The sequence below is a fragment of the Botrytis byssoidea genome, assembly GCF_014898295.1.
Source record: "Botrytis byssoidea strain MUCL 94 chromosome Unknown BBYS_024, whole genome shotgun sequence".
NCBI classification, from domain to species: Eukaryota; Fungi; Ascomycota; class Leotiomycetes; order Helotiales; family Sclerotiniaceae; genus Botrytis; species Botrytis byssoidea.
In genome coordinates this window covers 200575-342173 of record NW_024065865.1, presented here as the reverse complement: position 1 = coordinate 342173, position 141599 = coordinate 200575, and the positions used below count along the sequence as shown (strand labels likewise).

General features: G+C 39.3%; 32 protein-coding genes across 32 annotated transcripts in view; 11 read left to right on the top strand and 21 right to left on the bottom strand.

Annotated features, from left to right (window-relative positions):
- EAE97_009872 (uncharacterized protein) overlaps window positions 1-1067 on the top strand; it is a gene marked incomplete at both ends in the record, with an annotated part of 1660 nt that extends 593 nt beyond the window's left edge. Inside the window, 2 exons of the mRNA XM_038880387.1 lie at window positions 1-55; window positions 102-1067. The exon at window positions 1-55 is cut by the window's left edge and continues 593 nt beyond it. Coding sequence (XP_038728754.1) covers window positions 1-55; window positions 102-1067 — 1021 coding nt within the window. The remainder of the gene's footprint in view (window positions 56-101) is intronic.
- Window positions 1068-1358: 291 nt separating this feature from the next.
- On the top strand, window positions 1359-3731 carry EAE97_009871 (uncharacterized protein; the record flags this gene model as incomplete). Its single annotated transcript, XM_038880386.1, has 5 exons — window positions 1359-1798; window positions 1853-2378; window positions 2433-2518; window positions 2576-2821; window positions 2873-3731. 5 exons carry the CDS (start codon window positions 1359-1361, stop codon window positions 3729-3731), a joined length of 2157 nt encoding a protein of 718 aa, XP_038728753.1.
- A 3863-nt stretch (window positions 3732-7594) lies between these two features.
- On the bottom strand, window positions 7595-8609 carry EAE97_009870 (uncharacterized protein; the record flags this gene model as incomplete). Its single annotated transcript, XM_038880385.1, has 3 exons — window positions 7595-7966; window positions 8032-8191; window positions 8296-8609. 3 exons carry the CDS (start codon window positions 8607-8609, stop codon window positions 7595-7597), a joined length of 846 nt encoding a protein of 281 aa, XP_038728752.1.
- A 1476-nt stretch (window positions 8610-10085) lies between these two features.
- On the bottom strand, window positions 10086-11996 carry EAE97_009869 (uncharacterized protein; the record flags this gene model as incomplete). Its single annotated transcript, XM_038880384.1, has 3 exons — window positions 10086-11236; window positions 11505-11714; window positions 11795-11996. The coding sequence occupies 3 exons, from the start codon at window positions 11994-11996 to the stop codon at window positions 10086-10088; spliced, it is 1563 nt and encodes a 520-aa protein (XP_038728751.1).
- An 892-nt stretch (window positions 11997-12888) lies between these two features.
- Window positions 12889-14518, bottom strand: EAE97_009868 (uncharacterized protein; the record flags this gene model as incomplete). Its single annotated transcript, XM_038880383.1, has 3 exons — window positions 12889-13982; window positions 14038-14253; window positions 14320-14518. The coding sequence occupies 3 exons, from the start codon at window positions 14516-14518 to the stop codon at window positions 12889-12891; spliced, it is 1509 nt and encodes a 502-aa protein (XP_038728750.1).
- Window positions 14519-15409: 891 nt separating this feature from the next.
- Window positions 15410-17042, bottom strand: EAE97_009867 (uncharacterized protein; the record flags this gene model as incomplete). The annotated part of the gene is made up of 3 exons (XM_038880382.1): window positions 15410-16491; window positions 16561-16800; window positions 16862-17042. The coding sequence occupies 3 exons, from the start codon at window positions 17040-17042 to the stop codon at window positions 15410-15412; spliced, it is 1503 nt and encodes a 500-aa protein (XP_038728749.1).
- Window positions 17043-18355: 1313 nt separating this feature from the next.
- Window positions 18356-19129, bottom strand: EAE97_009866 (uncharacterized protein; the record flags this gene model as incomplete). Its single annotated transcript, XM_038880381.1, has 1 exon — window positions 18356-19129. The coding sequence occupies one exon, from the start codon at window positions 19127-19129 to the stop codon at window positions 18356-18358; it is 774 nt and encodes a 257-aa protein (XP_038728748.1).
- A 2258-nt stretch (window positions 19130-21387) lies between these two features.
- EAE97_009865 (uncharacterized protein) lies at window positions 21388-22167 on the bottom strand (the record flags this gene model as incomplete). Its single annotated transcript, XM_038880380.1, has 1 exon — window positions 21388-22167. The coding sequence occupies one exon, from the start codon at window positions 22165-22167 to the stop codon at window positions 21388-21390; it is 780 nt and encodes a 259-aa protein (XP_038728747.1).
- Window positions 22168-23228: 1061 nt separating this feature from the next.
- On the bottom strand, window positions 23229-24774 carry EAE97_009864 (uncharacterized protein; the record flags this gene model as incomplete). Its single annotated transcript, XM_038880379.1, has 3 exons — window positions 23229-24316; window positions 24371-24574; window positions 24636-24774. 3 exons carry the CDS (start codon window positions 24772-24774, stop codon window positions 23229-23231), a joined length of 1431 nt encoding a protein of 476 aa, XP_038728746.1.
- A 1620-nt stretch (window positions 24775-26394) lies between these two features.
- On the bottom strand, window positions 26395-28728 carry EAE97_009863 (uncharacterized protein; the record flags this gene model as incomplete). Its single annotated transcript, XM_038880378.1, has 3 exons — window positions 26395-26492; window positions 26588-27231; window positions 27356-28728. 3 exons carry the CDS (start codon window positions 28726-28728, stop codon window positions 26395-26397), a joined length of 2115 nt encoding a protein of 704 aa, XP_038728745.1.
- Window positions 28729-30512: 1784 nt separating this feature from the next.
- On the bottom strand, window positions 30513-32904 carry EAE97_009862 (uncharacterized protein; the record flags this gene model as incomplete). Its single annotated transcript, XM_038880377.1, has 4 exons — window positions 30513-30940; window positions 31285-31922; window positions 32131-32531; window positions 32878-32904. The coding sequence occupies 4 exons, from the start codon at window positions 32902-32904 to the stop codon at window positions 30513-30515; spliced, it is 1494 nt and encodes a 497-aa protein (XP_038728744.1).
- A 1632-nt stretch (window positions 32905-34536) lies between these two features.
- On the bottom strand, window positions 34537-37496 carry EAE97_009861 (uncharacterized protein; the record flags this gene model as incomplete). The annotated part of the gene is made up of 3 exons (XM_038880376.1): window positions 34537-37035; window positions 37102-37197; window positions 37266-37496. 3 exons carry the CDS (start codon window positions 37494-37496, stop codon window positions 34537-34539), a joined length of 2826 nt encoding a protein of 941 aa, XP_038728743.1.
- Window positions 37497-56269: 18773 nt separating this feature from the next.
- EAE97_009860 (uncharacterized protein) lies at window positions 56270-57037 on the bottom strand (the record flags this gene model as incomplete). Its single annotated transcript, XM_038880375.1, has 1 exon — window positions 56270-57037. One exon carries the CDS (start codon window positions 57035-57037, stop codon window positions 56270-56272), a length of 768 nt encoding a protein of 255 aa, XP_038728742.1.
- Window positions 57038-57939: 902 nt separating this feature from the next.
- On the bottom strand, window positions 57940-59493 carry EAE97_009859 (uncharacterized protein; the record flags this gene model as incomplete). The annotated part of the gene is made up of 1 exon (XM_038880374.1): window positions 57940-59493. One exon carries the CDS (start codon window positions 59491-59493, stop codon window positions 57940-57942), a length of 1554 nt encoding a protein of 517 aa, XP_038728741.1.
- A 5456-nt stretch (window positions 59494-64949) lies between these two features.
- On the bottom strand, window positions 64950-67920 carry EAE97_009858 (uncharacterized protein; the record flags this gene model as incomplete). The annotated part of the gene is made up of 2 exons (XM_038880373.1): window positions 64950-67072; window positions 67155-67920. 2 exons carry the CDS (start codon window positions 67918-67920, stop codon window positions 64950-64952), a joined length of 2889 nt encoding a protein of 962 aa, XP_038728740.1.
- Window positions 67921-68395: 475 nt separating this feature from the next.
- Window positions 68396-73685, bottom strand: EAE97_009857 (uncharacterized protein; the record flags this gene model as incomplete). The annotated part of the gene is made up of 13 exons (XM_038880372.1): window positions 68396-68975; window positions 69036-69413; window positions 69465-69550; window positions 69609-69891; window positions 69947-70301; window positions 70357-70663; window positions 70716-71052; window positions 71139-71734; window positions 71786-72029; window positions 72086-72265; window positions 72316-72461; window positions 72514-72531; window positions 72582-73685. 13 exons carry the CDS (start codon window positions 73683-73685, stop codon window positions 68396-68398), a joined length of 4614 nt encoding a protein of 1537 aa, XP_038728739.1.
- Window positions 73686-74308: 623 nt separating this feature from the next.
- EAE97_009856 (uncharacterized protein) lies at window positions 74309-76599 on the bottom strand. The gene is made up of 4 exons (XM_038880371.1): window positions 76433-76599; window positions 76114-76263; window positions 75795-76013; window positions 74309-75746 (listed from the first exon to the last, which is right to left on the bottom strand). The coding sequence occupies exons 2-4, from the start codon at window positions 76246-76248 to the stop codon at window positions 74613-74615; spliced, it is 1488 nt and encodes a 495-aa protein (XP_038728738.1). The 5' UTR covers window positions 76249-76263; window positions 76433-76599; the 3' UTR covers window positions 74309-74612.
- A 370-nt stretch (window positions 76600-76969) lies between these two features.
- On the bottom strand, window positions 76970-81044 carry EAE97_009855 (uncharacterized protein). Its single transcript, XM_038880370.1, has 6 exons — window positions 80698-81044; window positions 80527-80625; window positions 80402-80434; window positions 78434-80357; window positions 78045-78313; window positions 76970-77994 (listed from the first exon to the last, which is right to left on the bottom strand). Exons 4-6 carry the CDS (start codon window positions 79316-79318, stop codon window positions 77097-77099), a joined length of 2052 nt encoding a protein of 683 aa, XP_038728737.1. The 5' UTR covers window positions 79319-80357; window positions 80402-80434; window positions 80527-80625; window positions 80698-81044; the 3' UTR covers window positions 76970-77096.
- A 1192-nt stretch (window positions 81045-82236) lies between these two features.
- EAE97_009854 (uncharacterized protein) lies at window positions 82237-85441 on the top strand (the record flags this gene model as incomplete). The annotated part of the gene is made up of 3 exons (XM_038880369.1): window positions 82237-82242; window positions 82542-85136; window positions 85190-85441. The coding sequence occupies 3 exons, from the start codon at window positions 82237-82239 to the stop codon at window positions 85439-85441; spliced, it is 2853 nt and encodes a 950-aa protein (XP_038728736.1).
- Window positions 85442-86235: 794 nt separating this feature from the next.
- Window positions 86236-88557, top strand: EAE97_009853 (uncharacterized protein; the record flags this gene model as incomplete). The annotated part of the gene is made up of 6 exons (XM_038880368.1): window positions 86236-86275; window positions 86361-86521; window positions 86578-87327; window positions 87376-87448; window positions 87505-87708; window positions 87758-88557. The coding sequence occupies 6 exons, from the start codon at window positions 86236-86238 to the stop codon at window positions 88555-88557; spliced, it is 2028 nt and encodes a 675-aa protein (XP_038728735.1).
- Window positions 88558-89585: 1028 nt separating this feature from the next.
- On the bottom strand, window positions 89586-91295 carry EAE97_009852 (uncharacterized protein; the record flags this gene model as incomplete). Its single annotated transcript, XM_038880367.1, has 5 exons — window positions 89586-89751; window positions 89803-90553; window positions 90602-90986; window positions 91046-91092; window positions 91148-91295. The coding sequence occupies 5 exons, from the start codon at window positions 91293-91295 to the stop codon at window positions 89586-89588; spliced, it is 1497 nt and encodes a 498-aa protein (XP_038728734.1).
- Window positions 91296-92957: 1662 nt separating this feature from the next.
- On the bottom strand, window positions 92958-93976 carry EAE97_009851 (uncharacterized protein; the record flags this gene model as incomplete). Its single annotated transcript, XM_038880366.1, has 2 exons — window positions 92958-92987; window positions 93041-93976. The coding sequence occupies 2 exons, from the start codon at window positions 93974-93976 to the stop codon at window positions 92958-92960; spliced, it is 966 nt and encodes a 321-aa protein (XP_038728733.1).
- Window positions 93977-94873: 897 nt separating this feature from the next.
- EAE97_009850 (uncharacterized protein) lies at window positions 94874-97026 on the top strand (the record flags this gene model as incomplete). Its single annotated transcript, XM_038880365.1, has 10 exons — window positions 94874-94951; window positions 95078-95258; window positions 95318-95449; window positions 95501-95774; window positions 95826-95891; window positions 95950-96025; window positions 96094-96455; window positions 96508-96592; window positions 96647-96807; window positions 96861-97026. 10 exons carry the CDS (start codon window positions 94874-94876, stop codon window positions 97024-97026), a joined length of 1581 nt encoding a protein of 526 aa, XP_038728732.1.
- Window positions 97027-100355: 3329 nt separating this feature from the next.
- Window positions 100356-102244, top strand: EAE97_009849 (uncharacterized protein; the record flags this gene model as incomplete). The annotated part of the gene is made up of 5 exons (XM_038880364.1): window positions 100356-100421; window positions 100487-101016; window positions 101066-101454; window positions 101507-101680; window positions 101742-102244. 5 exons carry the CDS (start codon window positions 100356-100358, stop codon window positions 102242-102244), a joined length of 1662 nt encoding a protein of 553 aa, XP_038728731.1.
- Window positions 102245-103924: 1680 nt separating this feature from the next.
- On the bottom strand, window positions 103925-108452 carry EAE97_009848 (uncharacterized protein). Its single transcript, XM_038880363.1, has 2 exons — window positions 108075-108452; window positions 103925-108015 (listed from the first exon to the last, which is right to left on the bottom strand). The coding sequence occupies exons 1-2, from the start codon at window positions 108287-108289 to the stop codon at window positions 104355-104357; spliced, it is 3876 nt and encodes a 1291-aa protein (XP_038728730.1). The 5' UTR covers window positions 108290-108452; the 3' UTR covers window positions 103925-104354.
- A 199-nt stretch (window positions 108453-108651) lies between these two features.
- On the top strand, window positions 108652-111034 carry EAE97_009847 (uncharacterized protein). Its single transcript, XM_038880362.1, has 3 exons — window positions 108652-109256; window positions 109307-110741; window positions 110795-111034. Exons 1-3 carry the CDS (start codon window positions 109108-109110, stop codon window positions 110810-110812), a joined length of 1602 nt encoding a protein of 533 aa, XP_038728729.1. The 5' UTR covers window positions 108652-109107; the 3' UTR covers window positions 110813-111034.
- A 783-nt stretch (window positions 111035-111817) lies between these two features.
- On the top strand, window positions 111818-113696 carry EAE97_009846 (uncharacterized protein; the record flags this gene model as incomplete). The annotated part of the gene is made up of 2 exons (XM_038880361.1): window positions 111818-112515; window positions 112571-113696. 2 exons carry the CDS (start codon window positions 111818-111820, stop codon window positions 113694-113696), a joined length of 1824 nt encoding a protein of 607 aa, XP_038728728.1.
- A 1385-nt stretch (window positions 113697-115081) lies between these two features.
- Window positions 115082-116094, top strand: EAE97_009845 (uncharacterized protein; the record flags this gene model as incomplete). The annotated part of the gene is made up of 3 exons (XM_038880360.1): window positions 115082-115584; window positions 115717-115831; window positions 115999-116094. The coding sequence occupies 3 exons, from the start codon at window positions 115082-115084 to the stop codon at window positions 116092-116094; spliced, it is 714 nt and encodes a 237-aa protein (XP_038728727.1).
- A 9839-nt stretch (window positions 116095-125933) lies between these two features.
- EAE97_009844 (uncharacterized protein) lies at window positions 125934-126870 on the bottom strand (the record flags this gene model as incomplete). The annotated part of the gene is made up of 4 exons (XM_038880359.1): window positions 125934-126016; window positions 126080-126181; window positions 126240-126407; window positions 126858-126870. 4 exons carry the CDS (start codon window positions 126868-126870, stop codon window positions 125934-125936), a joined length of 366 nt encoding a protein of 121 aa, XP_038728726.1.
- Window positions 126871-130476: 3606 nt separating this feature from the next.
- Window positions 130477-132293, bottom strand: EAE97_009843 (uncharacterized protein; the record flags this gene model as incomplete). The annotated part of the gene is made up of 3 exons (XM_038880358.1): window positions 130477-131176; window positions 131223-131574; window positions 131626-132293. The coding sequence occupies 3 exons, from the start codon at window positions 132291-132293 to the stop codon at window positions 130715-130717; spliced, it is 1482 nt and encodes a 493-aa protein (XP_038728725.1). The 3' UTR covers window positions 130477-130714.
- Window positions 132294-132697: 404 nt separating this feature from the next.
- On the top strand, window positions 132698-135387 carry EAE97_009842 (uncharacterized protein; the record flags this gene model as incomplete). The annotated part of the gene is made up of 4 exons (XM_038880357.1): window positions 132698-132725; window positions 132785-132829; window positions 132892-135028; window positions 135081-135387. 4 exons carry the CDS (start codon window positions 132698-132700, stop codon window positions 135385-135387), a joined length of 2517 nt encoding a protein of 838 aa, XP_038728724.1.
- Window positions 135388-136552: 1165 nt separating this feature from the next.
- On the top strand, window positions 136553-138645 carry EAE97_009841 (uncharacterized protein; the record flags this gene model as incomplete). Its single annotated transcript, XM_038880356.1, has 7 exons — window positions 136553-136601; window positions 136990-137052; window positions 137281-137550; window positions 137745-137812; window positions 137994-138086; window positions 138168-138341; window positions 138553-138645. 7 exons carry the CDS (start codon window positions 136553-136555, stop codon window positions 138643-138645), a joined length of 810 nt encoding a protein of 269 aa, XP_038728723.1.
- Between the last annotated feature and the right edge of the window lie 2954 nt (window positions 138646-141599).

Here is a 141599-nt window from a genome sequence, read left to right as displayed (position 1 = left end):
TTTGGATGCCAATGTGCACAACTTGGCTGTTGAAGGCACTTTTGATGATTGCCAGGTGAGTCATACATCTACATATATTTGACATATCTAATAGTTCTCAGGATACTGTCAAAGCTCTATTCGCGGATCCGCAGATCAACGAGACAATGAACCTTGGAGCCGTCAATTCTATCAATTGGGCAAGAATTTTGGCACAAACCACATACTACTTCCATGCATACTTCTCTCTTCAAAAGTCGTCTGGATATAAACCCGAAAACAAAGTCCGCTTTGTGGTACCTACTGGCAACTTTGGTGACATTCTGGCTGGATATTTCGCAAAGCGCATGGGTCTACCAGCTGAAAAGCTTGTGATTGCGACTAACGAGAATGATATCTTATACCGCTTCTGGAAGACAGGACACTACGAGAAGAAGGCGGTTCATGGTGTCGAAGCTGAAGGTGGACTTGTTGAAGATGGAGTCAAAGCACACGAGGATGGTGTCAAGGAGACTCTTAGCCCAGCTATGGATATTCTTGTCTCAAGTAACTTTGAGCGACTACTGTGGTTTTTAGCCTACGAGTATGCCTCTGGCGCTGGTATGGACGATGAGTGGAATAAAAAGCAAGCCGGCCAGGAAGTTGAGGTTTGGCTCAAACAATTGAAAACAAATGGTGGGTTCAATGTCCAGGATGAAATCCTCAAGGCTGCGAACAGAGATTTCGACAGCGAAAGAGTCAGTGACAAGCAAACCATCGACACAATTAAGGACTTCTATACTAGCGGTTCCTACGTTTTGGATCCACATTCAGCCATTGGTGTAGCTGCTTCATTACGATCCGTCTCCCGCTCACCAAATGCATATCACATTTCTCTCTCAACAGCACACCCAGCCAAGTTTGCAAATGCAGTTGATCTTGCATTGAAGGATGAAAAGAGCTTCAGCTTTGATACAGTGCTCCCTAAAGAATTTGTTGGGTTAGAAGAAAAAGAGAAACGAGTCAGAGTTGTACCCAGTACTTCTTGGGAAGATGTTCGGGCAATTGTTGTCGAGGAGGTCGAGGCAGAATTAAAAGGAACTTCATGATATCCATATTACTGTAGTATAATAGGTCAAATCACCTCCAATAACTTTTCGCGACTCACATCCCGGTCAAATTGTGAAATCTGCAGCCAGAAACCCTTTTAATGCAGCAATGCCTCACTCTAATGATTGGCTTGCTAATTGAGCTGTGTGAGGCTTATCTCTTTTCGATGCTGAGTGCAGCACAGCACTTAAATATATGTTTATCGCGGCTCACTCTTTTGCTCCCATTATATACTAATCTTTCAATTATTCATCATTCATCTTCTCAGAGAAGTCTTGATATTGTACATTATGGCGGATCCCGTCAGTTTCACAGCAAGCGTCATTGGTATCGCAACACTAGCGGTACAACTCGGGGATGCCCTGAGGAAAGCAGCTGAATTTTGGGAAGCCGTTCAGGATGCTCCTTCAGACATTCGCCGCTTGTCCAAACAGCTTCGACTTGTGGCTAGCGTCTTTCATACAATTCGACTTGAATACGAAACTGGTAGTATACCTACAAATTTTGAAAGCATGGTCAAGGACGCTCTGGAATTAGCAAAAGACGATATTGGTCAACTCTCAGAGTTGATCTCAGAGTTGTCGCGAAATCTATCCGTTGCCAATGGGAGTCTCGGTAGGCAATGGAGAAAAGTCCAGATGGTCCTGAAAGCGGGCAAGATAGAAAGGTTTAGGGATAATCTTGAGAGCGTTAAGACCACTATGGCTCTACTTCAGGGTAGCAGACAACAGTAATATAACCCCCTTCCTATAAAATGATTATTTGATTGACCAGCTGAGTATAGGGCATCTTTGATTCAAGTCAACAGCAGGCTCGATGTCCTAACCACGAATATTAGCTCTGTAGCTACAACAAACTCGACGCACCAAATTTCACTTCCAACATCACAAGAAACGACGCAGAGTCAACTATTTCCCTCGGGTGGATGGAGAAGCTCTGCTGGTAGCGTTTCTAAATCTTTTAATCAATATAAGACGAATTTCTTACTAGGCACTGTCAATTTTCGAACTATTTCTACCACTCACCGATATAACGATGACGATGGGATAGACGATGCCGACAATTCGACAAGCATCAAGACTTTCCTGGTTGAACTTTTAGTGGGATATACGACATGTCGGAAAGGGTTCAGATTCATGGCAACAAGTAATTTTGATCGGTATGCACTTGACATTGTTCGGCGCCGACCATATGATTCGGAAATTTTCAAACTTTGTAGAAATGGTAATGTTCAAGCTGTTCGGAGGTTACTAGATCGCGGAGAAGCATCTATTCATGATGTGGACGAGATGGGAAGGTCTCTTTTACATGTAAGTATCCCAACACACGAAAATCGTAAAGTGGCATTTCTTATTGTTTCACAGATAGCCGTTTCGTGTGACAACTGGCAGCTTTCCACAATGCTTCTTGATGTTGGGGCTGATTTACACTGGGAAGATGATTATGGCTAGTAAGTTATTCTTCTTTTGATCAAATCACAAGGAAACCCGCTCATATATTATTACAGTCTCCCTGTGTTGATGACGAAAGCATTGACTTGTTTTGCTACTTTAGTTGAAGCTGGATTTGACTTATGGCCGTTCTGTTTATCGGGCTCAGGTACATTTTTTGACTCTTTCTCGAATATTTCCGTATGGCATTATATATTCCAGCATAAACCAACCCAATCAATCGGAAGCAGTTTTGATGCATTTATGCAATGGAGCATTTGTCGAACAAAAGATGCCGAAGTTCTCGATTTTTTAGTCGCCAGGTTTGCGGAATAGTTATTCCAACTCGAGACTCCCGATTCAGATTACAACAGGGGGCTTGCGGTACATATGATATTTACTGTTGTGAACAAATGGCTCGGATCATTATTCCGTCTTTGGTTCTATGGACGAGAGAGCAGTACATTATTCCCATTCGAATACAAGCTCTCCCTTGTCTTGAGGCAATTACTTATACCCTCATCTTCAAGCGAATCAAACGAAGAGCTCCTCCCGCGTACTATCACTGGCATATACATAGATGGGGTTGTAGGTATTATAAAAGCATGCCTTTGGAGCGTGGGAATTACCAATGCTCTCTTTCGACTATGGTCGAAACCACTTTTTGAGTTAGGAATTGATCTCTTTCCTCATCATCCACGTACCGAGAGTGACGGTCAAGAGAACAGCGACAGGGGTGGTAGCGATGGAAAGAACATTCCAAAGAATTATTTCAAAGGCCACATCATTCATTGTTGTAAGGACATAAATTATTCGATTGTTTATGAGCATCAGCAAGACAATCTTTCGCTTGAAATAGATGTTACAACTTTACCAGAGTACTCGCATCTTGATCCCCTATTCCTATGCGAAGCTGGTCGAAAACGTCGCGATAGGAATGGTGCAGGCCGATGCCTCTCACAAGTCGATGAAGCTTTCATCGAAAGCGGAAAGCTCTCCATGGATATGCCTGGACAATGGGAAGAGCCACTGGTTCCAAATACGGCAATGGAGCTCACTCTGTATTCGCCATTTTACACACGCCCTCAGATTTTTTACAGCATGGTTCATGAATCAGGATACGGCTATTGTACTATCACCGAGGAAGACATCCAACAAATTGAGGAAGATTTGAAAAATGGTACTTTGCAAGGCTTAAGCGAGGATTCACCTGAAACTTCCGGGGAAGCCTGATATGAGAGAAGTACCAACTTATACAAGACATCTTCACTGTGCCCTCAATCAACAAAGGAACAGAATGAAAAGTCGGAACCTTAGATCAAGTTTTTTATCCAGATAAGCTCACGTCGAGCTTGAAATTTTACAGAATCGAGATTTCTACCAGAGGCCCAGGGACTCATTTCCGACAACATGGGACGATGAATTCTATATGCAAGTTTATATGAAAATGAGAAAGAAAGTCTTCCACCCTCTTATAGCGTGCCATTAAAGCTTGACCGAACCATACGTAAGAAATCATCGCGAGGGTTGTCAACGGATCTTTTGGGGGAGGAGGGGTAGGGGTTTTTCCCAGTTTTGAGACCCATCTCTACCCTCGATAGGGTACTCAAGCGGTGTTATTTGGGGTATTTCTTTTCATTTGTCTTGGATTTAATGATATCTTGAAGCTTTGCGATATCATCATCTCTCTATCTCTAGGTTGTATTTAACCACTATCATCTATGATCCATTTTCAGCTCGACATAAACTTTTTTGTCCAGATGATGTTGAATAGGCACTCTCGCAACCGGTTTCACATTCGACTATTTTTTCCACTGCCCAAATTCTAATTCTATAATTGGCATAGCTAGGTACTCATCTACTCATGCCCGCCTATTGTTTAACAAAGTATTTCAATCCACCCATATATCGCCCGAAAATTTAAAAACCTGCTGTGCACTTTCGCAAATCCCATCTGATCACGAACCACCACAAATTTAAACATCTCTCCAATTCCCAACCCCCCAATTCACAACACCCCCAAAACCCCCATCCACATCCACACCATCACCCCCTTCTCCAACCACCTCTTCTGTTTCCATCACACCCACAAAACCCACCTCATCCTCTCAATACACCCACCCATCCAACCATCCAACCTCCACACCCGACATTCTTACACGAAAACGTACAAATCCTCAATTTTCCACACAAAATACTTAAGGTCGTCACTTAAAAGCTGCCATGTATATTCAATAATATCAATATCAGTATCAATATCAATATCAATATCTCACACCCACACCCTAATTTCCCTCCCATCCATCCATCCATCTAATCTCTCTCTAGATCTACGTAATTATATAATCATTCACATTTTATAACCACCAGACTCGATCCGATTCGATTCTGCTCTGCTATGCTTCTTGCTCGCTTCGCTTGAAGGGGTGGCGTGTGGATTAGATTATTCGTGTGCATGTCTGGGTATTTTGAAGGTGTATGGGTTGTATACGTTGCGAGAGAGGAGAGAGGAAGGAAGGCGGGAGGAAGAAAGGATTGTTGAGATTCGGAATCGTGAGAAGCTTGGCTTGGATATCGGTGTGTTTGGTTTTCTAGGTATATATATACATACATCTCACAAAGCCACTATGTCCACGTCTCTTCCTCCCTGTCACTCCTCCCTCTCCCCTTATCCCCTGCTCCTAACTCAAATCCTCATCCACCTCATCCACATCAATATTCTCACTCTTCTCCTCTCATCCTCTCCCAACACGTTTTCAAGCTTATTTATACGTCATTACTATCTCTCCTACTTTGCAGCAATTTTTATTTTTCCTTTCCACTTCTTCTTCGCCCTCTTCTCCCTCTCCCTCTCCCTTCAGAAAAAAGACTGATCAAAGAATATCACAAGAATACCAGGAAATAATCATAAGACTCGGAATATTAGGAATAGTAAAAAGTAGAATGATGATGGGGAAATCGACAGAAGACTGTGATAATACCAGGTAGATGAGTAGTGTCTTATTATTTATAAAGATACACATGTGAAATTATATATTAGATATATTATACATATTGACGATTAAGAATTAGAAATTAAAAATTAGAAATTAAAAATTAGAAATTAAAAATTAGAAATTAAAAATTAGAAATTAGAAACCAAGTGTTATCGATTAAAAAATACAATCTCCCAACCATAAACATCCTCAGAATCCATACCTTCCACCCATTTCCAAGTTCCAACTGAAAATCCTAACCAATGAACCAAATATCACGAATATGCAAAAAAACACACAAGCAAACGCGAAACATCCTCAGGTTTACAAATTATTATTCGAGGATCTGTTTAAGACTGTAACCAATACTGAAGCCATCAATACGTTGAGCCAAGTAGTAAGCTTAAGACTAAAAACTGTAAGAGAGTTGTAGAATCAATGACAACATCTTCGACTTCGAAGTTCACGATTCTAAGCCCGAGAGCAACTTGCAACGAGACTCAAACAGCAATGAGCAACTCAAACCTACCTATCTCGCTGATATCATTCCCGAGTAATCCTGAGCATTTAATTTGAGCGAAATCTTCTGCTAAGATTCGAAACATAGAGTATATACTGAGCAACGAAAGTCACTCGATGGAAAGTTCAAGATTGCCAGAACTGGAACGAGGGCTCACAGCTTCGCAATACTTGGTTACCATTCCCAAGGAAGTACTTCACAAATCAATGCAAAGGCGTTGGTTGAGCATTTCATTTCGAAGTCAAGAGAGTGAGGAATGAAGAAAGACTGAAGTCACTCAAAGCAGAACAGACCATTCATTAAGTAGCAGGGATATAAGGTTAACAAACAAAAGAAGAAACACAATAATAAATCTACCAATCAAGCCATACGACCGTATGCATGCAACCATACAGCCTCGTATCCCAAGATCCAAGTTCAGCCTCACAGCAAAACTATTCCGTCCCCCTCCCAAAAATTTCATCCCAAAAACTTCCCCAAACCCATATATATCCCGCCCCACTCTCCGACAGATTTTTCCAGCCTAGTCCCAACCTAGCCATGTTTGCACCATTTGCACTCGCTTCGCTCTTGCATTTCCCCGCACAGACCACACTCCATCTCTATAAGATGCTCTCCTCCCCAGACCCTCAGGGAAAAAAGTATCGACAATACTTCAAAGAATCATTTCTTTAGTAAACGTCCTTCTTCTGTGTTCTCTACAAGAGCCACAGACTCCAACTGGGACGATGAGTCGATCCTCGATGCCCTAGAGTGAAACCGTTTTTGCTTTCGTTCTTTCCGCAAGGGAGGCGTTGGAGTGGCTGGTGACAGTTGCTTGATCGTATAGAAAGTGGTGATGATCTCGACCCTCTTTTGGTTCTCTTAGGAGTCTGGATTGGGGTGGGTGTTGATGGACGTCTGACCAGTTTTTGAAATCTTTTTTTTTTTTCATTGCACATTTGGCCTTGTGCTGGGTTGTGAAGAAGAATTGGTAGTGGTTTGGTATACTTGTGGGATGTGGTTCGATATTGAAGTTATTCGCGATTGGTGCGACAGTGTCTTCCAACTACGGCGAGCTGTTGATCTGCCACTGTCAAGCACGAAGATGTTGAAGTCAGTCAGCAAGAAGGACTCTGGATATCTAGTACTCAATCCCTCTTTTCGGGCCCTCCCTTCGAGATACTACTTCAGTCAGATATTACAAACGGCATCTGTAACAACACCTTTATTAGCTTTGTTTACGGGTTCAAGAAACTAAGCTCGCCGATTTCTTAGTCGTTGCAAAATACCACGAACAGATGTGCGATATATTGCCGACATTCTTGAGCGCAAGATATTGTTAATGTTGATAATAGTATTGAATTCATAAATGCATGAAGGAGGTGCACTGATAATGGTCATTGATGACTCTACTCTCAATTGGATCAATTCTTTCACAATTCATTTCTTCTATTCCTACAAATCTTTGGCAAGTCATGCATGGTATATATACGTCTTAAACTTTTACAAACACTCGCTACATCGTCGCAGCTCTTCCCACAAAGCATTGACACCCATCTACCCATTTTGAATAAATTACACAACTGTTTCCCATCACATCAACATTCATCCACCCTCAACTATACACTCGCTTGCCTAGTCTTTTGTTCCTCACTCCCCCCAACACTACCTTCCTCCAAGCTTCCATTCCTCACTCTCCTCGTTTCTCTTCCCTTGTCACTCCACGGGAAATGCCACACTGGCACCGTAAAAAAGCTATTCGAATCATCTGCCAGTCCAGCTAGCGTCACATACCACGCTGCAAACGCTGCTAGGAGCCCAAACATTCCGCCTGCTTTTTGGAATGCCACATTTGGACCTGCTTCTCCAGGGTACAAGTAGGCGAGACCGAGCATTAGGAAGGTGAGAACGACCATGAAGAAGAGGAAGGAGAAGACAACAGTTGAGCGAAGAGTGAGGATCCAGAGGATGAATGTGAATATGAACCAGCCCTGGAGACTCGTTAGTTGGTGGACTCAGGTGGTGAAGGTGGTATGAGTAAGAAGAGAGAAAATACCATGAGGAAAAATCCAAATGCATAGTAAAAATGTACTGGATTCTCATAGGAGGCTTGAATTCCAAATCCACCTGGTGTCAAGACAATCGCGAGAGATATCCAAAATCCCCCATAAGAACTCAATGCCGTGGCACCAAATGTATTTCCAGCTGCCATTTCCCTGTATCATTCCTCATTAGCCAAAGTTTCACAAACTCCAATCCAATTTCCCTCGGCAATTCATCGAATAGGCATAAATCAACAGATATAAGAAATGAAACATACCACATCCCCGCCAATAATTGAACCAACCCACCATACCCAAAAGCCAACGCAACCACAATATTCGGCTCTGAAACATCTCTCGTATGCCAATTTATCAAGCTTAATACAAATGTCGTCAATGCGAAAGCAGCAAGTCCTAAAGGTGCAGGATTCGCTATGTTCTTCTTAGGAGGTCGATACAATCCCGGCTGAAGCGCACCAGCAAAGGGGGCAAAATATATGGAGTTGGAGGAGTTGGTATGGGCGTGGGCTAAGGGGTTGCCGGTATAGAGGGCGGGATTGGGAGTGCGGTCATGGTGTGATGATGTTGCCATTTTTGGGTAGAAAGTTCGGGCAGAGGGTATGAAAGGGAGCAGAGAAAGAAAGCAAAGGAAGAGGGGTTGATATACTTATTTGATGCTGTGTTACTTACATGTTGATGATCTACGCCAATATCTCTGAATACAAGATAGCTATCAACTCCGGAGTTTTCTTTCCATCCAAGAGGAATATTATTCGTGACAATAACGCGGAAACTTATTTCTTTCCGCTGTGGTGCAATGCAGAGAAGCATTATTTTGATCCGAGCGCTCTTCTCCGCACCCCACGTTTCCACATCCATACAAACGCATGTGCCGAATATGCATATGCTAGATCGACGTCAAAGATCGACATCTGCGACCCCTCACCGGGTTCTTGGGTATGGGGTATGTTGTCTATTGCGGAAAGATGTGGTTGAAGTACGCGGCGCACGGTAGTTTGGAGTTGAGTTTCTGATGGCATGATGTTATAATCATGATTCACGTCTGCACGTGGAGGGGCGTGATTCAATACTTAAAGGTTGGAATCTCATTACGATATGAAACGAGATGTTCACAGTCGGTACATGATGTATGAAGTGGTTTACCCATTCATTTTTTGTATAGTTATATCCTAGGGACAAATCGATGTTCATATGAAGGATGTCAGTGGAGTTTGGAAGTGTGGGGAGGAACTCGAAGATGCCGTCATGATCTGTTGGCGCTAGTGCTCTAGCGCCAATTTTTTAGTCAGGTGCACGTGAGTGCGAGCTGATTCTTCCATCCGTCCTTTTTTTCAATCATGATTTCGGAGACAAGTGGTTCATACTCATGATACTTTGCGATGAGATTGACAGAGTGAGATGAAAATCAAGAGCTATCTGTGTCTGCTTCATTCTTGCCGTTTAGAACATGTGACGAGATGAGAGCCTGGAGAAATGCATGAGTTGTCGAGACCTCAATTTTGATGGTAATATTTCAATAAAAGATGATATGAGCAATGAAGAGGGGAAGATAGATGAGGAAAAGGTAGCAAATCACCAAGCACGATTGAAGGAACGAATGAGGTCCAAAAGTTCAAGGCATCTCCGACTAGCCAAAATTCATGGCCAGTGTCAAATTACTTGTCGTATTTTACATGAAGACTGGGATGAGTGGTTTGACTACTGAACTTCTTGCCAGTCTATGCAAAATATCTCAGTATTCGACAGGTTTACCAATATTGAGATTGAGAGATACCTGCACCAACAATCCGAGGCGTTGAATGCTTGAAAGTGCGAGTATAAAGGGATGAACACTCGTTTGAGAAACTTTCGCATCAACGAGCACGAGTCATTATAATTACATGCAATTCCTCTCCATTGTAGCTACAATTGCATATCTTTGTTTGTCGCTTTACTAGATCTTTACAGATCACCGGAAGCAGAAGCAAACTTTCCTCGGAACTCCATCCCTTATCCCTCTTTCAGTTCCTTCCCTGTCACATGTATGAAATATCCTTCATCCCGCAATTTAAGGCCTCTTGCAGATTTTCTCATTGCTACTGTTTCGTTCTCCTCCTTTCTGATTACCTGATTTGCTAGCTCTATCCCTAAACCATTCAATCGTCGGTTCTGCGAAATCAAGCTTCTCTATTTTCATAAATCCCTTGCGCTCGGGGGTATCTACTGAAGCATCTGCTGCTGAGGCATCGTCCTTGACCTCAAAGACTTTATAGACTTCCAGTATTTTTACTGTCTTGAGTTTTCGGAGCTCTCCTTCAAGCAGGGAGGTTATGTACCGTTGGTGAACACTCCTGCCCGAGTTCAAAGGATCCAAGACAAGTAGCAAGGACCAGTCTGGATGAGGATCTTTTTTCACTTCAATCACCAGCTTCTCCAAACCGGTACAGAACCTATTGATGATCGGAACATACAAACGAAGGGTATCAACCAGGTCCTTAGAGCACAACGATTCTTTCAGACCATTGGGGCCATGCGTGGAGTCGCTGCCCTCACATAGGTGTAGGATGACTGTTCCACTGAATTTTAAAGTCTTTAGCATACCAGCCTTCTCTTTCCCAATTGCTTGAAGAAAGCGGAAAAAGTGATCGTGATAGCTGTATGCATCCCAACAGTCCTCGAGAACTGGAGTCCCCGAGTTTTCAATCAATCGAATAGCGTCATGAACGGCAAAGAAATGGGGCTCAAAACTTTCAAATGGCCTTGTCTCGTGAAGTCGCGTCAACAGTAGTGAAACTTCATCCAACGGGGCCTGTGTAATCGTCTCAACCTCGGATAAATTCAAGCTGCGTGGTTTCACATGATCGATCCAAGAAATAGGACTGCCGGTTGCACTCCAATCCATTGTTGTAAAATGGAACATGTTTTCCTTATATAAAAACTTAGTTGCATTGTCTCTGAAGCTTTTGCACACTCGTAATAGAGTTGCATCTATCCTGGGGCGGTATACTCTTCGAAGCTGAAAGTGTGTCCCTTCTTGATCTTTGCATGGGTGTGTGATGATAGTATCAAAACTGAATTCTGATTTGGGACTTCGCTCACCGTCTAGGGAATAGGTCTTATGAGACTTAAAAACCCGTGCCCAATCAGATGTTGTGACGTCCGGCGTGATTGTATGATCCTCGATTGTCAAAACGGAGCGGGAGATCATATCAATAATTTCTGTCAAATTTTTTTAGTAGTGAATGACGCAATAGCAATCAACAATGAATATCTGGATTCATGATACCGTTAGAGACTTTGAGTGAGGATGCTCTTGAATTTTGTTTTTGGCTCACTAAAGTCTCATCGAATGCCCGTGTCCATAACAAATCGTGCAATAAAACCATGCGATTTTGAAAGGAGGTAGAGAACCATGAATTCATTTTAATTCAAAGAGTCGAGAGAGAAGTCCATGCTATATGCACCCATTGTAGAATGATCAACTCACCTTGAGGAAATTTCAACAAGTGTCGGTCATGATCCTGAGGCAATGCCCATTCGCTTTCACTTTGATGTGCGATTAACTTCTGGAGACCCTTTTTCTTCGGTCGATCAATCATGGCCAATGTCGGAGTATTTTTAGCAACATGGTATGTTCTCCGTTGGGGGTCCGTCTTCCTTTCGTATCTAGGAATAGTAGCTGTAAAGTATTGAATATCTGCAATTGACCAAATAAGTATATTGTACCCTCAAACAATCACAGGCATTCTTTAAACTTGGATTGGAAAGTCAACACACCAGAGCCGCAGACATAACGAAAATTATCCTTCCAAAAGTAACGACCTTCAATCCAATGCTTCTTCGCATACTTTTCCAGGGCTCTTGACGGGAGCTTTTCCTCAGGAAACTCTTTGCGTGCGGCATCAAGATCGTCTTGATTCATCGGTGGAAGATTGTTGACATGCTCGCGCGGAACACGGGGAGGAAATCGTGGTGGCATCTTTATTCTGGCAATGCGCAATTTTGAGAGAGAACGAAGAAGGTATTGAAGAGGAGTGCAAGAAGATAGAAGAAATATCTATCAATATATCGTATCAATTCATCCGAACCTTCTTGTTTGTGTGATTGATTTTTGGTTTGATCTTGCAGGAAACTGAATTTAAGTTTGTAACTTCCATTCGATTTGAGGCATGAGAACGAGGCACGTGCCAGACTTCAATTCTCGTTCTGACCAGAACTTCCATATTCACTTTTACTCTACTTCACTCAATTCATGCATCTCATCTAGTGAAGCCAGATATTGCTAAAAATACAAGTCGAAACACGTGACGACTTTGGGCAATGAAAACATAGGAAATGATCCATGGTTGTTAGTCACAACACAGTATCATTGCCTAAAGGTCAACTTATTACTTGTAAGTAGACATTATTTCCACTCTCGATGGTTTATCGACACTGCAGAGGTATAGAGTTATACAATAGAGCAAGAAAACAAAATGAGACGTAAAAAACAACGCTCAGATAACACCGTGGAAACAAGAGATATCAAGGTCAAAGATATGACAAGAAGCCTCTGATTTGCATCTTCTCGAGACTGACTTGTAAATGGTTAGTCGTAGCTCGTTAATAGTTTAAATCAATGGTTCTTTAGTTGAGAAAAGGGTCAGTTGGCACAAGATTATCATTTCAACAATTTTTTTGTTATTCTTATCACAATTTCGCAAACATAAGCACCTGGAATCTCAGTCTAGTGTAATGGTTCAATTATTGAAAGACATGCTTGCTTTAGACCCTGGATGTTGACTTCTTAGGTATATTGCCTAAAATCTCTGAACACCTGATCACTGGTAGTCTTGTCCTTCGAAAGGTGCGATGCTCCATCGCCAATGCAATCATGTTGCTTCCGAAACAATGGAACTATTGGCATTATCATCACCAATGGTCAAAGCCTGCATCCTGATCTGCAGTTTCGTCTTCCCAAACGCTTCGAGTCCCCGCTGACGAGCTCTCTCAGAAAACCATGCCTCTGTGTCTTTGGCACATTCTATCTCTGTCTGGCCATCCAAGGAGACCTGGAGTTGTTGAACCGTGTTCAACTCTCTGATCTGGTTTTCCAGCAAATCTTGCAGACGTGCAATAAACCCGCGTTCTCGTTCGTCCTCGTCATATGATACGCGGCCTCCCCTGAAGGTATTGCTCGTTTGGTAGTCCCTGCTCACAATAATCACCAACTTTTGTACGTTGGTGCAAAACTTGTTAATGAGAGTAATGTAAAGAAGCATACTTTCGATCAAGTCGTCTTCGCACTCCTTGGTACATTTGGTGCAGCTAGAATCCTGAGAGCAATAATGTTGCTTGACGGGCCCGCTGAAATGTAGGGTCTTGATCATGGCGGCCTTGCTTGGCCCGATGGCACGAAGGAATCGTACAAAGGGATCATGATACATGTCGAAGTACAGATCTACCACCGTTGTTCTGTTTTCGATGATGCTGATAGCATCAACGGCCATTTCTTGTCGTCTCTTTCTGGCTTCTTGGCAGTCTCTTCCTTGACAAAATGATCTATTCGACCCAGTATTTGGATATAACCTGTCTTCAAACAAGGTATCTGGGGCCCCCAATTTGCCAGTCTTTGTTGTCAGGAACTTGAATTTGTTTCCTGTATATAAAATTTCATTTCCCTGATCACAGATGCTCTTGCAGACCCGCAGAATTGTTGCGTCGATCATAGGGCGGCAAACTCTGCGAAGAACAAAGTACTTTCCATGTGCATCATATCGTTGTTCGTGAATTACTGTGCTGATCCAGAGAGATTCAAAGTGAGCCGTCTTCGGATATTTATAATTCCATTCAATTCCTTCCAAGTTGTAAGATTGGTGGAATTTGGGGTCATCATACTTGGGCAGCCTGTTCGAGGTGGAGACATCGGGGAGCACTATAAATTCTTGGGCACTCAATATGGACCCAAAAATAGCATCCAGAATTTCTGTGTCCAAATCATTAGTATTCAATTTGCAATCGGCATTTTAGAGCTAACTTACCTTGTGGGAAATTCAAAAGATGACGAGGATGATCACGAGGTACGTTCCATTGCATTTCGCTCTTGTGCGCGATTAGCTTTGAAAGCCTCTGTGGCTTGGGTGTATCGATTTGTGACAGCGTTGGAGGACCACCCAGTGGAACCAAGTACTTCTTGTAATTGTACGGACAGCGAACTTCTTTGGTTCTGGGTTCCCAGATTTGATTATAGATGATATCTGAAATGATCAAAGTAAGTAAGAAGTCTTTAAAAATACTGGGTTATTCGAATGATTATAACATACCATCACCGCAAGTGTAGCGGCAGTTGTCTTTCCAGAACCATTTGTTGCTACTTGATCCGAGCCAATGAGCGTGGGCAAACTTTTCTAGAGCCCTAGATGGTAGCCTCTCTTCTGGAAACTCGCGGCGCGCCTCCACTAGATCCTCTGGAGTGTAAGGTCCAAATGCAATAGTGCGGCCATAAAGTTTTGGTCCAGGCATTTTGGTGTAGTTAAGGGGGTATTGAGATGTTGAAGTTGAACTTGGTGTTGAACTTGGTGTTGGAGTTGATGTTGGAGTTGATGTTGGAATTGATGTTGGAATTGATGTTGGAGTTGATGTTGAAGTTGATGTTGAAGTTGATGTTTAATGAATCTTTGTAGGAATGGATCTTGGAGGGAAGGGGGCTTAAATAGCCATGAGAAAGAGTTCAACTCGCCTGTTTTGACACTAGTCTATACAGCAGATGTTAAGCGACGCATTAGCGCATCAATATTCAGACGAAACATCTGAGCGTGCTTAGGTATACATTGGAGATGTAGTATAGCGTAATTCAATGGAAGTTTATACGGATATTTGCATTAACTCTGCTCAATTCCTACTTGCGCATTCATCACCCGCAATAACAGAGACTACATTACTCCGCGCCATCTCTGCTTAAATTCCTCGATCTGATTCAAGGAGAGTTTAGGAAATTCATGTTTTTAAATGATGAGAAGTGAATACTAGGGTGATGTATGCAGGAAATTTATAGATTCTGGAAGAGTCATTCATTAGCAAACGGGAATATAATTGAAACAAACTTCTCAAAGTCACCTGTCGTTAAACTTGAGATTGGTCGTTGGCTGTTGGTGAAATCATTGTTTAGGTAAACCCTACAAGGTTGTTGAATCACGATTGTAAGAGTCAAATAATATTAGGTCATTTATATGATTCATGATAATGAATCAGTTGAGTCCATTGATTACTAGCTAAAAACGCCCAGAGATACATAGGTCAAGAGACCGACCAAACTCCCATCACCCCCAGCCAATGAGACCAAATCATGCCTGCTTGACTTGAGTTTCTCAGTCGTTTACCCATATAGTATCTGATGAGCATTCTCGAATGATTTTAAGCGTTTGATGCCCAACCTTTTGCCCTATCCTCAAACCATTTGCATGTTTCTACTGCAAGAGGAAACTTCATTGGTTCATAAAGATGATTCTCCTCAGTTGGTTTCGCTTCATTCCGGGTACAAAGGACCAAAGTTTTGACTGTCTGTAACTTTCTGATGTGTTTCTTTAGGAGCGGAGTAAGATTTTCCTGGAAGCTAGACCATCTCAACCATTCTTTATCTTTGAAACGACGATGGACATCTGGAGCGATGTTTAAGACGAGCTTTTCTAGGTGCGGACAGAACTCATGGATAAATTGTAGATAGATAAGGAAGTTCATCATAAAACCCTCGCCGCAAATTCTATGATGATCATTGGCTGGATTGCAACGATGAGTCTTCATGTTGCCAGAAAACTGGAGACTTTTGATAAGTTTCGCATTTTCTGGGCCAATATTGTAGAGGAATCGAACGAAAGGATCTTGGTAAGCCCAACCTGCTAGATCTTTGTCGCTAACAGATTGTTTTACTTGGGACACTGCGTCTTTAACTTCGACCAACCATTCGTTATATGGCTGTAGTACTCCAACATTCTCTATGTGTCTATCTGGTTTGAGGACGGTCGAGCTTGACCGAGGTCCATCCTGATCGTACATCATATATTTTCTCGTATTCTTATAAGTTGAAATGTCAAACGTGAAAGTGTTGTGTCTGTACAACATCTCCGTGCCATAACCATGGAAAGCTTTACATGCTCTGAGACAGCTTGCATCAGCCATTGGACGTAAAATGTTTTGCATCTGAATGTAAGGTCCGGATTCATCGCTCAATTCTGATTTCTTGATGGATTGCGGTCCTCGCTCGAAAAATGTATCTCCAAACATTCCAATTGATGGATGATATTTTTCAGCAAAGGCATACACACGGTATCCATTACGGGGTAGATCTTGGCGAACAGGTCCAGGGTAAGGAGGGCGAGAGATTTGGTAGTGAGCTTCTTGGTAGTCGCTATTCTTGTTACTAGTCATCGCTCTAGGGGCTATGGAGCCCACGTCCTCGCCGACAATGAGATTGTAACCAATAATCTTGTCTAGAATCTCTATAGGTTGAACAAAAGTCAGCTATTATCTTCATGGGAAATCAAAAAATTGAATGATGGCGAACTTACCCTGTGGAAAGTTGAGCAAGTGTCTAGGGTGAGATCTTGGTAGATTCCAACCTCCTTCACTTGGATGAATTCCAATTGCTTCACGAGCTGCAAGTGTCCCCCTAGTTACACGGTCCACGTCCTTCAATAGAACTGGAATGTCCCAATAATCGACATAAGTCTGTGTCTCAGTCGTTGATCTCCAGCGTGAAAGATTCTTCCAGAGTCGAGGTTGGGCTTTGTAATGGTAATATTCAATGTCTACAATGATTGTCAAGTTAGTATTAATTGAATTATTTAAGGGGTTCAGTAATATACATACCTCTGCAAATAATATGACGTATTCCATCTTTCACGAACCATTGGTTATGGATCCAACGAGCAAGGACTCGTTTCTGAAGGGCCTCCTCAGGAGTAAGATCTGGGAACTCGGTGGATGCGCGGAGCTGTTCTTTCCGAGAATTGTGCTTCTCGATATAAGATTTCTTGTCTTTCGCAGACATCTTTGGTCTAAACGGAAGATTGAAATGGCTATATACTGAATCTAATAAGTTCATTTTAGATTTTTTATGTAAGATAAAGTCTTGATGGATGAAGTTCTATGAAGGAAGACTCTGATCAAAGAAGTTCTTGATGAAAGATGAGAAGGATAACAGGATGAGTTTTTTGAGGAGGGAATTGGTTTCCCTTATAACCACTTGCAAAAGACTTCCTGGTGATATCAGCAGCTGTAGTAAAAGAGCGTAACCAAGATTAGTGTCGTAGCTAAGACCGTATCATAGATCCATTTCATGAGTGACGGGATGCTAACGATACATTAGTAACGCCGGCTTGTACGGTCAAGTTATAACTCTGAGCTGACATTTCGCTTTATATACATTTCTTACCAGGATATACATCGCGGTTAACACCGTACACCATAATGTGATTAATAATTTAACCTTGATCGTGAATCACAAAATAGCACTACCAACTTGTACGGCTAGACGACCAAGTCTAAACATGCGCTTCATGTTACCCTTATTGAGGCTCACGAATTTTGGTGCGTTTTATGATGTCTCACTACCTTTTGCTTCATTCGCCGACCGCCGTGAACAGTGATGATTTATAAGACGCGGTCAATTGATCATACTTATGGCAGTGTATGACAGTAGTCTCGCAATCAGTATTATTTGCATGGTATTTTTCACTTTGAGTCGTCCTTGGATCTGTTACAACTTTTTCAGAATTGACTGTATTAGTTGTCTTCTAATATTACGATACGGAACCGTTTTCCAAGGAGAAACTAAATCTCCCTTACTAGAAACCCCACGCTCGCTTAAGAAATATTAGCCTAGATTTTGGTTTCTGCACCATCATTCCCTCTTGTATTGTTCAGCTGGCGAGCTTGATCTGATTCAACAAATGCGGTTATTTACAAATTGTCTAAAATGATAAACTAAAATTTCATATTTAAAAAGCTGTGAGCTTTTATTGAAAAACTCTGTGATGAGAATGAACGTGACATATCAAACATTACCAATTTCCAGAGAACAATGCTTTGTCTTTTCGTACTCAATCACATTTGTAAAATATCGAAAGCATTCATTGGTAAAGAGGTTTCAGTGGCACTCAAGAAATATTGATCCAGACTTAACTGTCGGAACACTCTATTCATCACCATTTCCTGAATCACTTGCATCATGTAACAGTAAACCTTGCTAAATTTTTTATCAAGTGTGTTCATAAGAACACTTACACAACCAGATGGGAAAATAGAATCTTGACACCGTTCCCCGAAAGCATCTGCTCCTGATGTAAATCTCACCTCAAAACCCTAAAACATATATCTTGCGAGTCTCCGATTCTCAGCTGCTCTTCTCGCCGACCTGTCCGCAAACCACTGCATTGTCTCTGTTGCAAGGGCAAATTTCATGAGAACGTACTTCTCAGGCTCACTCATAGAAACAGTACGTAATATCAAAGTCTTGACAGTCTTCAGCTCTCTGATGTGATCTCCCAAGAGTGAAACTAAGTCCACTTCGAAACTCCAATATTTATTTTCATCTGGATGAATGTTCAAGGTGATTTGTTGCATTCCTGGGCAAAATTGGTTGATAAATTTGACGCAAATTTGTAAGCTCATTCGCATATCATCTGGCTGGGGAGAGACATTATGACCTCTAATCAAAGGGTTTACAGTGGTCCTGATCATCCCAGTAAAATGAATTGTTTTCAAAAGCGCTGCATTTTTCAAACCTATAGTTTGAAGAAATCGAAGAAATGGGTCGTAGTACAGCCAACTCATTCGGTCTACCGTGGAAGGATCCTGAATTTGGGAAATGCCTTTGCCAATTTCATGATTCCAATCATCGAGAGAAAGGAAATTTGGATCAGACTTCTCAAATTTCACATTCTGATATCGTTTTCTGGGTTTATTTCCATCTAACATGCACCCGCTGTCAACACCCAAAGATTGAATGTTGGATTTATATGTAGTGAAAGTAAAACTGTTGTCTCTGTAAAGTAGGGCTGAACAAAGATTGTAAAAGTCTTTACAGACAGGTAGACAACTTGTGTCGATGAAACGATCGTCAACTAGATGATGCATTTTTAACAACTCCTGACTGCCTGTTTCGGGCTTGCAAAAACTGTGGGCTTTTACTCGGACCTGAGGTAAATACCGCGAGTGATACCAGGGATCAGATTGGCATATAGGACCAATATATTCGGAATGATGAACACAGTAGTCTGGTTCTCGATAGAGAGCGGGTCCGTCGAGGTTACAAGTAATTGTGTCTGAGACCAAGGAACCTTGTTCTTCTTCTTCAACGAGAATGAAACTAAGGATTTTGTTGATAATCTCTATATGCAACACATAAGTCAGCCATGAAAAACCACAAATGAAAACACATCTTGCGGGTACATTATCGCTAAGTAGATTTCCAGTGCTTTTACATACCTTTTGGAAATTTCGGGATATGATGAGGGTGCGACGTAGGATGATTCCAAGAATCTCCAGGGTCTAGACCAAGCAACCGACGAGAACGTAACATCAAGTTAGAAGTTCTATCGACTTCATTGAGCCGCGGTGCTTTACGATAATCCGAGTTGAGAAAGAAAGTGACTAACTCGCCACGTAGCCGTCGTTTATTATAATGGAGTCTTGTATCTAGGGTACTTGTCAGCAGAGAGGTTTGTACGAGGTAGAAATTTACATACTGGTGTCAAAAATACACCGATGACCAGTCTTCTGGAACTCTATATCCCTGATTGAGTTTTCGATAGTGTATTTCGCAAAAGCATCTTCGGAGCTGTCATCCGGGTATTATTTTTTAGCTGCTCTCTTGATCACATCTATATTCGTCAAGTTTGTTGATGGTTCTTCATCAGATTCAGAGCTAGAACATGGTGTGCCCCTATTGCCGAAAAGAAGGAAATTCATACTCGATCTTGAGAAAGGGTATATTTTGGTAGTCGATGATGTATGAAGAAGTAGAACTGCCTTTGTGATTTCCGAAGACATTCAATCTTATATCTTCAAGATCTGCTCAGCTGTTTTTTGGTGCCGTACTCAGCAACACATGTACTGCTTTTCTCTAGGGGATTCATGAAGGTATGTAGGTCATTCTAATTAAATTGCTTGATACGTCATAATCATTGATACGACACAATCACCAACGTATTATTTACATTTAACGTTGCCAAACACTAGTGGCCGTGTTGTGGTACAAGTCTATATGAGCAAGTGAACTCAAGCTAGCGCGCGAGTGCGTTGCATACTCATACCTAGCTCTCGTAGCTCTGAATCTGGAGTAGAGCACACAATATCAAGGAACGCATCAGAGCTATAATGAAGACTTCATAGTCGCCACCGATGTGATACCAACAGATACCAACATTTACATCCACAATCTAACAAAAACGTAACAGAAGGATCGATATCCGCGGCATTCAACTCGTTGTTCCCTGTTCACCAATAGATGTCTTCGGTGATTATCAGTCTTAGCAAATCACATGCGGTGGGTTCCGAAGAATGTAGACTCAAGACATAAAAGGAGATTTCAAATGATTGAAACCACTCTAGAGGGTCACTGTCATAAATATGGGGCACAGTAAACTCATCAGAATAGCTTTATTGCTAAGTCTTTGATCAAGAGATGAGCCAATTCGTCTGTGCATTCATAAAAACTTGTCTTCTAAGAATGAGAGGGCGAAAACATAGAAATTCAGATGGAAGGATGCTTTGCAATGATTTCGATTGAGCTCAAAAGTCTACAAGGAGTTATTTGCTTCACGAGAAGTCATCTTTGTCAGATATTCTTTATTGCAAGCCAATAGCTTTTCAACTTGAATTGTTAGAGTTTTATTCCGAGTAGCCAATTCTGTATTTGATACACTGTTCAGTCTAAATAATTGTTCCTTGATAGCCTGAAATAATCTTGAGAAAAAGAGGAACAAGATCCTTTGCACGCGAAGTAACACATTTGCTTACATTGGTCGATGATCAAGTGCTGCCTTTGATACTCTTTTCTCGCCTTGAAGATGACTGGCTAACATAGTACGAACACTATCCTGAGTCCATCAACACATATTTCCTCCAGATTCAATCACCACTCCATTAGTCAACCCACTTCGCTTCGACGCACTTTTATTAGGATACATGAAAGCGAAAGATTCCTGGGGCAGTAGCATCCAGTTTAAAAGAGACCGATGTGGAGCACCATAAGCTTCTAGAATCTCCCAAAATCTTCATATCCAAGCTTCTCGAAATTTGAACCTGATGCCAACTCGGTACAGGAAATTTTAATCCTTTTCCCTTCTTCGACGCCGTCCATATGCCAGACTTAGTCACCGTGCTTCAACCCCTCAAGTGCGATTTTTTACATACTTCGCCGGAGTATGTACAGCTGTACCAGCCATAATCTTGTTATTGTAAGTTTTGACAACCGGGCGTGCTCGTTGACTTCGTCTCTTGACAGTTCCAGGCTCCCTGTCCGATGATTCGGCATCTGATCTAGCAGGTGAACTGACTCGATCTTCCATCGCTTCTTGAGGCTGTTTGGGTGACAATCTTGGTTGTCGGGCCGTGTTCTCTGAAGCATTGCTATCACTTTGATCCTCTTCTCTGGAAGATACAGCTCTCCTGGCTAAAGCTCTGTCATTATATGTTTTGACTTTTCTGCGTATTCGCTGACTTCGTCTATCTGTACTCTCAGGCGTCTCATCTGTTGGATTAGGCGCAGGTATACTCATTGCCTTTCGCTTTCTGATGGTTGTCTTCTCCTTTGCCTCTGTCTCCTCCCTTTCCCTGACTTCCTTCGGTAGAAGTCTGAACATCTTTTTCTGAACACTTTCCGAGACTGGACTATCTCCCCAACCAATACCATTGGCAAAATGCAATTGCTCATCAGTTGGTTTACAATCTAAATCACACTCTTTGACTGATGGCTCAATCCAAATTCCATGATGAACACACTTTTTCGCGTTGGCTCTTGCAGCCTCTTTGCCCAGAATAGCTCTTTTAGAAGTCATTCCATTGGTTTGACTGGATTCTCCATCGCTTGAAGAAGCGTCATGGCTCTGCGCTGTATGGTCTGAGATCTCATTGATATCTTGCGACTTCGAAGGTTCGATAAGTCGCACCATCGTGCTGTAACTTGGATTTGATAGATATTTCAGCCAAACCTGAATTTTCGTAGTGGAAAAGGTTTAAGGTTCGCTGTAGATTTATTAGATATATGGATTGAATCTGCATCCTATGTGGAGCACTTGTAATTGTGGATTCAAACTTACCAAGAGCCAAAGTAAATAGAGGTTGATAACCTTCTGTTATCATGCATGGTGATTAAATCTCTATCCATTTCCTTCTGACTTCACCTGATAAGAATACACGATTCAATGCGATGATTTAATCTAGTAACTTGGTTGTATCTTTCGAGTTTCAATTTGTCGAGATTTCTTAGCAAAGAACTTGGCAATGATGTTGTCGCGAAGGAATTTTTATCACTTAGAACAATACGAGAGTGACTTTGACCTTGAAAAGGAAGCTACTTTCTGATATGAAAAAACTTTGAGTCTCGGGACCCTTCCATTTTGGGTCAAGCTACGTGCATGTGGCATCCATTAGCGAGATAAATAAGCCTTGGCAGTTTATTTGTGCTTCTTGCTCTGGATTCACATGTATTATTCTTTTTGTGAAATTCATTCCATTCATATCGTCTCGAGAATGTGCTAGCTGCCAACAAATGCCCACAATTATTTTCTCCTTATTCACATTTATTTATTAGTCATAGCGAGATAGAACCGAAAAAAATTGTTCAAGACATTTCGATACATGAGAATGAGACATGTATGGAACAGAATAAAGAAGAGCATGTCACAACACACACAGTTCCCAAGATTGTGACCACAAATTCAAATATTCTTCGTTTTTTTAAATCACAGAGTTACTCTCTTAAACATTATACTGAAGACTCATCCTGTAGGTTGAGTATTACTACCCATGACAATGTATTACTGGATTTAATCTACTTTGTGTCCTGTATATTTAGAAACAAAATCCTCAGAAGTCCACTGATCTGCCGTTGAACCCACACTTTTGCTTTCCACAGTGCTTATACACAAAGAATACTTATTAAAGTCCTAAAATGCTGACTAGAGATCTGAGTGGCATGATTTTGTTGTACCAAAGCGTCCATGCTGAACTTTTACCAAGGCATATCCAAAGCAGTCATGACTCTTCTTCTCCTAGGGAGTTTCTGCCTCTCAATCTCCTCATGTTCCCATTTATCGGCTCTCTCTTTGAACCACCGAGTAACCTTCCTTTCCAGTTCTATTACTCTCCTACGATGAAGTTCAGGAAAAGTGTGAGTTATCTTAAATGGACCAGGCTCAACGATAGTGTAGTTTGGTTCAGCTTCCTTCCATTGATAGACTTCAAGAAGACGAACCGTCTTCAGTGTTTTCAACAGCTTAGTGAGAGCTTCAAATTTGTCACTGGCCCTTGATTGTGCGAGAGAAATTGGAAAGTATACTTTATCTTCTCCAATGCCAATCACCATCTCTTGGAGACTGGTACAGAACCTGTTGATTACCGGAATGTATAAGCAAAGACTCTCATACAAGTCATCTTCGCAATCCAATCCACGTTCAAGATCTCCACATTTATGTGTAACGATTCTTCCGCGAAAATGTAACTTTTTGATCATAGCAGCTTTGGTTGGACCAATGGCGCGTAAGAATCGGATGAAGTGATCGTGGTAGAGATAATCTTCAAGATCATATGTTGAAAACTTCTTTTCAATTGCCCGAAATGCCATCGCAAAGCAACCATTAGGGTTAGAGCCATATGTCAAGCATCTTCGAGTAAATGGTTTCAGTGTCACATTGTCCTTGTGTACTTTCCCAAAGGCCAGATATCCTGGACATCCAGCACTGTGAACCTGTGTCATAGAGAACTGAAATATATTCTTCTCATACAACATTCTTGTCCCTTGAACTGAAATGGTCTTGCAAACTCGAAGTATTGTTGCATCTATCATTGGACGATAAACTTTATGAAGCATGAAGTATGCGCCCTTTGAATCATGATGCTTCTTGGTGATGATAGTGCTCAATAGAACTGGATGGTCGGAATCTTCGCTGTTGGAAAAGTCTGGTGGTTCATATCTCTTGCCGTCTAACGTGTACGAATGTGACATTTTATATGCACTTCTTTTGTTGCTTAAGGTGACATCAGGTGTAATAGTATAGTCTTTGATGACCAAGGTGAAGCCCAAGATGAGATCGAGAATTTCTGTAAACGATAGGATTAGTATTCAATGCTTCTATGTTTTGAGCGATAACATACCTTGAGGAAAGTTTAGTAGGTGATATGGATGGCTTCGAGGCAGATTCCATTGTCCTTCACTCATGTGTCTGACTAAACCTGAGTTTGGTTTCATTCTATCAACGTAAGATAGAGATGTGATCTTCATGGTTGAGACATAATAGCAATAGTAATGGTACCATTCTTCCTTGTACTCAGGGATTTTTTTGTCGTAGTAGTCAATGTCTAATGCAATTTCAGTAAGTATGGTCATCAAAATCAAACCCTAGACAAGATTGTAACATACCGGGGCCATAAACATATCTCTCCCTATTTTCCCAGAAGAATTCATCTTCATGAATTATACCCAATCTCCCTTGAGCCGCTTGTTCATTAGCTCTTGATGCCAGGTCTTTCTTGACATCTCGTTCAGTGACAGGTTTCATCCTTAAAAATAGGTCAGAAAAGGTCAGAGGGCCTCTTGACATTTTGCTTCTTTAAATATGCAGAGTGTTGATATGTAGTAGGCAGGAATGATGAGATATTGATTTTGTATTCTTATGGATATGTATTGGAGTTCGTATCAAGCACCTGATTTGAATTCGAGAAAAAGAAGATAGATGAATAAATGAAAGGATGATTATAGAGGTGTGAGATGGAGGAATGCGCAGGAGAGAGGGAGAAAGGGAAATACAGAGAGAAGCTATACATTCAACTAGCTTCCTTGAACCGAAAGTAGTACAGCCTTATATTGGTAGCTAACTATCATACAGTACCTGCAACCGAGAATTCTCAGTACCTTATCTATTGAATAGCAAGAAAGTAGAATATTCTGACAAATTCTAGACTTTTGAGTCCCTACTATTATTCACTCACCGTGACTATTATGTCCAAATTCAATTTCCAAAACTGCAGCAACCCTTCAGATGAATCATGGTAACCTGATAAAAGAGATAACCTGCTAAGAACGATTTTATTTATATATAGAAAATGTGGACAACAGGGCACTCTGGGGTTCTCTCATCACTATGCTCTGGCGAAAAAGTGATGATTAGACTAAGAATGACAATAGAGGATCCAACATAAAGCAGGGAGGATGGAATGCCAATATCAAAAAATAAAATACTAGATATTTATCATGATCTATCCATCAGTACTTAATATCTACTTAGCCCCATCCTTATACACAGTCCCCACATCTCTCCACCAACTATAACAAAAAATAAGGAAAATAAACAGGGTTTTAGTCTCAATATATGCACAACGATATACAAACAAACTTCTAGTAAATTTCACATGTGCTTCTCTTTGTGCTATGCATTTCTTCATCATGCACTCCTCTGTCATACAATTTCTTGCATGCAAACCAATTGTGTTCATTTCCGAGCTAGTTATTTCCAATGCCGGATTTTATGGTGTGAGTATGTATACTTGTTCATATATTCATAGAGCTCTAGATGTTTGTTTGTTTATGAGTCCATTCTTACGAAATTATTCTTGTGACTACAATCACATTCACATTCACAATCACAACCACAATCACAATCACACACTCAAACTCACAATAAAATACCACCCCACCAAAGCAATTCTATTAAAAGTAATAAAACAAGCAACGATCGATTTCAAATCTTTCAAGTGACTACCTATGTACTTCATAATTAAAGTAAGTAAAATACGCAAGCGAAGTGAAATGCGTGACTAAACTAAAAAGTCAAACACCCACCCACCCAGACTTCTTCACAAAGTTCGACTATCTAGCTAACCTCATCAATCATATCCATTAGTCCATTTATCCATCCATGTATCCATTTGTTAATTCCTCATAATCGTAGTGGTATCATATCATAGCACTCATTAAACACCCCTAGCTGTAACTTTCCTATCCTCTGACGTTACACTCATTCGTCATAACAAGCAACCCTTTAGCGAAAACGAAAACTATCCATCTATCCATCCATTCAGTCATGAATTTTATGCTATGCAATCCTGATTATATCCATCCGTTCTTGTTATCAAATCATCTAGTGTACGTAAACGCACTAGATAGATAGCGACACAAGAATTTAAGCATCATCCTCATCATCCACACTGGTAAATTCTTCCTCCCATTCAAATTTTGGCAGAACCATTGATTGACGGTGACTTCTTCGTCGTTGAGATTCTATCGATCACGAACAAACCATTAGCAACTTGAACTTATGTCATAATCACAATAGACAGAGAATAAAAGGAAAGAAAACAAGAGCAAATACATACCAGCCTTCGCAACTCTCTCTCGCGCAAGAGCCATAGCGTCATCCCCCGCATATCCACCTACACCTCTATACTCCGATTGCATGGTGACCGGTCTCTCGTTTTCTGTACCTCCTCCGCCTTCACGTGTATGATCCATACTCATACCCATTCTCTCAGCCGCAGCAGTACCCGCTCCAGTTCCAGCAGCAAATGCACCACTACCACTACCACCTCCACCACCACTCGCGCTCCTCAAAAATCCCTGCATTCCCAATCCCATCCCCTTAAAACTCACACTTGCTCTCCTCAAAAAACTTCCCCGTCTAGATCCTATTCCCATTCCCATTCCCTCACTACTGTTCCCACTGTAACGATCTCTCGCTGTACCTCTATGATTGATGCCCATACCCATACCCATTCCCGCATCGCCAAGTCCTCCATGTATAGCTGGATCTTGGTTGTTATTTCCGAAACCCATGACGCCGATGCCGCCAAGGCTAGCGAAATTGAAGCCGTTGATTGGGGCGGTCCATGAACGGCGAAACCCCCGACGCTTGGAGCTAAGAGAGGTGGAGGCAATGTATGTTGGAGAGACAGTAGGTGGAGTGCCGGTGGCGATAGTTGTTGGTTCGACGGGATGGGAGAGCAGGGGGTTTTCGTGGAGGCTGGGGGAGAAGTGTTAGTTTTGGAGGTTTCAAGGGATGAATTATGGGTGTGAAAAAGTGGCTTCAATAGCTTCAAGAACGGTAGAAAAACTTGAAAACCAAAAAGGATAAAAAAAAAACTCACAGATCTTGCTTCTCTCTCTCTTTTCTCTCTTTCTCCAGTCTTTCCTTTCTCTCTTCTTCACTCTCACCAACTTCCTCTTCATCTTGACTTTCATCTTCACTTTCACCGGCTTCCTTATTACCATCTCGTCCTCGTCCTCGTCCCTCAAATTGATCTTTCCAATCAATGCATTCTTGTCGATTGACAATACATGCACCAGTGCCAATATCCTCGATATGGCGTCCGTAAGGTACGACTTCCAAACCTGTATTACCAACCACAATCGTCATTGGGACCGGTTTTCTCGGAATAGTAAAAGCGCGTTCTCTTCCTTGCATATTCACACCAGAAGCACCAAGTCCAGCAGCATTCAATCTTGGAGTATTGACACCCGAACCCGAACCCGATCCATGAATCGCAACAGCACCATGATCCACACCTCGATAATTGTGCACGCGAGATCCTGAGGCTGTGACGATGGGAGTCTGCATGTTGATACTTCCGGGACTTTCGCTTCGCTCATGCGTAATCGTAGCATTTACTCCTGTACGAGCTACGCTACCATTACCACCACTGCCACCAGAACCAATTCCAGAACTGGGAAAAGCATCAAACATACCCAATCCATCGACTGGACTAATTTCCTCACTCTGACTTGTGCTTCCTTCAGCACTTCCTTCTGCACTATCATCTCCATCACTATTGACAATCGCAGCAGTGCCACCGCCCACACCATCACCAAACCTCCTAACCTCCACCGTCCTCAAATTCGGCGTCGGTGGCAAATTCTCGCTCGGATTCGTGTAAGTCGAGCTTGTAGTGACTAGCGGATTATAACTATTTCCACTCTTGCTTGTGCTTGTTTCCTTACTATTTGCACTTCTCTGGGTATTTTTGCTGGAAGTTTTCGTAAGGGCTATGGTTGAGGATGGTGGGATGATTGTGTTTGAAGTCAATTTGTCGGTTGTGGTAGTGTGAGTGGTGTGATTTGCATCAACCGTCGCAGCTGAACCTGTGTTTGGATTTTGATTTTCAACTCCACTTGGGATACCAATGTGTTCATGATCAGCCGATTCCAATCCTATTTCCGCACCAGGACCCAAGCCAAGACCAATAGACTGAGTTTGATCTGCAGTAGCAGTAGGAGCAGGCGCTGATCTTACAGCAGGGAATAAGCGTCTTGGTTGAACCTGCTGAACTTGCTGAACTTGCTGAACTTGCTGAACTTGCTGAACTTGCTGAACTTGCTGAACTTGTTGAAAACTTTGACGAACAGTCAAACCACGCTCGCGATGGCGTTTCGGACTATTAGAGAGATTATTCGCCGCGCTTTCCCAGACATTTTCGGCTACGCCAGCGGCGGATTTGAAGAAAGAGGAGAAGTGATGGGACATTTTGATTTTGATGGTTATAAGTTCGAGTTAAAAGAGGTAAGTATTGGTTAGAATTCGATTGATTGATTGATAGTTCGAACTTGAAAGATATTTGTTTGATGGTTCTTCAAGATGGTGATTCGACTCGACTCGACTTGATGCGACGGAAAGCTGATGCTGATTGATAGATGTTGTTGAAGCTTACTTAAAGCCCAGTCGCAGTTTTTCTCTCACTTTCCCTATTCAACAAACTTGAATCTGATCAACTGAGTAGGTAGTTATCAAATAAACCAGACTCTTTTCATCTGCGTCTTCAAATTATCCTTTCATCCAGCCCTTAATTTGCCTGGCCACAATCTCCCAATCTTTCAATTTTCAAGCTTCTTCAGCTCCTCTCAAATCCAATCAACTCTCTAAATCAATCCACTAATCCCTCAACTGTACAGGCTTCACACAAAAAAACTTAAAGTCCCTTTCATACAATACACCCAAGAGGTAATTCGTGTTGTTCTTCGTTCGTCGTTGTTTTCTCGCCCAAATTGAAAGAAGTGAGTAAAGTGACTGTAAAGAAGTTAAAGAGTTGAGTATTATCAAGAAGTCGAGTTGAGTCGAACGCAGTCGAATGCAGTCGTCAAATAAAATAAAATCAACAATGCTTACAAGCCTTTATAACTCTTCAGTTCACTTCTCACAGTTCACCGTTCCGAGTTCTCAATTCTTAAAAAAAACACAAAAAAAGTCAAGATAAAGTAAAAGAAAATTTGAAGAAAAGTCTTTCGGTGAGTTCGTCCAATAATTGGATAAAGTCGAATTCATTCAAAGTTGAAGTTGATTCAAATCAAGTGAATTTGATCAAATCCAATCCAATCCAATCCAATCCAATCCAATCCAAGATGAGTTAACTATCCATACATACCAATATTGAACAAACCATTTAAATCTTTATCTTTAATCTCATAATCCAGCAATTCTCAGTCCACTGATTTTAGAAAAACTAGATCTCAAATATGAAGCAAAATTTGTTCTATCATCACAGAGACAAATACTTAAATGTTCAAATCTCATCAAGTCAAATCAATTTCCATCTCAACAATACAACACAATGAATTATTTCTCCCAATTTGCTTTTCTCAAGTGATCTGTCATCTCATTCTCATTTTCAATCTTACAATCTACAAGAACTCAAGAATCTCAGAACCCAAAAATCCGATTATCCAATAGCAGTGAATAAAACTTTGAATTTTCTGTTATTTTCTGTTATTTTGATTTATTTTATCTATCTTTTTGTTCTTTCAAAAAAAAAAAAAGAGAAAAAAGGGGGTTAGTTCTTTAATAATTTCTCGCATTAACAAACCCAATTTCAAGTGGAAAATTCCAGTTTAGTGAAATGAAGTATGAGATTTAGTATTCAATATTTAAAAGCCGGTACAAAATCCAATATAAAATCCAATACAAGATATAAAATCAAAAATCAAGAATCAAACTCCCTATAGAGCAGCGAGGAGGTCAAGATTCAAGAGACCGTCAAAAACAATCAGAAGCATTCAACCTCCGAGTTTCATTGACCATTCCTTATAGGTAGAGAATCAGATAACATAACAATAACCATATCAATTTCATACTGTGTTGAACAATCATACTTGAGTCCCGTCCAGTACATACATACATATATACACATAAAAAGACATAAAAAGACATAAACCGACAAAAAATTCAAAACAAACACTTCACAAACCCATAAACTAATAAATCAATAACTCAATAAACCAAACCAACCCAAACCACCCCATCAATCAATCAATCAATCAATCCCCCATAGCATCCTCAAAAAGTCCTCTCAACTGTTCCCTCTCCTCCCCCACCTCCTCGGCCAAATTCGGCGCCAACATCAGGACTCTCTTCTGGGGCAAAGTGCCCTCAATCAACCCATCAATATGTTCCCTCTTGAAGCCCAAATCCTTCAACCCCCTCGGCTGATCACCCAACTCCTCGAGAAACTTCTCCAACGCTTCTGCCAAGACCGCACCCGCACTTTCCTTCTTCACATTCGAGATATCGACACCGAAACATTCGGCGGCTTGGAGATGGCGTTCCGGGTTCGAGGCTCCGGTGAAGCGGAAGACGGCGGGCGCGGAAACGGCAACGGATACGCCGTGGGGAATGATGGGGGTTTTGGTTACGTAGCCTGGGTGCGTGTAGCCGGGATTTTGTCCGGATATTGGGTAGGACATTCCTGGGTGTGTTAGTATATACTTTATGAAATGAATAGTATGCTGCTAGTTGATGTGGTGTGGTTAATCGCTGATATAACTCAATAGTTATATAGGGGTTTCAACAGTCCAGACTGCAGTCAGGGCCGAAGTACTTTGAACTTGAAGTTTTGACCATGTTTTCACCATCTCATCAAGTCTATTCTTCCAAATAAACTCAATAATCAAAACATCTCCAACCTTCAAACCTCTTCCCTCTAGACTACAATCTGTATTATCCCACACGTAACCACCCAACATCTCCTCGCAAACCCAACCAAGCAAAAACAAAAGCAAAAGCAACAAAAAAAAAAAAAACTCAACATACCATGACACAAATGCACCCCCGCATTACCAAACCCCACACCCGCCAAAGTAGCCGCCAAAAGCATCTGACTCTGCGCCTCATAATCCTCCGGATCTTTCGTCGCACGTGGCAAATACTTCGCCGTACTCTTCAACGCCTGCAGAGAAAATATATCACTAATCGGATTGGCACCCTGGTACGCCGGTCTCATGATAGGATTTTGAGGACGGGGCGTCCTCTCATAATAGGGGATTGCCGTCCAACTTTCCAAACTGTGACAGAGAACGTCTAATCCTGAGCTAGCGTGGACTGCAGACGGCATGGTGCGTGTATTGAGAGGGTCGCATATACCGAGGAGGGGTTTGAGATTTCTGTGCGCGATACCTGTTTTGGCTTTGTGAGAGACGAGATCGAAGATGGCGGTACCGGTTGTTTCGGAGCCGGTTCCGGCGGTGGTGGGAACGGCTATGAGAGGCAAGAGGGTCTTATCTATAGGTCTACCTTTACCAAGGGGTGCGTTTACGAAATCCATAAAATCGGCATCTGGATAACAGGTATATAGGTTCATGAGTTTGGCGGTGTCGATAACTGAGCCACCACCAACTGCTAGAAAAGCATCTGGTTGATAATTCTTGGAGAACTGGATTGCTTCTTTGATACTATTCATCTGTTAGAAAAGGTATTCATTTGAAATACTTGAATTTGCAGGAATTCCATCACGTTTCTGAGATTAACACGCTTACTCCACTTGAAGTTGTGCATTTTCTCTTACTCTTCAACCACACCAACTTAAGAGTGTGAAGAAAGACCAATGGTTGAAAAAAAGAACCCTCCCTCTCCCCAAAAGAGAAACCCAGAAAAACCTACCTCGTATCCTTCGGCTCGACTCTCGTCCCCTCATAAACCTCAAACTCCACTCCCTCCCTCCCAAGACCCTCCCTAACCTGCTTCATCGCCTCTAGCCCCTGCACCACCTTATCCGTCACCACAAGCACCCTCTTACTCCCCAAATTCTTAAAATCCATACCCACCTCCCTCGTCACCCCCGGTCCAAATCGTATCGACGAAGCCGCCATCTCAAACGCATATTCTTTTTCGCGAGTAGGATCCATAGGCGTAGCATAGTTACGCTGGAGATTCCGCTTGGTTTGCGAGAGAAGAGAGGAGCTAGGGTGGTGGTGATGGTGCGAGGGGTTGTTGTGGCAGGGACAGGAGGGCGGGTGCGTGTATTGAATTGTGCGGAGGAGATTCATAGCTCGAGCGGCTTTCTAGAGAGAGGATGTTAGCCCTGCGTTTTTTGGTTCTTTGGTTTGTAGATGAAATGAAATTCAAATGAGAAATTCCCCCTTCAACAGTCCACTCCTTTCGATAATCATGGGGGCAAGCCCCCAAATCCCCAGACCTCGCTGCGCTCGAACTTTCCCATCTCTCATCTGCCAATCTGCCTATCTACCCATTCCCTTTATCTAACATACACCAGTATCTCCCACACAAAGACTCTTACTCCATATAATCACACAACCCTCTCACCTCTCACCCCCTCTCACCCTTCCATCCCCTCCACCCCAAATCAAATCAAAACCACCCCAACAACCAAAAAAAAAGACCACTAACCGTAGGAGCAACCCGTATGGCCGACATCTTTGCAATATCCGTCTTCCTCTCTATCTTTCTCTCTTTCTTCTGTCTCTTCTCTCTCTCTATCTCTTACTATCCTTCAAGTTCCTATATGTCGTTCCGTTCCGTCTGGTTTCCTTTCCTCTCGTTCGTTTCCTCTCGTTTGTTTCGTTCTTATCCTCTCGTTCTTATCCTATCCCCTATTTCCAATTCCCTATTTTAACTGCTTTCCTTATTTCTTTCCTTTCTTTCTCTTCCTTCCTTTCAATTCTTTCTTTCTTTCAATTCTTCTTTCCTTCCCTCCCTTTATATACCTACTTACTCGTCCTATCCCGTCCCGTCCCGTCCCGTCCTCTCTTCGTATTCTCGTTGTATTATTCCTTCCTTCTCTTCTCCCTTCTCTCTCTTCCCAAACTCTTATTTCAGCACCCTACCCTAGTCTCTCAATCGAATCTCAATCAATCCTCAAATCCTCAAATTCTCAATCCAATCCAATCCAATCCAATCCACTCCAGTCCAGTCCAGTCCCTCTCAAATATCCACACAACTCACAACTCGCAACTCACAATAAGAAACCAAAACGAAACAAAACAAGCCTATGTAATTCGTAGTTCGTAATTCGCAGTTCGCAGTTCACAATTTGTAAACCAGAGAGTAATCTCTCAATCTCTCAATCTCTCAGTCTCTCAACTCAACTTCAATACAATTCAAAAACAACTCAAAAACAACAACAACAAAACTCAACACGTATCCATACACCACGTATCCATATGTCCACACCAGTCCACACCAAACCAAACCATAAATGACGTTTCGATTCACACCCCCAATCCCATCCCATCCCCCCCAAAAGGCGGGGAAAGCTTCCCCACCCATGTCCGCCGAGCCGAACCGACCGACCGACCTCGGATATCCATATGTTCCCTACTGACCACCTACCCAGTCAAGTTAGTCATGAAGAATCTAACTCGATATAGTAAGTACCCTTTTAGAAGATTTTAGAACAAGCAGTCAATCAATCAGATGAACATTCATCAATAAAGCATTGAAAACACATTTAATCATTTACCGGTGAATTAGAACCACTTAAGATAAGAGTAGAGTAGAGTGTCTTTTTTTCATAATTTAGATAGATATATCATATGTAGATAGTTAATTGATAATATGTATTCCTCATTGGCCCTACACATTCCATATCCATTGCCACCCTCCCATACCTATCCATCAACTCTTAAGAACACCAAGGTATCAAATCCAACCATGCGCACTAAACTACCCATCCATCCATTCAATTTATGACCCACCCTCCCCTTGTTCCCAAAGCACCTCTGGGGATAAATAAATAAATAAATACAAGACGAGATGCGCCAAAAAAAAAAAAGAAGAAAGAGAAATTCAGATGGCCTCATTTGACATCCTGTGAAGGATCAATCCGATAAAAAACAATCATGATGAAATGATTCAATCAACCTTCAACTCCATCCGATGATTATAAAAATAAAAATAAAATCGACGCGCACTTCGCTATGTATCTCCAAGCTATACAACATATCTTATAATCGTCTCGTAAATGACGCATAATGCATCAATTGTTCGAAACGTAACTTCTTGAAGAATCCGGTCTCCATGTTCGCTTCGTATGTTGACGTAAATTAATTACCTACCCCATCGACTACCTCTTCGACTACTTGCGCCAGACTCTCCTCCTCTACTTGCTTCGTATCCTCTAGCTTCATCAATGCTTCTTCGATCTCGTCCAATCTCACTCATGTCGAAGAGTAATGGCTCATCATCTGGTTCATATTGTCCCCTGCTAAAACTGTACCTGCCGCCACTAGCTCGTTCACTACCACTTCCACTTCCTCTGTCTACTAGGAGGCTAGAGAAAGAACCGGTTTGTGGTGGGGTGACTCCACGGCCACCAGTTTTCCCAATACGTGGTCGATATGGTGAGTTTGCAGAACCTGGACCACTGAATCGAGAAACTTGAGGAACATCTGGATCATGAGCTTCCAAAGATGATGAGGCTTGACGAGACATGGCAGTAGTACCTTCAGAGATTCGAGGAGCAGGTTGGAGTTGGGATGAAGATTGTCCAGTTGGTGATTCTACCTCCTCAGAGGCTTGTCCAATGTTCAAGAGTGCACTCAGACTTGGTGGCTCCCGATCATCGGCTCCTAAGCTTATACTTCTATGCACCCCAAATGGAAGATCACCCAATTCATCATCGATTGCCAATGATCTATGTTGCTGAGCAACAGAACTTGATCTTCGAGCGTGGGGGTAGTACGGTCTAGGTGAGGTGGGGATATCGATAGCATTTGTTCCAGCATCATTTGGATGATCACTATCTTCCACATCATCTAATCTTGCTTCTGAAGTCCTACTTCGTCGACTTGGTCTTCGTGGTTGATCGTACTCAGCTATTGAATTTGCACTTAATCGTGAAGGGATGGCGGGAGTGTGAGGAGTGTGTGGGGAGATGGGTTTACCGGGGGATGATCCTGCTGAAATTGAGGTAGCAGCAACCATAGGAGGTACACTAGATAATTGTCGACTCGAAGAACTTGATGATCTTTGTAGCATTGTTGATGAAGCCAGAGAATCTGTCAAAGCATTATGTGAATCGCGCATTGATTGAAATCTGGATAATTGTGCAGTGGCTCTCTTTCTTGATGCTTCTCCAGAAGGTTCGAAACTCTGCAAGGTTTTCTTACTTTCCAAGAGTTTCAGAAAATCCGATATATTGTCATCATCAGTTTGTAAAGATCCCGAACTACCACCTGTTCCAGCTTCTGCAAGAATACCAGAACCTGGTTGCACAGAAGATGAGAGACTTTGTTTACCGCTGCTACCCTGATCATCTTCTACTGTTTTACTAGCTCCTCCATAAGATGATCTGCCACGACGATGACTAAAACTACTGCTGTATCGAATCGGAGCAGGTTTCGGTGAGCTTGAGACAGATGTGGGAACCATATTATCTGCGGCCATTGGGCCCCCTCTCAACGTAGCTGGCATTCCAGCTATGAGAGATGAACGATTTCTGGCTTGTGCAAGTGCACTAATTCCAGATGGCCTTGGCAAGGACCCTGGAGATGCAGGTAAGGTTTCACCGGCATAAGTAGCACGGCTGGGAGATGAAGACAGGGAGCCAGCTTTGAATGGCTGAAACGATAATGATGGTCTTCTCGCCATCGCGATACCTTCCAATGACTTTATCGAACCTTTCGATCCGAGTAATGGGCGTGATTGTGGTAAAGATCCCATGGGCGGGGAGCTCGTATCTGATCCTATGGGCCTCTGAGCTCTCAAGGCGGATATTGGGCTCGAGCCTCCTGGGGGAGCGTTTCCGTGGAATGTTGATAAACTTCCATATGTTTGAACTGGACCAGAATCATCGGTAAGTTGTTTGTGTGCTGGAAGGGAGCCAATTTCCGGCTGCTTTGTTGACCTTCGACGACTTAAATCACCTCTTGCTGCCAATGAAGGAGTGAAGAAGTGTTCGTCTGCACCCATGAATCGAGAGCTGAGAAGAGATTCAGAATCATCAACACGAAAGTTACAATCATTTCGATATGTTACTTCGGCGAAAATTGGACCGGCAGGAGTTTCAGTGGTTCCCAGGTTATGCGTCGAGGTGACTGGACCACTGTGGTCGAATATAGGTTGCTTAAGGCCATCGATTCGACGTGGTTGAGTATTACCGGTTGTGATACGACAATTAACAATCAATGAATTTGTTGGCGCTCCACTCTTTCCTATGTTCTTTTTGAATTTCTGGGCCGGCAATAATTTGGATGCTGAATACAATGCGCGAAAGAAAACAACACACTGTTTGTAGAGAAGGGGTAAAGTAGGAGCAAAATTATTGGGCTGCTCTCCGGGTATATCTCCGAGCTCAATTCTCCAACGTTCTAGTATGACTTCGCTATGTTCATCATGGGAACTACTAGAATCACTTAGAGCATCCAAAGCATCCCATCGCTTTCCCAAATCATCTACGATAACCAATCTCTGACTTTTCGTCAAGTGGGAAGTATCGATGTATGTTTCTATTATAAGTGGTGGTGGTCGATTCTGAAAGCCACCGCACGTTCGCCATGTGTTGAGCTCATCTCGATATGCATCGGTATCATCGGTTTCGATTTGAAACTATTGGAGGGGAGAAACGTTAGTTGATGACCACAGCACAGGCAACGAATGATAGAAAGGACATACCCATTTGCTCACTTTCACGGTTCCATCTCTGTTGAGGACTACAGGAAGTCCTACTCGCGATCCCAGTAAGATAATTGCAGCTTTCGTGTGGAAATTCTGGAGAAGTCAGGTTAGCTTCGTTTCGAATGGAGGTCAAGCATGTGTGATGATTGAGCATCACTGACTGATATGATTTGATCCATTCTCTTGACCGCTTCTCGACTTGGGCCAGTAGCAACCATGGATCCACCATCTCCACCTGCATCGTCTGCTTCTTGATAATGTGGCATATCTGATAGTGTTCTCGAATGGGCAGATCGACCGTCTTCTCTAGGGTTGTTTGTTCGAGTTGGATTTGTGTGTGGTGACGAGGCTGGTGAGGCCGTCCTAGGTGAAGGACGAGGATGTTGATGCATTATATGATAATTGCTGACGTAGATGTTGAATCGTAGCACGCTGTCGGTTCAGCAGCAAATGCAAGATGCGCTGGTATTTGCAGAAAGATAATGCTCCTACTCAAGTCTCACACATCAACAATCGTGATTCTAGATGGTAAATAAAGCGGTTCCCAGATACCACATAACTTGGGCATCCATCGTAGTATGATCTAGTGAAATTTTCGAGGGTTCTAGAGTTTTGAAATCTCTAGATATAGTACAGGACCAAGAATATGGAGGTCGGTATTGGATATCCTCCCAGGCAGTGAAGTGGGAGAGAAGGTGGTTGTTGGGTTTGGGGGGGGGGGGGAGGGGGGAAGAGAGAGATGCTTGAAGTGGGTACTGAATTTCACGCAACAGACATGATTGCGAATAAGGGCTTTCAGTAAGGCGTAAGATGGAATGATGAATCGAGTGAATCGGATGGATCAAATTGGAGAATATTAAAAGGACTTTGCAGTATTGATTGATGAAATGATTGCGCTCAAATAAGTTGACGTTGGAGTGGATGAAAATAAATTAACGAAATTGAGAATTGAGAAAGTGGTAAAAGTAAAGTTGACGGTAGAAGTGATTGATGGTGGTACAAGGAGGTTGAAGCTCAGATGGCGATTAAGAGAGAGTAAGAGAGCGATGGAGACTGGGGCTGGGAGCAAGAGAGTCATGCAGGTTTTTGAGGGTGGGTACTATGACTGAACTGTAATTGATTGACTTAGTAGTGACCTACTAGATAGTACTGACCCCGTACATACAGGACTAGTCGTTTTGATGATAGAATTGAGCCTTGTGATTTGAAGGTATGGGAGAGATAAAAACGAAGGAGGAGGAGGGAGGTATGATAACAGTAGTATCGCTAGGAGGATGAGGAGTAGGGAGTAGGACAAGATGGAATTAATAAAGTTTATTAATCTTTTACTTCAAAGTTTGAGGATTGAAGAGGTGAGGTAAAACATTACTAAGACAATTGGGAGAGGATCAAAAGAAAATATGAAGATATAATTATTTAATTTATGTTGATACGTCGATGGAATTATGTACTTGATTGGTATGGGTGGTATGAGTATGATAGTATGAATACCTAGTAGTATGTATGAATAGTATAAATATATGATGAAACAATGAAAACTGTCTAGTCACTCCCTACCCTACCCTGCTAAGCCAAAGATCTCGAGCGTGGAAGTGAAGGCTGTTCTTTTAGAATACTCTAGAGGTCTGTGTTAAGTGAAGTTCTTGTGCTTGGAAGCACTCTAGTTACAACTTCATTCATGCTTTTATGTTCTGCTATCTATCTAGTATCTATCTATCTATACAATATACAATATACCTACTACATATATCGATGAGGTAGGTAGATAATTCCCATTCCCATGTAACATACTGACAGGAACAATTATAAGCAATTGGCTGGCTGCACTTACCAAACCCCTAGAAGGAACCTACCGTGCGACCTAGTAATTTCATGCTGCATTCAGTTTATGATTCATTCATTCATTCATTCATTCATTCATTCATTCATTGACTTTTCATCCTTTCTCCGATAACGATAACGATGAATCAACTAACCGATAAGAAGAAGAACACCAATAACAACCTTGAACACCAATAAGAATAAGGTCTTGCACAACACAACATCATAGTCTTCCTAGACTTGAGCTAATCCCTTCTACCATGATTGACTACTAGGTATCTATCTGCCTACCACCTCCCTACTAGTATTCCAATCAAGGTTCAGATTACATATATCCAAGTACATCTTATAAGCCGATATCATACTAGGTATCAACACATACACATACACATACACATGCACACATACACATACACACACACGCACGCACGCACGCACACACACGCACACACATTTCCCAACGTCTACCTACATAAAAATCTGCAATCATTGCATACACCACCATGTACTTCCCAGGATAGATGAATCAAACCAAGGTACCAAAAACGAGTAAAAAGGGGGGACCTTCCCATCAAAGTAGTATCAATCAACCACTCCTCTCCCATTTCCTGACCGAGTCACCGGCTCTATCATTGATTCCATCCGATTGAATGATAGAAATAAAAAATGAAAAATGCATCCATGAGTATGGGGGTCAGTTTCCTAGGGTCAGTTGATCCAACAAACATTCTCTCTTTGTCAGTACCGGTAAGCTCATCGATTATCGAGACCAATCATATCATATATCCGAGGGATAGATATCCTACATCTCTCTTTCCAAACTGCAGTGTGCCGTCGAGATGAGATACTAGGTTGAATAGCTAGGTATCATGTAGGTACCTATCTATCTACTCATCTATCGTGTACAAGCACTACTAGTTTATTTGATATGTGTATATGAATGTATACATGAATATGAATTAAACTGATGCATTAACCAAGCACAGAAACAAAATGAGTCAAACTTTATATTCTATACCTGGGTACGTGCCAGAAGAAGAGGCAGGTAAATACTGGCTGGGTAACCTAACAACACGATACACCCGCCGCCACAATATATCAATCAACACAGCCACCCATTTGATTGGCAGTAGAGTGAGTACTCCAGCTTCGTAAATTCATAGATAGTATGATGTCCGGTGCAAGGGATAAGTATTGAATATCAAACTTTCCCGCGAAAAATCAAAATCAAAATCAATCATCCACTTCCTCTAACCCTCTCTCTCACACAAACTCTTTCTTTCGCGTTACTTTCTTCATGATCTTCATATACCTATCTATGTACGAGTAAGTTACGTAGGTAAGAAAAGATACAGCCTCGCCATTCACACAACCACTTCAATCCAATTGGTGATGTGATGGTGTTTACCCATCTATCCATCCATCCATCTCTATCCTAATAAGAGTCAGATTTCGAGTTGACTCCTCGGTGCCTACACTACCCTTTTTCAAAAGTCGAATCGAACGGGGGAGGGATTTGCTTCTCATTGAGTACCTACCTATGTGTATATATATATTTGTTCTATGTAAGATTACTTCCATCTATCGAACATATTCATGAGTACTAGGTTTCATTAATGCAGAGTTAAGTAGAGGGAGAGTCGAGATCGATGGCCCATGTAAGTAAGCCAGTGAGTGAGTGACATGTGATTATATCTATCTATCTATCTATCTACTCCATCCCATATCTTCAATATCATCCATCTACTACTTACCAAGAGAAGAGAAGAGAAGTGTTCGAGTCAGCAATGCAGAGAGTACCTACCTAGGTAATATATGATGAAATGACCCCGAGTATAGTATCTACAGACGTTTTTTTTTTTTCTTTTTTTCTTTGTATTGATTTGAGATTGTTATATATCACCAGTGGGTGCACGGACTCACGGGACAGTCTGTATAACTTCAAAAAACCCAAAATGAGATAATATTATGATTAACATAGTTTAACACTGAATGGACCATATCACCAAGTGGGCCACTTTCACCTCAATTTATATTCTTTATATTCAATATATGTTTTATTAATCATTTATTATAAAATCTATAAATAAAAAAGTATATTTACTTTTAGTTATTAAAGCTTTTCAAAAAGATAAAAAACTAAGTATTTAATAGATTATTCAATTATATAATATACTTTATATAATAATCAGTTATAAAATAAACAATTTACTTCTATATATAGAGATTTGAATGAATTATTATAAAATTATAAAATTGAAAAAAAAAGTGATTATTTAATATATTCTTAATATAAATTCAAAAGGTTTTTTATTTAAATTTAAGAATATAAAAGATATAGTAAATTATATTCTTAAATTAAGGGGTGCGAAATATATTAGAAAGCTTTAAGCATATCAATTCATAAAACATTAAATCGAATTAAAAACACATTTTAATTATATTTATAATTTTCAAAAAGTTTTTTATAAGAATTTTAAATTTCTTAAAAAATGGTTTCAATTAATTACAAATATATAAGCGAAATATAGCATTTTGAATAGAGATTTTTATAATTTTAATAAAACAAGTTTTATAATAAGAATTATATGTGTAGTAATAGTTATTATTAATATTAAAAAATATAATAAAAGTAAATCAGTATAATTAAACAATCAAGAATGGATTATAGTAATAATATATGGAAATAAAGAGAATAAAACTATTCTCTTATTTCTAATAATTCAAAAACAGATTTATTTCTTTAATTAGTATATCAAAACTGATTTTTTTATGAATTAGATTATTAAATCTATATTTAATAAATAAATAAATAATAAAATAAATTTAGAATAATTGAAATATTTCAATAAATATATTAAGAATTGAAGAAAAAGTAAATATTGAATATTAATATTAAATAAATATGAAAATCATAAATCAATAGTTTTTCAAGTATATTATAAAAAGAATAATATTATATATTTATATTTATTATTATATTCAAATTATTTAATTTAATCACTTAATATTAACTATTTTAGTAATCTAAAATGTTTATATAATAATCAAATTGATGAATTTATTAAAATATATATCAATTATATTTCAAAGATTGAATTCTTTATAACTTTTAAAACTATATATAAGAAATTAATTATTTCTTAAAATATAAAATCAGAATTCTAAGAAATAGATTTAATCCTATTTGATTTTAAAACTATACTTTCGAAATTAGATATTCGAATTTATATATCTATCTCCCTCTCTTTCAATTTAAATCAATAAATCTCTTAAATCTCTTATAATCTAATTAAAGCTTTTTCTTAATTAATATTAATTAAATTTCGAATAATTCATTATTAAATAAATTCCCTTATATCTATATTTAAAATTATATTAGTTTTAGTTAAAAATATAAAAAGATTAGTTTATAAAAATATATTTTTAAATATAAAGAATTATATATTTCGGATAGTAAATAAAATATTAAGTAAATATCAATATACAAAAAAAACTTAATTATATTAAAAAGAAATATTTACTAAATAAAAAACTTTTAATATATTATTTTAATAAAAGATTGATATTTAGATTTAATATAATAAATATCAAAAAAAAAGGAATTCTAATAAAAAAGTATTTTTTAATTAATATTATAGTAAATATGAAAAGATAGGTTATAATATAAGAATCTATTAAAACAATATAATAGATCCTAGATTATTAAATTTTTAATAGTTTAAATCAATTGATTTAATAATTGTTGAATAATCTGTATTTGAAGATGTAAATTGAGATGAAAGTAGTCCACTCGGTGATATAGCCTACTCGGTGTTAAACTACGTTAACGTAGTTTAACACTAAATGGCTTATATCACCGAATAGCTTACTTCAAAATAGACCAAAATTGATTCTTTTTGAATATTCCTATTTTAATAATTAATCATTATTTTTGAAAAATAAAAGAATATAAAATAATAATAAAAATTCAATTTTTTAGAAATCTATTTTTTTTATAAATATTTCTATTATATTTAATAAAAAATTGAAAATATTATAATTTTTGTTACAAAAATTCTATTTTAATAATAATTTTTATATTAATTCAAATTTTCGAAAAAAGATTAGATTTTTATAATATTTTTATAATTAAATTTTATATATTTAATTTTTAAAAAATTCTATTAATAAATAAAGAAAATGTATGATTATATATAAATGAATTTTGTATGTATTTGAAGTGAGTTATTCAGTGATATAGGCTATTCGGTATTAAACTATGTTAAATAATTAACAACTATTACAATTTCGATTATATACATCTTTCATTAATATTAATAAGAGTTCTATGTCTATTGAATAATTCGATATATCTTTTTTGAATTTCCTTTTGTGTGATCTTGCTTTATTCGTTTTATATAATCTTCTTTAATTTCTTTAATGTTTTTTATTGTTTTTTTTTGAACTTATTGCTTTAATATATTCCAAATATCTTTTATTGGATTTAGATCAAATAAATTAAAAGAATAAAATAGATTTTCGATATTATATATATTTCTAAGCTTTTATATAAGATTATATTTAAGGGATTTATAAGAACTATTACCATCCTTTATTAAAAATTATTTATATATAGAATCCTTTACTTATAGTTTTTTAATTATCACGAATCGCACCCAACCGCAATTGCGATCGCTCACGTGCGCACTGGCGCACGTGCCCGATCACGTGTACATAGTTAGTATATAGGTGCGCTCTACGAGCGCTTTGCTCTCGATTCTGTAGTTATAGATTCTAAGGATAAATTGTACCCTGCTCTCGCAGTTCTTCTAAGGCAAAGTGTCACATTAATAACTTTTATATAAATAAGAAGTAGTTATTTTATATAGTATTTTTATATTATAATATTATTTCAAAGCTTAATATCCTTAGAATATAATTTATTACTTTCCTATATAGACTTTTTCCTTATATTCTTTAGAACTTTTAATTTTGAATTGTTTTTTAGGTTTAGGTGTAAATATTAGTCTATTTATATATTCCTTTTTATTGTAATAGAATTTAAGTTTTTCAATTTTTTCTTTAAAAGAAATCTATATTTTATAATGAATTTTATTATTTTTTAATAAAAAATATTCTATTATATTTGTTAACTTATATTAAATTCTAGTTTCTTTTAAAATCTCTTTTTTCCCTATAGAAATAGAATCAATATATATTTTGTTTATATATATAATATATCTCCAAAATCCTTTTACAATATTATATTTATAAATATTATTGAAAATGATGTGTTTTTATAATTTATATTAATAAAAACTTTTCTGAATAAATAGTTTTATAATATTAATCTTAATTTATAAATCTCTTCAAATTTTTTATAAAAAATGTTGTTTTATCTCTAATTAAAAGTGTTCAATTATTATTTTATAAGTTTTAGTTTATAGTTTATTTTGAGAAAATAAACCAAGTATTTTACAAATATTTTATTAATTGATATAAATCTCTTTAAATTCTTTAAAAACTTATAAGTTTATTTATATATATTTCTTCCTAATAAATCTCTTTCTTGAAATTATTAATAAATTATAGATTTTGATATACCTAATTAATTGAAATAGAGTATATATTTTCTTTTATATAATATTAACGTGATGTATCATTGAATAGACCATATCATCGAGTAAACCACTTTCACCTTAATTCATACTTTCAAACTCATATTATTCAATAATAACTAAATCAATTGATTGAAATTATAAAGATTTTAATAATCTAGAATTTATTAAATTATTTAATAAATCCTTGTTAAAGGAATAGAAGTTACCAGTGCTAAGCACGTGTAGTGATTAGTAAATATGGTTACTCAACGGGCTAGATTAAACGAATTATAGATAGGTATATTGATCCTTTTATATAATATTATAAAGAATCAATATACTTATATATATAATAATAGTTAATATAAAAATCTCTTCCACCCAATCTTTTAATAGATTATAAAACCTGGTTAGTATAACTCTGGATATTATTAATATGATTATTATTATAATTTAATTTATAAATTGAAGAGTATGTAATATTTTCTATAAATAGTATATAATAGTAGAATTGTTATTATTATTAATTCCTAAATTGAAAGAGTATATAATATTATTTACAAATAAATATATATATAATATAACAAAAAGTATATAAGACTAATTATATTGATATTTATAATCTATATAAATCTATTTATATAGAAAAAGGGGAAAAAAAAACTTTACAAATTCTTTATATAAATATCAAAATGAATAAAACTAAAAAGTAAATAAAAAGTATTCTGAATTTTATTTAAAAAATCTATAATTAATAATTTCAATAAATAAAAATACAATTAAAAAAAAAGGATTAATTCTATATAATTAAATTTATATTATAAGAATATATTAAGATTAAAGGAATTAAAATGGAAATCGATAATACTAAAGTTTTTTTAATTTTTAAAAAAAATAAAATTATAAATATTAAATTTAATCTAAATAAAAAAATCAAATATTTAAAAAATAAAGCTAATATACTATTATATATATACAAATTATTCAATAATAATAATAAAATATTTGTTAATGAGTATAATATAGTATAAATATTATAAAACTATCTAAAATTAAAGTATTTAAGAATTAATAATATTATAATTAATTTATATTTAATAATAATTCAAATATTTATTTTCAAATTTATTAATTATTTAGAAATAATTGTTATTAAAATCTAAAATAAATTAAAAGAATATTAATGTAAGTTTGGTATTATTAATTCTATATTCAAGGATTTGTATAGAGATAAAGCTTTATTTTTAGTTTTGATTAGAAGTTTTTCAAGCAAATATCAAATAATAATTAATACTATAAATATTTAAAGTATACTAATAATAAAAAACAAAATCAAATATTTTATTATTAAAAAGCTTAATATTTAAGAGATAGAATAAGCCTATATTATTAGCGGAAAGTATGTAATTCTAAATTAACAAAGAAATAGTAAAAGATTAAATTTATTAATATAATAAGATTGAGGGGAAATAATTAATATTTATATTTGCTATTTTTATAAGTAAAAGAATTACTTTTTATATAATTATAAAGATCTTATATTTACATAAACTCTAATCTATAAATATTATAAAGCCTAATAATAAAAAGTAATATTTAAAAAGATAATTAAAGTATTATTTTCTAAAAGAAAAAGTAATCAAGCTTATCTTATAGATAATGAGAGTTTTCTAATTAACCTTGATTTATTAGAAAGCAAAGAAAAATCTGATAATAAAAAGTATTATATCTCTAAAGAATTTATTTATAAGATTATCTCTTTTTATTAATATATAAATATTAATATTTTTTTATATATATTTAATTAACTTTTCTTTTTTAGAAATATTAAGAAAATAAAAAAAAGATAATAAAAGTTGATGAAAAAATTATATATTATAATTAAATAGATATTATTATAATAAAATTAGAAAATAATAATATAATTTTATTTTCAAAAATGTTATGTATATTAGAATTAGGAGTTAATTTTTTCTTTGATAGAAAGATTTGTAAGATCGAATTTAAGGGTAGATTTAATTTAGATTATATATATTTTCGAAAAAATGGAATAAATATTATTAAAACAAAAATGGATAGAGGAATTTATATAATCTTGAATATTACAAAAGAATATAAAGATATTATTTTATAAAATATAGAGATTATTAATAATATTGAGCTAAATAAAATTATTTTAAATATTTTTTTAAATAAGATTAAAAAGGATTTAAAAACTTATTTATTATAATATAGATAATTTAATTATTTTAATTTAAAGAAAATATGGAATTTTTATAAAGTTATAATATTAGGAAAATTAATTAAAATCTTATTTAAAATTTCTATATACAAAATATATATATTTATTAAAATAAAGAATCTAATTTCAAAATAACTTAGTTCTTATAAAATAAGAAAATTAGATTTTATTTATTTTGATATTATTAATCTATTCCCAAAATCCTTATAAGAAAACCATTATTTCCTATTGATTATAAATAATTGAATAAAAGTGAATTGAATTTTGACCTTGAAAATAAAAGACAAAGTTATATTAAAATTAAAGAAATAGAAAACTGAATTAAAACTTGATATTAATAATAAAATAATAACTATTTGAATTAATAATACACTAAAATTAATTCAAGCTATTAAAAAATGGAATTCTGAAATCTAATCAAAACTGATTATTATAATATCATTTTATTAGAACAAAACTATTAAAAGAAATATTAGTATTATTAAAACTAATATAAAAGTTATACTAAAAGAAATTGAATTATCATTGGAATTCTGAAATAAAGCTATTAAATACAATATATACTATAGAAATAAAACAAATATTAGATTAATTATCAATAATAGCATTATTAGCTTAATCAAAATATTTATAGAATCAATCCCAAATATTAGTTATTATAGAATAACGTGGTTTAACACCGAGTGCACCATATCACCAAATGCACCACTTTTACCTCAATTTGCGCTTTCTAATTTATATTATTCAATAATAATTAAATTAATTAATTAAAACTATTAAGAATCTAATAATCTAGGATTTATTATATTATTTTGATAAATTCTTAAATTATAACCTGATTTTCCATATTTATTATAATATTGATTAGAAGATACTTTTTTATTAGGATTTCCCTTATTTTAACGCTCATTATATTAAATCTGAATATCAATCTTTTATTAAGATAATATATTAAGAGCCTCTTATTTAGTAAGTACTTCTTCTTAATATAATTAAGTTTTTTTTATATATCAATACTTATTTAATACCTTATTTGCCTTCCAAAATATACAAATTTCTATATTCAAAAATATATTTTTATAAGCTAATCTCTCTATACCTTTAATTAAAATTAATATAATCTTAAATATAAGTATAGAAGAGCTTAATTGATAATAGGTTATTCGAAATTTAATTAATATTGATTGAAAAAAAGCTTCTATAGGATTCTAAGGTATTTGAAAGATTTAAAGATTTAAATTAAAAGGAGGGGAAAATAAATATATGAATTCGAATATTCAATTTAGAAATTATAATTTTAGAATTAAATAAAATTAATTCTATTTTTTGGAATTTAGTTCTCATATTTTGATTTGTAATTGATTATTGATATATAGTTTTAAAAATTATAAAGAATTTGATCTTTGAAATATAATGAATATATATTTTTATAAACCCCTCAATTTGAGTATTATATTCTTGTTTTAAGGTATTAAAACATTTAATATTAAAAGATTGAATTAAATAACTTGAATATAATAATAAATACATATATTTAATATTATTCTCCTTATAATAGTTCTGGAATAATATTGATTTATAACTCTTATGCCTATTTAGTATTAGTATTCTATATTTATTCTTAATTTGATTTCTTATATATTTATTGAAGTATTTTAATTATTCTAACCCTATTTTATTATTTATCCATTCATTAAATATAGGTTTAATAGCCTAATCCATAGGAAAATCGGTTTCAGTATATTAATTAAAAAGATGTATTTATTCTTGAATTATCAGAAATGAAAATATAATATTCCCCTTATTATTATTATATATAATCGCTATTGCTCATTCTTAATTATTTAGTTGTATTGCTTTTCTTCTGCTATTTCGTTTAATATTAATTATAATTATTTTAGAATATATTATACCTATTATAAAGCTAATTTTATTAAAATTATTAAAATTATAATTAAGAATATTATATTTCGCTTATATATTTGAAATTATATAAAATTAATTTTTAATAAATTTGAAATCTTTGTAAAAAGCTTTTTGAAAATTATAAATATAATTAAAACATATCTTTAATCTTATATAACACTTTACAAATTAATGAGCCCAAAGCTTTCCAACCTTTTTTATTTCTTATAATTAAAGAATATAATTTATTATATTTTTTATATTACTTAATTTAAATGAAAATCCTTTATTATTTATATTAATTATATATTAAATAAATATCTTCTTTTTTAAATTAATTATTTTATAACTATTTACTTGAATTTCTATATAAAAGAGCAAATTATTTATTCTATAAAAAAATATTATATACATTATATTATATAGCTTAATAATCTTTTGAATATTAAGTTTTTTATTTTTTTGAATAGCTTTAATAATTAAAAATATTTGAGCTTTTTTTTTATTTAATTATATAATAAATGATTAATAAATTATATATTGAAATTGAAGAGTGTAAATTGAGGTAAAAGTGGTGTATTCGGTGATATAGTGCACTCGGTGTTAAACCACGTTATAGGGAAATAAGTACTATATATATATCAATTTAAAGATAATTTTAAAGAATTAATAATATAATAAACTATAAGATATAATCTAAATAAACATCTTTATAGGATATTTATATACAATTAATAGGTATATTAGAATATACTCACTAAAACTAAATTATATTATATAAATAAATCAAATAATTATAAATAAATCTAAAAAAGAAAAAGATTTAAACTTGAAAATAAGAAATTCTATATTAGAATCTTAAGATATAAAGAATATTATTTTTAATAAAAGATTTAAAGATAGATCTTATAAGATATAAGAAGTATAAAAATCTTTATTTGAATTCTTATAAAATATTATTATTTCTGAATTCCCAAAAGTTATAATTTCTAATATATTCAAAATCGATAATATTCAAAAATTCAATAAAAATAGTAAAGGAAATATTATAGAGATTAATTTATTTATAAAATCAATTCTATTTTTAAAAACAAAAAAAATAAAGATATTAAATATAATATTTGAAATTAATAAATTTTTAATAAAAATCTTAATTATATTTATAGATATAAATCTTCTTAAAAGATATTTTTTTCGAAAATATAAGTAAAATAATAATAAACCAAATAAATATATTCAAAAATTAATAAAAATAATAATAATAATATTTTTAATAGATTTAAATAAAAATATTATTAAACATATTATAATTTTTATATCTTTTATATTAAAAATTAATTTAAGTATTAAAATAAAAGTATTCAAAAATCTTTAAATAATTTTAAGGAATTTTATAAATAAAAATATAGTTTTTTCTATAGAATAGATTTTAAAAATCCTTATTTTTATTATATATAATTAAATAATCTCAGATCCTAAATATAATGAAAAATGAAAATAAGTTATTCAAAAAAAGATTAATTTATTAATTGAAAATGGTATTTGAAAAAAGTATATTTTATTAAAAAAAGAGAATCTTATTTTAATAAAATAAATATTTATAATAAAAATAAAAAATAATAAGATTAAGAGATTTAAAGTATAATTAGTAGTAAGAGGTTTTAATTAAATTTTTAGAAAAGATTATAATAAAACTTTTATTTTTATAATACAATTTGATATATTTCGCTTATTTTTAGTAATTATTATAAAGGAAAACTTGGAATACTAATATTTCAATATAAAAAACACTTTTATAGAATCCTATTTTAAGGAGAAAATATATCTTATATTATCTTAAGAAATCAATATATTAAATAGATATATTTTATATATATTATAAAATTTGTATGGTTTTAAGTAAACTGAATGAAATTAGAGTTAATTTTTAAAATCCAAATTGATTAATTGGGATTTTATTCAAAGTCTTATTAATCTATATTTATATATATATATTATTTAATAATTTAATTTATTAATTTATATTAATAATATAATTATTTTTTCAATCTCAAAAAATTAATTTAATTGATTTTCTATAATATTCTTTTTATACTTTAATATCAAAAATCTAAGGGAAATTAATAAAATTCTAGATATTAGAGTTATAAAAGATTAAGTAAATAAATTATTCATATTAAATCAAAAAAATATTTGGAAATTATATTTATAAAATTCAGAATCTTATATATTTAATATTATATTAAAAAAATATTTATTATTGATTACTTATATCTATAATTAATTATAAAAAATAATAAACTAATTAATATTATCAAATATTAATAAGCTATAGGTAATCTTATTTATTTAATAGTATATATAAAATCAGATATCTCCTTTATACTAAATTAACTATTACAATATATAATAAAGTTAATGAAATATTATAAAATAAAAATAAAGAATTTAATATAATATCTAAGAACTATAATTATTCAGAAATTTAAATATAGATTTAAAAAAATATAATATCAAATTGCAAAAGAATATAATCTATCAGCAGATATTATAAAAATCTTTATTAACACAAATTAAATAAATAATTAATATAATTAGAAAAATATTTCTAAAGGAATTGCTATATTCTATAAAAAATCAATATTATAAGCTAATAAAAAACAAAATTTAGTAATAATATTGAATATTGAATCTAAATATATATTAATAACAATATTTTTTAAATAAAGAAAATGGTTAGTCTAAATACTCAAAGATCTTAGAAAAACAAAATATATATCTATATACAAAGATACTATTTAATTGCTAAGCAATAATTAAGAAGTAATAACTTTAATCAAAAATCTGTATTTATATAAATAATCAAAGTATATTAATATATACTACTATTTTATTAGAGATTTTACTAAAAAGTAAAAAATAATAATTAATTATATTAATATATTAAATATAATAATAAATAGAATAATTAAATCTTTAACAAAAATAGTATTCAAAAAGTTTAAAAATATACTAGAATTAAGATTATAGAAGTACAAAAGATTAAGAAAATTAAAGGTAATAATTTCTATAGAGGAATATTAAAAGGAATAGAAGTTATTAATGCTAAATATATATAGTGATTAGTAATATAGTTACCTAAATAAGCTAAATTAAATGAATTATAGATAGGCATATTAATCCCCTTATATAATACTATGAGAGGATTAATATGCTTATACGCGTAGTAATATAGTTAATACAGAGGCCTCTTCCACCCAATCTTTTAATAATCCTTATATTATATCTAATCTTTCCATATTTATTATAATATTAATTAGAAAATACTTTCCTATTAGAATTCCTTTCTTTTTAATATTCATTATATTGAATCTAAATATCAACCTTTTATTGAAATAATATATTAAGAATCTTTTATTTAATAAATACTCTTTTTTGATATAATTGAGTTTTTTTTGTATATTAATATTTACTTAATACCTTATTTGTTATTCGAAGTATACAAATCTCTATATTCAAAAATATATTTTTATAACTAATTTCTTTATATTTTTAACTAAAATTAATATAATTTCGAATATAAATATAAAGAAATTTAATTAATAATAAGTTATTCAAGATTTTATTAAAATTGATTATAAAAGAGTTTTAAATAGATTATAAAGAGTTTGAAAGATTTATAAATTTTGATTAAAAAAAAGGAAAATAGATATACAAATTTGAATATTTAGTTTCAAAAATACAACTTCAAAATCGAAAGATATTAAATCTATTCCTCGAAACTCTGATTTTATATTCTAAGAAATAATTGATTTTTTATATATAACTTTAAAAGCTATAAAGAATTCAATCTTTGAAATATAATTAATATATATCTTAATAAATTTATCAATTTGATTATTATATAAACATTTCAAATTATTAAAATAACTAATATTAAATAATTGAATTAAATAATTTAAATATAATAATAAACTTAAATATATAATATCATTTTTTTTATAATATACTTAAAAAACTATTAATTCATAATTTTCATATCCATTTAATATCAATATTCGATATTTGCTCTTTCTTCAATTCTTAATATATTTATTGAAGTATTTTAATTATTTTAAATCTATTTTATTGTTTATTTATTTATTAGATATAAATTTAATAACTTATTCTATAAGAAAATTGATTTTGATATATTAATTAAAAAAATAAATCTATCCCTGAATTATTAGAAATAAGGGAATAGTTTTATTCTTCTTATTTCCGTATATTATTATTATAGCTCATTCTTAATTACTTAATTATATTGATTTACTTTTATCATATTTCTTAGCATTAATTATAACTATTCTGGGATATATTATATTCATTATAAAACCTATTTCATTAAAATTATAAAAATCATTATCCAAAATATTGAATTTCGCTTATATATTTGTAACCAATTAAAACTAATCTTTAATAAACTTGGAATCTTTATAGAAAGCTTTTTGAAAGTTATAAATATAATTAAAATATATTTTTAATTTGATTCAATACTTTATAAATCAATATACCTAAAGTTTCTTAATATACTTTGTATCTTTCGATTCAAGAATATAATTCATTATATCTTTTATTTCCTTGAATTTAAATAGAAAACCTTTTGAATTTATATTAAAAATATATTAAATAATAATCTCCTTTTTTAATTCTATAAATTTATATCGATTCACTCGAATTTCAAAATGTAAAGTTAAATTATTTATTTTATAAATAAAAATTATATAAAGAATATTATATAATTAGAAGGTTTTTTGAAGATTTAGTTTTTTATCATTTTTGATAATTTTGATAACTAAAAGCAAATGTATTTCTTTATTATTAGGTTGTATAATAAATGATTAATAAATTACATATTAAAATTAATCATATTTATTAAAATGAAAGTAGTCTATTCGATGATATGATCCACTCGATGATAAATCACGTTAATTAAATACTTTATAAAATATTGATTTTTCTAGTGAATTATATTCTTTATATAATTCTCTATTAATAGAAATAATCTCATATTTAATTGATTATATATTTGATGGTATTTCGAAGTTGAATTGATTGTTTATAATTTGAATTGTTTATTTTGAGAGTATTCTCAAAAAAGCGCATGTCCCGTCAGTTCGTGCACCCACTGGTATATCTATCTAAGGTTACCTAGGTTATTTATTGATCTCGATATCGATAAGAACTATAATTAATCTTAGTTTATCCCAATACATAGGTACCAACCCAATCTGTTAGTTTAGTTGGATTTGGATATGGATTTGATGTGAATGTGAATCACAGTGGAATATGAATAATGATGGAATGAAAAGGAATTATAGAGTAATCATGAGGTTTTCTTCACGCGGGATGATATAGTGTATATAATATGTACTCCTATATGATACCTCGTAGATAGATAGATATTTTATTAGTCTATTTAATTATTTCCTCACTACAAATCACAAAACAAAGAAGGAAAGAAGATAGATAGGTATGTGAATTAGGTCTAAATAGGTAGGCACTATGATGAAATATCCCGATTCTCCTGGAGAATGATATCTAATCATAGATTAGATCATCTCTCTATCTACTCGAGTAGGTACGTAGTATATATCACAAACTCGCCAAGTGAGAGATAGGTTCCTACCTAGGTATCTCCCTATCGCGTTTTTGACTTCTCTGCTTTGGTTTGATCGATCCCTCTATCTCTGTATACCTAGCGAATTGAATAACGGAATAGATTTCAAATGAAGGAATTGCTAGGTCATCACATGATTTATATGATTTTGTTCATTTGACTTTATTTTATGGTAGTTATAGTTATCTCATCTTCAGATTCGTCTACCGGTATATCATTATACGAGACCTACGATCTCCATTCAAATATCGTATCTACTCGATCTACAATCAACCATCAAATACCAAGTAAGATCTTACATCACTTCGCATCCCTCGTTCCGCAGCAAGTGCGTATATAAGTAAAGAAGTAAACCCGTTCTCTGATATTCGGAAACGCGCACAGACAGATATGGATTACTACCACCACTGCCTCTCCCTCTCCCTCTCCAATCATCAAGCTAAAACCCATCAAGGTGATCGATCTACCTCCTCGAGGAATACGCTGCGAAAGCTATGATAGATAGGTTGGATATGAGGTATATATGTATATGAGAAATATGAGATGAGATGGATGTGCGATTTCGTCATCAAGGTGCATAGCATAGCATAACCTTCAGTGTAGAAATTAAATTTACCTGAGCATTTCTGATAGGATGGATGGTTGGGGGAATTGATTGATTGGGGGATTGGGTATTAACTATCCAATGTAATATGTATAGTCAGTCGCGTTTATGGATGATTTAAGGATGTTGTGTGGTTGTTTTGGAGGGGGTAGGTGTTTATGTTTATGGAGGTGGGTGGATGGGTGTGTATGGATGTACGAAGCTTTGTATTGGATTTGAGGAGGGAGAGAGAGAGTGTGTGTGTGTGTGTATTTGTTTCAACGGGATCGAGCGATCTTTATTCGAACTTCTCATTTATTTTTTCTTTCCATTTTTTCCTCTACATTCTTTCCACTCTTGGTATATCATTTATTCATCCTTCCTATCGTTTCCTACTTCCTCATCTCTTGGATGGAGGCAAACGAGTCGAGGGAGAGAGTCATGAGAGTTGAGAAGATAGTATCTATCTACCTACCATCTACCATCAATCATTATACGATATAATAAGCACATACCTATCTGTACTATCACTTTTGATATATCAGATCTTATGAATGATGGAAACATTACTTCTCAATTTTCAATTAGTATTGAACTCGAAGTTTTGAGTTCGATGGTATTGTATTGTATTGTATTGTATTGTATTGTATTGTATTGTATTATCATAGCTACTAGGTAGACTCAGTAGGTAGGTAGTCTGCCGGTAGGTAGGCTGCATACTTGGCAAGTGGGTATAGTTGTAACTGTGTGTACTGGGTATTAGGTGCTGGGTAGGTCGTCTTGTGTTAGTTAGTTAGGTAGCTATTTAAATGATGAAATAGTTAAATGGTCAGTCAACATTGAAATAGCCTTGACTACTGGGTTCGATATGTATTTGAATGTATTCTCAATATGTTACAAGTGCTTGATCGATTGCTTGATTACCTTTGTTCGGGCTTGTACAATCTGGGAGATTGATATCATGGTATTGGTAGGAGAGGGAAGGGAAGGGAAGGGAAGGGAAGGGAAGGGAAGGGAAGGGAAGGGAAGGGAAGGGAAGGGAAGGGAAGGGAAGGGAAGGGATATTAAAACTCGTATTTTAATAGATTGAGAATCGTTGTTTTGATTTTTCATGAGTGGAACACTATGGTATTTACTTATTTTCAAAGGGAATTCTTAATTTTTTCTTGGAAAGACTGCTGGTTTGAAGTACTCAATTATGTGGGTATATTTGGTACCATTTATTAAAGAAAGAATCATCTGATTCAGTTTATTTTTTAATGCGATAGGAATATATAAGAAAACGATCATTCGAACTCTAAAATATATAGACCAGCTATACCTACTTACCTATACATCTACCCTCCTCCATTTCATCCCATCTCACCACCCTCTCACCACCCTCTCACCCTCTCCAACACCTTCTCCCTCACAATCTCCAGCTTCTCCGCCTCAATATGCGCATACCGAAAATTAATCAGATGCAATTCTCTCCACGCCCCCTCTCCCATCGAAGCATCGCAATACGGACACATAGCTTCCAATTCATCTTTTTCCTCCGCACCACCAGTAAATGCTGGAGCGAGGACTTGCCCTTCGAGTGTACGGAGAACGATATCATTGAGCCAGAAGTTAAGAACGAAGGAATTGAGTGGATTGAGAGGAGCGGGGATGGAGTCGGAGGAGTTGAATGTGGATCGGGATAGAGAGGGGAGATTAGAGAAGGGAGGGAGTGAATGCGGGGGAGAGAGAATTTGTAAAGGGGAGGGAGTGACATCCAGAATCTGAAGATTCTGCATGGTTAACTTACTAGGAAGTTGGGGGATCGCGGGAGCGGCGGTGGGTACTGCAGCTGCGGCGGGTATAAAAGCGAAAATCTCCTGGAGATCCTCTACGAGATCCGCGACGCGGGTGCGGATATCGTGACTGCGAGAGTGCATGGTTGTGCTTCTTGATAGCGCAGGCTGAACTGTGGGATTTCTGTTGTTGGAATCGGGGTGACTTTTCGATTGTGCTCGTGCTCGTGCTCGTGCTCGAGAATCGAGTTCGTTTGCGCATTCGGAGCAGATTCGTCCGAAAGGGTAATTGCAGGAGGTATTGAGACAGATGATTGGTTCGCCAAATCCGAGACTGAGGTCGAGGTCGAGGGATGTGGTGGACATCTTTTCGTTTGGGTGTAAATGTGGATGGAGAGTGGTTTGATGAATAGATAAGATCCTGCGTTCTTAATATTTAAATGTGATTGAGGAAGTTGGTAAATATATATATACATGTGGGTTATTGTTCTTGAGTGTTGTTTGGAGTGTTTTAGTTTCATTTTCGTTTTCTTTTTGTTATGTTGATTTGTGTTGTTTCTGTGGGTAGGTTGGTAAGTGAGTCTTAAATAAAGAAAGAGAAGAGTTCTTTGTTTGATGATTTGGATTTATCAGTTTCTTTGTGTGGTTTGGGTGAGGGATAGAGAAGATTGAGAACCCGAAGAGGATAATAGATAATAGACATTGTTCTGAACGTTTTTTTTATGCCAGAGGGAGTTAGCTTTGGGATGCTAGAAGGGCTTGGTTGGATTCATACTCCTATCATTCTCTCATATCAATGGAGGAGAGACATATTATAATTCTTTTTCTGGGTATCATGGGCTTTGGTAATGTGCGTCATTTTCTTCGGTATGGAATCAGCATCAACGTCAACATCAATGTCAATATCAATATCACGCCCATCTATACGCTATACATTTAACCATTCAACCAACTATTATAATCCAGATCGATACAACCATCTTCTCTTTATCCTCCATCTCTTGATCACCACTTCTTCATAAGAAAGTGAATATGAGATGAAATCTTATGATACAAGTCATTATTTCTCTACTAGCATGTATAGATATAGTTGAGTCAAGGTATCAAAAGACCAATTTGTCAGATGGAATCGTTGATCTACATTATACATGTAAGAATACTATTCCTAGGCAAGCTTGTAATTGAATTACCACTCCACATCCCATCCCAAACCTCCTCATAGTATGTATACCATTTCTTGTTTTCCTATCCCCCATCCATTCTATCTCCTACACACCCCACTCCCCCCCTCCCCCAAACAACCGAACCATCTGCCCCTCAATCCCCTTACCAAACCCCCCATTTTCATTTCTATCACTCTTTTTCCCTTCCGCCCGCACAGCACACATCCATTTTTTCTGCGCAGCAGTGGGGCAATATGCGCCATCTAGGGTGCTGGGAAGAACGGGCGGTTCTGTGAAGGGGTTAGAGGGATTATAGGGTGAGTGGGGATTTGTAGTTTCGGTTCTACTCGCGATTACATTTCCATTTCCATTTTCGGCTCTATATCCACCTCGGGTTCGAATTCTACTTGTAGGATATCGGTCGAATCTCGGATTGGATGTGAAAGTGCCAATGCGTGGGTGATTACGAAGAGCTGGGAGAGGTGGTGAAGAGGAAACGGAATCGGGTGGTGTGCTGAGGGGGGATTCTGAGGATGTATCGTTGGGATCGTATCGCTCGTTCTGGGTTGCGATTATGTCTTCATTGGCGGTTCCATCTCTATCTCTATCTCCATCTCTATCTATATTTCCATATATGTTTTCGTCCCCGTTACTTCTTTCTATCCTCCTGCTGTTTGGATGAGTATCAGAATATGATAGTCGAGGACATTTGCTAGCTTGAGTCGAGATTTCATTTTCAATCTCATCTTCATCTTGATCTAAACCACGATGGGTACCTCGATGATAATCCTGATCTCTAGACCCAACGCCCGCTTGGAAGTTCGAGAAAGGATTCTGTGGAGTAGGAAACGGAAATGGAAACTCATCATGAAAATTTTGATCCCGATGCCGATTTTGAGTTTCCGAGTGGACTTCTGTTGGAGATTGAGGTTGATGCATATCTCGGCGGGAAGCGTAGTGTAAATTTTGATTTCCGGGCGCAATTGTTGTTTGGGACTGTGAGAAAGGAGAATCGTCAGTAGCAAAAGGATAGGGAGAATTAGCATAGAAGTCGTGATTTTGAACACGAATCTGTGGATCGATGCGTGGTAGTGGTTGAGCTTGATGTTGGATTTGGAATTGACCTTGCCCTTGAAAATGCAATCGTTCTGGAGCTCGAGTTTGAGTTCCAGGTTGTGCTTGGTCTTGATCCTGATCTTGTTGAGCCTGAGTTTGACCTTGATCTTGACCCAAAAATAAATCTCTATCCATTGGAGTAAGCCTAGGCCTCGGTATGAGATGCAGAAGGGCTCTAGGTCTAGGTCTAGGTACAAGATCTCGAGGTCTTGAAAGCGAGGTATTTTGGGTTGGAGGTCGTGAACTCCCTGTTCGGGATCGGATTCTAGAGCTGGCTCTAGAAGTTTCTTGATGACACTGAGGTTGAGATGTAGGTCCAGATACTAGTCTAGGATCGATATCTCGTGGTTTAAATCTGGGGGTGAGACTGGGAAAGGTGGGGGAAGGGTTTTTTGAGGATCCTGAAAACGTATTTGAAGCTTGATTTGGTGGTTGTGATGGCTGTAGTTGAAGCGAAGGTGGAGGTGGGGGTAAACGGTCACCAGGCTTGCTACGCAGAACTCGTGGAATGGGTGGTGGGTAGCCTTTTCCTGATGGTGCCATTTTTGCGCTTCGTGGGTAGATAGATGGACCAGTGAGTAGGTGAGTAGTCAAGTGAGTGGGAAGTTGAATGATTAGTAATTTTCTATGCTACTGGTCAACGACCTGGATGATGATTTGAAGTTTTGGAGGAAATATCGGCTAGAGAAATGTAGGATTGAGTTGTATTGAGAGTAGTGTCTTGTAGTTTGTAAAGGAAATAAAGTGATTAAATTCTTAAGTTCTTAGGTTTTCAAGTTCTCAATCTATGTAGTAATTTCTTGAATTTAATAGAGTCAAAACAGAAGTCTTTATACGCTCATTTATCTATCTTGATCAAGCTGGCTAGTAGACCGTATATACAGCGAAGTAGGACCGTAAGGACCGTAGTAATATGCTTTCTTCTTTCAATTAGGAAGTTGAGAGTGCCGTCAAGAAAAGGATTCAAGACTTTGAGGGGCAACAACTAGGCCAAAGATACTGCTAAATCTATCCAAGTAGTATACAAAGCATAGACTGCTATAGTATCAACAAACAATAAATTAGTTGTGAAGTGGAAAGGAAATAAAGAAGAAAAGAAATTACTAATTCTTCTTTGATACTTGATAGATTAGTGACAGGAATTTAGTCCAGAGTATACAACTTGATGAATGTTTAAAGAAATTATTTCTGGGAGATAGGAGAAACAGTGAGACGGCTTCGATTTCTTTTTTCTTAGTCATATCGTGTTGCTTGAGAAAAGTAGGAGAGCTAAATGAGTGGGCGAGTGGGTGGGTGGATGAAGGGTAAAGAGTGAGCTTTCCATTGTAAGTTCGACAGCTAACACAGTCGTATGTGTAATGATGCAACATTGATGGCTGCAATAAATATTCATTGTCTAGAACGTCTACATATCGGAATAGTTGGGGATGAGTAAGTGGTCGAGAATGGAAATGAGAGGCGCTATTTGTGGTGTAGTGTGGTAAGCGTTTCTTGTCTGAAGATATAGAGGAGAGACTGAACGGATGGATGGATGATAATGGTTTTTTTTATGATACATATATGTTGAGGTATGGAGGGAGATAGAAGAGGGGTAACGAATGAAGGCGGGGGTAAGCATTAGATTCAGACTGGGGATACGAGATGAGTTAAAAGGATATGAAGAAGGTGATGTAAGGTGATTTAAGTTAATGAGATCATTGTAAAGTTCTAATACTATAACACCATGATGGAAACACCGATTTCAACAAGCTGACTAGATGAGAATTGGGAATTTGCTTCATTAAATTCGCTGATAAAAGCCTATATACGTATATATGTAAGTTAAGAAATTACAAATAGAAAGAGCTGAAGTTGATGTGTGGATTCAAAGTTGGTTAATGATATACCTGCATATTATCATTGGAAGGGAATAAGGGGGAGCTGATACGGATTCAAAATGTAGAGCCCTAGTAGATGGAAAATTTACATATACATTGCTTGTACTACTCGCATTATATCTTTGAGTATTGAGAGAGCTAGGCTAACGGCTTCTGATTTCACCGAGAACCGAGTATTCAGATAATTGATAAAGTTTGTTTTAATTAGGTTAGTGAGAGAGTTTCTCGAAATAGAAATGATAGGTTCGTTGTTAAATTTCTCTACTCTTTATTAATTTTGTTGATCTTTTCTTTCGATAGTAGTAAATACAAAAAAGTTCTAATTATGTCTCAAATGCCATGCATAGATTATCTTTCCTTAAACCTCGAATCTAAAAACATCATAATAAAACCCTTTCCCACAAAATTTATTTCATTTCAAAAGAAAATGCAAAACACACAAAGTACACAAAACAAAAATGAATTCCGGTGCGGGGAATTGAACCCCGGTCTCCCGCGACTTGATTGAGGCTTGAAAGCTTCGAATGAGAGGCGGAAATGCTAGCCACTACACCATGCCGGATATTGTATTGTATTTGTTGGAAGCATTTCCAGAAAGTGGAAATATATTAAAAATATCAAAGCGGAAAACATTCTTTGCAGAGATTTTCCCCTAAGGTTAAGCGAGGGGTTGGCTGTACCGATGTGGGGCGGGAGTTCGGGATAGGAGTAAGTGGGGAGTCGGGTGCTAGGCTTGGTTGTGCGAACGATTAAGGTTGATTTTGATGTATTTTTCTATGGGTGTGGTGTGTTGAGAGATTTTCAGGTTGTCTTGAGACAATGGAACAGAATAATATCGTGATCTAAATTGGAATGAATTAATCTGGTGCCTGGTGTGAAGGGGTCACTTTCAAGGTCTGCGGCTGGTCTGCTGCTGGTCTCCGCGGTACGATTCGAGTTTCATTGATTGTTGGGCTCATTATTCTGACCGACTCAACATGGCCGTCAAGTATTTTTGGGATTCAATAGGCCCTCAAAATTATGACCGGCGGTATATCTCGTCTCCTACGACCATATTTTGTTCCATCTCCCCCAGAAGGTCTGATGCAAATTTACAATTCCTATGTCGAAAATACTTTGGTTTGTTGGAATTATAAATCAAAAGTATTCTGATGAATTAGAAAGAATTATTCTAAACACGAATTCGCGTGTACAAATCAATTTGTTGACGCCCCTATTAAATAACATCTACTATCTACCCACGTTTCGGTGTCTATGGAAGTGTCAGTTATCACTTAAAACTTTACTATCATCTCATACATTGTTCAAAGTATCAATTCTCATCATCAAAAAAACCACTATCAGTAGTAAAGAATGATTGATTTCAAGAAGAAACAGCGAGTCCTGTCAAAAATTGTATAGTACATAAGGTTTATCCTATAATCATTTCTTACTGGTTAAAAATTGAGGAAATTATATAATTTGCCTGAAAGTTTGTATCACCAATCTAAGTCTACGTAAATTATCGAAGAAGACAAATTTCAAGAACTGATCATACATTGTCCATACGGGCTTCAAATCTTTGACGTTGGAATGTTGTATCCCCCTTTTCTATCTCCCAATTCGTAATAACATCTAAGGCCTGGAGAATTCCACCCGATTTTCAAATTCAAAGTAAACATAATATACTCACTATGACAGCTACTTCAAAGACTAAATCTAGCTACCTGGTTCTCATCCAAAGACTGGCCCCAAAGTAGACCAGAAGGGAGCTCATTAAATCGCAATCGACCAAAATTAACCCTAGGCACGTCATGACCGAACAATTGGCCCAAACTCTGTTCCTTCACATTGCGACATCATAATCAACAGAACAAACGTGAATTCAACGGTGGAACGAGAAGGAAAAGAGTTCTGCAAACAGAATTCTAATTGATATCTGCACTAGTGTAGCAATATCCAAAAGACCAATCTTCCGCCTGTCTCCTAGGAAATACACATGCGGATCAAACCTTCTTCAGCTATCCTCAACTTCACCCCTTACTCTATTCCTATCAATGTCGCCCCTCATCCATTCTCCATTCTTATTTGGCTCTTATTACTCTCATCCTTGTCGTCTCTTCAAGTTCGCTTCCTTCAATTTTTTTTCTTGCTCTTTCAATCTTTCTTCTCGCGGTGTCTCCTTCTTAAATGCTACCTTCTTGCCCGGCTCTTTTGTCCCATCTCTTCCATTTGTGCTCGAATTTCCCCGTGCATTCTCAGACCGTAAAGTGTCAGGAGGGAGTGATTCATCAGGATGAATTCGGCGGCAAAGTGGTTTCTCTATCTTCTTAATTCTCTCGGGGTTTATTGTATTTCCCCCTTGAGGAATGCCCCGATCATTTTGGTTGCGTTCAGAGATTATCGGACGGGAACCATATTTGAAAAGTTTCTTTTGGTCCATCTCTATATTCGAATCGATCGATCAAATATCTAAAAAATCCGCGTAAGAATAAAAGTCGACACTCCAAATATAATCTAATAATAAATCTAAGAAAAACATATCAAACCTGCAACTCACCACCACTTATATATAAATCCCCATCACACAAATTTAATTCTGCTGCCTCCATATACCCATATTAAAAATCCAACTCGCGACCGACCTGAAATTCAATTATCAATTATGAGGTCATGACACCTTATTTGACACCCTAGGCAACATTATAAGTTTAATTTTTCGAGTTGATATCAATAACTATTATTAATTATCTAAGATACCTACCTACCTTCAGAGATAAGATTACTCTACACTTGAAGCCTACTTAGCAATCTCCAGAGAACTTTCCCACTAGATGAGAAAATCCAATTCCGGAACTTTGCGCTCTTCATTTATGCATACACCTCGCTAATCTCAGTAAGCTATCTTTATATATATATCCCCCGATGGTCTATACTCAAGAGTCCTTCATTCATGAAGAGAAACGAGAGTGGCTATCTAATACAGCACCTGCAAGCAGAGAAACTTTCAAAATCTATCATCTCATTTCTTCATGCTGCATTTCATTTCTCCTCGTTTCTCTTCATCTCTGATAAACTTCTTGATAAACCCTAATAATGATCCACACTAGCAATGACAAAAACCGGAAATACGATCTCCATTATCATACCCATCATATCCCATCAATATACTTCCTTCGTATCAACAATCCTACCTCTCAGTCCTGCTCTGTATACATATCCCCCTTCATATCCTGAAGATATTTTTGTAACCTCTTTGAAACCTCTCTTCCGAAGCCCCCTTCTAGCATCTCTGTTTTACTACCTATCTTCCGAATATTTTCGTACAGTTTTTTTTCATTTCAATTCACCCCTCCTCTACCTCCTATATTTTTACCCTCCCTCCTACCTCTCATTGTTCTCTCTCCAATCCCTCTCTCCAGCCCCTCTCTCCAAACTCCCCTCCCTCTAAACACCTCCTCCTAATCTCCTTCCACTCCTACCTTTCTACCCTGCCTTTCTACCCTACCTTTCCACTCTGACTTTCCACCCTACCATTCTACCCTGCCATTCTACCCTACTCCATCTTCCCCCCCACTCGATCGTTTCCTCTTAATATTTCTCACCTCCTAACCTTCCATTCATTTATCTACCTCCTTCTTCTCATACTCTCTCTCTCTCTCTCTCTCTCTCAAACACACACACACGGAAATTCACACATCACTCCATCCATCAAGTTAATCACCCTTTTCATTTCAATCATTGCATCCATTCCATCCATGCATTTTACAACATTCTCTAATATTCCTTAACCTGCCACGCTATGCTACATAAACTAACTACACACACTATTCACATTCGATCAATAGATAAATAAATCAATCATTCAATATTTCTCCATTCATTCAAAGGACCCAAACCAATCCAACGCCAAAAAGGGTATCATACCTCTCTTTCCTTCCCTTCCCTCCCTCCCCTTCTACAAATCCCACATCGCATAACCCATCCCTTCCCGTACCCCTCTCACTCCATTTTATTACGCCAAGCAATGCAAATATCTTCCGTTATTATCCCATCGTTCTCATTCTCATCCCTATCTCACCCCCCCCTTCAACTATCCCCCTTCAATCACCCTCATCTACATCCCCAATCTCAATCCCTACACTACCCCTGACCATTCTCCTTCCCCCTCATCTCCCTAGTCTTCTGCTCCGCAATCCTAACCCTCTCCTGCAATCTCAACTTTTCCAACTGCAACGTCGGATCCACATCGATAGCATTCCCTACTGACATTTGCATATGCATCCCATTAGACGCTCCACTCGTAGTTGGTGGGACCCCTACTCCTGGCCGCGAACTTCCACTTCCACTTCCATTCCCATTCCCCTGTGCACCATTCGTACTCGTTCCTGCCGCTGTCCTCTGTTTCCCAGCCGGAACCAGATCCTTAACCCATTTCTGCGCCTCCTCACAACCTTCCATCACATATTTCAATGCTAGCGTCGCTCTCTCCTTCAAATACTCATTATGTCCATCATAAACACAACAATTCAATAACGGCATGATTCCATCCTGATTAAGCAATTGCTTTTGCACAATTGGATTTCCTGGTCCTTGTCTGCGCGAATTATTAGGTGCCACGAGTGAAGTAAGAATGATGAGTATCTGAATTTTGATACCCGACCAAGGGAATTTATGTGGGGTATCATGAAGAGGAGGAAGAGATTGTCCTTGACCCGGGAATTGTGGAGCATTTTGGGATGTGGGACTTTCATATGGACGTTCTGTTGCTTGAATGCCACCTCCTTGTTGAGGAACAGGTGCTTGTCTCCGATTTGGTAATGGTTGTTCCGAGAGATTCTTCTTGGCAACACCTAGATCAAGAGCTCTAAGAAGAGCGATAAGTTCATAGACTGCTTCCCATTCAATAAGAAGTGGTCGCATCTCCGGTATTTCGGCAATAACAGATATAAAATCAAGATATTGCGAGAGCCCATCTTTGGCACGTTCCATATCCCATAAGTCGACGGGGAAATCGTTAGGATCGCTATTTTTGGTTCGAATTTGAGCTTGCGCGTGAATAAGTGCGATACAATCAGGTACGACTCGTGTACGGAAATATGTAAAGAGGAAATGTATAAGTTTTGCATCTCTGTTGTAATCTCTTAGATCATCGTAGATAGGACTGTCCTTTCGAGCGCGGAACATATAGTTGATAAGACGTAGAAGAACAGTTTGTGCCGGTGATACAATATCTTTCATAATCCTCAACGAGCTCCAAGCATAAGGCAATAAAGCATTATGATGGAAAGACTCGATAATTTGAGCAGTGATTTGGAAAATGAAATGTTGATCAGTTTGTTCCCAAACAGCAATGAAAACCAACATTTCTCGAAGAAGATTTTTGCCACAATCCAAAGCCAAAAACATTTTGCATCGTGTCTTCTGAAGATTCTCACCAGCTGGTGTGAGTCCTGAGCCCATTGAATCGACAATGCAAGCTTTGACAGTCATGTGAAGAGCTTCGATTTGTTTCGTGTCGAGAATGTTAGGAATCTCAGTCAAAAGACCTCTCAATGGTCCTTCCGCATAAGACTCATCATCATCCTCCTCATCCTCTTCTTCGCCATCATCTTCACCATCATGACCATCCATCGACCGGGTATCACCATCAATCTCATCATGTAGAGGTGGTTCATCCAACTGTTCGTCCTGATCATAAGCATCCTGATCCTGGAAAGCTCGTTGAGGAAGAAATCTTTCCATAGCAGTTTCTTTACAAGCCTCCGCACGCTTTATCGCATCTTCCACAGTAACCATTTTCACAACCCATCCTTCATAATTCTGATCCCTTTGGCGCTTCCACCAAATATCAATTTCGTGTGATACACGGGCATAAATTCGATCTTGCTCATATTTATCCGTCAATTCAGGTTTCCAGACCGGTGTCGTTTCTTCCGGATCATCTTCCTTATCCGCATCAGTCACAGTAAATTCGTCAATTTTTGGTAACGGTCCAGGTGTGCAATCCATGTCAGCTTCTGCAGCGTATTTCTCCAAAAGTTCCTTGGCCGTCTCATCCTGATCTGCAGAATGTCTAGTCAACCAATTCCTAACCTCATGATAAACCTTCTCCACATTCAAATCATCCGGAGGTAGTTCATGAACTGGATCATTATGCAAATCGTTATCGAAAAGCATATCGAACCAAAATGACATCTTGAACCGATCATTACCCATGGTCCAGTTATGCGTATGTTGTAAACAAGTGACCAGAAGTTTTTTATCTGCAAAAGAAGTCAGTATCATCCACAAACCTAACCCTCACTTGGAATAAACCAATCCCAGCTCAAAAAAGAAAAAACTCACAAAGTTCCGTCACTTCATTCAACCTCCCCCTACTGTTATCATCCACATTCTCCCCATCATACCCCTTACTCGTCACATTCACACACAAAATAATCAACTTATGGACCTGCTTATCCAAACCCACCGCCCTACAAATCTCCTGCGCCGTCTCTTTAACTGCCAACATATTCCTGCTCACCACGAGCAAATTATTCAAGTACCCCAAATCCTCCGTCAGCACTTCAAAATTCTTCAAAATAAGCGCCACACTCTCCGAGACGTCCGGTCCGGCAGGAACCCCCTGTTCCGAATACGATTCGCGCAGCGAGCGCGAGACGAGGATGGGGACCGCCAGGTAAAAAATCCGCTGCAGACGCATCCAGATATCGACATTCTTCGCGAGCGCCTCGCGCACCTCGCCGCGGGAAAGCGACATATCGAGCGTACTCCGAATCATCTTTCCCAGACCTTCCATCGTTTTCCTTCCCAAGCCCGCTCCACCACCGGGACCCCATCGCATTTCCAACATGGTCAGAGTAGCGAGAAACCCTCTCTCTTCCAACCCATATGTATTTGTGCGCTCGGAAACCTTCTTGTTGATTTCGAAATGACTTCTGCCGCCCATGATTTCGCTCATCATGTTTGTCGGTACGAAAGCTTCGCGGTTCGTGCGCATCGTTTTCGAGGATTCGTCCCACCAGGTGCCCAATCGCGTTTTACATTTGCTGCATGTTGTATTGTCGTCGCGGATATCGGGAAGAGGATGCCCGCATTCTGCGCAGTACATGTTTGGTTGTGAGTTGGGGGTGCAGGAGGTACGTTTAAAGTTGAGGCGGAAATGATGAAAGGTGTGGCGGTACAAAATAAATTTTGGTTTGTACGACGTAAGTTGAGGGGTAATATTGGCGTGGATCACAATGCTGCTTTAGTGTTTGATTGATTAACAATTGAAATTCGTTCTGTAGACTTGCAAAATTTTATAACAAATTAATTTTGAATGAGCTTTAATAATCAATATTTTTATTATTTAAGTTTAATTGATTATATAATTATATCTACCTACGTAGTTAAACGAAGTCACTAATATCTACTAGGCATCTAGGCAAGTATTTCATAGAGTGTATTACCTAGGTACACCAGTAGCTACATAAAACAGCCAACAAAATACTATCAAAGCTAACCGATATGATCTTCAGACTGCCCCTCCTTTCGAACGCTGCAATTGCAGCTTCCCCATTACCACTTCCTCTCTTTCCTCTCCCTCATATCTGGACAAGCTCAATGTCATCAGACCTACCACGCTTTCTTGATTGAGGACTCTCCTCTTTATGTCCACTCACTTTCACAAAGCTCCTTTCTGAATGGCTAGCTCCACTTGGATCACTAACATGTTCATCTTTCGCACCCGATGAGCCATTCAAATTCTCCTTCGGCTTTCCCTTCCAATTCTTCGGAACCCTAACCAGCCAGTATATGAACAAAGTCACAACGACATTGAAAACCACATAAGCCCACATGATACAAAAGCTGCGCCACCTGTTCGTATAGCTCATACCAGCAGCAGCAAGGAACTCATTCGAATCTTTCAGGGGACAATAAACACATCTACTCTTTGCAGAAGGATTATTGAGATAGCCTCCAGCTATTTGTATATAGCTAGCCATATAAGAGCCACAGGTACTCCCAGTTACCGGTTCGAAATGAAGAGATTCAAACTGAGAACATGTGACTGGAACGTTGCCAAGGCCAATGGAGAGCATCCCATCAACAAGGTAAGTGAACGGAGAAAGAAGCCTCAAGATACTCCATATCTGAGGTATTGCCATAGGTGCTGAGATTATGCTTGAAGATATCAGTGAGCCGTACCCGTATACAAATTGAAGATTGTCATATCATACTTACCCACAAAACATCAATGACAAGAAGAATGCAGCATTAGACAAATTACCAGCCATCACTGTAAGCTCAAGACTAACTTGTACCATGTATCCGAATGTACTTGCATATATCAGGTATACCCAGATCAACAATAACATCACTCCATTCCTCTCAAGTATCGATTTCGTTAAGATTGCATTGCGATACATCCCCACAGGATAGTACCAGCACAGAAATATAATCATTGCCGAAAGTGTGTTCCATGGTAACTCAACAAGCATGTTTGTAATGGTAAAAGCTGGCCACGAGTAAATCTTCGCAGGTCGCTCTCGCGCTTCAAACAAAGCTCGTTGCACTAAAACATTTGGGAGAATCTGCGCAACGAAGCTCGATGCTAAAGTTCTACATGAAATCAGTGAGAATTTAACTCGCACTCACTTAAAAGAGACTCACAGAAGCATAAAAACGCCGAAAGTCTGATTCTGAAGATCTTGCAAAGAACTTGCATCTTCAAAGGACGAGAACCCAATAAATAGAGCCTAGCACCTATGATTAGCTTCGAATAGTGAGGAGAGTAATGGAGAGGACGAAACGAACATAGAAAAGAGATAATCCTATCCTCGAATAGATATAAGAAGGTGTCCGCCAGTAGTATGAGTTTGTTCTTCTAAAGCATTGCCATACTTGTACTACAGTTGACGTAGCAAATTCTTTCCGATGAGGTGGTTTCTTGGTCCCTGTCAGGAAAAAGCTGGATCTTGCAACCAATGCCTTTCTCATATGATCCAACTTTCGATGAACAAGGACTAGCTCATGACTATTTCTCCAGACTTCGGGCCAATCGATTAGATTTTTCGAGCCAGGAGTGCACCCGCCAGTCCTTTTCCATGTTAATCATTCCATCACTGCTCGAGGAATTGACGAACCAAACTTACTGCATAATCCAATCAACAATATTTTCACCCGGCGGGCAAGGATCTGCTCCATTGGACTCGAAATACTTCTTAACAATTTCGCAATTCTCACCAAGCCTACCAAAATATATTGGTCGACCTCCAGGGCCAAGAAAAAGAAGACTATCAAAACGTTGAAATACTGCTGTGGACGGTTGATGAATTGCGCATAAAATAGCTTGACCGTGAGCTGTCATCTTTTTCAAAAGCTCAAATATTTCCCATGATGTACTACTATCAAGCCCAGTGGTAGGTTCATCTAAGAAGAGAAGAAGCTTCGGCTTAGCGACAAGCTCGATGCCTATCGTCAGTTTCTTTCTCTGTTCAACGTTTAAGCCTGTAATATCATTAGTCTTTACAAAAGAACTGAACCTGGTCTTACGAGCCTTCACCAGGAACTCCTATAACAGCATCGGCATATACATCCATCTCCAACAGCTTAATCATCTCTTCCACATAGGCAAGTTTCTCTTTCTTGGTCATCTTGCTCGATTGACGCATAATCGCACTAAACTGTAACGCTTCGCGCACTGTCATTGTCGAAAGGTGAAAGTCTTGCTGTTGAACATATCCCACTTTCCGTTGAAACGATATATCTTTTATGCAACCATCAACAAAAGTTTCACCAGAAACTACACCAACATTACTTCTAGACGCCAGAACATCTAACAATGAAGTTTTCCCTGCACCTGTTGGACCCTATATGCATTCCTCATCAGCATTGGCATCAGGCTCGCTCCACAGGACGTACCATAAGTGCGGTCAAAGTTCCTGGTTTTACCCAACCATCAACATGATCTAGGATCCGACGTGTACCGCCTCCAGTTTTGATATCCAGACATATCCCTTTCCATTGAAAAGTTGACGTTTGTCTTTGAATTTTGGTTATTGGATCTCCATTCCCACCATACCTATGAGTATCTGCTCCTGAGTAAATCTCAAGATGTCTTTGCCTCTTGGGCAGAGGTTTGTGTCCCCGTTGAAATAAAAGTATCTCTCCAGTCATCTTCTCCATTGAGAAATGAGTAATAACGAGTAGATATGCGGCCATATAAGATGCCATGAAGGCAAATAAAATGCTCATATTTCTAAGCACATTAGCTACTCATGATCTTGAAAGCATCACCTTCTTTCCCTGTCATCAAATATCAAAACATACGAGATTTTCACGTACCGCCACAAGTGGTTAGGTTGGAACCCAAATCTGAGCTCAAGATATATAGTCCCCAATACATCTTCAAACCCAGAGATAGCCCCAACAACAGCGCATACTCGGTTATGAGGGCTTGTGCTAATGTAAGATGGTCCATTCGGCACGATGTTTCCACATGAAAAGACCCGACCTGAAAATTCGTTAATTATCAAACTTTCATAGGCGTATACAGCCGGGTCAACGTATGTGATCCATCTTAACCATGGGACCATTTTCATCTGAGGGACCACAAATCCTGCATACATCATAAAAGCCAAGATAAAGACTGTTGTCCAGAAGATGGCTTGAGCGTGCGATCTGCAAGAAGCTCCAATAGCTCTGAAAGCCATAGAAAGTGTCAGACTTAGAACAAATGAGAAGGCAATGAAAGTAAAAAATGCCACGGATGTTCTCCTCAAACTTGCCATGAAGTATAGAATGGCGTTAAAAAGTACATTGCTGCAAAGTCTGACTGGTATGCTGCATAGTATTAAAGAAAATGCTTCGGCGAATGGATGAACGAATGCATATCTCGCTTGTTTCTCCACCACCAGGCGTTGGTTAGACAGTTGGAGGATCTAAAGTGATGTCAGTGATGCAAAGAAATATCCGAAAGTTCGTGTCACTACCTCAAGTGATTCTGTCAAAGCATGTACTAATATTGTGATAAATAGTAACATACTTCTGTTGTTCATACTGCTAGTATCATCAGGCATATCGTAAAAGACGATACCCATGATCAGAGCCATGAGAGTATTGATTACCAGAACAAAAATTGTGTGGTTCATGTCACTTCGTAATCTCTGGAGACCTCTAACAGTACACAAAACGACTTGTTGTCTTGGACCGAGCTTGTATGCTGATTGGGCTCTCCTAGAGTTCAATTAGTGAATCAAAGATTCAGATTTGGATGGAAATCAAAGACGAACAGATATTTAGCCTGTTGAGATCTCCTCGCGGCGGCAAAATCCAACGCATGAGTCCCATCAAACGGGAATTCATTTTCATAAGCTTCAAGTTCCTGCATAAGTCTTGCGTAGTAACGACTTGTTTTCCACACCATAACGAATTCTTCAGGAGTTCGTGGTACTCGGAATTCAAAACCTGGTCTTCACTAATATTAGTGTCAAAATTCACAAGGGTAGGTTGATATTTTTACTGTATTATTCTTTCATCTGGACTTGTGAGAGATGTCAAGAAGTCCGCTGTGGATTGATGTGGAGAACAAATGAATCCCATATCGATAAAAAAAGATTTTGCTTCATGGCATGGACCGAAGTATATCTGTCGTCCCTCATATAGAACCTGTGGTGCTCATCAGTAACATTTCACGAGAAAGATGTGAAAGATGACATACTGTAACTTTATCAAATAGCTATACGCAGAGTTAGCAGCATTCTCTCGAGATCTGCAACCAAGTCTTACCTCATAGACTATTTCAGGTACTTGATATAAAGCAACGCATGCCGTCGTTCTTCCAAGGGTAGTAGAAAGTCGAATCATCTTACAAAACTCGAGTGCATGAGCATTGTCAAAGCCCCTGGTACAGTTATCCCAACACTGTAGAGTACATCCGCTCAAGGCTGCTTCTGCGATGCTCACTCTCTTTCTTTCAGCTTCACTGATACCTTTCACAGCATCATTTCCAACGAGTACATTTTCCACGTGACTAAGACCTAATGTTTTCATCATCACATCCCTCATATGCTCTGCGTATACTTTTCGAGTTACTCCAGGAAAAGTAAAATCGCACGGTGCTCGAGCTTTAGCCGCAAAAAGTAGCGTCTGACCAACCGTCAAGTCTGGAAAATGATTATCTGACTCGGCCAAATATATTGTTTCGCCTCGAAACCGTGTGTGCATCTTGCTCACAGAGACACCTTGGTAATTGATATCCGAGTCCGGCTCGACAAAGAGCTCATGAGTGTTCCCAGATATCGTTTTCAAGAACGAAGAAACTCCACTTCCTGGCCGACCAAGAACCAATAGCATCTCACCATGCTCAACCAAACCATCAAATCCTTTCAATATCTGAACTTTCTGCTTTCCAGATCCAACCAACCAGCGAGCAAAAGCGCCAAATTCAAACACAATATTTGCAACATTCTTCTGATAATCAGTTGGTTTCCTAAAAGCATAGACGGTCAGATTTTCAAAAGAAAACCCCGCACTTCTCCGAGGATATCGTCTCGGATCCTGGCTCATGAAGGCAACGAAATTGGCGATCCATTCTTCCGGATTGAAATTGCTGCTACGGGGATTCAACGGAGAATTGGGAAGAAGATCCAAGAAAGGATTTCTGAATTGATCTGATGTTTCTGGTGGCTTCAATGGGCTGAGAAGTGTAGACGGAAGCTCGAATCTTTGCTCCGCAAGTGAAGGGCGAGGTAGTGATGAATCTTGGAATGGATCAGTTGGTTGATGGGCACATTCTACTTTTTGATGCCTTTCGCGTGGATAAGCTGCATGAATTCGAGATGGTGGGGTAATTGGAGGCTCCTTTAATTTCCAGTATCCCGAATTTTCCATGATGGATTATTGTATAAAGGTCGAGAGATTCAGTTGAATGTATCCCAACAAACACGCAACAACAAGATCCAAACCTCCCGAACTCGAGGTCATGCGCAAAACAAGTCTCTATTCCACGAAGATAGAAGGAGCACTTACCCTGCCCTGACCCGATGGACGCACCTGATCAAATCTTGATCATCAACTGGACAAAAACACTTACTAGTTACCCCTCTCTTGATCGGTCCTTTTCAGAAAGCCAGTTGAACCTATCCCAACAACAACAACCCCAATTCCTCCTTCACCCTCTCAAAGTCCCTTACGAAACAAATCCTTAGCCCCGAGACAAGGAAGGCGCACTCCACTTCTCCCCCTCTCGCCCTTCCCTAAGCTAATGAACGCACCTACCTAACGACATTTATCTCGATCGGTCCTTTCTCTTCAGAAAGCTAGTCTGATAGTGATTGGGTAGGTAGTCCTTGGGAATGACTTCTATCAATGTTCCCTCATCAGAATCTCGCGCAAATCGGGGATTGCTTGTAATTGCCATGGGCAGGCTCTCCACACTTCCCTCACAAACACTTACCTGTCGAGTAGGTACTCACCTCAACAAGATATATGATCAGGTTACGAGAGAAGAACGCCTCATCCATTCACTGCCAAAGAATATACACCAGATCAGATGACAGTGGAAAAAAGTAAGAAATCTTAATAGCCATATATAAAACTAAACATTACCTCTGCTGCCCTCCCCGTTGGATATAATTCAAATACTTCGACCGCTATTCAAACGTAATCAGCACGCTCAAAACAGCATATCTTATTTGACAACTTGAATGCACGTTGACGCAGTGCTTAAATTTGCTTCTCTGTACCAAATTGCTAAAATTCTCATCCTCCCTTTCCCCTTAAATTACAATCTCCAAACATTCTCTCATTCCTGCCAATTCAACCAGTTTTCTCTAGTACTGTCCCAGGTGCAAAATCAGTTGCATTCGTTGTCGCCACAGGACTAGCGACTGCCTCTCCTCCTGTAATTGTTCCTCCAGTTTGAATTGATTCAGGTTGTTTTTCCGCGGGATAGCTCATTGTACTTTGTTTTGAATCAGTCGGAGAGGTTGGACTCAATGGACCCATTGGACTCGTCGCTTCTGCTGGACTTGATCCCACGACCGATTTGATGACTTCATACCACTTATTGGCATCCGCTGCCGAATGAGCCTTGAAGGCAATCTCGGAAGTACCAGACAGTTTACTTCCTATTCCCTTGGAAACATCTTTTCCTTTGATATTGAATTTTTCGCCGCTAGCACTTCCAATTATAGCATCTGGAAGGTAGATGGATAACTCCGGAACGGGGTCTTTGCGGACGTTGTCGTTGTCTTTGAATTCGTGGAGGAATTTGCTTGGAGTTACGACATAGTAGCCTGTAGTGTAACCGGCGAAACTCAACTTGTTTCTGCTCTTGCGTTCAAGGGAACCCTCGATAAGAGCCTGAGTGCTAGCGTGATTCTGGTTGGGGAAGCTGATTGCTTCTACTGAGCGGTCCGGGGCGTTAGGATCAATAAGTAGAGCTTGGTTACGGTGAACGAAGCCTTCCCATTCGAGATTTGCAGGAACGCCTTGGCAAGCGTTAAGCATATCTGCGAAGAGTGTTTGTTCTCTTTGAGATTGGCTCGTAACGATCTGAGTGAAACTCATCATAGTTTGTTGGATGATCTCAATTACATGAGCCTCAAATTGCGCAAAGTTGTTTTGGACTTGAATAAGATCATGACGATTGGTGTTTTCCTCCAAAACTTGCTTGTGAAGGCGATGTAGAATACCTCGGTGAACGACATATGGATCTTCGGCCGACTTCATGGAAGCAGCGCTGGATTGGTAGTTCGCAGTTTGTGATCCCAAAAGTTCAATATGTTTTTGTGTAATATTTCTAGCCTTATCGACCTCTTTTGCTCCCTTTGAGGCCCCAGAAAGTAACTCCTTAGATTTGTGTTTGATTTCCTTGTGTAGTCGATCGAGAATGGGGAGCACCGTGCCTTTCAGATTCTTCTCCGTTTCGAGGTGCGAGTTTATTAAACCCTTTTCAGTCAGCGTTTGCGCAATAGCAAAGGATCGCGTATATCATACCTGGGTGTTCGTTCGCATGTTTTCGAACATACCCGCCATGCCTCCCAGCTCCTGCTGAAAATGGTGCCCCTCTTTTAAGGGGTTTGCGATAGTCTTCAAAACCTTTTCATATTCCTTTGATTGTTGTTTTTGTACTTTCTCCGTCGCTCCAATGTATTCCTCAAGATACGCAACTGCATGTTTCCAAGCTCTCAATCTTTCTCCTAATAATTCTGAAGTCTGCGCGCGAAGGTTCAATCAGCCACAAGCGTTCTCCTATTTCCCCACAACCCCGATATTCGACCTTTGACAATCCGCAAAGTTCGCAAAAAATACTCACATCCTTAGGGTTCTCCAATGGTACCGCCTCACCCTCATCCGTACGATCTGTCAACGCACTACTGGTCGAGAATGATCTCACTGGCATATTCGCTGGTGTCGATCCAGGAGCTCCTGCTACTTGTGTCCCCGACATATTGGCGTGTAATGACTGTTTGCGCATCATCTTGTATTAGTTTACTTTCTCCAAAAAAAAAAAAAAAAAAGTAGCTTGTGCAAAGAATGAAGGGAGAATAGATGATTGAAGCAAGAAGAGCGACGTATGGATAATATGCGAGAATGTATTATTCACTATCGCTCGCTCGCTGTACTCAACTTACCTGGTCACTGAGTGGGGTGGTATTCGCGACCCTTGTTGTCGTTTTGTCTTTCGGTAATCTTGAATCCTGGTTGCGGATTTGGACTTAGTGGAGTGTGCGGAGGCAAGGTATATTAAATCTTATGTCTCAATTTAAAGAGATAAGATTTTCAAAGAATTCTAGAATAAACCCGATTTCGAGGTTGAAGGAAGTTGGCGATGACAATGAGGTTATTGATAAATAATAGATTGATGATGCTGATGTACTCGTGCATTGTATTTATTTATGCTTCCCGCCTTGAACCTCTTAACTTCCCACTAAAACACCCCCATTCCTTAGTTTTATCCACATACGTCATTATCCACCCTTTCAGCATCTCATATTTGAAGATTGTTTGAAAATTAGTCTGATTCATGCACTATCACAAAAATCACTCAAAGCACTCTTTGGTGAAACAAAGAAGTATAAAAATTATGACGATCATTCATCTCAAGTAGATCAGATTGCAAGACCCTGATTTTCCATTTTATGGACTCGGAGTTATGACGAACAGGGGCGTTTCAGATATTCCATGGAATTCATGTTCACAGCCAAGATTTAAAATGCAAATCCAGATTGTATACTGGGGTATCCGAGTCTTGATAGTGTTGTGGTAAATACATGTTGAAAGGTAGAATGTAGATCTTCAACGAACAACTATACTATGTTTTCCACCATTAGTCTCCAACGCCACACCCCCATTTACAACCTTCAAGTCCCTTGACCCCTTAATTTCTTTTCCATTAAGAACAATACTTGGCACCACCCCCGCCTTTCTTACCGGTAAGATCAATGACCCTGTAGTGCCTTCCGGCACTGCAAAATCCAACGTGTATCCCGTCTTCGTAAGATTCCAAGCCGCTTGGAATTTTCCCAATGCAGTGACAAATCCACCTTCTGCACTCGTCAAGTCTCCGAATTGTGGAGTTAATTTCCACGTTTTGCCCACGGGGCTAGTAACACTAAGACCTAATACAAATTCTGTGAGGGCAGATGTGGGACCTGAAGACCAGCCATGTGCGTGAGATACGTACGAGGTATCATACATGTAACCTCTGCTTGATCGATATGCAAAGGTACCATTTTGGAGATAGCCTTCGATGACTGTGCTTTCGGTTCCATTAGGGTTGTTGAGATACCAACCCCAACATCGACGGATGAGATCGAGCGCACGACTCGTCTCTCCAATTGTAAAGTGGGCTTGAATCTCGAAACTCGATATGAAAGGGGATATGTTTTCTGGAAGTTCGGGTGCGACGGCTCCAATTGGGGTCCAATTCTTGAGAAGATTGGTGGAAATAGTTTGAGCTGTAGGAGAAGTTGGGGAAACAACTCCGAACAAAAGCGCCATGCTATTTGCGTCTTGAGGATGTAATGTAGTTGCTGTTGCATTGTCTTTGAAGGATCCATAAGATGAATCAAAGCAGTACTTATTGACGGCTGTTTTGAGAGAAGCAGCACGACTAGTCCATGTCGCCGTCAAATTGGTGGTATCACCAGCCCATTTGGCCAAATCAGCACCAGTAAGAAGAGTTCGATAGAGACTGTGTATTTGTTAGCCAACCACCTTAGTCACATTGACATCAAAACATACATCATTTGTGCTTCACTGTTATTAAAACCTTGTTGCCAACGGGCCCAATCACGAATTCCTGTGACTTCAAGCAGGCCAGGAGCGCTGACTTTTCCATAAACATAATTCATCGCTAATTGATACTTCGCCCAGTTTTGCAAGAGGAATGAAGTATCATTGGTGTAAAGAACATAGTTGTAAGTTCCAATCATAGTCCACATATGATATGTATCAGAGCCCAGTTGTAGTAAGGGTGGCCCCGCCTCTGGGAATGCGCCCGTCACATTGTTCTAAATTGAGTCAGTCGGGATCTTCGGTCAATGAAGCAGTTTCAAGGCGCAAAATTGGTATTTGAAAGAAAGAATTTGGATACTGGGCAGGAAAAAAAGATCAACTAAATGATAACATACCTGGTAGTTGTACATAACTTGAAGTGCATTTCTGACACTGACGAGGTCACCAATACTGATAAAGGTCGATGGAACAGCAATACCCATGTCACCAGGCCAAACAGCTCGATCTCGCTTTGCTCCATCCACAATGATGGTATCACCCGGTCCCATAGTACCATTGTTTGCCCATCCCACTTTAACAGTAGGGATTTGACGCCCAGTATTCACAGGAACTGCATTTGTTTGCAACGTGTATGCACCAGAGTACCAAATCTTGTTTAGCATTTCATCGCTGCTGTGAAAGTATCCTTGGTATGCTTGTAAATTGGACCATGTTGGCTGAAATCCAATCTCAAGAACGATGCTGCTAATATTGACATTTGTGGTACCGTTTGTAAGTAAGAACAAGGTCAAGTATCTGAAACCTCCACGAAGCGAAAGATCCGGCATGGTATATGTTCCGGTACCAGCTGATGTGAAGTTTGCATAAATAGCGCCATCCGGTCCTTTGAACCCTCCATTGGACGAGTCCGACCATTCCCCGATGTAATCTTTGGCCTCTGTAAATGCCAGCCCGATTGCACCAGGCCCCGAGGAAGTGTATTTGAGGGTCACAAGTCCGCCCACCTCTTTACCAAAGTCAAGAGTATATTTCGAGCCATTTCCAGAAAGTCCAATTAATCCCGTGAAGTTAGACAGAACAGCTCCGGTTGTTGTGGATAAGACGGATTTCGGAGATACCTGGCGACTCGAAGGCGCATAGATATTTGCATCCCAAGGGCCCGGAAAGGCAGGTTCCAGCGGTCCACTGCAAGTTGTGTTTTTCCAGCATGCTTGAGCAGAAACCAAATCTAAAGACAGGGAAATTGCTACAAGAGCAATTAACCGTGTGATTGTAGCCATGATTTGAGAGCAGCACTCTGTATGGGCGCACAATGCTTCGTTGTCGATCGAATTTCGGCGGAAACCCACGCCATTTGTACACTTTCAGGAACGAACTCAAAGTCGCATCAGTAATTGATTCTCCAAAACTCGGTCAATGGATATACCGAGGGAGAGTTTTTCCGAAGCGGTTGAATTGTCGAGAATTGTAGGCTTCTGCAGATCAAGATGCGGGGAAAATAGAGTACTGTGGGGTAAACACAAACCAGTTGTTGAACCCCATTTTGTTCTTACTCTTCACCTACTGTTGGATATGCACTGCACTCACTTGGTGGACTGGGGATATGGAGTTGGCGAACGACTGCATATGTGCCAGCAAAGGATCATATATTGACCCGAATAGGCGACCTGACGCTGTCACTGACAGGCTACCCTAGGGGAGGCAGGAAGCAGGGGAGTCATGTTTCCATGTCGGAAGATGACAATGTCCATTCAAATTCCGGAGAAGGAAACTCAAAATGATTGATTGACGTTGAGTGGCAGGAAATTTCATTTGATTGATTGACTGTGTGTATGTAAGTACCTAGCTCGAGCCTAGGTAGGCTTGTGTAAATGTATAAATCAAAAATGTCTCACAATCTATCAATCGTATTTCTCGTGATGAACTCCACCCTTTTCACGAGGTACCCTCATGTGTGAGTACGTGTAGTGTCGTGAAATGAGGTGGTGAGGTGAGGTTTCAAACATCCAAAAATCAAGTCAATGCGAACTCTCAACATTGTGGCTGTGAGGAACGGAAGTAGAGCTAATCGTACAGCAAATGTTTTCATTGGGTGACGGTACTCTGGCACCGTTTTATCTATGTATTTCTGTACCGGCATAATGACAGAAATTCGAAAAAGGGTGATGGATGGCGTTGTGGTGATGGGGATTGAAGTTTTCTTTCATTTTGTTTCCATTTGCTTTTTTCTTATCTTGTGGCAGGAAACGGAGAACGGCGGGTGCGAATACGAGACGATACGATACGACACAGAGAAGAAATGGAAGAAGAAGAGAGATTCTAGATCGATAAGCCGTTGCCCACCCACCCACACACACACTTACAAATGCCCCTGAACCAGCGAGCCAGCCCATGTTCTATAATTAACCTTAGTCATAATTTCAAAGTCTTCCAAAGACTTCTTTTTTCCCTCCTTACTACCTATGTACCCCGCAGAAGGAACACTTACCATATATGCCTGCTAGGTAGTATATGTCAAATTCTACAACATGTCTTGCGAAAAGCCTTGGAGATGTTGGTGATTCGCGACAAACAGAGTAATTTTGGACTATGACAGTGAGTAAGTTTGAGTGACACTATTCGGAGGCTCAGTTCATCATTTGAAATGACAATATCTTACTAAAGTTCATATCATCGGGAAGAACAAGTTTCCGGTGCGTGCTCTCTCTTACCCCCTACCTCTTTTTCTTGGATTATCATGTGTTTGCGCCGCATGCCTAGGGAGCTGCTAATCACGGAAAGGATGGTTAAGAATCTCTCAATTGAAGGATGACTCTAGGCGCTGTAGCAACCAAGTGACATAAGAACCCTGAACACCTGGTAAACCGCATCCAAAGCTCATCAGAGATAGGAATGCAGTCAGATGCCAAATTCAGCCTGGATAAGGAGGAGGTGAGTGGGTGATACGAAAGAAGTCTTGGGAGATATCAAAGATTTTCAACGGCACAGCTGATAGATTAGATGTTGATATACGAGTCGATCTTGAGGTTCAATATGAAGCTTGAAGAGTTTTTAACAATACGAGTAAGTAGTACCATGTACCATAGCTTTAAAGTTTTATTATGTCACTATGCAGTATGTACATGATGTATGCCCTATCCTGTACGAGTACAGTTGTGATGTCTAATTCTACAAGATTAATCAGTATGTTATGTGCATAGAAGACAATGCAGTTTGTCTGGTGATTTCTGGTGATTCCAATAACATGCATCAATATCAGGAACCGACCAATCCAGTTGTATCTACTAGGTACCTAGGTAGTACCCAGATGTTCAGACAGTCAGTCATATATGGACTCGCACATTCGATCATTTGTCCCCTATTCGGATGCCCCTATGTGGTATTTTCGTCAAAGAGTGAATGTTACATGTATATATGATTGTTGGACTCATATAAGTTAGTTATCAGATTAATCTGTTGATTACCTAGGTAAGAGATCTGTGTACCGACGTAGTACCCTGTACCTAGAAGTTCTATTCTCTTTTATTTCTTGATTTCCTCTTATTGTAACAATTAATGGATAAATCCGATTCAAGACGATTGATTAGATTCTTCGCTAACAAAGTCTACTTACTATGTATATACTGGTAAATCCATGAGTAAAGCCCAAGCAATCACTCACCACTCCATCGCTCCATCACTCACGGGTCACTGATCACTGGTCACTGGTCACCGGTGGACCCCCCAAAAAAAACTCTCCCCCCAATCTATCCACTCATATGCCACTTACCCAGTACTCACTACATCAATCCCCCATTTGGTACCAATTGCACAACTCGAATTAATTGAGATCCTTCCTATTTACCATAATCAGTATCCCTAAACAACACTTATTACATTTACATTACACTTACACTTACTCTCACTCTCACTCTCACACTTATTACACTTACTCTCGATCATTACTGCATACAACAACATTATGCCATCGCAACTCTCTTCTTCTCCACTTTCACCCATTTGACATACGACATACTTTTATTTATGTGCCCATCGATGTATATTTATTAAGCTCTTTAATCCTCTCCAGTCTTGCCACACTAAATCCATAATCCATACAACTCCAGATGAGATCGCCGGTATCGTCAGTGATTCTATTAGGTGCTAGTTCTTCTATCTCAGCAAGGGAATTCTTAGAAGACCCGCATCACAACTCCCGATGAAGGTATGCACACCTCTATGGAATACTTGCTACATTGTGCGACGCGACGTACATCGTGGGAAAGAAGCAGAATCAGAATAGTATTTGCGAGTTGCTACCCTACCCAACCACTGCTCATGCTTGTCTGCTTGTCTGTTGGATATTCAAGTCGGATTTCTCTCTCTCAATTACTCTTAATTCACTCTTGCTACCCCCTCTTTCCTTGCTAGACCTTGGTCCTTTGGTACAATACTTCCTGCAAAGACGTCTTTTATTGAAGAACTGTTGCAATAAACTTTACTAACCTGTTTTCTCTTCAATAGACCTCTTCGAGACCTCGAGAACAACTTGGGGGGAGTTTTGCACCTAGACGGGATCCACGAATTTCTATCAACGATCCAAACCATCATGTAACGGAGGCCATTGGGGATATGTATGGGGATGATGACTATTCAAAACAAGATTCACGACCTCTTAGCTTTATGCCCTCCTCTTCCAGTGAGTCTATCGAAGAAATAACGAATTCATTTTACGACACAAACAGCAGTGTTAGACCCAGACCAGTACCCTTAGTGAATGGAAACCACAAAGCGCATACATCACCAGCAATCATGCAAAGTCCCAGAAGTCCAACATTTGGAGATGGAGGTCCAATATCGCCATCTTTGTCCTTACGTGATCCTAATGCAGGAGGTACCGCAAATGCGGAGTTCCCGCTGAACGATATCGACTATGAATCCGGGCCAGCTGCTGTCGCACAAGAGCTAAGTAATTTACAAGCGTTACGGCGAATGTCTATGGATGTGGGCAATACCAGTGATCCGGATCTGCCATCGTTCCAAGGTGTCTCTTCAATGCCTACAGCAGCTCCAACAGGGAACGACAACGAGGACGATCCATCGCGACTTTTTTGGGTACCTGCCAGAGTCCACCCCGAGCTTGCACCCATGGAATTCAAAACCTTTTTGGAGAACCGCGTTCAATCAATAAAACGACGATCTGGAGATCAAAACTCACTAACGGCTAATGGAGTTGATCAGAGTGGGTCTGGAGCAGGATTGAGGAGGAAGAAATCTATGTTGTCAAGGCAGATCGATAATTCGGGTGGTAAGGGAGCTATAGGGTACCAAGATGGAGCGGAGCATTTAGAGAGGAAAAAGTCTTTATCATCACATCACACGCCCGATCTCAGAATCTCGGATCTTCAGGAATTGGATGAGTTGGTAAAGGATCCTTCAAAAGCGATGCAGAAATTGAATCTCGACACAGGGAGAGGTGAAGGTGCTCAAGGCGAAGATTTACCTATTTTGCCCCAAGCACCCGGGATCGGTCTAAGGAGGTCCACACACACGACATATAGAAGGGGAAGCTTAAGAAAGGGAGAGCGGGTCCCATTCTCAAAGAGGGCTGGCTCTATTCGAGCTGATACGGATGGAGGAGATTCACCAACGGCTTCGCCGATTGATGGGCGTCCATCTGCAGGCTACCCTCTTACACACACCCAATCGGAGCCCTCAAGTAACACGGATAATTTTTCAAGACCCAACAGGAGTGCACGGCGTATGCAGAACATTGAACAGGTCCCACCAGTTCCCCCAATCCCTGGAAATATTGCCAACGAAGTACCTACCCGATCTGATTCTCCAGCTCCAGCATTAACTGCGGAAATATTACCAGACGCCAGCCAACAACCTTCCCCCCCTGCTCATGATGCAACTCGATCAAGAAGTACTAGCCATCCTCGAACGGATTCGCCAGTCCCACGTATAGTAGAGACACCACCTCCGGTAGAAGAAAGTTCAGAACCTCAAATTAGCAAGCAGTCTCTCCAGTACCCCGAAAGAACATCTTCACAGACTACGCCACTTTCACCGAAGCAACACTCCTCACCAGTAATTCCTCAAGCAGCTCCCCAAGTAGCTCCTCAAGCAGCCCCTCAAGCAGCTCCTCAACTAATTCCGCAACCTCCAGCGAGATCGAGCAAACGTCCGGTATTGGAGCGTGAAGCTTCTTCCGGCGGTGCCAATCTCCCAAAGACATCAACAGCAAACGACATGCCTCAGCATCAGCAATCTTCTTCACTTCCGGTGAACTCTTTGAGAACGGATACGCTCACTCACATTCCAACCATTGATGATAAGAAGACCGACAAGAAACTTAGAAAGGAAAGAGAAGAGGAAAACTCTGGACCTCGGAAGACTAGTTGGGGTTGGTTCAAAGGGAGTGATGAGAAAGACAAGAAGGATAAGAAGAAAGATGATAAGAATAGAGGCAAAGTTTCATCTGAGAAAGTGCATGATAATGCTCGATTGGATGTTTTACAATCCACCATGGAGACAACTACGAGAGGCCGGGAAAGTTTCTTAGTCGAGAGAGAAAATGTTGATAATAAACTCGAAAATGAACGCAAGAAAGAAAGTAGTCGTAAAGCTGGTGGTGAGCCTAAAAAGGAAAAGGACGGCATCTTCTCGTCCCTTTTTGGTGGTGGGAAGAAGAAAGCCGATCGAGATTCAGGGAGCAAAAAGGGAAGCTCCCTTCGCACACTTTCGCCAGAACCACCGCAACGTATCTTGAAGCCAGATATTGATTACAACTGGACAAGATTTTCAATAATGGAAGAAAGGGCAATTTATCGCATGGCTCACATCAAATTAGCTAACCCCAAACGGGCATTGTACAGTCAGGTTCTTCTTAGCAACTTCATGTACTCGTACTTGGCCAAGGTTCAACAAATGCATCCACATATGCAAGTACCTCAATCTGTGCAACAGAAGAAGGCAGAGGCGGAGAGAAAGCAGAAGGAGCAAGAACAAAAATACCTAGAGCAACAAGAACAGTTGAGACAACAACAACAACAACAGCAGCAGCAGCAGCAACAGCAACCAGAAGGTGACCAATATCGATACGATTACCACCAGGTATGATTTGATCAATTTCAGGAATCAAAGTATCTTGAGCTAACACTTTACAGGGTATCACTCAATATGCTGAACAATCCCAAAATCCCAATCATTCTGGTGAGGCTGTCAACTATGTTGATGACTCTCAAATATATGACTACGATCATCAAGGAGGCGAGTCCGAGCAGGATCATAATCGCCCACAATCTCGCACCGGCCAAAACAATAGTGAGAATGGCTATAATGATCAAAATCAGAAGTACTACGATTATGGGCGAACACAATCACATGATCAAGCAGCTGATGACGGTGAGATGTGGTAGCACCAGTAACCTCTCTTGTTGTAGCAAAAATTATCTCAGGGGTCTCGTTTTATGCATATAACGATGGAGTATAGGCGCTGTTTCATATCTGGATGGACGATTGTGATATTGGGAAGGAAACTAATTGATTGGAAGCATAGCGTCTGGTTGTCTGTTGCGGTTCCCTTGACATGGGATTCTTCAACCCCTTTTTTTATGTCACAATCTGCTACGCTTACAGAGAGTAAGTATGCAATTGTTTATATGTACAACAAGAAATTAGCTCTTGCCTTTATGAAAGCAAGTAGATTAGGTCCGGCTTCATAATCCAGAACTTGGATGCTGATCCAAAACTTTGAATACTCTATTCTTTTTAAATGTATATTTACGTTGAGCAATTGTATATACATACTGTGATCAAACAATGAGTTGTCGTACGTTGAGTATTGAATTTAATATGTCCGGCTCAATGTTATAACATCAAACTTTCGCTTGACTGAAATATCACATTGTTTCCTCGAATCATACAATACCTAATTACAGGTAAATTCACAATTCTATTTTTAGTATCGAATTCTTCCATACATCCATCGTATTCTGGTTTGATGCCTTATGCCTTGTGCGGCGTCGGAAAGCTTCCAGTGACGTTGATATGCTCGTGATACGCTACCGCAGCACTTGTCTATTTAGCGGGGCTCGGTCTTCTAGGAGCAAACCATCTACAACTCTTACTTATTACCTACACCTTCATAACCACAAAATTCCCACGACATTTATTTCCTGAAAGATCTAAGTAATATAGGAATTTGTATACGATGTTTCGCGCGCAACAAAATGCCTTTGATGAGGTCGTCGGTAAGTCACAGCCTATGATTTTATTCGAATCCCCAGTTATCTCGAATGAAGCCTTGAGCATGGTGCTAATTCATGGATGCTATAGCTAAGGCGACCGACGAGAACCTTACCTCAGAAAATTGGGAATACATTATGGATGTTTGCGACAAAGTAACCGGTGAAGATAGTGGCGCTAAGGATGCCGTTGCAAGCATGATAAAGAGGTTGGCGCATCGAAATGCTAACGTGCAATTATATACTTTAGAGGTAGGTCATCGCGTGAGCTGGAATCGCTTCCAACAAACCTGACATTCATTATATAGCTTGCCAATGCTTTAAGTCAAAATTGCGGAGCGAAAATGCACAGAGAGTTGGCTTCGAGAGCATTCACGGATGCACTATTGAGACTGGCGAACGATAGAAACACACATCAACAAGTCAAGGCAAAGATTTTGGAACGGATGGCTGAATGGGCAGGAATGTTTAAAGACCCTGATTTGGGGATTATGAATGATCAATACCACCGCTTGAAGAGCCAAAATCCCAACTTACATCCGCCTTCCGCCCCATCAAAGAATCGACTCACAGATTTGGATCGTCAGAAGGAAGAAGAAGAATTACAGATGGCATTAAAATTATCCATTCAAGACAAAAGCAGTCAGCCAAAACCTGCACAACCATCAAATTCATCCGCAGGTCCGGCACAATCGCAACAAGCTGCACAGCCACAACAAGTACCATCTGGGACTACCGCGGCTACTGTCTCAAGAGTGAGAGCACTTCACAATTTCCAACCTACAGATGCAGATGAGTTACAGTTTCGAAAGGGGGATATTATCACAGTTGTAGGATCAGTGTATAAGGATTGGTGGAGGGGCTCTCTACGAGGGAAGACTGGTATTTTCCCATTAAATTATGTCGAGAAATTGGTCGATCCCACACCAGAAGAATTACAACGAGAAGCTCAAATGGAGGCCGAGGTTTTTGCGGAAATCAAGAATGTCGAGAAGTTACTTACATTATTGAGTACTTCATCATCTCAATTAGATGCCCGTGATAATGAGGAAATTACGGTAGGTTTTTTGTATCCTCATTTTCCAGCCACTTTCTGACATATTTAGAAACTTTACCATTCTACTCTTGCAATTAGGCCAAAGCTTATTGAGCTTATTGGAAAGTACTCTCAAAGAAAAGGTAGGCAACATTCGTCCAATAATACGGCTGTTGATCAGCTCACTAACATACATTAGACGATTTCACACAACTCAATGAGAGATTCATTAAATCATGTCGTGATTATGAAAGTTTACTTGATGCCTCCATGACCCAGGCACAACCTTATCAGTATGGTCGTCCTGGGCAAGTACCTCAAGGTCCACAAGGTTATGGGTACCCTCCTCAAGCCGCAAGACCACAACAAGAGCCACAGCGATATTATACACCATCTCAGTCAGGTGAGTGAACTCGACTTTTAATAAACATTAACATACTGAGTCTATGCAGAACCTCCATATCAGCCGCAACCATCTCCATCTAACGGTTATCCTCCTCAGCGTAATGGACCGGCCCCCTTTTACGTTGTAGCTCCAGGTCAACAACCTCCACAATCAGAGAGTCATCAACCATATCCCGGTCAACAGCCTTCACAACCAGAGAGTCATCAACCATATCCCAACCAACAGCCTCCACAATCAGAGAGCTATCTACCATATCCCGGCCAGCAACCTCCACAATCAGAGAGTCAACAGCCATACCCCCAAAGAGACCCTACTCCTCGTATTCCATCAGGCTCACAACCACCCCCTCTTGAAACTAACAGTCCTCCCCCAACTCAATACCCAACCCAACAACCACAGACTGGTCATCGCCCCCAAAGTACATACTCTAACCCACAAGAACTTGCAACTTCTGTCTATGATTCTCCGGTTCAACAACAAAATCCTCATCCATATACTGCATACGCTGAGACAGACCCATATTCAGCCACACCTGCCCCATCTCAACCGCCTCAACAATACAATGCTTACAAACCTCCTCAACAACCATCGCAACCTCCTCAGCCATCTTACGAACCACCAGCGCCCCCGGGTTCGTTGCCAAGTCCAGTTCAAGGGAGCCCATATCCAGTATTAGGGGATGCGAGGTCAACATTGCCCAGCCAGGGGCAATATAAGGCATATCAGAGACCAGATAGCAGTGATAGTAATCAGGGACCAAGTCAGGGGTTAGGTAATGCACCTAGTGCGCCACCTGGAGGCGCATCCAATCCGGCGGATTTTTATAGGCAAAGTGCTGCTTATTAAATTGGTTGTTAGAGCGTATGTTGGAAAGGAGACGAGGGACTAGTGCGAGGATGAATGAGGTTCTTTCAAGAATTTAACGTGGACGGATTTTAGCGAAGATGAAAGGGGGGCTATTTGTGAAGTGCGAGGAATGAAGGAAGGAAGTTAAGTTAAATTAAATTATGGAGAAGTGCGGAGAGGGGCAGGGGAATTTGCGTTCGGACGGACGGATGCACGGATTGATGAATTGATGTATAGTCAATTTTATAAGCATTGATTTCTGTGAAAGGAATGGTATGGGAGGGGAGGAAAGGGAAGGAAAGGGAAGGGAAGGAAAGGAGGGAATTAGAATGGAAGCAAATATGATATAAAATAAAATTGAGGTTTCCGTAGTCGGCAGTTGTTGGTAGTTGAGAGTTGATAATTACTAATTGAATATTCAGACTAAGGTCTATTGTCTTATTTACTTCCTTGTATCTGTATTTCTGTTTATATCTATGTTATATCTGGTTCTTTTGATATAGTTGATATAGATGTTTTTAGGGAGGGGTTTAAAAGTTGTTAAAGGAGAGAATAGGGGAGGGAAACGGGAGGGATAGAGAAGGAGAGGGGAGAGAGAAAAGGGCGTATTTGAATAATAATTGCAAAATGAATAGATAGATATAATAGAATGGGATGGGATGAAATGGGATGAAATGGGATGAAATATTATAGAATAAGAAAGGAGAATGATAAATGAATGAATGAATGAATGGATGGATGAATGAATGGATGGATGAATCTACTGAATTGGATCGAACTGTATAATCCCTAAACACATTAAAAAAAGTTCTAGTAGTTCAAATCAAGTATAGTATACGATTTACTACAAGCTACATATACTAGAGTTGACTATATCGACCGCTTTAAATATCTAATTCGCCTAATAGTCTTAGCGTGCTTTCTTGTATAAATAATATTCAGTCGCTAAGAGCGGTCTATAAGTAAACTCATTAACTAATCATAGTCAAAAGTAATATATAGAATATAAAACTGGTTGATAGTAGTATTCAATCAATAAGTACCCGCACACCTTTGCTATCGCTGTGAGTTAAAGGAATAATCATATCATGATCATATTCAATATCTTGCTGTTCTGTCTCGAATAGGTGCATTCTCGGAAATACTCGGAGAATTAATGCTGTAACCAATAAGTAAAGTTCACAGGTAGCGAGACTAGACGTTATGTTAGTATATAAGTATTAATCAACAATTGAACTTGCATACTTCCTCCCAATGCATGCTCTGCTGCCTTTAGAGAACGACAGAATATGACTCTCAAGGTCCTTCTTGCGCTCCAGATTCTTGCTCATCCATCGTTGCGGAAGAAAGGAATGCGATTCCGGCCAGTTCCTCTCGTCGTGGTGGCTAATTGCAGATGACATTCCGATAGCGTAGCCTCTAGGAATCAAAACATCAAAGTAAACAGGGTTTCTGGTCCCGTGTGACGGAGTCCACGAGCCCTGGTAACGGTGGTCTTCCTCCGCCAACACTCGTGATGTTCGTGCGGATATTCCATACGACAATCGTAGGCCCTCTTGTATTACGGCGCTCAGAAATGGCAGTTTCTGTAGCGCCGTCCAGCGAGGTAGATCCTCCGCGATATTTATCGTAGTTTTCAGCTCCTGCGTCAACTGTTCCAAGATGTCTGGTTTTGATAGCAAATGGTACGTAATAACGGAGACTGTCCAACTGACCGTCTCCGTCCCACCGCCTAGAAATGCAGCCGCCTCGTCTGTAAGACGTACCAATGACTTTTCATAGTCCGGGAGTTTAGAATCCAGTAGTGAACCAAATAAATTCGCTCTCCCTAGCAAGTTTCCTGTATTTCGGCTCGTCTGGATGTTTTTGATTTTGTTAAGAATATCAATCCGTAATTGTTTGATCAACAGTTCCATATCTGAGGAGACGTAGCTTGATAGCCTTGAAGCAGCGAGAGCGATGTGTTTTAGTGCCGGGAAAAAGCGGAATATGTGGACTGTATGTAAAAGTGCGAACAAGCTCGGCCTGAAATTCGGCTGCTAACCTTCTTGCGCGACAAATCCAAAGGGCTCTCCAAAGCGGTAGTCAGCAACCACATCGGATGTGAAGCAAGAGTATGCTGCGGTAATATCGAGGGGATTGGGGCATTCGCTTTCCTTCAGGAGTTTATCGCAAAGACGCTGAACTAAGCTTTGAATTAGCGACTCGACTTTGGCAAACTGTGCTTGCGAAAAAAACTTGGCTAATGGTCGTCGGCGCAGACGATGTAGGTCGTGATCGATAGTTGCAAATATTGAATGTTCCATCATAGAGCCACTAACTTGATGTTGAGGCTTGTTGCGCTTGCGAGCACCCACACCGTAGATCTCGGCAGCAAAAAAACTGTCTGCACAATGTACTTCATTAGGATTGATGCGTACGACAAGGACCTATATAAATTCGTTGTTAGCTTTTGTGTTCCCCATCGACGACGTTGTTGAACACCCACCATATATATCATGCATTTTCCTGATTTGCCCCGTGTATCGGCCAAACCTAATTGTGTCACAGTAAAATTCTGGTAGATACGATGCCGCTGCGAGCTTCGGACCTGGAATACGGCTCAGCGGGTGCAGAGGCGAAATATTCCACATGGCCAGAATGACATGATATCCAGTTATCACACTGATAAGGAACAATGCGATTTTAAAAGTCAAGGATTCCGATGTATTGTATGGTAGATAGTCTGAAACGGTCATTGTGTTGTTATTCGATTGCATATATCATAGAAATTACACAATTAGGATGGATAGATAGTTTACCATTGTTTATGTTGCTGGTATATTTGTATGAGAACCTCATTTAACATGTAAAGGGTGGTTTAGTCATTAGTAGTTCATTGTATTGAACTGTAACGAGTTGTTGGAAGCTAGTAGAAATCACTCGTATATGCAAAGAATGAAAATTATGCTCGTAAGGTGGCCACGAGTTCATCCGGTCAACATGACCATGTATATCGCAACTGTCTGCATATGCAACTTAAATTGTCAATTTCCATCTCTGTACGATACTATCTAACGATATACTCGGGAATATAAATTCGAGTTAACATAAACATGTCTACTTATCAGGGTAGCGAGATATTTTTTGGACCGCCCTTCATTCGGTTGCATATCAGACAACGAGTCAGTATCCCCTACTCCGAAAGTGGTCCGTGCGATATACCTTGAACGATAAAGTTTTATTGGATAGAATGCCTATTTTAATGATTTCTCAGTTACATTATTTATAAGATAAAATCTTGACTTCAAATTTTGATTTTTTGTAATTTGAAAAAGAACAAGGATTGAAAGAGTAGTATGTATTATTATATTCTAGATTTTGATATAGAAATAATATTGATTGAATTTTATATCAAGAAATAAATGTGAATGTTGTTTTATATTCAATGAATCCTGATGATCTGATTGGTCAATAAGTCTTTGTTAAGCGACGGAGTCCATTTTCAGCGGTCTAGGGGATAATACTACTTCAGACAAATTCTGCATTGATTTCAGTAAGACATACAACCTGTCCGGGCATTTTCTATGCATAGCAATTAAGTGCGGCTTGTTGTACACGACTAGCTCGTTTCTTTTCGAACTGCCACATTCGGCTATATTGTACATACCTAGATGCAAGTATACATTACTTGTGGTGATATTGCTTATCAATACTTTTCTACTACTCTGAGATGCAGCCGGAAACGTCAGGGGCTCGAAGAACCCTGTGTTTGACCCATTGATAAGCTGCAAAAGCACTACAGATGTGATCGATAGTGAAGACACCAGGCTAAATGGTATGAAATCTAAGTTTATTATAAATATATTAGCAATTTCTATATAACCTATAGCCGAGCTGCGACAACACCAGCGATGTTGAAAGTTGACAAAAGAAGTAACTCAACATACCCCTTCGAACTGGGAAATGAATGCTTAGCAAATTCATCTGACAAACTTCCGCTGATAAAAAATAGCCGAACACGTTCTCTCATTATTTATATCGACTTGACTATGCTGCAAATGAACACGATCATATGCTTGTGTAATGCACTACCAGATATACAACAACTATACTGTTGTTGCCTACCCCTAGAGCACATGTCTATTAACTAAATTTGAGGTCATTTGCATTTGATACACGTTTGTCATTGTCAATTACAATAAAAATCTGTCCAATAACGTCCATTGACAGCTCCTCCCTCCACAAAAATATAAAATGACAAATTGGGATTTCATAGTCTAGCTGATACTTGCTGATACTTCCACGATAAGCCAGCAAGTACCACTTGTATTATTAGATCCAGCTTAAGCTTAATCACGATGTATACAGGAAAAGCCACTGTGAGCTTATGTCTCCCGAAGCACTTTGACCTCAATGGTCTAAGACTCAGTATCCATCGATATATCAATCTGTGTGAAAGTTCAGCGTATGCAAAATGACAAACTAGAAAGGTTTGAATTACCTGTAGAAACGGTGCAAGCTTGTAACGACCCGTAACCAAATGCCATTGGAAATATCCAACCAGGAAATAATCGACTGACTTTAATAGTTCAGTATCATGCGAACATATCTCTCTACATCGTTCCATGCATCCAATAGTTTCGTCTAAAAGGTGCTGTAAGCCCTTATGGCTATTTTCGGATCGAATGTGAGAGTTTATCTCTTCGTATATCACCTCGTCCCCTACCACCCTCTCTTTATACCAACTACAGAGGTCGTTGACAAATGACATGTATCGCTCCAATTCGCAGTCGACTTGCTTCTTTAAGACCAAGTCTGAGTGATCACGGAGAACCATAGCTGTATGAGGTGCTGCACTGGTAGCAAGTTGCTTCCAGTACCATGGGAAGTGAACCGAGGACTTAGAGAGTGTGTGAACACGACCGTGAAGCAAATGCTCAATTCGTGTCATTAGGATGAAGTCGATAAGTCCTTTCAGGAAGTACCAGTACTCTTCGTCAGAGAAATGTTTTTTCATCTTATCGAGATGAGAACGGAAGCTGGCCATGAACGATGTCGGGGCAGTCTCCATTGTAACTAGAGATGTGTAGTCTGAAACCTGAGGTTCCTCGTCATCTACAAGGAATGTGTATATGAAATAGATAGTGTACATAATCTCAAGATCTCTCGGAAGACGAGGAGAAAACCACATTCGCGGTGCTGCACATGAAAAGAAAACGATGGCTTCGAATCTTTTTCGGCGTTGATTGATCCATGGCTGTTCGTAGAAATGCTGCCTAACAGTTGATTCAAAAGAAACGCAATCATCATCACGCGTGAGGAGACCGTCTCGTTCATGTAATACTGCCTCGTAGGTCTGAGGAGAGCATGTCCTCTTGACTCTGCAGAACAGCTCTTTGAGCAAAGGTGAAAATGACGATTGAACAAATGACTCCATGGTTAAAATGTCACAAGGTTATAACCAAAATGATGGAGAATATATATATATATATATGCACAGTACTACGATACATCCGGTATTTGAGGGATTTTTCCATTACATACGACCTCGACGTTGATCATAATTTCGACAATGTAGCTTATCAAGAAATTGAGGATATCAGTAAGTCATACATATCGCTGATTCATTCATTTCATACACTTCTGCAACTGATATATGTCACCGAGTCGTGTATTTCAGCAAGTTATATATCTCACTAGATTGTAGATCGTGCATTTCAGCAAATTGGACACATCACTGAGTCGTACAGTTACACAAGTTCAGTGCCCCTCGTTTGCACCACCTCAAAAGATCTACATAGGCTTTAATGTTAAGAGGTTAACAAGTATTCAACTTTAGTCCATCTCCGATAGTATCAGTTCTACAAATACTATCACAATCCTCTATATTGATTTTGAAATCGCTAGTTTTGATCAATTCAAAATAATTGTGTAGCGAAACATCAAGAAACTTGATGTCGATCGAATCCACGGTTGTTGATTTATGGAAAGTGAAGTTCAAGGTAGTAATTGAGGTAGGTTTAGATTTTAGATAGTCTAGAAGAGGGGTGGTCCGAAAGTGTGGGACTTAGCTGATGAGATTATCACCAGATCAAATATTTAAGCAAATTATCGAATCTTGCATTTCAATAAGCTATACATATGCAATCCAGCAGGTTATGTATATCACTAGATCTTGTATTTCGGTCCTTCAATGCATATCACTGAGTCGTGTATTTCAACATGTAACATACATCATTTAGTCTAAAAGACTTTACAGAAATGATCTACAAGAAGCTAGTGAACAAAGTGAAATCGCTTATTAACCGCTGCTACATACAGATAGTTTTATCACATGGCATCAGAATACGAAAATGCAAACCTCCATGCCCTTAAACGTTCCAAAACTATTTATATTACAATCGCCAGACAGGTAAATTAGATTTTAGCCAAAGGCGTTACAAGATCATCTCTCATTCTTGTTCTATACACAGGTGTTACCATGGATTATTTTCATTCCATTTTAGAAAATATTCCGGTCCTTAATCTCTTCATAAAGTTCACCATTGTCTTAACAATCTACTATAACCTAGTAGCTGTTTATCGAATATGGTTTCATCCTTTGGCGAAATTCCCTGGACCCCGTATTTGTGCAATCACATTTTTATACGAGATTGCGTGGGATTACTTCTATGAGGGCACCTATGTGTACAAGATTGAGGAGTTACATGATCGCTATGGTGAGAACACTAACTATGATGGTTTTTGAAAGATCGATTACGCTAATTCTTCAAATCAGGCCCTGTCGTCAGAGTTAACCCCGCTGAATTATCTATTAGAGACCCGGAGTATTATAGAACAGTATATGTTGCTAGCAACACAAGGTCCACTTCCGCCTATCCTGCATTCGCTGCAGGTATGGGTATTCAAGGTATTCCTTCTTATCTATTTAAAGATGATCCGACGGCCTGACTTTCCGCAGGCTCTCATCCTGTTACGATAGATCATCAACTTCACCGCCAGCGGCGCAAACCATTGGAGCCCTTCTTCACGAGCTCAGGAGTCAAGAAGATCTATCCACTACTGATGGAATTAGTCCAGAGTCTCATATCTCAGCTCAGAGAGAACCTCGAGAAAGATACCATAGTCCGGCTTGATCACGCACTCTTTGCTTTTGCTGGAGAAGTTATGTGCAAAGTTTGTTTTGAGAACCAAAATTCCACGTTTCTCTCACAGCCTGATTTCTATCCCCAGTGGTGAGCTTGTTCCACATAACAGCCCTCATGGGATCCTAATTATCACAACAGGTTTACTTTACTCCATACGATAACTCGTTCTTCGCCGATCATTGTGAACTTCCCATGGATCTTCAGGTGTGCATTGTCAACAGAGTAGCCTTTATTTTCCGTGTGCTGATATTCATTTATGTAGAATTGTGGAGCTAATTCCTGCATCACTGATCACCAGGCTAAGCCTCTCAGGCGAAATGCTGATGAACTGGAGAACTGTAAGCGCAACACAATATTTCGAAATACTTTCGAGTAGGATGAAAGATTGTGCTAAGATGGCTTTTAGATGTCTATCGAATACATAAATAGAGTGAAGCAGAGAGTGACTTTAGAAAAGCCTAACGATTCCGGTGGCAAAAGTCCACCCTCTACATTATTCTATGACTTATTGACAAGTGATCTGCCAGCCTCTGAGCTTACAACTGAACGGCTTGGAGCGGAGGCACAAGTTCTTTTGATGGCTGGTACCATGTCTGTTGCCAGATCTATGGGTCATCTGGTGGTCCATATTCTCCTGAACGTGGATGTTAGACAGCGTCTCACAGAAGAGCTAAGTACCATCGACCCAGAAGGCTCGCAAAACATTCCATCATACCAAACCCTTCAGCAGCTTCCATACTTGCAGGCGTGTATCAAGGAGGGTTTACGGTCAGTTATTCTACGCATCAGATGATAAGCTAGTGAAACTAAACATAGGTAGAATGAGCATTGCTTCAATGCACAGATTACCTCGCTGTTCACCTGATGTTGCACTTCAATATCATGAATGGATTATACCTCCTGGAGTAAGCTTGAAGCAGTGCACCAAGTGTACCACCATGAAACTGATGCAAAATTAGACACCTGTAGGTATGTCCACGTATTTGATGCATTACGACCCGGATGTATATTCAGAACCAAAAGTTTTCAAGCCTGAAAGATGGCTTGGTGAAATAAATTCGAAGATGCTCAGGAACTATGTTCCATTTGCCAAAGGATCTCGTGACTGCTTAGGTACAGAGTAAGGGCACTTCCCAATACCAGAATCATCAGAAGGCTGACTCACATGCATAGGCTAGCTTATGCCGAGATCTCAATGGTTCTTGCAGCTATTTTCGGTCCGCTCGGACCAAAAATTAGTCTGTATGAGACCGACAGCTCTGATGTTGACCCCTATCATGCATTTGTGGGGTCGCTCCCCAAGCTGAGCAGTAAAGGTATTCGGGTAACAATGGGATAACAGTACTGGAAAATGCAAGTCTGTAAGCAAAGTTGGCCGACTTGGAAAACACCAGAGTCTTGCATTTTAAGATAGTAATTGGTTTGTTACAGAGCTACTACCATATGATCAGTGGACCTGAGGCTCAATGACCAGCGGGTCATAGTGGAACCCCCGCGGAAGTATCACATAGTCAGAAGAAAGCAAAAGTCTATATGCGCAAGATGTGTTTCCTTGGTACATGAAGCTTCGTATTCAACTCAATGGGTTGTTCCTACCTAGCAAATTCAGTTTCTCACTTGATTGTCTTTTAACCTAAATCAGTGTCCAATATCGCTTCTGTGTGATACCAAGTCAGGTAGAATACAATACTTGGGTATTAGGATTGCTTCAAGTACTAGATTGAATTTGAAACTGCCACAGTGCCAGGAGAGAGCTGTCTAACACTTTACGAATAGGTAACTCGGAGCATTTCGAAAACAAACAAATGTAGGATGTTCCGGCAACTTAGCCTCCAAGGGCGACTACTGTGTCATTGGTTTCAGCAGCTATTTCGGTTCCAGTATTAAGACGAACAGGTTATGTTGTGCCTCTAATATCACATGGAAGTGTTACTGAGAAGTGGGTTGTGTTAATAAACAAAGAAGAGGAGATTAAAATCGTAGGCAGTATTAACTAATTGATAGAATTCCCATCTGCATATTTGCATGTTTATATACCGGCATTCGGAATCCGTAATCGGAAGTATAGCGTATTAGGAAATCATCAGGTACGTAGGTTGGAGATTATCTGAAGTGAAAACATGCTCACCGGCTACTTTGATACATTCTGCAGATAGATATGCTAAACACTCCAGGTGGCGGAATAGTATAGTTCTGGAGATCGGTAAATGGTTACTGATGGTGATACTAGGATCTTTTTATTTGCGTTTGTATTTGTGTCTTTCTTGGTTTGGATTTGACTTTGGCTTTAGGCTGGTGAGTTGGGATTGTAATTGGGGGCAAGATGTCGAGATTGGATGAACCTTTCGTTGAGGTAAAGTGAGGAGAGAGGAGAGAAGCGAAGTGAAGAGGTATATATTTGAGAAATCTGCCGTATGCGGATTTGATGCTAGGTATTCGTCTTGATGTGGTAATATTTGATATTTGATGCTCGATATTTGATGTTGGACATTTGATGTTCTGTTTTATATTGATGGAATAGATAGTGGTCCGATTATGGATGGTCTGAGAGATTAGCTAGGTAGATAGATATACGTTCGTCTTCTTCAAAAACTAGACTTCAATAATCATCAATCACTTACCAACCTCCATATCTGGTGATCTGGAGCTTGATGTATTATAATAGTAATATCTATATTTGTCAGATTTCAACATGATCTATTCAGTCTTCTCTTGTAAAAATTCTTCCCTTAAAAGTTGTATGTTCATTCTCTTATTTTCACAATACCTCGTAGCTGAATTATCACGTGCATGTGTACCTATCCTAGTCCACATGCCTCGGCTACCGATCCAGAGTACAGAGTAGGATCTGCAATTTGTCCTACTGCAGGCTTGTGGATATTTAGGTTAATAACTCGAGTAATAACGGCAAAGGATCCCGAACCTAGTCGGCTGATCCGTCTATCCATCCATTGAAATCTGGAGACCCCAAATCCCCAAAATCCCATCACTTTGATAATTTGACATTTGTAGGTGCTCGCGGAGAATCAACCCTGGAAAAAGAAATCAAATGTGTATATCAAAGTTCAAAGCCTCAGCAACTGATCTAACTGTTGGGAGGCAAAATTGCAAATGCGGCGAAGACGGGTATTTTTTTTATCTAATACGAAGTCGTCGAAGGAGCTTGTGATGAAAAATCTTAACCATGTTCGGTTTCCCAAGCTCCAAGTACAGACTATCGACACGCACTAAATCCCGAGAATATGGTTTCCTCAATTTGAAAAACTTTCTTGGGACGGAGGATATACTGGTTGGAAATTGGTTGATTGCATATATGTGCATGTCGGGATGGGACTTTTGAATCGAGATTGGGCTTTGCGGCCAAGGTGAGAGGTGCACCGGCTGCGCCGCAGATGGTGTGTTGGTTGGGGATCTGTAATGAATGTTGTCGTTTGCGGGAGCGGTATTGTTGGGATTGAGAAGGTGGTTTATTTGGTTAAGGAAGAAATAGTATCTAAATGTTGCTGAGTTGTCGATCGATGCATTGAAGTAGTTTTAATGGTGGTGAATTCTAGAAGCATGTCGCCCATGTAGCATGCATTGTCCTACAAACTAAAGTACTTGCTACGAGGAAATCCCTTCTGTCTCCTCAAAAACAAAATTTCCCCAGTCTAGCACTAGTAGGCGGCAATGAGCCATCAACCTTACCTACGATTGGTCAACCTCACGAGATGCAGACACAACCCACATAAATGCACAACTCATGACATTCACGTGACATCACGCTACGTTAACACTTTCCTAGTGTAAAATATCACCCAATGTCTCATTGTACAAACTGACACTGCAACGCTTCAAAACAAACACCCATCGCTCGTTTCACCGCCACCGAAATATAAACGAAACCCCAAAGAAGACAGACGAGGAAAAGCAGAGAGCTGGACCGAATAATGATCTATCACGGACCTCCATCAGGAACCCGTTTTAACCAGAAGCGTGATTATTCTATTTGAAACTTTTAGTCCCTTGTCGTTGGATAGGATATTCATTCGTGGAAAAGTGATTTAAGCATTGCTTGGTATACAGGTGACAAGCGGATACCAAAAGCCAATCTCGCCAAAAATTCGCTCGATTGTCATGTCAGGCGTTGTCAGCTTATTCCTATTCTGGAACACGGGGTAGTTACTCCGCAAATGACTTCTGTACTGGGAAACACGTCTTCGAATCAGCAGTTCTGATATTTCTCAAGGGTTGAGATTTTTTTGCCTCCTCACGGCCAGCCGATAATGGGATGAGATTCATACGTGCAAACGGAAGGATCAAGGATCCGAAGTCTTGTGAATGCTGTAAAAAGTATACTTGCATAATGTACGACCCCGAACCCCACAAAGTTGTATGGCATCTTTTTATTGGAAAAGAAATGCACACCAGGAATGCCTGCCCGAAAATCCGGGGTTGGAGGATAGACTGGTTCCAAAGATTATTTAGCGCTCCGCTATTGAGAGCATGCTTATTATGGCTGTACGAAGGGACAAGGCCAGCCTCCCATTGACAGGGTTCAAGATTGCCATCGTTACAGTACATAAGTGCAGCATATTCCGTTGATTTTGGAACCTCATCCCTCTCTCAGATCAATAGATCCTTTTCAATTGTCATAGTAATTTCTTGTTTGGCAGAAAATTGGAAGTCATGGCGGAGAAGACAAATACTCAGTACGAGGAGGCCGAGCTCGCTCACCCTCGAAGTGATGATGAGGTATGGTTCAGAATATACAATTCAACTTCCTCACAGGTCAATTCTAACCTCAACTAAATCTACAGAAACATGCCGAAGTTGGAGCCAAAGTCGTTCTCGGAAACGAGACATTCAACGAGGCAATGCTCAAGGAGCCCCCCAAGGCTTTCACGTGGTCAACAATTCAACTTTACACTGCTTGTTTTATCGGATTTTTCTGTGCTACCATGAACGGTTACGATGGATCGCTTATTAACAATTTACTTGTCAACCCTTGGTTTCTCGAATTCTACCACGGTGAAAATGCTGGAATCTGGGCCGGTATTGTTACTTCCATGTACCAAATTGGTGGTGTAGTCTCATTGCCGTTCGTTGGACCCGCAGCCGATACTTTCGGACGAAGATTCGGAATGTGGCTCGGATGTCTCTGCATTATTCTCGGTACGATCATTCAAGGAGTTGCAACCAGAGAAGCAGGTGTAAGACAATTCATGGGTGGTCGTTTCTTGCTTGGTTTCGGTGTCAACATCGCTTCCGCCGCTGGTCCCATGTATGTCGTTGAGGTTTCCCACCCAGCATACCGTGGTGTAGTTACAGCTATCTTCAATTGCTTTTGGTAAGTTTAGTATAAAGCTTTTGTCAGTCCTTTTTTTAATCAGATTTAGGTTCACTGGATCAATCATTGCTAGTGGAGTCGCTCGTGGAGCAAGCAACATTGGAGGCGACGAATCATGGAGACTTATCATTTGGATCCAATTGATGTTCTCCAGTATCATCTTCATCTCTGCTTACTTCCTTCCGGAATCCCCAAGATGGCTCTACGTCAATAACAAACGCGATCAAGCCAAGAAGATGCTTACCAAATACCACGGAGAAGGAAACACAGAAAGCGTATGGGTCAAATTGCAACTCAACGAATACGAAGAGCTTTTGGAAATGGACGGTGCCGACAAGCGTTGGTGGGATTACAGAGCGCTCTTCAAGAACAGATCGACTTGCTACCGTCTCTTCTGTAACGTCAGTATCACGATCTTTGGTCAATGGGCCGGAAATGGTAAGTATTCTGCAATTCCCTACCTAGAAACAGTCTAGCTAACAAAACTCAGCTGTCTTGTCATATTTCATGGGCAAAGTTCTTGAGACTATCGGTATCGACAGTGCTATTGGCCAAGCAAACGTCATTCTAATCAACAACTGTCAACAATTCTGCTGGGCTCTCTTCGGTGCCGCAATGGTTGATCGTATTGGTCGTCGTCCTCTTCTTCTCTTCTCTAACATTGGTAAATAATCCTCCCCAATACACTATCGAAGAAACCTCTACTAACATCAATACCCACACAGGCTGTTGTGTAGTCTGGCTCGCCATGACCGTTTCCGCCGCTCTCTACCAAGAGTCCATTCCGGATCCCACAAACCCCAAATCCGTCGGCACCAATCACGCAGCCGGTACCGCCTCCCTCGCTTTCATCTTCATCTTCGGTGCCGTCTACTCCGTTGGTTTCACACCTCTCCAAGCTCTCTACCCCGTCGAAGTCCTCTCCTTCGAAATGCGTGCCAAGGGCATGGGATTCTCCGGTTTCGCCGTCGCAGCCGCCGGTCTCCTCAACCAATTCGCATGGCCCGTGTCGATGCAAAAGATCGGCTGGAAAACCTACATCATCTTTACCATTTGGTGTGCAGTTCAATCGACCGTTGTGTGGTTCTTTATCCCCGAGACCAGAAATCGTACCTTGGAGGAGTTGGACGAGATTTTCAACAGTCCCAATCCGGTCAAGACATCGATTGCAAAGAAGAGATTGGGTTTGGATGCGTATGGTGAGGTGGTTAATATTCAAGATGCTTAATTTTTCTCACTCTTTTGGAATTGTTACACGAGCAGAGACGTAGTTGTATCAAGTTTGTCGATCTGGAAGATATTTTCAAGATTTACGCACTAGGTGCAATTCAAATAGTTCTCCAAGTCAACAAAGGGGAGTTGTGACAGTCCCGCTCGCTTGTGGTGGATCGATGTTTATTTAGTCAGTACCATTACGTTTGTATTTAGGTTTGCTGCTTGAATACATTGCAACATACCTTTGCTTTCTTAAATTTTTCGCATTAATTCCATTCCATGTATGATTTTAATCATGGACTCACATATATCGTAAATCAAATAACATCACTCCATCTCTATTACTTCAGCACACAAATTATGACTCTCCAGATTAAACAGGTAAACCTCTCAAATCACTCGATATTAAACTGCAACCCAGATAATCCAGCGTGAATTTCATTCTCCAATATTCGTGTGTGATAGATCAAGCACCGCCTATCTATAAACTCTACACTCCAAGAATATGAAACGGTACACTAGATTTCATACATATTAAGCTTTCACCTCCACCTCCACTGTCTATCAACTTTCTACAAACGATACTCCTACATACTCAGTAGCTCTCTATATATCACATACACCATTAACTATAAACTCTCTCAAACCCTCTCAAACCCCATCTCAAGCCTCATCTCAAAGTCATTCTCATAAGCCAACACCTACCCAGCTACCCAGCCACCCACCTAGATATTTGGAATCGAATCAAAAAGATCAAAAATCAATAACGTGTTTTATTAGTGTATAGATCATATCAATATACAGGTTACTTATTTCACATACAAAATTCGTTTATATATAATTATACACTTTTTTATTTATAAATATAATTTTCTGAAAATTTAGTATAAAATATTTGAATATATAAAAATTTTAAAAATCTAATTAATTTTGGGAAATTCGAATTTATAAAATTATTATTATAAAAATAGTTTTTTTTATAACGAAAATCATAACAATTTCCTTTTTCTTTTAGAAAATAATAAAATTATTTTATAAAAATTAAATCAATAAAAAACCTAGATTTCAATTTTTTTTAAAATCTTTTATTCAAAAAAATAATAATTGATTATTAAAATATTAATATTTTAAAAAACTTGATTTAAATAGTTTTCGAAATAATCCATATATTAATATAACCTATACACTGATAAAACATGTTATTAAAATAAAAACATATATATACACACACATACACGTATATACATACATACATATATACATATATACAAACACACACACACATAAACACATACAAATCCATCTAATCTAATAATCCATCTAACAATCTAATCTAATCTAAATTATTTAACAATATAATCTAATCTAACAATTCCAAATACCATTCATTCTATTATCATCTTATCATCATATTCCAATTCCAAATCTCATCCAAATCCCATCCCATCCCATCCCACAGCACACCACAGCACACCACCTGCACAGCACACAAAAGCGCCCAATCACCTAACCAGCCAGCCACCCACCCAACCGCGCAACAAATCAATCAATCTCCAATCTCCAACCCCTCCTCTCCAACCCTCCCTCTCCTCTTCTCTCTTCTCTCAAATCCCAATTGCCAAGCTATCATTTCAGGAAGCGCGGGCCGCGAACCGAAGAAATCAAGAATTTTACGGGTCTTTTCATTTCTCTATTTTCTCATCTCAATCTATTCCATTCCATTCTACTAGTAGTACCCCATTTCTATTCATTTCATTTCATTTCATTTCATTCCAAATCAACATTTCAATAAATCGATAAAGTCACATCGCAATCATTCATTTGTATTTCTCCTCAAACGCTATACGATTCTATGCTTGCTATGCTTGCTATATGCTACCCCTTCCCATGCAGAGAGATCGAAAGATCGAGCCAAAGAAACGCCACCATTACATTCGACTCGCTATCCAACACAATACAAGAAGGTATTTAAACACTCATTATCATTTCCATCGCTGTTTAACTATTCCCAACTTCAAGAAGTCATGGATGTCATACCGTGCGCTCAAATCAACATCCACAAACCCGTATCAATCGCCAGTTAAAGTGATCGATACCCCTATTTCCACCCATCATCCTCTTCCTCAATGATTACCAAACCCACTACTATGTTCCAAAGCCACATCGAACCTCTCTTTCAAAATCTCTCTACTTGCATAATTCGGCAACATCAAGATTTGAAAGCACGTCGACGTAGTTGGTAATTGGGTACCTGCTCCATTCCTATGAATTGTAAGTTGGAAATTCTTCATTCCACCCATAGGAACCCTATCAGATGACGTCGTGAATTCGAGTAGCTTCTTCTTCTTTTCCAAATCATATTCTTTGACGACCGACCAGAAATCTTGAATGACGCGATCAGTAGGCTCGTAACCAGTATATCGAGCACCACGTTGCATTTCAGTAATGTCGATTTCTTGTACACCTTCGACCAGAGATTGAAGAGTATCGACGTCGAAAAGGTTGAGAGAGCGAGGATCAAGACAGGCGAAGAATCCTTTTTTGAAAGCTTCAAACTGTGGTTGAATGGATATATTCGTTAGCCAATTGATATAATCACTAACGTAGCTATTTCGATTCTCGTTCGTGACCAGTGGTACCTCTGTTGAATCGAAATCCTCAAAATCTTCGCCAACGTTGACATCCGAGAACTTTGGCCATTGAGATGAGCTAGTCATTTCACGGCTTACCAACTTTCCGAATTGAAAGTGGCTAAATTCGTATGTTCGACAAAAAATCTCTTCCACGGCCCCTTTACTTTCGTCCCATTCTAGCAGATCTGTTAGACCCTTAGCGAGCTCGGGCCATCCATCTGAAATGTGGTGAAGTTCCGTAATGCTCTCTCCTTGTAACTTCCTGTAGAATGCTTTAGGAAAGGTGATCGGTAGAGTCATACCGTTGTAAACAGCCAAAGATATGATCATTCCAATAAGCTCGAATTTCCACAACGGCTCTGGTGATCCTGGCTGAAACCATGTCATTTTTGTTTTATTGTCAATCGTAAAAACACCATAATCAGGGTTGATAGCTTCTGTCATGGCTATTCGAAAAAACTCTTGCTGAACTCCACCATAATCCAAACCTTCCTCCCCATGCTCACCACCAAATGACACTTTTAAAGGTCGCATCAATTCACGTCCTTCTCTTCGCCAGAGCACATCAAAAGCATCTGCAAGTAGATTATCACGACTAACCTCAATCGCCAGGAATCTCGATGTCGCTGTTTGAAGACGATCTCGAAGTTTGTTTCGATAGTCTTCATTAGAGATTAGTCCCTCGTGAGTACGAACAAGTGTAGTCAAAGACTTTGCTTCTTCATAGGATTGGTTCATCCGCGAGTAATTGATGGCTCGAAAGTAATTGACCAATGTTGATGGATTGAATAAATATGGGTAGTCGAGCAAATGAACGGTCCGCTTAGTAGACTGGAAAGACAACCACTCAAGAGGCATGGCGACATTATCCAGCCGTTCGGAAAAGTATTCTGTACGGAAATGTATGTCTCCCAGTAGAAGCGATTTCCTGTTCCTGTATATTGCCGCAATAGTTTCCAAGGCACCACCAAACGACCCATCTGAGGGAACTTCCCCTTTATCATTCCAATCTTGCATCATTACTGTTCGTGCCCAATCGAGTATTAAGGTAGGCATTCTCTTCTCGTGCAAATCTCGTTCTGCAGCTGTGAAATTGAGTAGAGGTGGTGTATCAAGATCGAGATATTTCAGAGTGCCGAGGATAGTTTCCAAAACACTGTCTTGTTCATTTTCGTCGCCTCTGGTATCTTGTTGGAGCTGGATCAGTTCAGAAAACCTACGTCTTGTGGAAACGGCAGAGAAGACTCGACGAGCCAATCTCAATGCCAATTCATCCGAGAACGCATCGTCATATTGTAGACATAGTTTAGTTGATTCCATTGAGAACGATTCCCTCCCAGGCAAAGTAATTCCATACGAACGTATACGAGACATATTTGCTAGCTGTCTTGAATCCTTCAACAGTGGTGCTGCAGCTACGAGTGCATGAAAGCAAATGTTTATTATTTGAGCTGCATCGGCTTTTGAGATTGATTGATCTGGACCCAAGCTGTCGCTATGAGACTGTTTGGCCCATTCTAATTCCTGTGGGGGTTTGAAAAGTGTGCCAGTGGCTATCCATAGGCTGTCAAAGACAATAGACGGCGCAACTCTAGTCATACGTAGCATACAGTACCAAATAGTCTGTGTATCGAAGACCTGCCCATCTTGGGCGGTAAAAGATTTTATGAGAGAACTGGGCTTACTAAGGACAGAGTACAAACACTGATCAATGAAACGACGCCATTGTTTTTTAGTTGATTTTGGATAACCAATCGTCGATTTTGACTTTCGGCGCAAAGGAACCATACGTGTTTGGTGTCTCTTCAGATCGTCGTCGATTTGGTCAGGATGCAATGAATGCTTTTCGCAAGTCTTATCATCTTCCAGAATATCACAGATCAGATTGATCACTTCAATAGGTAGTGATGAAAGTGTTTGTGGTAATTTTTCATCAGGTAAGGATGGCTCTGATTTCTGCCTTTCAATTGAGGGGTTTTCAGTTGCGTTGTTAGCAATAGAATCGGATTTAGAGTTCATCGTAGGCTCGGTTGGGACAGAAGGCTCAACCGTGGCACTAATAAGGGGTGCTATAGACGAGGAAATATCGGTTTCGGGTAAATGGAGAACTGGATTAGCTATCATTGTATGCCGAGTGGGTTGAAGTTTCGAGCGCATAGAATGGCGAGGCAGAGGCGAAGTAGTATCAGCGTCAGTCGCCCTTGGCGAAGTCGAAAGATTCAAAACACCTTTGGAAACATGGGCATCATAAGAGTCTGTCCTCCTTTGAGATCTTGAACTCGAGATATGTGTGGTTTCGGCATGCAACGCATTTGGGCTCGACTGAATGCTAGGCTTGACGTCGTTAGGTATAGCAGGAGGCGACTTTGAGCCCATTCCCATCCTCGTACTCGGATCTGGAACATCTTTGCCACTAGAACTTTCATTTCTATCCCACTGACTTGAATACCCGGAAACTTCAGTTGGGGCTTCAGAAGAGGTTGGCGATAACTTTGTAGCATTTGACGAATCTGTCCCTGTCCCGGTCCCACTCGAACCTTCTAGCTTCTGCGCAGGAGTATTCATACCATCACTTGGTGTCGACTCAGCCAATGACGAGGAACGTGCATTCGAATCTGAGACTGTGCCATCCTGCCTGGTTAGTGCTGCCAAATTCCTCGGTGTCAGCCATTCTACCATCTTGAAAGCTGCCGTCCCAAATACATTTTGAATGAAAGATTTATGATCGATCTTGGTATAGTCATCCAGTATGGTGGATTTCGATTCCCTTGTCTCAGTTGGATCGCCAGTAGTGGTTATGAGGGTCCGTAATCGATTCGACCCATGCCTCTCATTATCTGTCCCGAATGTGTTACTTTGCAAAGTGTCCCCTCCACCACCTTGTATTTTCTTAGACCCAGATAGACTTTTTCGCGCAGAAGCCTTAACACGCTTGCTGAATTGGATTGGTGAATCTACGAGAGGGTTGCGACAGAGACCTCGTTCAGGATTGTCCTGACTAGCTAGGTGGACAGCTAGAATTCTCGCGCTTGTCGAATTATATGGCCTTATTGGACGACCGGAGATCAGAGCAAGACGTTTGCGACAAGTGAAACAGGTTGGGGTATGACAAAGAGTGGAATCGCAACCATATCGAAGTTGACGGATGTACCTACGGAAATATCCAATCAGCCTCAATTTTATTGACGAAGGACAAGCAAACAAACATACTTTTCTACCATCAAATGAAAGAGATGGCGCCTGCTTGCATTGTGTATGACATATATTTGCTCTGGATCCTCAACCTCCACCGTAAGCTTCTTCAACTCGTCTGGCGCATCTTGAGGGAGGTATGGAAAAGGAGCGGCTGCCCATAGGGCTGAAAGGATATCATCATCGCCGTCGAAACTTCGTTCCTCCCGAACTCTTGATGTATCTCGAGTCATGACATTTGGAAGGAGTGTAGAGGAATGTTTTATGTTGAAGGAAATGCGTGGAGTATGGAATAAGGTTATACTGTTGAAACAAACAAGATTATGAATAATATGACTATTTGGATGTATTATTATTATTAGTCAGTCGTTTTCAATGGTTTTAATAAGGGTTCAGTCGATTTGACAAATGTGCAGTAGAATGTACAAAGCAAAGTAAGCAAGGCAAGGGAAAGAGTGTTGCCCGAGGCTCCCTAGCACCTGGCACCTGGCACCTGGCACCTGGCCTTGCTCCCTGGGTGGGATGACGCACTGGGCAATGATCAATGATCAATCATCAATCATCAATCATCAATCATTAATCATTATCACTCATATCAGCATTCAATCAATCATTTTTATCGCATTTGAGTGAGGGACGGAAAGAAAAGATAACCCAACCCCACTACAGATTCTCAGATGTAAATTTTCATAGAAGAGAAGATTGCATTAAAAAAAATATCCCTAGTACATGACTCTTTTTCGTATCATAAATCATTGCCACTACCATCTTTACTCTGTTTAAATACTCTTCTTATTGTGAAAACTCTGGACAACTCAAATTTACATTGAAAAGGAAAAACATTAGATTGACTCATAGGTATCCAAGTACTATCCAGGGCTAATTCTTCGGGGCTTTCGGCAAAAACGATTTTTAACGCCTATCAATTATCAATTATAAGAAAGGAAAGGAAGAATAGATACCACTGCTCTCCCCCTCCAAACACTTTTACCTCAAATATCCATTTATTTGTTCATTCGTTTGTCTTACACTTTACTATTGAACATCAAAAATGGCTTCCATCACAGCAAGCAGAGGTCCTGCTCCTGGTCCTTCGGTCCAAGCAGATACCAATGCTTCCCATCCTTATACTTGCAATACATGTCAAGTGGCGTTCAGAAATAGCGACTTGCAACGAGGACATATGCGCAGCGATTGGCAGTATGTTTTTTTACCCTCTTTGATCTTAACCTACTGATAATTCTCTACAGTCGATACAACTTGAAGCGCCGCGTGACATCTTTACCACCCATTTCTTCCGAAGTTTTCACCGAGAAAGTCTTGCAGGCACAGGCTTCTTCCACAGCAGCAGCGTCCAAGGCCGCATACGAAAAGTCTTGTACGATCTGTACTAAAACATATTTCAGTGAAAATGCCTACCACAACCATCTTAGCAGCCAGAAACACAAGGCAAAGGCAGCGATGGCTAGTGATGGACACATGGACGATGCAAGCTCAGTAATGAGCTCAACATTCTCATTGGGCGAACCTATCAAGACAAATGGAGCAGCGGGTGACGATACAGATGCGCAAGTCGACGAAGTTTCTAAGGGTATCAAGAAGACCAACCTTGAAGATGCTGAAGGCTCTACGGCTACACCTACTGAGGACGACGACATGGAGGACGATGAAGATGAGTTAGTGGAGGTTTCTACCAGTCGATGCTTGTTCTGTAACGAAGATTCGGCCGATACAGCTGCTAATGCTGCGCATATGGAACGTATACATGGCATGTTCATCCCAGAGAAGGAATACCTGGTTGACCTCGAAGGTTTAATCGCTTTCCTTCACGAGAAAATTTACGAAGATCATGAATGTTTAGGATGTGGCAAACTCAAGCAATCGATTTTTGGACTTCAAACTCACATGAGAGACAAGCGCCATTGCAGAATTCGTTACGCTACTGAGGACGAGCAAATCGAGATTGGCGACTACTATGACTTCCGAAGCACATACTCTAATGACGAGGAAGAATCGGATTCAGAAGATGCATTACCAGGAAAACAGAACAGTGGTGGCGTTAAACTTGGAGCTAAACGTCCGACGACAATTGATGCTGAAGGAGACGAAGATATGGAGAATGGTGATGGATGGGAAACTGACAGCTCTGAGTCTTCCTTGGATTCCGCAGATCTTACCGCAGTTCCACTTGATGAGAGAACGCACCAGTATGAGAAACTTCATCAACACCCTCATCACTCCCACACCGATCCTCGATCACACCACAACAAGGATGGATGGCACTCACATGCTCATAAACACAATCATGCAGCATTTTATGCTGATTACGAGCTTCACCTACCTTCTGGTCGTACCGCTGGACATCGATCATTACAAAAATATTATCGTCAAAATTTGGTCAATCATCCATCACCAGAGGAGAGACAACGACGTGCAATTGAAGCAGCTGAAAACTCCGATTCTGATGTAGAGCAAGATGAACGTGTTGTTCGACGCAATGAGAGAGAACGTGGAAGAGCACTTATGAGCCGTGCAAATGGAGGTCTAGGTATGGCTGGTGTCACCGCTGAGAAGAGAAGAGAAGTCAAGGCGGCGGAGAAAAGATCCAGAAAGGTGGAGAACTACGAACGCCGTAAATTTGACTGGAGAAACAATAAGCAGAACAACTCACAAAAACACTTCAGAGTAAGTTGTCATCAACCCTTTTTGAAAATGACTCCACTAACAACAGTATTTAGGATCCATTGTTGCAATGATTTCTCCGTCGTATTTCGTGGCATTTCTACTGGTGGCATTTTCTCGGTATACCAAATGATTCTTAGATATCCATATCTCACAGGTTTCATAAGCATCATCGGTGGGTGGGCAAAGAGTGGCATTTATTTTTGGGCGTTTTCAAGGAATAGTTTATGATTGATGTTCTCACATAAATGAGTACAGAGTTATTAACAATACAAATGTTGTTGTTGATGATGAAATGTTTGCTTCATGATTGATTAATTTGATGTTGTGTTTGCTGTGCTTTCAACGAATCTAAATGAGTACATATAACGCCAATGAGAACTTCTATTCAAATACCGATTACATTGTATAATCGATCTATTGGATGATTGCAACTCCATAGCTATCCAACCAGGGGATCAATTCAACTCTTGTTTGACATCTTTCCCCAAATAGTCCGTAGATGGAAAAAAAGGCGTGTATTGATTTTGATCTGATTTTGAAACTAATCCATACTGTATATTCCAAGTATCATATCAATCAAAGCTTCTCTTTCCTTTCCTTTTCCTTCCCTTCTCTTTAAATAGAATTCTCATTTCCTCTACGTTCAATTCATCATTCATAATTCTCCCTTGATCCCTTCTCCCTCATAATGATCTGACTGTCCAATTGTCAATGATTTGCGGAGCACCAAGAATTAGACTATCGGGTTCCGGAATGGGTCGTCGATTAATCCCTGTTAGCGAAATATTCTCTAATCCCCAAGAAGGAACAAATTCAAAGCTGCAAACCCCTTAGATTCAATTTCCACTGCTCCTTCTTTTGACCGTTACAATCTTTACCTTTACCTTCACCTCTTTTTCTATTTTCTACTTTCTTCGCGGGAGTATTTGTTATTTGGGGGTTTATATTATTCTGGAATTACTTGCGTTTGCACATAAACAAAGAGGAGGTCTGGAGTAAACAAGAAGATATATACATGTACCAATTCGATAGCAAATTCCTACTGTATCCAAGTACAGCGCGCAGCGATTGTTGATATGGCCGAACAAATGGGTACCCCCAATTCCAGTGCTGATCTTTCAGTGAATGGTGGCAAGAATTCCGCACCAAAGGATAAGAATTGTCCATTCTGTCATCAAGCATTTACTTCATCCTCACTTGGCCGCCATCTCGATCTTTACATAAAGGAGAAGAATCCCAAAGCAGCAGATGGTATACATAGTGTGGATGAGATAAGGAAGCTTCGTGGAGGCATTACAAGGCGGCAGCCACGTAATTCAACATCAAGGAGGGAAGATTCGACACCTGCAGGGACACCTGGAGGATCGGAAAGGGGGAATTCCAATAATGATTCTGACATGGTAGGGAGTGACTCTCCAAGCCTAAGAAGAGATGATGGAGCGGCTATGAACATGATGTGCATGTCAAGGGGGGTACCAGGTCAAACCTTGGGTAGTCGAAGACCTAATTTTGTTGTGAATGGCGGTACATGGGAGTCAACAGGCGTCATGAATCATATTCCTCAAGCACGAAATGGCGAACCCGCTCGAAGCTGGGACGGAGATGATTCCAGAGATGGGAGTCGGAGATCGGATGGCAGAAATAGATCTGTCAGCAAACAAATGCTAGCGAAAACGACGTTCGAGCAAAAACAAAAGATGATGGAAGCTCTGGATAATGCAAAAGCGGCAGAATTGGCATTGAGAGAACTTTTAGGGGGGGTTAGAGCGGCCAAGTAAGTTTTTCCCAACTACACAATCCGGATTCAGTCCTAACTCAAGACCTTACAGACAACGAATTGAAGGCCCCAATATTTTTGATTACGATCCTTTTAGTTTGGATTTTCCTGCCCTTACTTTACATTGTCTGCCACCACCACCGACCCTTTACGCGTCTACTCCTATTCCAAACTCTACTTCATGGTCTATCCTTCCACCAGATGAATTACAATATCAAGCATTACGGAAACATTTTGCATCAGAGTTTCACCGCTACCGTATCTCAATATCCATCGCTTCAACAACTCCACAAGATGATTTGTCATATCCTCCGCAGGAAAACTTCAATGGTCTCGAGAATCTTGCTGCACTACACCAGCAAGCGGAAGCAGATGCTCAAAGCATGGAGGCCAGAATTTCTGAGCATTTACATTCAATGTTTGGGCATTGGAATTCGTTGCCCCCAAACAAAAGGACTGAACTTTGGACTCTCGAATTAGCTCGTAATATTGGTCGAAAGTCTGAGGAAATATCCAAGTTGAAGAAGGAGAAGGAACTTTTACAACAGGATACGGCGCACTCAAAATTACAAGTTGAGGAATTAAGTCGTTTACAACAACCTAGAGAATTCAGGATTCAACCACCTTCACCACTACCTATTGATTCACGTCTTATGACTGAACTGGGTAAATTGGGAACGGCGAATAAAGCTGTTGGTTTTCAACTCATGGATCGAAGCTTACATCTCGATACGGCAGTTGAACGAGCAATTGGTCGTTGGAAAGGTGTTGTCAAACAAGCTCGGGCTGGGTCTGGACAGTCTGGATCTGGTATGGCTGCACAAAAGCCGCTTGAGAATAATATCAATGACGCGTTGCCTCCATCGAATCCACCACAACTTAATTCTACCATAACAAGCCAACCATTGCAAGAGGATGCGCAAGATATTGGAAGCGATCAAGATGCAGATGGTGATGCTGATATGGAGGAAGATGATACATTTGTCGATATGACAGACGTTAATGCAGGTGTTCAACGTGCACCTGAAGCACCAATGTCTAACACGACAAATTTCCGATTGGCAAATGGAGGAATTAATATGCAAGGTGTTAATGCTGGTGGTAATCCGAGAGGAAATGTAATGGAGGGTATTGAGAATCAAAACCACGTGCAGGGATATGTGAGGATCGGGGCCTAATGAATATATTCATGAATAGGGCATTAAGCAACAAGAGTCATAAATACATCAGCTTTCTCGATCTTCAAAATCAGGAAAGTTGGAAAAATAATCTGATACAGCGCTGCAGCACAGTCGTCCATATACAGAAGCGAACAAATAGGGAGTTTTTGTTTCAAGCATTTACAGAGTTTTTTTATCGTCGTCGCTCGCTGCCGGCTAGGGAAAAGTTTCTTACTATATCTCCATGTCAATAGATAGTGGCTGTTTTGTTCGAACCGGAATCTAGATACATATTGACGATTTCTAGTTTGAGGAAAGAATAAACACCTGAAAACGAATGGGAAATATTATCGTCTGCATGGCAATTAAGTGATAGAAATGGGAGAAATGGGCGATCTTGAAAGGAAAATGGAGTGGGAGATGTTACAAAGGGGGATGGTGGATCATCGGGTTCATCATTCTGTGTATAGCATATTCTTAAGTAATTATATAAATATAAATACCGAATGGTTCTATGAAATTTGTTTTGTCTGAAAGGCTACCTAGGTATGTATCGGGTCATGTGATGGGTATATTGAGATTTTTGAGAGGTAAATGAATGTATTCGTTTTATTCTTTTATAATTTGTGTGGGTAGAGAACAAGCTGCAAGCGCATATGATTCTCTCATTGCCTCATTCATTGTATTTATTGAGAAAAAAACGAACTTGCGAGCCGGTTCGAAGTATTGACAGGGTCGGCGTAGCAGGTATATACCTCCGGCGATCACGACGTCAAGCCAAGAAATTTCCAAGGGTTATTTGTAACTTGTGAGGCTGGGGAATTCCCACTTTTTTTTTTATCTCTGGCTTCCAGGTTATGATTTAATATGATGTGATGGAATGGGATGGGAATATGTGGCTATGCAGGCTCGCAGGCTTCAGGAATTGTCATTTTGTGAGGATGAATTGATTGATGGTACTTGATACTTGATATTTGATACGAGAAGAGAAGGAGATGTCACGAGAGGAGGAGGGATGTGTGCCTTGAGCCGGCTTGGGAGATGAGTGGGTTTTCTTGGCGGGTTGGGGAGTGAGGTGAGGTGAGGTGGTGCAGCTGAGGTTTGGCGCGGGTTGGTAACTTGGTAGCTTGGTATGGATGGTATGGGTAGTTGGATGTCTGGGGAAAAGTGGAGGATTGAGAGGAGTGGGATGGATGGGTGGTGAGATACATATAGGGAGGAGTTGTCTGGTGTTTTTGTGCTGTATTTTTGATGTATTTTTTGTTTTTCTGATTTTTTTGGAATTTGGGATTTGGGATTCTTTTGACGACTCGGTTTCACGGATTTCTGGATACCCTCATCTCGTCTCGTCGCATCGTATCACAAGTGGATATATCCAATCAATCGATCAAGCATACCCGAAAATGGAAACCAAATCACCTACAAATATAACTACGAATACAGATACAAATCTTCCCTCAACACAAACAGCGCATTCTGATTTTTCAATGGTGGTAGAGAATCACAATCACAATCCTCATACGGGTACTGAAACCGAAATCGAAACCGAAAGTCGCAATGGAGTAAATACAAGCCATTCGGAAATCAATGCTCACCCCCCTCCTCCTTCCTACAATGCTCACGCCGATCAGCATTCGAGTGAGAAGAGGACGGTGGAGGATAATCATCATGGAAGTCATGAGAATAATAGTAGTGAAACTCCTCCGCAATTTCAGATCCATCCGGAAGTTATGAATGGGAATGGAAATGCGAATGGGAATACGAGTGTGAATGGGGGAGGAAAATATGAAGGTCAATCTCCGGCGCCTCTCACGTCGCTGCAGAAGGAATCGAGATTGGTGAGGTGTCCGAGGTGTAGGATGTGTGAGTATACGGCGGTGGAGTGGGTTAGTGGGGGGACTGCGGAGTAGGTGATTTTCTTTAGGGGGGTTGGAAGGTTTGAAAGAGAGGAGGGTAATGAGGGGGGGATGAGGGGATGAGAAAGAATGGGAGCAAAAACGAGATGAAGAAAAAAGCTAATCAGACCCCCAATTTCTAGTATCTCAGCACTCCTCTGCTGTCTCTGTTTTTGTCTCCCGTGCGTACCGTATCTCATGACGAGCTTTAAGGATGTACATCATAAATGTGCGAATTGTGGATTTTTGGTTGCGGTTGTGAGTTTATTTTTTTCATTTTTTTGCTCTTTGTTTTCTAGTTTGGGATTGGGAGAACGGGAAGAGGGAAGGAGGTTGGTTGTGTGTGGAATGTGAGGGGATGGATGGATAGAAAATAGAATAATTGGGTAAAGAAGAGCTAATCTAATATCTTCCTCGATGTATAGTGGAAAAGAAGTGGAAAGACGGAGGTGAGTGTTGCGGCTAGTGCCGCGGCTGCTTCTGGAAATGCGGGTGGTGTGGGCAGTGCTGGAGGGAAGTAGGGAGGAGATGCAGGTGCGAATTTGGATGTTAAATAATGAGTTAGGTTAGGTTGGATGGGTGTTAGGGGACTTGGGTTTGGAGGGGGAGAGGGTCTGTGTCTGTGTTTTGGTTTGATATCCAGTGCTTGAGTTGATTTGTTTTTGGGGGAAGTTTGGGGATTGGGATCGTATCTTTGTTCGTCTATTTAATCTTCTCCCATTTGAAAGAGATTGGTAACAATCGCTTGTTGTCGTTTATCCTGCGGTTTCGTGGGAAATTGTTAGGTCATCAATTTCCACTCGATCCCGTTACACAAATCGCGATAATCTGGTATATCGTCTCGATAGAAATCTTTCTTATTCTCCGGAACTTCCCCGTTCATTGTATTCATCGTTTTCATTTCCTTTTTGTTTGTATAACCAAACTAGTGGGTTTGTGGTAGCTTAAATAATAGAGTCTTATTAGGATTCGAGTTCTATTGAATGAAGGAGAGAGGGTGGGACTGTCTTTTCTGCTAGTCGCGGATGAGATGTCAATGCCACATGTGGTGGGAGTGTAGTGGTGAATTTTATCTATCACACCCTTTAAGATCTTACGATTTTGTATCGTGTATTATCTACTCCTCAGTAAAGCTACTTGATCTCTCTTCTGATTGATTCACTTAGATGCTAAGTCACACAGCTCGGATCCATCATTCAGGTGTTCAGAAACTCGCTTTATAGCTGGAGAAAGCGATCTCAGAAATGGTAATCTTCAAGTGAGATATCGACACTGCCTCGATGCCATGTCAGAATAGTATGCTAGATGAATTTTGGTTTTGGAGATTTATGGGATTAAATTGTGTGAGGGGATGGTTGAATTGTTCTCTTGGCCTGAGAGAGATATCCTAGGTAGACTCTAAAGATTATCGTTTGATGAGTTAATGTTGTTGTAGAAGTAATACTTTTTTATCGCTCAACTCTGAATACTATCGTGATTTCAGAACATTGAAGGGGCTTTTCCGCGGAGATGTCATTGTGAGTAACTAATTGTAAGCTGTAGTTTCAACGGATTATCATCATAGTTTACTACTACGCCAATGTCGTCTGCTTCAAATTCTATTTCGGACATGAGATTGTTTGATACTCTGCTTCTCGTTATATATAGGATGGGAGTGGGCTTTTTAAGAAAGCCAGAAACCAGGGTTTCGAAAGCTTCTGTGTAAAACGTAGTAGCCTTTTGAAGATCACAGATAAAGTGAATCAGAGGAATGGTCTGGGAGAGGGGCCTTGACTGATTGGTACATTCGGCTGTTGGCAGTGGAGTAACTGGTTGGCTACTTAAGTAAGGATCATGTAGTGCATGATTTTCTTTTCGTTATGGTCGCAGCGAGCACAAAAATGGCATGTTAGTACATGATATGACCAAAACTCATAATCTAGAGACATATTACCTTATCTGGACGCTTTGTGGGTATTTTCGGGGAGTGCTCCATAATACATTTATATTTTCCGACTTAGAATATATGTTGTCGATACAATATAGAAACCTGCCTGTTGTCAGCATTTCCGTGCGTTCTCGTCTGTCATTTCAACGGCACAACATTCAAGCCATATTCAAGATATTCTTGCTTTGCATACATGAATTCTTATTGGTCTCTTAGCAGATTGAGAGCCTATCTGGTATCAAATATGAACGTAGAAAAATGGCGTAATTGAATACAACGATTAGTTCACCTTATTTATGTTCTTGGCGTTGAAGAAACTCGGCTATCTGATCGAGATTTGATCAGCCTTGGAACCTCCTCTCTTTTAGAATTCACTCCAAAACTCGATAGAGTCCTCAGTAGAACATCAAATGGCTTAGTTTGCTTTTAGTCTTGGAATCCCAAATTTCCTATGCCCTCTCCAGTATCTGCAGATTTTCATCTAAATAAACTCCAACCTTGCATCACTGAAGTCGATAGATATAACAACCCGAAGATCCCGCTTCTTCTTCTCAGGAAGTGTAATTCTTCGATCATCCGCCAAAGTGCAGTATGTGAATAAAAGTGCCAAGCTAGATTCTCTGAGTTAGAGGTATCGTTACGCTGAATCTGAGGGCTTTTTATTAATTGTATTTTATGTGTCTCTGTTATTGTCCTTATTGAGAGTACACTTCTACTATCGTCTGTTAGTTAATTCCCGTCTTCAAACTGGTTATATTGCTGTTGTTAAAGTGAGTTACTCGAATTATGTTTGAAAATGACAACGAATATAATGCACCTTCCGCATTGATAGTTGTTATGTTTGGAAAATCGATCGTGTACCCTCTCTCTAGGAGAGACTTGAAGTGGCACTAACCATTCTAATACTGTTTTTCCCGCATCTGAATCATGGCTTCTCTTCAAAAATTCATGATATTGTTGGCAGGAAGAGCTTCATCTTGCAGATTTATATTCATGGGGTTGATATTGAGTCAACTGACGATTAGCAGAATTCAATATTCAGTCACGAGATTATTTGCTCCTGTTTCCCCTTGCTCTTTCCCCTCTTACCTAAGCTCCACTAAAGAAAATATTCATTTCCAACTCATATTTATTGCCTAGTATTCACTGGATAGTTGAAGGTCTCTTTCCCGATTAAATTACTGTTCCAGTCACTTCATTTCAAGTCATCTTCAATTTCTCGGGTCTGAACTATCCATTTGAACGATATCTCGACTTATGGTGTCAGCATGAGCACTAACAATATCAAGCCAGTGGAAATTGTTTCAGGGACGTTATCTTACAATTGCCGTACCTCTGGCGAAAGTTCGATGTAGAAGCTAGAAAATCCTGGGCTGTTTCCAGCACCACTTTGGCTTTCTGAGCCAATGAAATATTTCGAAAGACTAATTAACGTTGTCATCAACACAGTGTTTGTTGCCCTTGCAAACATGAAGCGATAACTTCCGACAGTAACAATAAGCGAGTTGATGGTGGAAATAGCGAGATCAAAAGCATGACGAGGACCCGGGAAAGCTCTACCCCGGCAGTCAAATGTGGTAGGAATGTCTCTTATTTCGAGTAATGATAGACCTATTCACGATGAAGTACATGTACCGTCGCGGCTATCCAGATTTTAGAACAAAGCTATTATCATACCCACCACAGGCTATGCGGCATAGAATACTGGAGTTGCTACTTTCAATTATTCATCGTAATCCAACCTTGTCATTGCTACCCTTTTCCAAATGAAAATGGCCTCCAATTTTTGAATTATGAGACTTGCAGAACGTTGTATGGTCTATTTTGCCTTCCTATATATGCTATTCACATCATCAACTTTTTTAAGCCCCAATCACTCGCGAATTTACCCCTCAATCTATCTCCACATTCGCATACTCCTTCAAAATTTATTGTGGTTTCTTACATACTCTGCCATATAAGTCTCTCAGTTTGTATTCACAATTTCTTAAAGAGCATAATTCCTAGAAAATAGACCATCAAATGTGCAATCATCTCATCTCCTCCAGGCGTGAATACTATTTCGATGTGCATTTTCTTTCTGGCTTTGAAAAATTCATCTTCACTCTATACCACTGTCATCTTGTCTTTCTCGGACTGATATCAAAAAAGGCTCCTTGTACCTCTTGTTTTCAGAGCAGAGTATAGTGATTTTATGAGCTTCATACACGCACTGTATGACTCAAGGGCCGTTAAGCTTCACCTCAATTCCAGCCTCTTCATTCCCTTGCATCTAATTCTTCTTGGGCAGACCCGTTTTATATTCACTTGACAACATAATGCTCACATTTTTCGTGTTTATACTTTTATTCCAGGCTTACCATTATCTCCAACTTGCATCGCCGAGGGATGCCGTTTTTCCTCGTGCTACTTTATTTCTCAGAAGGCCCCGTGCATCGTCCTACTGTTTCCTGATCCCTTTCAATTCTAGATCCAAAAGGTTTACTCGCTGTTGAACAAAGCCTCTTCATTGTCATTTATCTCGTTTGATAAAGTTAATCAGATATTCCTTCGTCACTTCAATCTCACCTTTATAGTTATGAATATCTGTACTGCATGATAATCATTGTAAAGCAATCACAATTTTGCACTGCATTCTACCCTGCGTATCGAACCTAGTACTTTTTCTTTGAGGGATGTAGTATCTGAATCTAGGAAAAATGACTTATATATCACCTCGATGTAAGTTTTCCAACGCCCCATTCAAGTTCTGAATTAACCGATTCACTTAATAGAAATCAACCAATCATTACACAGATTCACCTATCTAGCTCGTCTATTGATTCTATTCTTCCTCTCTTATTTCTTTCGAAAAGCTTATAAGCATCTGTTTTGAGCCTAAGATCTTTTGAAGTCGACTCGAAAATGACTAAAGTAGAGAGGGTTATCCTAGGTGTTCTTGTGGTTGTAATCGCATAGTCCCAGTCATGGTTACAACAAACTATACCATAAAATCCGAGACGATATAAAGATACCAGTCTACAGATAATACTCATATCGTTGTCATCTAGTAATTCTATTGTCTATTTTTCGAATGGCGAGTAAATAGCCCAGGTAGACTATTTATTCTCCGATATATCCATTATTACGCTACAGCTGTCGAATCACACAAGTCTCACACTCGTGGATAGCTAAATTTTCTGGTACGAGGAGCTACCATCAACGTGCCCTTTCTGCTACCATGTTCTGCCATTTGCGAAGCATTGAGATTATCGAGTTCTGATTTCTTCAGAGATCCTACTTATGACTTTCTATTGAGTGTATCGTAGGCTAACTTCTTATATCCGACTGCCCGCCTATTTCATTCACAAGTTGCTCAACCAGCCGATTCACTTATTGACTCCACTCTCCAGATCCAGCCACTCTAATCAATCCTAAGGGCTTCTCACCCTCTAACTCTCACATGGATTACATCACCAATTCACCCTATCTCATCTCCCCACTCATCTTCCCCAACCTTGAAAGTTATGGTTATAAATCTTCCATCTCCTCTTCGTTCTTGAGAATTCCTTCCCAAAGATAGGCAGAACAAAGAAGCGTAGCAATCTCGGTGTCGTCTCTTGACACCTCAGCTCTCAGCTCGTTTACACTCCATTCATGATTTCTGGTAGTCAGATTATTGTGAATGTGGGCTGATATCAAATTACTTAGTAGTGTTTGTCATTCCATCTTATTTTGGCTGTCAAATGTAATAATCTTCCTATCCCATTCCATCTCACTTTCCGCTTCTCGTCATGTTATTTGCTCTTACATCTATCGCGCATGCCTACTTTTCCAGCACGCAAAGAGCACATAAAGACTGAGAAATAATCACACAGAAACTCCAAACCACCTGCATTTTACGGCTCATGTCTTTTTGACTCTTGGATACAACTTTAGTTGTATTATTCATAATCCGATAATAAATATATCTCGAGTTTATTTTGAAAGGGGTGGGTGGTCTCAGTTAATTATGCGTCAGGATACCATACCTGTACTACCTAGTTTAGCATTTGATTTACTCCGCTTGATTACTTTCCCTCAGTTCATCAATCTCTAATTTCATTCACCCAATTCAATTTAGGCAGGGTCTGAACCTCTAACCCACTTCCTTAAAATCAATTGAAATTTGTCAAGCAGGGCCAAAGTAGTTTGGAAAAACTATAACCCCATTGGACTTACTTTTTGCACCGTCAATTCCAGGCTGAAGTTATTGGAACTCGTCTGTGTTGTGCAATTCTCGGGTTCATCTCATCTTGCATCTGTACTTTATATTATACTCTCATTCTATTATTCTTCTTCTTCCTGTTCTTACCCCACAGTATCCACCCTCAACTTTGTCACTCTTTCTTTCGCAGGAGGGAACTATCAGAGAATCTCTACAAGTACATCAAACTTGTCTCCAAAAATCATGGTTTTCCTAGTCTTGTGGACCACCAGCAGCTGAGGTTGATTACATCGTAGATTCTGTATGATTATATGGAACATGAGCACTAATAAGATCAATACATACTTAAGTATGTAGACATATGTCACCCAAAGCCCTCAATAGAAACTGTCTTGAGCCCGAGCGTAGGGTAGAAATCGATCATTTAGAGATTTATCTCTATAATTCACCACAGGTCTTTCACAATTTCTACTCCGTATCAAACCTCTTCCACATCACTTTCTCTCCCCTCATACCCCTCATCCTTCACACCCCATCTACCATCCCATTTCATCCCCGCGTCCTCAATTTTATATATACACACAAAACACCTTCCTCGACTCGACATATGTAGCTCCAAAGTCTACAGAGCAAAATTGCTTTATTCTCCACAAACTGGCATTCCAAGAATCCGCAGTTTCTTGAAGTATCGACGTGGGAGTTCGGATCAATGCAATCCTAACTCTATCCTCTCATCCCATCCCATTCCATGGCATCATCACCATCTCATTTTTAGTTTATCATTTCATGTACTCATCCTATCACATATCTTTCCATTCTCCTCTCCTCTTTCAAACTCCGTGCAAACATCACCATTTTCTCTATCCCATAGAATCGCAACTTGTGGAATACAAAACCAAATGTTTCCATACCTAATTTCCACCACCACATTCGCCGCCCAAGACTGGACCGGATAGCGATTTCTGGTCTCAAATTCAAGATTGCGAGATCAATAAATAGACAAGCAGATGGCTGTTCCTTCCAAAACCACCAAATGCTTACATTTATCTAAGATCCACCAATTGCTGATTCGTACGCAACAAAGATCATAGCCGAAATCCACTCCCAGCCCCTCTCCTCTTCCAACTTCCAACCTCAATCCCCTCTCCACCAACTCCCTCTATACACCCCATCACCCCCCTTATCCAACTAACCCACACAAAAAAACTCATCTCCTCTCCTAGAAACCCCAAACAAAATTCCAACCAACACAGCAGTCCTCAAAATATCAGAAGTATATCATATCATGCATGTAGGCGAAACTAGCGATGAGAGATAATCTCCAGAGGAGATACCTAGGATACGATATGATACAACTCAACTCAAAGACACAAATTCGACGCGAGCAAAAACATCAAATGATAACACGAGAAGATATGTATGCGTTAGGGATAGCCGAGCTGAATATCGAAAACTCTATGCGACAGAGTTCCTTTTAACAAACTCAAACTCAAACTCACGAAATACATATGTTGATACGTACGATACACTGTTGAACGAGAATTCCACTCCTGATTTCATTTCTCGCCTTCTTAAATGGTAGTTGGATATGTGGAATTTGATGTACGTAGGTAGGTATTCATACTGATGTATTCCTCGAATCTAAAGTTTCAGCTCGAACATGAACAGAATAAAACATTTGAATTTGGATTCACTTTATATTTTCTCTTCTTCAAAAACGCTTCGCTATCACCTCCCCTCTCTTATATTCACCTCATCGCCCTCTCTCACACACACTTCCTACCTATTCTACATAATTATCACCCGCTTCCTCCCTCCAAACCAAATCAAATCAAAAACCGTTCTGAGACACAGGATGTTGTTCGAAATGAACTAGGTACGCTGATACTGTCAGCCACGCTCTTTCTTCCAATTCCACGGTTTGAACTACCTACTTCTTCAGTAGATTTCGGTGAAGTATTAAATTATGTTAAAAATTAGTGAATTTATTTCGTGGAGGGATGATCTTGAGATTCATAATATTGATATCTACATTCTATATCTTATATCTTTTTACAACATCTTTCACCATCATCACATTATCTCTCATCCCTCCCCCTCAGCTCCCCCACAACCCCTCAACCCCTGCAACGACCTCCCCAAGCATAACTCCTCCCTCCTCAATTTTCCTTCCCCAAGCACTTTCTACATACTCACTCCATCCATATTTCGCTCATACCCAATCTAACTACAATTCAACCTTCCCACCTCCCACCTCCCACCTAACCCCTCCCTTCCACATACCTAGAAACCACAACCATCCAATCCAACACAAACAGGCAGACAGGCCGTAGGATTCCCCTTCTCGATCCACTTCATCGAGCTTAAGCAGCACCTCCATTTCTCAATTCCCGCCCCTTACCCCCTCTCTCCTTCTCCTCTCCTCTCCTCTCATCTTTTCTCCATATCATAAACATCCCACACATTCCGCTAGATCTACCAAACCTCACTCCTTCCTCAGATCTCAACCCCAAACCCCAACTCCCAAACCTCCAAAATACACCGACCTACACCTACCGCATCCCCAATCAAAGAAACCCGCTCCTAGAATTCCCGATCCCCAATTCCTAACACCCACGTCTCCACTGATTCCAACTCCAATTCCAAATCTTACCCAAGTAAACAAGTAAACAAATACCAAACCAATAAGTAAAATCCAAGCCCTATTCCTGAATATGAAAAAACCTCCCTGGAAGTTGGAGAGATAGATAGATATATATTAGATAAATATATGATGTACACGGATAATCTTTTCCGTTTATCAGTTATATCACCTCATACTCTCATCCATTTGTATTTTCTAATTCTCATCTCATCTCATCCCCTCCATCCCCTCCATCCCTCCATCCCCTCCATCCCCTCCATCTCCCCAATCTCCCAATCTCCCCAATCTCCCCAATCTCCCCAATCTCCCAATCTCTCCCATCTCCTCCATCCCCTCAAGCTCCTCCATCCCCCCCATCTCCTCCTCCCTTCTACCCATCTTCTGCTCCTCTAACATCAAACCCCTTACTCACTCACTCAATCCCCCTCCACCCTCCACCCCTAACTCTTTCTACACTAAATACCTACCTACCTACCTACCTACCCTCTACCCATCATCTACCAACCAATCAGCCCACCAACCCACCTACTCACAGTCTACACAAAACTCAAACAACAAACAGATGCACAGCTTTTCTCTCACTTAACCTCTCACTTATCACTTATCCTTTCCTTAATAATCAATCCAAGTGCCATCTCACGTACATTACCCAATCTTCCAATCTTCATCTCAGCCTCTCCAACTTCATTTTTACCCCTCTCGCTCAAACTTCACTCACATTCAACATCCTACCCCTCAATCTCAAACCAGCTTCAACTAATAACTCACTCACCATACCCCATAAATTAAAAACCTCATAAGCCTCCCCGAATCAGCTTCACAAATAACCAACACACTCGCTCAATCACTCACCAATTTCACTCCACACAAACAAAATATTTTTCATTTCAAGATCAAGATTCTTATAAACTCATTCTTATAAACAAACCACATCTCCTCTCTCCTCTCCACAACGAGAACTAGGTACCTAGGGTATCAGGGGGTATATGACCATTCGTTCCGCTTACGCGCCCGTCCATGTACAATTAGATACTATAATTCAATAAAACAAAGTAAAAAAGAAATCGAGAAATCCACATCTAATCCATTCCTCATTCTCCTTAATCAATCTTGTATGAATCAAGTGGATGTATATCTGCTTTCGTCGATAAAAACATCTCATCAATTTCAACTCAATCAACCTTGAAAAACTAAAAAGACCATCGAGGAAAACCCTGAATAGACATAAAAGAGTAAAGAAAAAAAAAACACAAAGGAAACATGATAACACATTATTATCCTGTTCTGGCGACTTCTGTTTCGGAAATTCAACCATGCTTTGATAGACATGATGAAGAGGTGTCTGTATTATCCATCACCAAAAGCTTCACCATCAGTCGTATCTCCTGCCATTACAACATGGATCTTCACACCATCTCCACCATGGTATCAAAGAGATTGTATTTGGGTATCTCCCATATCCGTATCGAGTTCGAAATCAAATGTACGTGTAATTCAAAGGTAAAGGTAGGTTAAATGCGTTTCATCTTGCTTGCATGATATATCATATATATATATATATATATAATGCTGGCGCATCGATAATATCGAAAGATGATATCATTTAAAGTTGAGGAGCGGTAGCAGCGACAATTGGTGCGCTAGGCTCAGGCTTAAGGGGTTCTTCGACCTTGGGAGCTTCGGGTGCTGCTATTGAAGTATCAGTACTATGAGCTTTCACCAAGGTTCCGATTATATATGGAGGCTCACCAGTTTCAGTCGTCTTGGCTGGTTCGGTTACAACTGGAGCTGCTTCTGCGGTAGTTGGGGCTGGAGTTTCAGCAGTTGCTGGTTCCGTAGCCTTTACTTCTGCTGAAAGGGATATGTTAGTATATGTGAGAAGAAGTGAGACTGAGAGTCAAAAACATACGTGCAGTTCCTTCAGCCGCTGGTTCAGTAACCGCGGTCTCGGTAGCTGGAGCTGCAGCTGCATCGGTCTTTGTTGCATCGGCAGTTGGTTCATCTTCAGCCTTCTTGGATTTCTTTCCTTTGAGGAGAGCCTTGAACTTGGCCTTGAGGGTCTCGAATGCCTTTGGTGCTATTGTAGGAATGATGGTTAGTTGTTATACAGACATGATGAGGGTATCGAAACAGAAAGATAGATAGACAGGTAGGAAACAAGAGATATGGTGACAAGTGTAAGAAGTAAATACCCATTTTGAAGGATGTGGGATGTGGTTGATTAAGGTGATAGATAGGATTAAAATATAATAGGATAAATAGAAGTAAATCAAACGACGATAATGAAGTCGATGATTTGAATACAATACAACAGGTGATGAAAGAATGTGATGAAAAGATAGAAAATGAGAGTGATGGAATAAATGAAGCAAATTCAAGAAAACAATAAAGTCGTCTTAATAGAAAGAAAGAGAGAGAGAGAGAGAGAGAGAATGAATGAATGAATGAATGAATGAGAGAATGGATGAGTGAAATGGAAGAAGAAACGATCAAAGTAGAAGATGAAAATGGAAATGATTTTACTTACGAACGCCGGGCATTTTGATAGATTTTCTTTTTGAAGTGGATTAAAAGCCCCTGGTATGGATGGAGTGATTTTAAATTATTTTGATATTTCGACGAATTTGACGGAAAGAAGAATGAAACCTTTTGTGAAGATCAAATTTTAAAGATTTATGAAGAGATTTGATAAGTTGGGTGGATGTGGATGTGCGTTCTGGAACTTTTTTGATGAATTTGGAGGGAAATGGGGAGTTGATTGATTTTGGATGTTTTAATTTGTGAGAGATGGGATGGATGAGATGAAATTATTATTCTCGTAACAACTCCTGAAGGGACCTCGAAAGGAAGTGAAGTGAAGTCAAGAGAGAAAAAGTCAAGTAGAAAGTGTGTTTGGAGTGATGATGAATACCTAGGTACCTAGTAGGTGAAGTATGAAAAAGGGAGAGAAGAATGAAAATGAATCAAAATTGATAATGGGAAAGGAGGTTTGATGGTTTTTGTTGTTGAGAGATACACCCGTGGATGGACGTACCTAGTCAGGTCAAGTCAAGTCAAGTCAAGTCAAGTCATAATAAATAGGGAGATGGTGGATGGATACAATAGGAAAGCTTGGAGGGACATTTGAAGGTCATTTGAAGGTCATTTGAAGATAAGATCAGACCAAGAATGCCAAACCTTATCCCTCATTTGGGTATAACTCTAATAAATGACACATGCACTACTACTCCGTACAGACCTACAGATAGACACTACATAGTACTTATACACACACACATGCACATGCCACCTTTATTCAATCATTCAGTCATTCATTAATTCCTTCATCCATTCACAAGATGTTGTTCGCGTCTAGCGTAGGGGGAGGGAGAAAGAGAAGAGAGAAGAAAGAAAGAGAGAAGAAAGAAAGAGAGAAGAAAGAAATGTGCATTGCTTAGGTACCTTGTTGGTATTGAGCAGATAGTATTAGGTATTCTTATCACGTTAATTCTATTCGATATTCGAATCATGTGTATACATTATTCAATATCTATCTATCTAGGTAACATTTCTATTTGGTTTATATCCAAGTATATCTATCTACCTAGGTATTCATCTAAAAATATCCCTAGTATACTCGTACATATAACTTATATCTTGTGATAATAAATTCATCACCTACTAGGTATATTATTCAAGGTTAAGACCAATCTAGAATCTATGACCTTGACTTGAATACCTTGAATACCTACTAGGTATCCTATGCAGTAGTCCTTCAATATCTACAAGGTAAAAATAAAAAGGTCATTTATATTTATCTATATTTATTTATATTTATTTATATTTATATTTATATTTATATTTATATTTATATTTATATTTATATTTATATTCACATTCACATTCACATTCACATCTATTATTCATATCAAACCATTCCATCCAACCAACAACCATACCACCACCACCAAATCATTCAAGCGACTCACAACCATAACTCCCCCAAATTCAAGGATGACTACCTACCTAATACCTACCTCGGTATATATTACAGTACATCCCTCCCAATCTCTCTCATCCCTCCCAACCTCTCTCATCCCAATCTCCAATCTCCCATCTCCCATCTCCCATCTTTTAATCTCCAACCCTACCCATAAACCATCCATCAACCATCTATCACCAACATTAAGATGAAGAACCCGAAGAATCACACTGATGTAAAATGATCAATGTTTCAATGAATACCCACCTAGTATCTACCTCCCAAGCTACAATATCTACCCGTCGATACTTTGTAAATCCACAACATATCCACCAAATTACTACTACCCAGAAAACCCAATTTCAGTATTTATTCAATCTATCTCCAAATCGCATTTATTTCGATTTCCATATCCCATCCCTTCCCATCCCATCCCATCCCATCCCATCCAAATTTCATACTGTAACCTTAAAAGCAAATCTCCAAAAAGAACCCTTCCTCTCTCCCTCCCCTCTCTTCCATATAAAAGAGCCGCATCCCTCCCTCCATCCATCCATCCATCCATCCCTCACCCCAAACTTCCCAAAAATTTGAATCATCTCGGAGATTTCGCTGATTATCACACACATATCCATCCATACGCCCATCCATACGCCCATCCATACGCCCATCCATACGCCCATCCATACGCCCATCCCAATCACAATCTCGATACCAGAAAACCATCCGAAACTTCGAAAATGCGAGTTCAAGGATATATACATTACACCAGCAGCATATCTTACAATCATCATTCATATATGATATTTCATCTACAGTAAATATCTAGGAAGATATCGTATCAAGATATGGAAATGATAAGATAATAAGTAATTACGAGGCGATTTATAATATATCATTTATAATTTGTATGTATCTATCTATGAGTAGTAAGTATCTATGAGTACATAGTAAGTAGGTTGAGTACTAGGTACTGGGTACTAGATACTAGGTGTATACTTTATAGTGAACTCTACGAATAGTGAACTCTATACCTAGATAGTATGTAAACATTACGACGATGTCAGTCAATTATTCAATCAGTTATTCAGTTATTCAATAATCACTATCCTATCCTATCCTATCCTATCCTATCCTATCCTATCCTATCCTATCCTATCCTATCCTATCCTATCCTATCCTATCCTATCCTATCCTATCCTATCCTATCCTATCCAAATGCAAATCCAAATCCAAATCTCAACCCCTCAACCCCCCAAATCCATCCCTTCCACTCTCTTCCCATCAACATCACCCAACATCATCCAACAGCATCCCATGATTTCCCATCCAATCTCATTCTCAATATCTCAATGTTTCAAGTCCACCAATCCCCAAACCCCAAACTCAAACCCACCCTCAAAGTTCCAAACCTCCTTCCAAACCTCATCCATCATCTCTTCCTCACCCAGGGTTCACTAAACCCAACAACCGACCGACCAATCAAACTACATACTAATACTAATACTAATAAAAATAAAAATAAAAATAAAAATAAAAATAAAAATAAAAATAAAAATAAAAATAAAAATAAAAATAAAAATAAAAATAAAAATAAAAATAAAAATAAAAATAAAAATAAAAATAAAAATAAAAATAAAATAAAAATAAAAATAAAAATAAAAATAAAAATAAAAATAAAAATAAAAATAAAAATAAAAATAAAAATAAAAATAAAAATAAAAATAAAAATAAAAATAAAAATAAAAATAAAAATAAAAATAAAAATAAAAATAAAAATAAAAATAAAAATAAAAATAAAAATAAAAATAAAAATAAAAATAAAAATAAAAATAAAAATAAAGATAAAAATAAACAAGCTACCGAGGCTATCTATCAATCAATCAATCAATTTGTCAGACCAGACTGACATTATTAACATTAACATTAACATTGACTGTAACACACACTACCGTACTACACTACACTACTACACGGGATGATGCGCACAATGCACATACTCTGTACATAATAAGTTAGGTTAGGTTAGGTACTAATCAACTAATCAACTAATGGCTCCATCACATTTTAATAGTTTGACATGTATCGTACGTATGTATGTATTCCCACATAAATATAAATCAAATCAACAAACGGATGAATAATACCGTAAATGAAAGAAATGATTCATTGAATCGTGTTTCGTGCTTCGTGCTTCGTACAGAACTGTGTATTGAAAGCGAATCATCAATAAATAACGTGAGCCTTTATTGCATAATTCTATGTATAGCTAGCTAGCTAACTAATACCTAGTTGAAACTCCTGAAGGGGTTTTTATGCTAGGTATTTATGTATATTTGTATTCGTACGTATTGAACTATACTTATTGTACCCCCTTTCTTCTTCTTTGGATCACCAGGATCAGCAAAACGTCTTCTCCTTATTTATTTTGCCCATGGTGCACGTGTTGGTCCATTATCTGGATGTGGTGCGTTTGATGATGTTGGTACATCGTTGTTTGGAAACGATGGTCTTGTCGTTGGAGGGAGTGATCCCGAGGGAGGTGTTGATCTTGTGAAAGTTGTTGCAGATGTAGGAGGTATCATTCGTCTTGTTGAAGACATACCGGTAGCTGCTCCTGGATTTGTCCAGGGCGCAGCTGTAGGTGACATACCTTGAGATTGTGAAGAGGTAGCCCATGGTGCTCTTGTACCTTCTTGTGCGGGTGGTCGGGTGGTTGGTGTTCCGCCCAAACCTGTTGGGTGAGGTTGATTTGCTGTGTGTACTGTTTGAGGCGCGGATACAGCATGAGGGTCTTGATCCCAACTAAATAATGATCCGAATGGGAAATGTTGTACCACTGGAAATTTAGATAGTACTTCTGCATTATACATTTTGATCATGCCCTAAAACACGTTAAAATGGTTGGAGATATCAAGAATTCGTACTGACCTTATTTATCTTTCCCCATCCTGATCGTACCCCGGATATATCAAAAAGTATTGGGCTATGTTCCCAAAATGCGCCAGTCTTTACATCATTGATGAAACCAATGGCAGAGAAGTACATATTGTTCTTTCTTTCTCGATCAACAGTCATTTTCTTAGCTACGTCTCCTGGGTTTGGAGATTCTGGTAAAGATCCTTCAACTGGCATGGCTTCATCATTGGTAATAGCTGGGCAATATTGGGAAGATCCAAAGATGTATGGTAAAAATGAATGATCATCTAATCCCCAAACACCATGAGATCCAGCTGGCTCTAAAGTATATGTGAGAATAAGACGACGGATTACACGTAAGTAACTAATGGTTATATTAGCATGTTTCCTTGATAGAAACGAGGAAAAAACATACGGCTCTATAATACCCATAACAATACTTCTTTCTAACTCGCCTCCATTTGAAGATGCTTTCGTGAAGCCACCCAACTTCCAAATACATCCCAAGAAAGCTAAGAAGCTAAGTTCATGACCCGTTCCATAATCCAGTCTCTGCGCACTTCCAAATCCACCCAGTAGATAAGAAGTAAGTTCATCCAAAGCCGATACTTCATCCTGTGGAGAACTACCTCCAAAATGGAGTACCTCGGCCGGTAAATACTGCTTCAGCAAGTCCTTCGCTCTCGTCTCCAGTAAATTGTACCACTTTCGAAAGCTAACATTTCCAAATCTTCTTGGTCCTGTATCAGGTGGTGCTTCATCAATGATAGCATCAATATTTTGCAGTAATTCTTGTAATTTCCTCACGGGTTCTGATAACTCCAAGGGAGAATCGAGTGTCCACGTCTGAGGGTTTCCACCTATTTCAGATGGTTTCCTAGGACACATAGCAATATTGAGTTGCATGATAAACACACCAATATCGGCATAGGCCTTTGATGTGAGGAAGTGGGGCACATCGTGACCTTCATGAATTCTCTTTACAGGCTTTATAAAAGTATGTGGTTGTGATGAATCTAGAATCGGTAAACTTCGAGATAAAGAAGTCTCTGAAGTTGAGTTTGGTATTTGCTGTGAAGTCATCTTCAATTTTGCTCCGTGGCAAGGGTCAACGTGGTGAAGATATAAATTCGAGGCGTTTCTGTTTGATATCCTTTTTCATGGGGTAAGCATTATGATATCAATCAAAGAGCTATATCCCTGTCTATCTTGAGCTCTTTGATTGGTCCAGATTGCAGGCATGATTTATTGTTGCCCTGCGGTTGCTTATCAGATTTTCCATATCTTTTGTTCAATACTTCATCATGAATGCGCCGCGACAAGTCACGATTGATCCATCTACTTGAATGGATTTTCTATAATAATTTCGAATACAGCTCATTGAGAGCAAGTCTCTCGACTCGTACCACCACACTCTCAAGATCTAAACTACAAATATTCCCGCAATTAAGGTCAATCAATTATTTTCACAAGGGAGTTTCGGAACCATGCCAAAAACTAGACGTCAAGAAGCTGGTAAGTGCATTTGATAATAAGTACGCGACTATATCTGATATCTGACTACCTGGTATTAGCAGAGGCGAAGGGTGGTGTTTCAAAATCGACGCGATCAGGAGCTCGTAAGTGCATTCATCATTGTTTGCACAAATGTACTTAGATCTAATCTTGTTTTCAATGGCAGCACTAGCAGATGATGCCTCATCGGCAGACTTTCTCAATAAAATTCATCGACCACCGCCAAAAGTAGATATGAAAGTCGCAAGAAAATATGCTCCATCCGCTAGGCAGCCTCGACAACCTGTACAGGTAGCACCGGAATCAGACGAGGATGTGGAAGATGCACTGAACAAGCAATTAAATGAGAATAATGAGGATCCATCCGGGTTGGAGCCGGAAGATATGACGAAGGAACTTGAAAATGCTCAGCCAGCATCACCAGCTGAGAAAAAAAAGAGGGGCCGTCCCAGGAAAGAACAAATAACAAAGGAAAAAGAAAAGGGAGACGCGCAAGACGTATCACAACTTCAAAGTGCTTCTCCGCAAAAGCGCAAACGAGATGATGCAAGTATCTATGACTTCAATGTCGAGGAAGATGAGCAAGATATCCGACCCGCGCGTTCCAAGCGAGCGAGTAAAAGTTTATCGGTGAAGGGCACCCCGAAACCCAAGCAGTATAGTGTGAAGCCCAAAAAAGTTCGGGATCAGCCTGATACGAGCGTTGTTGATAAGTCTGGAGATTTTGATGAGGATTTGCCTGACTTGGCAGATATTGGAAATGGTAACTCCACATTTGACCGAGAACCTGGACAACCTGACGGAGGTGCCTCCTTCAACGACAGACGTGCAAGTGTTCGGAAATCGAGAGACGACAGAGAGCATGTAGACGATGGAGAAAATGAAGACGACGAAGACGACGGAGGCGATGGAATAACAGAAATAGCTATGCCTCTAACCCCGGCAAAGTCGCAAGGTCAAATTTCGCGAGAACAGCATAAAAAAAGCGCGAATCTTGCGAGGACAATCAGTAGCAACCATGCAAATGGTGGCCATAAAAACAGGAATCAGACTTCACGCCAATTGAGCGGCAGAGAAGAGCAAATCGGAGAAGATGAGGAGGAGCTTGGAGAAGACGAAGAAGGTGGAGAGGAACCGGGAGCAGTGGCCAATGATGTTGGAGAAGAACCTAATGTAGCGACCGCTGCCAGTGTTCCAAAACAACGTGAAGCGGCTGGAGAAGAAGTTGATGATGAATCCGATGGCGAGGAAGAAAGTTATCAAGAAATTTCCCAACAACTTGTCACATGGACTGGAATCGTTACCCGTACTTTTTTTCCGGATATTGAAAAAATATCAAAACGACTTGGCTGTAGAGAGACTAGGGGTACATGGATACCAGTAGTTTTGGAGAAGCGTGGCCTTGCAACAGAGTCTGGAAAGAATATGGAACGAAATTTGAAAGTTCTCCAAAAACTCTATCGAATCCTCAAAGGAGCAATAAAGGAGGAGAACGACGCCAAGCAAATCGAAGCTAATTCGCATATCGAGCAAATCATTGATCGTTTGGATAAAAGGGTAGACAATAAGTTACAGCCCTTGAAGAATGACGCCCCCAAGCCTGATGAGAGAAAGAGACGTAGATATCTGGAAGATATATACATTGTTCTCATTCGGGAATTTTTAAGTGTCTTGAAAACCGCAATTCTTACATATGGAAACCTTCAGCTGTTGTCAATCGATGCTTTATCAACTGTGATTCGGATCACTAGAGTAATCCTCAAACTTTTCGATAAACTCGAAGAACAGAAGCAGGAGGTGCAGCCTAAGAATTGCGGCCAGACGAAACAACCATTGAAGGAGCTTCGCCCTCATTTGCGAAATGTATTGTTGCAAAGATGTCAAATGAAGATTGCTGAGCTCCGTAGAGAGGAGGAAATTGAGAAACGTCTTGCATTGACCCAGGAAATCAGGCGTATGCGGGAAGAAGAAGACGCCAAGTTGGAAACCGAGAGAATGGAGCAAGAGCGAAAAACAAGAGAATTCAACTCATCCCAGCAGAAAACCATAATGGCCAGTCCAAAGAAAGCTAGTCTGATCGAACTTGAAATGGAGAGAATTGCATACCGAAAACTCCCACAAGCTGAAAGAATCAGACTAGAGCTGGAAGCGGAAAATAAGAAGAGATCGAGAAGGCCGGTGCAACAGATACCACAAGTAGAACGAGAACGTTCCGCTGCCTCGTCACAAGGAAGTCAAAACAATAACGAGGACCGGAATGATCCATTCTCGGACAACTATGACCCTCCTCGAGGTGCCAACAGGTAATTTAAGATTCCCTCATACTCCATTCTACTGCTCTAAATATTTTTATAGAAATCCAGTCTCTGCTCAACCTCGAAGAGAAGCCAAATTTGGCGATATTCCTGATGATGAAAAACAGAGATTCTATGACCATTTCAAAGAAAGGTATAGATACGAAGAAGAGCAAGGCTTAAATGATGAAGAGTTTTGGGGTCGTTTACAGAAAGATTTACATGGTGGTAGGTACACTCTAGATGAAATCTGGGGCTTTGCAAGGGAATTGCAGGCAAGTTTAGATTCTGCACATGATGAAGGGGAGTTTCAAGGGGAGGAGCATTCCTGGACATTTTATGTTTGGGATTGGGACATGGAATCGTAGGCGAAAGTTTGGGAGTATGGGAAAAAAAACGGCAAGGAAGCTAACGACGGTGTAATGTAAAACGATTCTTTGAATTCGTTCGTGTGGGATTTGATTTGATATGATATGATATGATATGATATGGGTGGATGGGTTGGGGTGGAATGGAATGGGACTATCGGGAGTCTGGATCTCACATGGTTTGATACCCAATATTGCTTTTTTCTTCTTCATGTTGATACCTAAGTATGATATGATATGATACTATAAGGATCTCCATTTTGCTTGGCTTGGCTCTGCTTCGATACAGTCTCGTATGCAATTGCTGCTGCAGGGCTCAACTTAGCATCGCTGAGCCGAACTAGCTAGCTAGATACAAGATCCTTCAGCTAGCTATAATAAAATATCACAATTTAATTCGCGTACGCATAGAGTATGCATCTACATATATACATAACGAAGGAAACTCATTGCGATCAATAAGTTCAAGTTCGCATTACACGCATCCAAGATCATCATATCGGCAACGCCGTATCGTCTTATTGCATAATTGATATCCTTATATGGTAGAGAGAGATATGGAGCTTATAATTATGATTACCTAGGTAGGTAGCGAGTGACATAGATGCATCTGTAATCATGACCATCTTATTGGGAATGAAACTCCGCGTCGCGTGAGGAATCGCAAACTCTTGCCGGGTTTCGCGTGGACTTTCTGCATTGGTTAATTAGCTCCCCGCACACGTGATTTGGGCTTATGGGGTTGTGGATGGGAGGGGGATGGGGGTTGAGTCAGAGATTTGGTATGGGGAGAGGGGATTGGATGGGATGGGATGGGATGGGATGGAATGGGGGGAAGGGGGAAGGGAGAAGGGGTATATATAGAGGTGGGAATTGAGATTTGAAATTTGAGATTCGAGATTTGAGATTTGATACAACGCAGGATTTGGGAGAAGTTGATTATTTCTTTACATTTGTTTTTACATTTCCTCCGTACGTGTGTACTCAGAAACGAGAGAGTCGATATATCCGAGGATTGGAATTCTAAACTTCTAAAATTCTAAATTTCTTAAAAAGGAAATAACGAACCAGCGAGCCTTCATCAAGAAATTCGAATTCGTGTTTTTATTTCCAGATTCCAAAGATCTCAGACGAAGATATGGCGAATTCAGAAGCGGAAATCACAATGTATCCAAAGACGCCCAGGAATACGGTGCAGAGGTATAGGCCGCGGGGTATGTTTGTTTGTTTTTGATTTTTGATTTTTGGTTTTTGCATTGTTGTTTTTTTTGGTGGTGTTTTGAGAGGGGGGGAGGGAAGTTTGGAGAGGGCCATTGAGATTTTGAGATTTCGGGGCGGATTTTGGGGACGTGGGATTTGGGACTTGGGGTTTGGCTTAGGGATTGTTTGGGGGTTATTGTTTATGCCCTCTTTTTGATTCTTTCTATTCCTTCAATCCTTTTTCTCTTCCTGAGCGAATCGGGGATTTTTGATTTGCTTGCTTGCTTGCTTGCTTGGTTCTCCTTTTCTTGTTCCTTCAAACTTCCAAGACCATTGTCTCGTGCCTTCATATCATGCATATATACACACGTACTATGAATTTCACTGACGCACTCGCAATAGCAAAATACGATCATCATACCATTCATACTATTGTTAATAGTTCGCCTATTTTACATGTTTCTTGTGAGTTTGAGTTTGAGGAGGGAATCTGCTTCTCTTTTAAGTTGGGATTGTTTGTGTGATTTGTGTTTTTTGGGGGTTGTTCTTGCGCCTTAACTTTTTGTTGGTTTTGGTTCCGGGGGAGGATAATTGTCTTTTCCTCCTATTTTCCACCTATGACCATCCTGTCAAATCCTTCCCCTCTTTAAGCTCCTCTCTTACTCCACTCCTCACTAATACTCTTCCACAAAGTTCACACCCCCTCGCCCGAAGATCCCTTCCCCGCCATCCTCCCCATGCTAGGATTTATGGGGCTCTACGATCCGCAAAACCCCACGGAGGAGAATATTAGCGAAGGGGCGAATTTGTATCTGCATGGATATGTGAGTAGTCGGTTGATGAGGATGGGGAAGAAGGCTTCGGAGGAAGGGGAGAGAAGTGAGGGGGAACAGGGATTGCCGATGACGGTTGCGGCGAGTTGTTTGGATGGGTTGGTTTTGGCGCTTACGCCGAATAATCACAGTGAGTTTTGTATTTCTTTGGGAAGATAAGAGGGAGCTGTGATTGTCTGGGAGAAGATGATGAAGAGGACTGTAGGGGATGGGGAATATGTTTTATAGGGGGAGAAATGGAGAGAGGAAAATAGAACGAGGAGAGAACGAGAAAAGAAAGATGGAAGAAGTAATTTGGGGGGATAAAGACTAATAAATCCACAGGCTACAATTACCGCAGTGCAATCTTACAAGGCTATGGTCAAGTAGTCGAGGACGTAGATGAGAAATTGGTATGGATGTCCCCCCTCCCCCCATCTCTCATCTCTTGTTCTCTCGTTCATTCATATCTCTCTTCATTCATCCATCGCATTATCCCACAAATCTCGCTAAACTTTCCCTCTCCTCCCAATCAATCTAACTCTCTACTCTCCGGTGCCTATTCCCACAACTAACACATTTCCAAAAATCTAGTGGGCAATGGAAAAGATAACCAACACCGTCCTCCCCGATCGATGGGAAAACACTCGTGTTCCTCCTACAAAAACAGAAATGACTACTACTCAAGTTCGTTTACTTTTCTTCCTCTTCTTCACTTCACTTCTCCCCCTCTACTCCCCAAACAACTCCTAACAACCCAACCCCCAGATCCTCCGCATAACCCCCCACACCGCCTCGGCCAAAATCCGTCGCGGTCCGCCCCACGACGACCGCCACGATCTCAAAGATGCAGAATTGAAAAATCGTGTATGGACCGGCGTGGTACCTGTACATACTGTGTACGGGACACCGATTCGGGGTGAGGATTGCGAGATTCGCGAGGTAGGAGAGTCTATTCCTTTGCGATTTTTTATCTGAAGGGGGGGCGAGAGGGTAAAAAGAGACAGAGAAGTAGTCAATACAATAGTCGACAGAGAATACAAACGAGAGATGGAGAAGCGAAAAATCCAAGTTACACCGGAGAAGGAGTTGAGGAACAAACAAACAAGCGAGAAGAAGAAAAAAATAAAGCTAACAAATCCTCTCAAAATAGGTCCCCCGACACATCACCAACTTCATCGATGCGAAAAATAAAGAAAATAAGCAATTTGCTATTGATCGCGCTGGGGATGAGGATGGGTCTTAGTCGAGTTCGAATTCAAGTTTGCAAGTATGGATTAATGGGTGGTAGCGAGCTTTGGATGCGATTGATAACGGTTTAACTGCGAGACACATCTGAATTTGCAGTCAGGGAGAAGGAAAGAGAAAGGAAAATAACAGGAGACTATTTTTGATATTCATAGGTTACTTATCTCATTAATTTCTTGATTTGGAATCCGAATTGGTTTGCGTGATGATCTCTGGGTATTGCTGGTATATGTTCTTTGTGAAATGTATATAATATTGTATTTGGTGTAAGATTATGATATAAGATACAAAAAAGAGAATAAGAGAATTGACATACAAGACTTCGCATACTTCACATATGAAAATGCTACAAAAAAGATATGATATCCATCCCAGTTCCTGCCCATGTGTTATATTTTCCCATATCACCATCCGGCAATTCTGATTTTGAATAAAAATCTAAATCTAAATCCTATTCAGAAATCGTGTGACTTTAAAAGTAATGTTGTGTTCCCAATTCCGTCCCTTCTCTTTTCTTTTCTCTCTTCTCTTACCTTTTCTTCCAATCTGTGGATATCGATACCAACACCCCCAAGTAGAGTATATGAACACCGGTAATAGGGGCTCATGATAGCGTGATTGAGAATACTACATCGGGTCCCGAGATATCTAGTAAGAAAACTCAGTAGAGGCGGGGTATCTCTGAAATTCTTGAGCAATCGATTTTTCTTTCTGTGCTGAAGGAGTAAAGCTTGATTTTTGTTCGAGGAATTATGGAGTTTGAAGTTTAGCAAGAAAGAGAGGAAACTGGGGATTATTTGTTTTGGTCCCAAGTTGGCGGAAGAGGGAGAGGGGAGGATCACTCAAGTGATTTGTTCGCTTGGGAGGTTGTCGATTCACTTGATCATTTTTTGAAAGAAAAAAAAAAGGCAGAATTGAGACCGCTTGTGTGAGATATATATTGGATTGTTAGTCAATGTGATGTATGTGTTATTATACAAGAGGTACAGTCGAAGATACTACTCGAAACAATGTTTCCGCTGAACCGCCATGAACCGTGTCAAACGAGGATATAAGATGGCCATCGCGTCAAGGGTTTGATGAAAAAAAGACATGTTAAATTCGCTTACTTGAGACAGAAACTTTACACGCGTGAAAATGTTAAATATGAAGTCTACATTGGATGACTATGAATGCGCGCTGGCGCAATAAAAATTTAACATCCTTTCGCATTGCCAAGACGACTTATTTGAAATATACAGCACGAAACATTGAAGCATGGTGATGGGAGCTTGAAGAATTAGAAGTGCTGGCTGATATCTGCGAATCCTTATATAAAGTAGTGAATGAGTCTCTGAGGTAGACAATGAATTGCTACGCGGAATTCTATAGTTCAAGCAGTATGAAAACTATCCATATTATATCGCCAAGACATAGGTCTTATAGAAATGGACCGGTTCTAGACCTGACAGATTACGATGATTCGGCCGAAACGAATAACGTGTGTCCGCTCCAATTCCGAAAACTTCTGAGAAGATGATGAAGGGGTCATAGCATATATATATAAAGTGGAAGGAAAAAAAGATGAGAACGAGAGAGAGAACAATAAATGTTAGTAAGCAGTAATAAAAACTATTTTCTTAGCTATATGAATACAAATATCTAGTACGAGTAGTTACCTGAGTAATCGTATTATAATTAGAAATAACCAAAATTTCGTTTTCGTATCCACTTCTAAATACAAGTGAGCCTTACCAAAATCACGGCAATATCTTCCGCACATAAATTATTACTCATGTGCACTTGCTAGATGTACTAGTTCAGTGAGGCTTGCATGTGCAGTGATGTACTTGGCCTTTGCGGGAATGGTAGATGGATACTCAATGCTCATGCCTCTCTGCATCAGATTGCTTGCATACTGTCTTGAATGTGTTTGCGATGATGCTGCAAAACTCTGATTATGGTGGCGAAAGCCCTAAGTGAAGTTATGAGATGTAGAATAGAATATATGATCGTCATCGAAATCGTTGGGTAGAAAGGTAACGAATCTGTTAGATAATTGTGTGTAGAGACGTAGATAAAACTCTTGGTATCATAATTGTCTTTTTTTCGCTATCGAATGGGGGGATGAAGAGGTGCTTTGAAGAGCACGGTATTAGAGATGACTCAGAAGCGATAATCAAAGTTTTTCTCTCACAATTGTACGGAGGAAATGTTCCTGAAGTATGTGGTTTGATGAAGATATATAAATTGATCCTCGAGGTCCCCGAAGGCGAGTCATGTTTGAGATCTGTTACAGTGTTAACAACTGTATGTAAAGGGAAATGGTTTCTGTTGTAGGGAATAGAATATTCATACTAGCCACAGCGAACTATGATAAGCGGAAAGAATCTAAGCGGGCCGAACACCAACTATTCCGCACAGTGCCTACCTAGTAGGGAGTCATCTCGATTTAGATGAATGCTTTGATTATAAGCAACATTGATGGATTAGTGATCGAAGGATACCTAGGTATAGGATTGTTTAGTGTCTTGGAGTGAATGTAGTGTGTAGTAGCGTAGCGGAGTAACCCAGAAGGTAGTGAACTACCTATACCTTTCAAGATCATTCAATACCAAAGGCGAGTAAAGAACAAGCCGAGTACCAGTAGACATACAGCAATTGTATGAACCTGGATTTATTTTCCTAGTAGACTCTTGATGGAAACAGTAATAAATTAATTGAGAAAGAAGATAACGACATATACCTGAGTGCTGTTCGATCATCAAAGATATGAAGGGGGTAAGCGAAGTGGACGCCTTCATACCTATGGGCACTTAGTTATATACTTTCTTGCCCCGGAAAACTTAAATATAGCGACGGTATTTTGCTTTTTTGGGGTATTCTGAACCTGTCCCTTGGTATCGAAGACGGTATTTTTGAAGACCCTGAAATGTTCTCGAGGTTGTGATACGCAAACTGTAAGAAATAATG

Coding starts and splice junctions, on each gene's coding strand:
- EAE97_009856 (XM_038880371.1), bottom strand. CDS start 76,248: ATGTCGGGGACACAAGTAGCAGGAGCTCCTGGATCGACACCAGCGAAT. Junction 76,014..76,113: donor CATTGGAGAACCCTAAGGAT/GTGAGTATTTTT, acceptor CTTCGCGCGCAG/ACTTCAGAATTATTAGGAGA. Junction 75,747..75,794: donor ACATGCGAACGAACACCCAG/GTATGATATACG, acceptor CTGACTGAAAAG/GGTTTAATAAACTCGCACCT.
- EAE97_009855 (XM_038880370.1), bottom strand. CDS start 79,318: ATGGCTACAATCACACGGTTAATTGCTCTTGTAGCAATTTCCCTGTCT. Junction 78,314..78,433: donor AAGTTATGTACAACTACCAG/GTATGTTATCAT, acceptor GACTCAATTTAG/AACAATGTGACGGGCGCATT. Junction 77,995..78,044: donor AACAGTGAAGCACAAATGAT/GTATGTTTTGAT, acceptor ACAAATACACAG/TCTCTATCGAACTCTTCTTA.
- EAE97_009848 (XM_038880363.1), bottom strand. CDS start 108,289: ATGACTCGAGATACATCAAGAGTTCGGGAGGAACGAAGTTTCGACGGC. Junction 108,016..108,074: donor TTTCATTTGATGGTAGAAAA/GTATGTTTGTTT, acceptor ATATTTCCGTAG/GTACATCCGTCAACTTCGAT.
- EAE97_009847 (XM_038880362.1), top strand. CDS start 109,108: ATGGCTTCCATCACAGCAAGCAGAGGTCCTGCTCCTGGTCCTTCGGTC. Junction 109,257..109,306: donor CATATGCGCAGCGATTGGCA/GTATGTTTTTTT, acceptor AATTCTCTACAG/TCGATACAACTTGAAGCGCC.